The sequence below is a fragment of the Mytilus edulis genome, chromosome 2 (assembly GCF_963676685.1).
Source record: "Mytilus edulis chromosome 2, xbMytEdul2.2, whole genome shotgun sequence".
Taxonomy (NCBI): domain Eukaryota; kingdom Metazoa; phylum Mollusca; class Bivalvia; order Mytilida; family Mytilidae; genus Mytilus; species Mytilus edulis.
The window spans coordinates 8,028,040-8,149,935 of record NC_092345.1 but is presented as its reverse complement, the minus strand read 5'-3'; the positions used below and the strand labels follow the sequence as shown (position 1 = coordinate 8,149,935).

The window sequence follows — 121,896 nt, the reverse complement described above, 5'->3', positions numbered from 1 at the left end:
TTAAGATTTTTTATGCATACCACTTAGATAAAAAGGGCGGAGTTTCCTTAACTTAAGTGTTTACTAAGGAAAATCTTAACTTAAGTAGCTTTATGCATACGGGCCCTGATTTATAACATTTTTGTTTTACGAAAAAAAAAACAAATATGACAGACATGAGTCAATCATGACAACCACTAAAAATACAGACTCCTTCAGAGACAGGCCACATACATATTTAAGTGAGGCCATCCTTCCCCTAACCTCGGATCTGTATGTCCTATACAATAGATTGTTCAAACTGAACTTTTTTAGCAATTAATCAATAGCAAGTTATTATATGTTTGTAAGAGCGAACAATGTTACCTGGATCCCATGCATGGGTATAATCGAGCACACACAAGCAGTGACCTTGACACACGAAATTGTCATATTAGTTAGTATTCTAAGCGGACGGTTGTACACACGGGCATGGTATGTAGCCACGATGGATTCAGTCCTTACAATTGTCTTTTTGGTTGTGGTTGCTTCAGTTGTAGAACATTCACAAGGTTAGTTTAAATTATAGAACTTTTTGGAGTTAAGCCACAAATTATTATTTATTTATTTGCAGATTTAGTTAGTTTGCAATATTCCAACAATAAACATCTTTAAAAAGTTGTCATACCTTTGTTACTAGGAGTTAGCAAAATGAGGCAAACACGAAAGTTTAAACAGGTTAGCTATGTTGGTATTTATTTTATGAGTCGCCAAGATTGACTATATAGCTTTGCATTTCTTTCTCAAATAGTGGACGTTACCTCAATAAGTTGTCAAAAGTAAATTTACACAAATGTCTTAGATTATTTGCGTCCGCGGGCTGATATGCCATTAATGAATACCCACATTTCAAGCCGTCGGTTCATACAGCTGGCCCCTAAATAAATATATATACTAGTTCAGTGATAATGAACGCCATACTAAACTCCAAATTATACACAAGAAACTAAAGTTAAAAATAATACAAGACTAACAAAGGCCAGAGGCTCCTAACTTGGGATAGGCGCAACAAATTCGGCGGGGTTAAACATGTTTATGAGATCTCAACCTTCCCCCTATACCTCTAGCCAATGTAGAAAAGTAAACGCATATATATATATATATATATATATATATATATATATATATATAATACGCACAGTATAGTATATATATAATATATACTCTTTTTTTTTTTAAACAATATTTCTTTGTTTTTTAGCAATGTGCAGTTTACTATCCATATCCATGTACTGAAAAATCCTATTCAGTACTAGTATACGGATATGGATGTAACGGATAGTAAAAAAGGGGCGAAAGATACCAGATGAACAGTAAAACAATCATAGATCGAAATTAAACTGACAACGCCATGGCTGAAAAAAAAACAAAACAAAAAAACGACAAATAATAGTACACAAGACACAACAGAAAACTAAAAACTAAGCAACACGAACCCTACCAAAAACTGGGGTTATTTCAGGTGCTCCAGAAGGTTAAGCAGATCCTGCTCCACATGTGTCACTCATCGTGCATGTTTCTCAAGTTATTACAAACCCAGTAAATAGTCTAATTTGGTAGGTCACATTCGTGGTGAAAAAGGAAGTTGATTGTAGTTACACCATAAGGAACATAGTGAACTGCACATTGCTAGAAAACAAAGGAATATTGATGCCAACTTTAAATACGGAAATAATATTATACAAATAGACAAGAAATACGAAATTTTTAAAAAAAAACATTGATAAACACATTTTGGATGTGCTAATCGAGTCCCTGTGGTTTTTACCTGTTTAAGAATATTTTGTGTGTGTGCATTGAAACAGTGAATCTAATGCAAGTGAATAAGGGAGCTACCATTTGATTTTTATGGGGGGCTAGGATGAAATTTGAAGAAAAAAGACAGGACAGGAGTTTTGAGTAAAAAAAAGGCAGGATGAGCAACTTCGCAAAAAAAAAGGCAGGATAACAATTTATGTAAAAAAAAGTCAGAATAAACTAAGAAAAAAAAAATGCAGGACCAAATAGAGTGAAAAATAAAAAGGCAGGACAGAGATTACAACTAAAAAAATTGCAGAACAAAATTTTTATCCTGCCCCCCTAAAAATCAAATGGTAGCTCCCTTATTCATCAACGATGCGTTTTGAACAAAATTGAACCAAATTGGCTGTTCTTGTCCCAGTTAAACATGACTGAACACATATTTCAATAACCCTCCTGGTAGTGTCTGTATCGAATACGAGAATACGATGGGTCTGTATCGAATACCCAAATGTTTATATTGAATTTATATTGAATTTCTATGTAAATACTATTGATAAGATAATCCCTTTAATGTGACTATACATATCATTAATGAACATTTACCCATTTATGGGGTGCACCAATATAGTGGTGGATAATACATACCAAAGAAGAAGATGGTAAGTTGAAATTAAAGACCCCTGCTGTGTTCAATTATTGCTTCACCAATGCACTTCGGTGCGAAGATTTAGATGGAAGTATGGGATTACATCAAGCCGTTGTGAAATTTATTCCCTATTATTAATTAATATCCATTCCACAACGGCTTGCCATAGAGATTTCTATATATAGATCGGATGTAGTGAAGGATTCGTTACCCAACCTGACTTTGTTCAGGATTTTAAAAAATAGCCTTCCGGTTCTGTATTTCGCCATATCGTTTTACAGCGGGATTTACAGGTACGTTCTCCTATTCACATAAGCAGATCTAGTGGAGGGGTGGGGTCTGGCTGCTTTCGTTGTAAAAATTTTGTTGATTATATAGGGAACCACTGAAGCATGACTGAGGCGGCCCACGTCTTAGGTCAATCGGCGGGCACCCCCTTATGAAAAGTTCTGGATCCGCCACTGTATTAAATACAGGATTTACTAACTATCCCTTTATTTAACGAGATATTACGTAATATATTGGGATAGTAGAACTTGCAATATAGAGAAAACATGACCGTATTGTATTTGTAAACGAACTGCCCAAGAGGGCTCACACTCCAGTCTTGCTTAAGTGATTCCCTAAATCAACCAAATTTTTCTTACAAAATAGGGGGTGGGGTGGGCAGGTACCCTGGGCAACTCCTAAAACCTCCTCTCGAGTTTACACTTCATCATGGTCATAGATGCCCTACACGGACTAATACATGTAGATTCTATCACTGCATCCAGTGTGCTACAATATTTATTCACTCAATACAGTTAATTTTTCAAAATTTAAAACACAAGGCTTGGGGAGCGTTTTAAATATTTAAAAATTTAACTGCCAAGAGTGGATAAAAATTGCATTGCACGAGTTTTGGTGCAATCTGTTTCTCCGATGATTTTTAGACAATATGCAGACAAACCTAATTCATTTCATGAATGATCTAAAAAATGGTGTGTTCTTTCAATGTTGCATCGTCAGACATGGTCCCCTTTATTCATAACGTCACAATGAGAAATTCTGAGGAAAGTATAAAGAAAATGTGACGTCATAAACAAATTTTAACCAATGATGAAATGAGTTCAAACTAACCACTTGTTGAATATTTAAATGGAGATTCTACCACTGCATTGAGTGTGATATGATTTTTATCTATGGGAAACAGTTAAATCTTCATTTAAAACGTGAGGCTTGAATAGCGTCTTAAATATGTAAAATTTAACTGATGAGAGTAGAAAAATATCCTATTGGCATGCATGAAATTTTGTGGTGGAATCTTGTTTCTAATGATTTTTAGGCAAAATGAAGACAAATTCAATCCTTCCTTTTGAATGAACACCAAAAAGATGAGTTCTTTCTACATGTTCTATGTGACATCATCAGGTATACGTCACAATAGGAATTTAAGAAGAAAGCAACAAAAATTTGATGTCATATTCGAATTTTGATCAATGACAAGTCGAGATCAAACAAAACCAAATGTTTATTAAATAATAATAATCAGCAGGTCAGAAAAGGATAAATCGGGTAAGAATTAGAGAAATTGAATTATCTCAAGTCTGCCACCAATTTAACTCAATTTGGTCTACTGGTACCATTATTTGGTGAATAAAATATTCTTTGTCATAATATTACATGAAAACAGGAACATGCAAGGAATTTCTTTAGATATCGAGTTTTGGTGGTATATGTAAAATTTTTATTTTATGAAATGGATAGTAATCCTTGATTTGAATAAATTATATAACAGTGATATTAAAGATACTTAGGGGATGTCCATGTAATATTCTGAACATTAAGGAGGATTCAAGAATTTGTTGTTTTCCTGAACAAACTTTTTTAGCAAAAAACAAGAAATGAAAACAAAAATGTTAAATGCGATGTCTGACTTTACTAAATTATCAGGTCAAACACACATTAAGAAGAAAGTGTGCATTGATGAATCTGTCCTGTGTCATGATGGTTTACACTGTGTGGAGAAGGCCAAATTTTGTGATGGACAGATTGACTGTTCTGATTTCTCAGATGAATTATTTTGTGGTGAGTTATTTACATTATTATGATTGTTCATTTTAAAATGCTCAATGTAATTTTACAACATATGATATAATATATCTGAAAACAGTCATACTGTTTTCCGGTTTTATTCTGTATGACCTAGAATCTCAGCATATCTTATTAAGAAAAATCTTCCAGATCTTATTATGAATCATGAACAACTCCAAATTGTTTTTTTTTTATATTCTTGGCAGCTTTTATTATGAAACTGGATTTCATCAGTAGATATACTTTCTTAGTTGTGTATTTTATTATATAATTATATAAAAATTGTAAAATTTTCCTTTATACAATTTTTAAATAAGTTTTAAATTTAGGGAAACAGAACTGTACTCCAGTGGAGTTCCCATGTCTAGATGGAGATCAGTGTGTACCCAGAGCCCATATTTGTGATTATTCCCATGATTGTCATGATGGCTCTGATGAAGATATATGTGGTAGGTATTATTGTATGACCATGACCTCTCCCATGATTGCCCTGACAGCTCTGATGAAGATATATGTGGTAGGTATTATTGTATGACCTTGACCTCTCCCATGATTGCCATGACAGCTCTGATGAAGATATATGTGGTAGGTATATAATATGACCTTGACCACTCCCATGATTGCCATGATAGCTCTGACGAAGATATATGTCATTTTATGTGGGTGGTATTATTGTATGACCTTGACCTCTTCCATGATTGCCATGACGGCTATGATGAAGATATATGTAGGTGGTATTATTTTATGACCATGACCACTCCCATGATTGTCATGATGGCTCTGATCAGGGGTCGAAATTAGCGCTAGTCCGGTAGTCCGGGACTAGTAAAATTTGCGTCGGACCAGTAGATTTTGTCAGTTGGTGGTCCGGCGGACCAGTAGAAATTTGTCGATAAAAATCACTGATTGCATCGCAATCTCCGTTTGTTTACAAAACAATTTACCTGTGAAATCAATTACACGGTACTGGGGGGTATTACAATTGATCAAGTTAATTAATATCTCGGGTGAGCGTCCTTCACAACAATACAAAATGTGGAAATTTTTGGAAGGAGTTAAACCGCCGGACAAAAAAATTAAGATAACTGACAATCAAAAGGAAGATCGAAATAAAGTATACGAAAGTGACAAAAGGAAACGCAAATACCAAAAATCATGGGAAAAAGATCGTGAATGGTTGCATTATATAGTAGATCGGAATTTAATGAACTGTACAATATGTGAAAAATTTGCAGTGACAGAGCTAGATAGGAAATGTATTTTCGTAACTGGAACGTCAAATTTCAGATTGGATTCTGTACTTGCTCATGAGCAATCAGAACAGCACAAAAAATCTACGGCAATAAAAGACAGGAAGGCACCCGAGGAATCCAAGGCAGGGAAAATTATTCAAACTTTAAATCAAAACGTTTTCAAAAGGTCAGGCACCCTATGGTCGTCGTGAGGATTGCGATGACGTGGAAGACAATGTGGATATTTTTTCTGTCCTTGATCCTGATTTTGATAAAGAAAATCATTGAGATTACCAAAGCCTTTATCAAAATCAGAATAAAGACTATTCCTTTGTTACTGTTTAACTTATGTAAACGAAAGCATCAAAATAAAATTAAACATCTGTCATTTATATTAGTGTTTGTCAAATTAATGTCATTTTTGCAGGACCAGTAGATTTGGAGCCGGACCAGTAGAGTTTTCAGTCCACTGGTCCGGCAGGCTAGTACACAAAAAAGCTTAAATTCACCCCTGGCTCTGATGAAGATATATGTGGTAGTTATTATTGTATGACCTTGACCTCTCTATATCTATTGACCTCTCCCAGGATTGCCATGATGGCTCTGATGAAGATATATGTGGGTGGTATTATTGTATGACCTTCACCTCCCCCATGATTGCCATGACAGCACTGATAAAGATATATGCAGTAGGTATTATCGTATGACCTTGACCTCTCCCATGATTGTCATGAAGGCTCTGATGAAGATATATGTAGTAAGTATTATTGTATGACCTTGATTCTTCCCATGATTGCCACATTTGCTCTGGTGCAGATATATGTGGTAGGTATTATTGTATGACCTTGAACTCTCCCATGATTGTCATGATGGCTCTAATGAAGATATATGTGGTAGGTATTATTGTATGACCTTGAATTCTCCCATGAGTGTCATGATGGCTCTGATGAAGATATATGTCATTTTATGGGGGTGGTATTATTGTATGACCTTGACCTCTCCCATGATTGCCATGACGGCTCTGATGAAGATATATGTGGGTGTTATTTTTGTATGACCTTGACCACTCCCATGACTGTCATGATGGCTCTGATGAAGATACATGTGGTAGTTATTATTGTATGACCTTGACCTCTTCCAGGATTGCCATAATGGCTCCAATGAAGATATATGTGGGTGGTATTATTGTGTGACCTTGACCACTCCCATGATTGCCATGATGGCTCTGATGAAGATAAATGTGGGTGGTATTATTGTATGACCTTGACCTCTCCCATGATTGCCATGATAGCACCGATAAAGATATATGCAGTAGGTATAATTGTATGACCTTGACCTCTCCCATGATTGTCATGAAGGCTCTGATCAAGATATATGTGGTAGGTTTTATTGTATGACCTTGAACTCTCCCATGATTGTCATTGTGGCTCTAATGAAGATATATGTGGTAGGTATTATTGTATGACCTTGAATTCTCTCATGATTGTCATGATGGCTCTGATGAAGATATATGTCATTTTATGGGGGTGGTATTATTGTATGACCTTGACCTCTCCCATGATTGCCATGACGGCTCTGATGAAGATATATGTGGGTGTTATTTTTGTATGACCTTGACCACTCCCATGACTGTCATGATGGCTCTGATGAAGATACATGTGGTAGTTATTATTGTATGACCTTGACCTCTTCCAGGATTGCCATAATGGCTCCAATGAAGATATATGTGGGTGGTATTATTGTGTGACCGTGACCACTCCCATGATTGCCATGATGGCTCTGATGAAGATAAATGTGGGTGGTATTATTGTATGACCTTGACCTCTCCCATGATTGCCATGATAGCACCGATAAAGATATATGCAGTAGGTATAATTGTATGACCTTGACCTCTCCCATGATTGTCATGAAGGCTCTGATCAAGATATATGTGGTAGGTTTTATTGTATGACCTTGAACTCTCCCATGATTGTCATTGTGGCTCTAATGAAGATATATGTGGTAGGTATTATTGTATGACCTTGAATTCTCTCATGATTGTCATGATGGCTCTGATGAAGATATATGTCTTAGGTATTATGGTATGACCATGGCAACTCCCACAATTGGTATGATGGCTCTAATGAAGATATATGTGGTAGGTATTGTATGACCTTGACCTGTCATGATGGTCATGATGACTCTGACAAAGATAAATGTGGAAGGTATTATTGTATGACCTTGACCATTCCCATGATTGCCTTGATAGTTCTGATGAAGATATTTATGGTAGGTATTATTGTATGACCCTAATCCTTAAAGAGTGTATACCAAAATATATTGCTCATTTGTTGAGAGGCATACAGTTATCTATAGTTGCTTACATTCACATTCCTATGCCTCTGGTCTATCTGGATGATCTTAATTGCCTCATTGGCAACCATACTAGATTTTTATACCTCTACTAACACCTTTATAATCATTATATATTAGTTTTTCTGTATATTGTAGAGGCCACAGAGAGATGTAATGAACAGCATGGGAGATATTTGTGTAAAAATGCACAACAGTGTATAAATATGAGTTTACTGTGTAATGGCAAACATAACTGTCAAGACCAATCTGACGAGGGAGGACAATGTGGTACGTATCATTTAAGAGGCTGATTCAGTCAAGATAAATGTTTAAGACCAAATGAATTCAATTGACTGTTGCATACATTTATTATTGCAATTGATGAAAAATGGACACAAATTCCATATTACTAGCTTTTGAGGAAATTCAAAATCAATCAAAATTTTAAATGCCAGTCTTGTGGGTAATGTCAACTTATGGATAATGAGGGGTTCAAAAATGTCAAGTGCTGGAATTTGAAATTTTTAAATAAATATCTGTTATAATTACTCTGTTTTTTAAGCCCCAGTTAAAAAAACTAGACAGATGCCTATGAAAAGTTCATGTGATACATGTACAACTTTTTCAGCTTCTACATGGCAATGTTTATCATCTTGGAAATGGCTATCTAAATTTAAACTAATTATGGCTTATGCAAGAGTTAATTTTAGACAATGTTTAAGATAATTGTGAATTAATTTATTTTTGTTGGTACCAATTTTCATGAATATTTTATTAAGTGGTTTTGCCAAAGTTTGCATACAAGCTTTAAGGAAATTTGCACTTCGCTTTCATTGAACACTTAAATTTGTGGTTCATCTAAATCCACAAAATCAATGGAAATTAATACCCAGTTCATGATATGAATCCACAATATTATACATTTATATGAAAAATCTTGTATTGTTATACATATGTAATATTATGGTGTATATGTCTTAATAGCTGCTGCATTGTCAAAAAGGTTTTACTGATTTTCCCATAGATGCATACATTATTTCAGAGGAGTCCAGGAAGAAATGTATATCTGAAGGCTATTGTGGACATTCCTGTCTACCTACTCCAACAGGTTCAGTGTGTCAGTGTAAGGAAGGCTTCTTGTTACAGGGAAACTCATGTCAAGGTATTTGGTAGATATTAATAATTTTTATTTCTTATGGATTATCCAAACAACAAAGAGAAATATATCTATGCACCTTCCTAATTGTATATGTTTCTAAATATTTATATCAAAAGTTAAACATGTACCTTTAATAATGAAAATGATAATTTATCTATTGTACACAACCTGAAATTTTCTTCTTCATCTAACCAGCTGAAATGATCTGTAAGGCGATGGCGTATTGTTACAAGGGTATTTTGTGTATTGTATTGTAGATGTCTTTGTTTAGAAAGACGCAAACCATGCTGGATTTCTGATACTTTAATCAAGGTAGATAACTGTGTTAAACATTGTACATAGTAACATACGGAATGAAATGATGGACATATATTCCGGATCAATATTAAAGTTAGGATATTACACCAGCTTAGTCAGTTATTAAAAGTGCAATGAAGATCAGCGATAAAAGCACTGTTCCTTTAATATATTGGATCCTTTCTTTATATTTCATACATCTTTTTTCTTTTTCAGATATAAATGAATGTCAAGACAAAGTCTGTAGTCAGCATTGTGGAAACATACCAGGATCATATAATTGTTCTTGTGATGAAGGGTACAACTTGGAAAACAGCAGGCTGTGTATAGCTAATGGTTAGTATTGTGTAGAAGTATTACATATCTTATAGAATTCAGTCATACATTATATGTCATTCATGATGAAGGATTTTGTAAAATAATGATACAGCTTAATGGAATATACATAAAATAATTTGAATATTTTTTAAACAAAGTTTGAAAAATAAACAACAATAATTTAAATTAAATGAATTTTCATGGAATTTGTACTTGTCATTAGCAGCAAGACATGTGGAGTAGGATCTGCATAACTCTTTAACTACAGAACACCTGTGATCACACCCAATTTTTTGATGGGGTCCATGTTGTCTTTAATTTTCTATGCAGGGTTTTGTTGACTGGTGTTTTGTCTTTCGTCATTTGTTTGGGCAATTGTAATGTTTTTGTTTTTTTTATAATATTTCATTGTCCCTTTGAGGCACTATTTTCTCTGTAACTGTGAGTAACAGTTTTTCTTTTAATTTCAGGTTCTGATCCAGTGTTATATATAGCGGCATACAACAGAATTGTATCGTACAACATCAGGTCTTCAAACAAAGAGTTGGTCACTGTTGTAGATAACCTCAGTCATGTTCAGTATATAGGTTAAAATAAAATATTTAAAAAAATAAGAGAACAAAAAGAACAAAAAAAAAGAATATAGATAAAATTTTCACCACTATGATTCCTCAAAGTGTACTATAATTTTTTTATTTTTAATTAAAGCTGGTATGCATCTATTGTTCTTATATTAGTACCAGATGATATAAGAAATTCAGTTTTTGGAATAATTTAAGATTGCACTAAAGGCAATAAAAACTGTATTGTCACAGTGGTTTGACAGGTGTATTTAGCTATCTTATAGGCCTCATTTCTACATTTACTTTGTGCAGTGATGTTAACATTCTTAAGGTCCTATCCATCACCATGTCTTGCAGATTGTTAATGATATATTCTCATTAAGGGAGATAACTCTAGTTCAAAATATTGCCAAAATTTGTTCTATTGCTTATTACTTTATTAAATAGATCATAGACTTTGACTTTGAATCCTTTTGTTAGGAATAGAAAGATTTGGTGTTGCGATTTTTTTAGGGATATTTATGGGTAAGAGGACAAGTTACTGTCATTTATGATTGAAGATAATAAATGATAAATATTTTTACTGAACCCTTGCATTGGTCATATTTTGCTTTTGAGTATCAAAATATACTGTAAATTTAAAATTGTAAGAATGTTTCTGTGGATGGGAAAAATTTGGACAGTATCACAAGTTTCAGTAGTTATTTTTCTGTATTAAAACTTTTGCTATCGCCTTTATTAGATATTCACATTCAGCCAGGGGTCAAGGGTTTTCATCAATATATGGACTGCCCTGTATCAATGTTTGTGTTTCTTTACAGCTGCAGATGGAACACATTTATATTGGACAGACGAGACAGAAAAGGCAGTATACAAATATGACATTGATTATGGTCACATGTGGAAAGTGGTTGATACAGGTATACCTATATGACAAGTCTTAAATCAAAATTACAATTTCTTAATTATGAACAAGTAAAAGTTATTTTCAGATTCGATGAATGTGCCTATTATACAAATAGAATAAATGCAAAATTATATTTTGATCTGTTTAGAAACAATGTTTAGATAGTTTAGCTAATAGACTGCTTTCAAACTTGTGCACTTCTCCTGTAAACTTCCTTGTGACACAATGCTTATGTTTTTATGTCACAGTAAGAACTGATTGTTTAGTGAAGTTGTATACACTAATTGACCTCTGGTCAACCTGTAAAGCTCATTCATAAAGAACAACTAGAGATTGATGTATTGAGACATATCGTACCTAGAATAAAAGAGTTTTTTTCTACTTATTGATGGAGAAAAAACAAGGTCTCTACTTGACCTGTTTGAAAAATAGTTTTATTTGCTTATAGTTTGGCATCAAAATAAGTGTCGTACATTAACACATTTGTATTTAATAACTTTTTAATGTTTAAGGAATTGAATCTCCTAGAGGTATTACAGTAGATGCAGTTACACATCATCTGTATATTGTGGACAGTTCTAGAAATAAAATAATTGTGTGTGATGAATATGGTGAAGTATGTACAGTGATACAGGAAGATTTGCATACACCAGAGGACATACTCATTGTGTATAAACACAGGTTAATAAATTCCATAACTCCATTGTTGTCATCATGATTTGAAGCTCAAAATGTGGCGGTTCAAAATAAATCCTGAAACAAATATGCAAAAACAAAGGCTATCTTAACTGTCACTGAGTATATTCTCCTGGATGATAAGTATTCAGCAATGATTTGCTTTTGAATTTCATAATAGTCATTAAGGATTCAACAACCAATCAAATTCAAAGGAAATCAAAATAAACTTTATATTGGAATGTGCATATTGACTTTTGTAAAATTATTCCATATATAATAGCTTGTTTTATTTCTTTGAAATAGTTTCAAAGAAAGATTGTATATTGTATGTACTAAAATTTCATTTGTATCAAATCATACACATATATTTATTGATTTCAGAATTCTTATTTGGTCAGAGGTTGGTAAGAATCCTGCCATAATGAAATCCCAATTGGATGGCAAGGTGAAGAGCTTACTAATAAATAATGATATTCAGCACCCAAGCAGTATTGCCGTAGATGAACCTACAGATAGGTTGTATTGGTTAGACTCTGTATTAGATAGGATAGAAAGTATCCAACTGGATGGATCAGACAGACAGGTACTAGATTCTGTTTTATATACTAGATACTACTTTTGTTGTAAAGGTCTACATAAATTAAAGGTCAATTGCTACTGTATCATGAATAAACTTGAGAATATTGTTTAACCTTATAATTGATCCTCTTAACATTGGTGTGCACATTTGATTTGATAAATTTCACATATACCTTTGTAATCCACAAAAATGAGTACAGTTTATTCCACAAAAAATAATGTATCTACAGTTCTGTAAATTCAGAAATTTTGTAAAACTGCTAAGGGATAGGTTTAGCAAAATAAAATTTGAATTTAAGTTTGACAACATTATTTGTATTCTTGCTATCAAAATAATTAATCTCACATTTTTTAACCTTTATTTAAGAATAATAACTACAAAAACATTTTTTTTTTAAGATGACAGTATTTGAATGTTTTATTTGTAGATTGTACTCTCCAGGAAAGTTGTTAATCCTTTTGGACTGTTTGTTTTTGAGGATGCCATGTATTGGGCCGACCAAGACCATTCATCTGTGATGTCTGCTAATAAGTTCAGTGGCAGACAGTTGTTACCATTGGCAACAGGAATAAATCATGTGACTAGTCTTGTTATAGACCAACCTGTTTTGTATCCTTCAGGTCAAGGTTCATTGCACCAAGGTAAGTGCTGGTGTCTTTCTTTTAAAATTGATAATGCTGATTATACAGGTTCAACAAAGTTCTCTAAAATAGGGTTTAACCACTCTGCAAAGGACGGACACAATTTTGATATTTTGCAATAGAAATGATAATGAGTTCCAGCATATTTTCTGCACGGACCATCAGGGAAAAAAAGAGTACAGAACTCTGGCTAAAAAAAATTTTTTTAAAAAAAGGCAGAGTTTTATATCATTCATCTATTCATTTGTTGGTTCACTGCATGTAAAAAATATCAATATATTAAAAAGAATTTATCTAACTGATGAAAGAAAACTTATCCATTATGTCTTCTATATTCATTGATATTTTTCGAAAGTGCCAAACATTTGAAACCATAGTGCAGTTATTTGTGCAACCAAATTAAAACATATGGAACAAACAATATTTGATAAGAAATCCTTACAAGGTTGAAAAGGTGATTATATAAGACGTTAAACAAGATGAAATGGTTCAGAAAACAACATTTTGGTAAGTCTTGATATTAGGATAAATTTATGAAGAAATTCTTGCATGTTTACCACCAAGAAGACAGCAAGCAGAAAACTCAAATTCGTGTACTACCTATTGTGTCATTTCAGACAATTTCTTATTTTACCATGATATTGTTTATTTTCAGACAATGCATGTTTGCTGTCTCCATGTTCAGATATTTGTCTCCCCTCTCAGACAGGGCATACCTGTAGATGTTCAGTAAACAAGGTTTTAGATGTCAACAAAAGAACATGTACTGGTAAGATTTATATTGTAGAGTTAAGTGGGAAATATGTCTTTAAAGGAAAAGGCGTTATTGATTTTTCAGTTAAACTAGCAGACATTTTATAAGGGGGTGAAAAGCGAAACATGTACTTTGCTGCATAAACAAAAAAGGTGAGTCATCTATAAGGTTATGTTACTTATTTCTGTTTTTTTTTCCAGATTATATAGTTGATTACCTTATATGATACGCACAGATTTTTTAAACTATTTAAAAATTTGCATTTTATTTTTAAATTTTGATGAGTATGCATGTGGACAGATGAGGTCTTCTTGATCGTTTGAAAATACAGTAATGTATTGTTTCAATCCACTGACAAAATGGAAATCAAATTTGATTGAACAATTTTCACCTAATATTCAGCAGTTATGGGCCTTGATTGCTTTAACTTGGCACTAATAAATATAGGAATAAACTTTCTGCTGTCCTATTTGACCACCTCTTTGTATAACTATAGACACATTTGTATTTTAATTTATTTTCAGATAATGTAGAATGTCCTAGGATATTGATAGGAGAAAACAGAGCTATATTGATCTATCCACTGTGTGGGATAGGGAAACAGGACCATCTCACATTTCATATCATTACTGAGGAAATGCAAAAGGTTTCTGTCATAGCACAATCTGGATCAAAACTTCTGTATAGAGATGTTAGACGAGGGGTGATTGCATACATTAACTTAAACGAGTCAAAGCCAAGGTAAGCATGTGTTGTATACATCAACTTAAATGAGTCAAAGCCAAGGTAAGCATGTGTCATTTTATTTGTTCTGGGTCAGATATGTTTATTCCTTTGAAGATAAAATGACTTATTACTTTTTGGTTAATCTAGAGGAGGCTTATGTTGGAGATCACATTTATTATGAATAAGCCTAAAAAACAGAATTATGGTTAACAACAGAATAGTAGTTACTTTGAATACATTATGATCACGCTATATAATCATACTTTATTGATGTGCCCAAATAGATTTGACAACCAGTAACTGTCAACATATAGCAACATCCAAAATTAAGCATATATATGCATGACTGATAATGTAAAAAAATAAAGTTAATATAACTATTCCTTGTGTACTAATTGTTTTAAATTTAGCAGGTATAGGAGGCATTCAACTTAGTACAAATTTTCCTACGGTTCGAATAATGAAGTGCAGAATTTAAAAAAAAGTTAAAATCAAGACAACTTGACAATGATTTTTATCTCAATCTAAACAAATTTGTACTGGCAATAGAATAAAGGAATCTACAGTAACAAAGGGAGATAAGTTCCTTCTTATAATTTAACTAGATCAATGTTACATAGATATTATACAAACACTATACTATTTTAGAGAAGGGATATATATAATCAGTCAGTCAAAGTAAAATATGCACATCCATTCATTGTTGATTGTTAGTTTGAGAGTACATGTATTTTGCATTGTACAAAGATAATTTTTTTTTATAGGGAGATAATCCTATTCAAGAATTTGCATACTGTGTCTGATGTATGTGTTGACTGGAACAGCCGTATCCTGTATTGGACAGATCCTTTTCAGGTTAGATAATATGATTATTCCAGGTACCGCAAAGGTTTGTACATGTGTATTGTAGTGTTGTTCCGATGATCGGAATAAGTCGGAAATCAGTTGGTTGGGCCTGGCGATGTCGATAATCAATTGAGATTTTGTTTGATCAATTGTCGTTAAAGTTTTCCAGACTTTTAGCTTATCAACTTCCGGTCCGTTTCCGGTTTGCATTTTATATGCGCAGCAAACAAATAATAACAAAAAATAGCAGGATCGATGACAATAACAATGTCAAACATCCTATAATTAAAGACATAACCAATTTCCTTCTTTATAAACATGACAAATGCATTGACTATAAATATTTGCAGATTGATGGAATATTATTTAAAATTAATAACTTTGTATGAAATACTTTCTTTCAATTCCGGTACTTGCAACTTGTGAGCGTACATAAAATCATTCTGATTTTAGACAAAATAATTTCTTTGCTTCATTAGAAAGTGTTGCAAATTGCTTTTTATTAATGTTTTATCTATTTGTAGCATCAAAAACGTCATATTCCTTTCCAAATTGCTTGCCAAACATCGTTTATTTTTGTAAATTTTCCGAAATTTGTCAGCCATATTGAAATATATAAGAATCACGAATCGGATACGGTTCAACTATGTAATAATTCCGCATTTTTGAAATTATAAGTTCAGACGCACGAATGACACAATTGACAGAAAAAATAATGATCACAAAAGTGAAAAAAAAAGCATTACATGTATACACGAATTAACAGACTTTGGCTTAATCCCCTTTGTTTACTGTATATATTATAATGCAAATGAATTGTTTTATTTTTTCTGTTAATCTTAAATTTCTTAAAGTTAAAAACTTTATATATCTTTTCTTAATTAGAAGCATTCAAATGTTTATACAGCTATGTTATTGAAATTGTATTGTGAGTTACACAATTGAAATTTAGAAATGTTAGTGTCACTGTTGGTAATTAAAGTTGTAATTATGAGATCAATATGAATCTTGATTCTTATTAATTATTGTTTTAACTGCTAAATAAATAGTTATCAAAGGTACCAGGATTATAATTAAGTACGACAGAATATGAAAAGGAAACAAAAGATCAAATATGAACATATAAACTCTGCAATGATAAGGAATATACACATTAGACATGTACAATGAGACTAAATGCATGATTTCATTTGAAAAAAAGGGCAAGGTATTATGATGCGATTATAACCGATAGTCGGTTGGTTGCTGTCAACCGATTGTAATAGATAATCGGTTGGTAATTTCAACCGATTATCCAACACTAGTGTATTGCCCAATTTTGAACAGTAAATACTCGTATAGAACTTATGGAGGAATACTGTTATATATCAATCTAAATTGTTATACAGCAATTGAGTTCTTTAGCATTTAACATTAGAAGAAAAATAGTTGCATAATTCAAGATATATATTATATAAGTGGTAATAAATATATAGAGGATTGGAAATTTATTTAGAACTGTTGATATGTTATTCAGTATTGTATATTTCACATGTTTCTTTTCAGGGTGTGGTACAAGCTGGTAAATTCAATGAAGGATTAATCACTACTATTGTAAGAGCAGAGAAACAATATCCAAATTCTATTGCATTTGATCCTGTTGGAAGGTATGAATAAGTGGCAAATTTAATTTGTCCCCAATAGTTAGAGGATAGAACTTTTACTATGAATGGTCAGTTTCTTAAAATACCTCAGATATCTCCTGTTATAAAGTTATGTTCATCACCTTTTATGAAACAACAAATCATTTAAAAAAATCCAAACGATACTTAGAAGACAAAAGAATGTCTTCAACAGGACTTCATATGTCTCCTGTTTTACTCCAATCTACCTGTGTCTATAAAAACTGTGATTAAATCTGCCACCGACATCAGTTAAATTTGGCAAGACAAAAACATTGAAATACAACTTAACCCTTTCAATGCTATACATGGCATATGCTGTGATGACATTCGCTGTCAGCCACTGCTATTCGAGGCATAATCCGCGATGACAGCATTTTTTCATCAGGACTCTTAAACCATTCGGTTTTCATTTGGGTCCTCTCTAATTTTTCCTTGTTTGAATCGAGGATATACAAGGTCTCATTTGCACTTGAAATCCCGGCAATTTTTATTGTAAAATCATGCAGTAGAAGGAAAATTGAAGGAAAATAAAAACAAATATTTTGACAAATGCAAATGGCAGAAATCGAAAACGAAGCTGTAAGTATGGAAATATTTCAGCATTTCTATGGCAAAACTGACAAAGAGGATTAGTTAAAAGGTTTCTTGTTATCTCAATGTGTTTATTACATTTAATTCGTGTGGGAAATATGATTTGATGGATCATTACGAGACGTAGAAAAAGGGGGGAAAACGGAGGTTGACTGAAAATTTTGAGGACGGAGCCACTGATTTGTGCCACGATTACATAATACGTCGTGTATGGTGCGATACGCTATGAATCGAGCAATTGGTGTCTTCTTTATTATATGGCAGATAAAACAACAAAATAGATGAAGACTAAAAGTAGTTTTTATTCAAAATTCAACACAAATGTAATAAATTACACCTTTTACCTGTTAATTACCTGAAAATGCAGGTAACCTGATAAAAATTTTACTGAAATAAGTGCCTAACATTACAGTTCATACTCTCCTGAGCATTTTTCATGCAATAACTTTCTCTGTATCTCTTATAATAAAAAAGATGCAGCAGTCTGAAAAGGAATAACCCATTCTAATGAATGAACACAAAAAAAATGCAGCAGCAGCAGCCATTTTTCTATTTTTTTGTTTAGCGTTGAAAGGTTTAAGACATCCACTAACATGGTTCCTAGGACAGGTACATTAGATGCTTTATCACTTTGTAAGAGGTATAATTTGAAGTGCTATGTGATGTCACAAACTAAAAATAATAGACCATGACAAAAAGGATTTATTAATATCTTATAATTCAATAATTCTGGAGAATAATTTCTCCAGGATAAAAAAACACTTGAGAAATTCAATTTATATATATTATTTTATTGCAGGAAGATATATTATTCTACGTCTGGAAAACATCCACAAATTATCTCCTGTTATTCAGATGGGGACAATTGTTCTGTAATCAGTGTCAACGTATCTCTTGTCAGTGACATGGTAGTTGACCAAAACAGTAAACGTTTGTTCTACACAGAGACCGGAGATCACAGTATACATGCTATAAGTTTGGAAGGTGATGTCCCTGCAGTAACAATTCACAGGTACACCATGGATGTTGGTCAGATTTAGAAAAAAAATTTATACTGAAAATTGAAAATACAGTAAAACCTTTATAAACCGGTCAGCTAAGGGACTATGAAAAGGGCTGGTTTGAACAGTGACCCGGTTTATTCAGGTTTCCGTTTTGACCTGAAGTTAATAACTGGTGACGTCCGATATTTTGCATGTAAAAGTTCTCTCTGATTGTAAATTATATCTGATAAATTAAAATACTTTCACTTCGTTTTCCATTGTCTGCATTTGCATCCTAATGCTCACGTTATTTGGATAGTCAGACGAGAATTTCGATTTACCTTCATGATCATTAATTTAAAATGTTGGAATGGCCGATTTTAAAGCCATAATATTATCAAACATAATTTCATCACTATCGAAAAGTTGTTGTACAGTGTACAATACACATTGAATGTTGTCATCTGGGTGTTTTTCATTATCAAGGTCATTTGTTTAGGGGTTCACAACAGGGAACCCTGGATTTCACGATGTAAATTTCTTACTCCACGATTTAAATTTGTTTTATCAAGTTACAACGTAAGTTCAATCCGAGATATATTCCGTGTGTCTTTTTGTTTAATAAATTGACACGTTTATAATGTTTGAATAAATAATACAGCTCACTACTGTTGTAAGTTTACAGTTTAACACCTGGCTAATTGATTATCCTGAAAAGCCATATTGTATAAACAAATATGTTTTGATTGCATATCGATCAAACCGGTTTTGACAGGTAATAATTACTGTAATTAAGAGTATTGGGACTTCATAATTAGACCGGAATTCAGAATACGCAGAGCCGGTTTACAAAAGGTATTTCAACAAAGACTTTGAAGGGAAAAAACCGGGACTTTTATTTTCAGCCGGAATGGACAGGAAACCGGTTTATTCAGGGTCCGGTTTAATCAGGTTTGAATGTAGTAATATTTTAGAAAATTTTGAATTCTGACCATCAATATAACATGAGGAGAACCATATATGCCCTCATAGGAGATGGAGGGAAGGATAAGGCAGTGAAACAGCATTCTAAAAAAAAAACCCAAAAAAACCAGAACACATCTTGTGGGTATACATGCAGTCTATGGTGCATACATCAACAATATTCCTGTAATTCTTTACACTCTATCAATCTAAGACAATACACTTTTAGTGTTACAACTTTGCTGATAAATCCCCTCTTTTTAATTAGTTCTCAGAAATATCCAGATAACAATAACTGAATTAGGGTACACATGGGAACATTGGGTACAACCAGTTGATAACATATAGCATTTCTTCTGACAGAGGAACACCAGGAGAGAACCCAAAGTTTTTAGCAGTTTATATGGATACTGTGTATTGGATAGACTCTGATAAAAAGGTTGTTATGTCTGTACAAACTGATGGTAGAAACAGATTAGAAACACAAGTTCTGTCAAGGCTAGCTGTACCAAATGAAATAATAGTGGTTCCTTCATCAAGCAGTTTGACAAGTAAGATATAAAGTAAAAAATGAAGTTGAAAATGAAAATGAGATTCTTTAAGGTAGCTCACTAAATGTTCAACGATAGACTTTTCTTTTAACGTTTGTGAATTACTTCTGATTCAGGGTACTTTCAATTTCAATATACATTTTTTTTTTTTTCTAAGTACACTTTTAGTACAATGTTACTTGGTGAAATATTTAAAAAAAAATGTATTGATGCAACATGCCCAGAAGAGATACTGGGAAATTAGTTAATGTACTAAATCTGTCATTCTTCAGTCAGATCTTTTTTTATCAAAAAAAATACTGAAAAAATGTTACCAAACTGTATGAAAAATAATTTTAAAGGTTTGCTAACATGTCAAAAAAACTAAATAACATATTTATTTTTTCAGATTTCTGCAGTAAGGGAAATGGTGAGTGTATGCACTTCTGTTTTGCAACTCCTAATGGAAGGTCCTGTAAATGTAAAGACGGCTGGACTCTAGACAGTGACCAGAAATCATGTAATGGTATGATTATTGTCAAAATTAGCTCACCTGGCACAATATTTCACTCTAGATGGTGACAATATATCATGTAATGGTATGTTTCTTATCTGACAATATATCATGTAATGGTATGTTTCTTATCAAAATTAGCTCACCTGGCACAATATTTCACTCTAGACAGTGACAATATATCATGCAATGGTATGTTTCTTATCAAAATTAGCTCACCTGGCACAACATTTCACTCTAGACAGTGACAATATATCATGTAATGGTATGTTTCTTATCAAAATTAGCTCACCTGGCACAACATTTCACTCGACAGTGACAATATATCATGTAATGGTATGTTTCTTATCAAAATTAGCTCACCTGGCACTACATTTCACTCTAGACAGTGACAATATATCAGCAAACTTGAGGTCAATTACATTGGAATGTAATTAATTAAATTACACATTACATTGCAAAAATGGTCAATTACACTAATTACACATTACACAGTTTTTGAAATGTAATTAATTAAATTACAATTACTTTACTAAAGTAATTAATTAAATTACACATTACATTTCATCATGATATTTTTTAACAATAATTTACATGTTTATATAATGCATGTGTAAAATTTTCATGTAAGCAGAGTTTAAGCGTTGCATGATAATAATTTAATATAGTTATTTTAATGTTTTGTCAATTAGTCTGAATCTCTCTAGTCTGAAAACAGCAATTGTACATAGTCTTTCGACAGAGCTAATGTTGTACAAGATATTGTTTGATCAGGACATGGAAGTTTTTTGATTAGAAGATCATTATATTGATAGGAGAGGGAATTTGTTCCTATTAACTTCATCAAGGGGTATTTTGACATCTCAGGAATAAACTCATTTGAATTAAACATAATATAAATAAGGAAATTATAAATGAATTTAAAATATTTTTTTATTTTACTTTAAAAATATAAAAAAGTGCTTGTCACAATATTGAAAATAATTTTTAGTACAAACAATGTACATAAAAATGATGTATATAATGTCTCAATATTAGCAATATTTTGCTAATTAGATAAAATATCTGTAATAGTGGCATTGTCCCTGGACATTTTAATCTGATTAATTGCTGTTTGTTATTATAGCTGTTAATTTTTAATTCTATAATCCTTTTGTGTATACTAATTTGACAAAATGATTGTATGAAGTGATTTTAAATTCTAAATGAACTGCCTCAGAAAGATGTTTTACAGTGACACATTTCATTGTTTGTGTTTTAACAAGGTGTTTATTACTTATCAATCTATTTAGTTAAAGATCTTTCTTAAAAACTGAACAACCCTAATATATATGATTATCACATTTTTAAATTATAAGACTATTAAAAAAAAATCTGTAGGTCAAATAAAATATATAAAAACTTCAGAAAAAATTACAGACTTCATATATTAAAAAAGCATTGATATTAATATTTGAAAAAATATATATAATTTTACAATTTATATTATAAACCACAAATCCTTAACTGTAACACCATAAAAGTACATGTAATTGAAATGTAATTCAAAAGTAATTGAGCATTACATGCTTTTTTCAATGTAATTAATTAAATTACCATTGCATGTAATTAAAAAAATGTTCAATTACACATTACATTCAATTACATGGAAAATTGTAATGCATTACACTTAATTACCATTACAAATTTAATTACCCCATCTCTGGTAATAAGTTTTGAAGTGGTAGCATCTCAGATCTGTCGAATACATAATTCCTGCCTGCTGAAATTTGAATTTTTAATATGTTGAATGAACTTGGAATGTTTTCACACTTTTCTCGATCAGAAACTACTCAAACATAATAGATTATATTTGGTCAGTTGCTCAACAGGATTTATTGTAATATTTATTTGTAGGCACCTCTGATATCTGTTGGATAGTTCTTCCTGAATTTAAAGCATGGGTATGATGATAAGCACAACAACTAGTGCTTTAAAAAAAAATTAAAAAATCTAATCAAATAAATGAACTGTCAGATGCATTACCCACTTTTTATTTATCTATTTTATCTTATGTTTAGTTTCTTCAGATGCTAATGCTCATGAGCAACCAATGAAATTGTTTTCATACTGAATACTCTAATTGTGAAACATTATTTTGTAGAAATCAAATGTAACCAAGATACATGTGACAGGATTGTTACCATGACGACTGTGAAAGTGCCTACTGAAGGTGTGTATTGCAATATCAATTATAATCATTAATTTATTTGTTTTTCAAGTGCTTGTACATCTATATACAAACTTAAAAATGAATGTAGGCATGTCTCATGAAAAAGGACAACTTTCTCTTCACACTAACAAAAACCTTGCACTGAATCATTGAGGTATAATGCTTTACCAGTTTATCAGTGTGTAGATGAACTTCAAACTTAGCTATTGGATAATCTTTTTAATGCCCCACCTACGATAGTAGAGGGGCATTATGTTTTTTGGTCTGTGCGTCAGTTCGTTCGTCCGTCTGTTCATCCCGCTTCAGGTTAAAGTTTTTGGTCAAGGTAGTTTTTGATGAAGTTGAAGTGCAATCAACTTGAAAATCAGTAAACATGTGCCCTATAATATGATATTTCTAATTTTAAGACCAAATAAGAGTTTTGACCCCAGTTTCATGGTTCACTAAACATAGAACATGATAGTGGAAATTTCAGGTTAAAGTTTTTGGTCTAGGTAGTTTTTGATGAAGATGAAGTCCAATTAACTTGAAACTTAGTATACATTTTCCCTATGATATGATCTTTCTAATTTAAATGCCAAATTTGAGTTTTTATCCCAATTTCACGGTCCACTAAGCTTAGAAAATGATAGTGCGAGTGGGGCATCCATGTACTACGGACACATTCTTGTTTGAACTTGTGATTGTGAAAGTACAAAGCCTTTTGATTAAAATGTTCTTATTTATTTAGCTGCCAAGATCTGTGGAGGTTTTGTTTGTATTGATGGAAATTGTATTGGGAAGGAGTTTGTGTGTGATGGTAATCCTGATTGTTATGACAAGTCCGATGAATTAGAATGTAACCATGAAAACATAGGTCAAGGGTCACCTGAAGGTCAGTATAATGTCACATATATATTTTTCAGTTGTCATAATCTGTGCTGTATGTGTATGTGCTTGTGTTTTATACATATTGTAATTCATTTCTTACCTTGCATTTGATATGAAAAAGAGTTATTCATGTATGGACAAAACTTTAAACTTTTCAAATATTTGTATTTAAAATTAAGAATTGCACAGACCCTATCTTTATTGTTTCTGTAATTTTGATGTATAACAGATTCTCTTTAAAAAAGAATTTTATGAAAATGTTAAAATTACCACAGAAGCAAATGCCAGCCTTCCTACTTCACTGTAATTTTCATATTTATATGTCAAACTTGATTACCAACAACAATTTTTAATTGATAATTTGATTCTTCAGAAAGTTGTGATGCAGATTACAGATGTAGTTCAGGAGAGTGTATACCATTACACAGTGTATGTGATGGGATATTGTTATGTACTGATGGGTCAGATGAAGGGAAGTTGTGTGGTAAGTATGTTTGGCCTCTGAATGAGTAGCTCTACCCAGGGGTGCAGAAATTGGGAAGTGCTCATTGTGATTCAGGGGCGTGTATACCAGTACATTATTGAAAAACATCTGGTTATTATTTGAAGAAGGAATATGAGGTAGTTGGTAAGACATCAAGGGAGAGGATAATGAAAATTGTAATGATCTGTAATGGTACATTATGATGGCAGACGGTCTGAATCTGATAGATATAATAACTAGTATTGTACATTGAGTTAAGTCAGCTACATATTGCAATGTAATTTATACATCTAACTGATAATTAATACAATATCCATGAGTCAATGATTGCTCAAGACCTTAACCCAAGGTCAAATTTGGTAGTTATGACCTTGGTGAAGCATATCTGGTTGGTCAAGGTTAAAAGCAATATTTTGCTGAAATAATTTTTGAGCCACAATAGATGTGATAGGTTTGGCTTGTTTAATTGCTGAACTTTATGCATTATCTGTACGTAGTTTAAATTGCTGCTTTGAAGATTGACACCGTTAAATTGTTTTCTTAGTTTTATAGAAATGTTACACAATTGATTTGTGTCTGAAAATGTTCTCATTGTTAACTGTTTTTGCCTTTAAAGCATCTTACTAATATACAAGATCTACCTTCATATTGCTTAGCAAGAGCATTTTAAGGATGAAATCTTGTGTCCATACCTGTTGCTTCATTATCGTTTTGAATGATATTATGTGACTTAAATATGAAGAAATTTTTAAATATTTATATTAATTTTATCCAGTCTGTACAAGTAAATACAAATTTCCATTTTTAGCCAGTGCATGTAAAGATTCTGTCTGTAGGCAAGGTTGCTATGCTACCCCTACTGGTCCCGTTTGTTACTGTGATTCTGGGTACCAGTTGACAAACAACAATGTCACTTGCGTAGGTATGCATCATCAATCAATTATAGATATATTCAATAAAAGTTAGATTTAATCATACATGACTGTGTCTCTTTACTAATTTCTTCAATAGTGTATGAATTATTTGTCTTTACATTCTATGTTAAATTTGTCTCAACTACACTGAGAGACAGGTATGTTAGATTTAAAACAAATCATGTGAGAATATTTTATGTCAATAGAACCAAGCAACAAAATGGCACAAATAATGACAAATAATGAACATAGATTAGCAGATAAAAAAATCTTTTTATATAGAACTTTGAATAAGTTGACACTTGACAATAAAAGTGAGCACTTTTCACTTTATCTTGAGTTTATTTTATACATCTTTGTTTTCAGTTTAGAATCAAGAAGCTCAATAGATAGCACTTACTTAATAGCATGCTATGTTATTTGTTTTTTTCTGTCACTTGAAACATAGGAAATTTGTTATCAGTTTTGAAAGTTAAACACAACTAAATAGAAAAGTTATAATAGATAATCAGTATATGATGATAATGTTAATTTCCTATGGAATAGAAAGAAGTCGTCTAAGCTTTTTTTTTAAATATTACAAAAACAGATGTGAACGAGTGTGATGTACATAATGGCGGCTGTAGCCAGTTCTGCTTCAATAAAAATGGCAGCCATGTTTGTTCCTGTGTGAATGGTTACAGATCAAGTGACAATGGAAGACTCTGTACTGCAAATAGTATGTTCATTTATATTGAAGTGATCTGTGGTACAGTACTATTCTAACATACATTCAGAGAAGAAAATACAGATAACATTTTTCTACACATAAACAATTTTACCTCAACCTCTGCTCAGGTCTGAACTATGCTGTTTCCTGTTTTCCCCCTTTTTTGTACTATAAATTTCACTTTTAAGTAACTAAAAAGTCATAGTACACCAATGGTACTGTTGATTATTATCAGTGTTCTCCCCAGGCCGTTTTAGCGTCGCGGTACAGCGACACTATATTTTTTCACCGTAATGCTATAATAATTCCCGCTACGCTATAATTTTTTTGAAGATGCTATTTTACTTGTCCTCAATTTTGAACTTTCATCTATTATCTATTATGATCATAAAAATTATATCACCTTTAATTGTAATCCCTTTAAGTCGGACACTTAAGGCAGTTAATAGATTAAATAGCCAGGTTTTAATTGTCCTCAGGGTGATAACTGTTTGGATGCGAATATCCCAAGCTGACACTTGTGACATGACTAATACCACGTGTCTGCAATCACCAATTTCAACATGGAAAAATGCAATCACAAAAACAATTCGAAATCTATGTTTTGTATTACGAAATTTCAAAGATTAAAACGATTTTTTTTTAAAAGGTCGTTTATTTGTACAAATCTCCAAAAAATACTTTCTTTCTCTTCCGGTAATACGAGAGCGAGAATTTTGATTTTGAGCTAAAATAAATTTTATACTTCTTTAAAAAGTGATCATAATTGGCTCAAGTTTATGTTTTATTAATTTAATGCATTAAAAGCGTCTTATTCATTCACAATCTCTTGTCAAACAATGTTTATTCTCGGACTCATTTTCGTAAATTTTCTACGGCCGCCATTGCACATTTTTGTGTAAACTACGGATCGGAACCGGACCAGATATGACAAAAATCTGCATTTTCACGATATTGACAACAGACGGACGGTAGACAGAAAAAATATACCAATAGAGAAAACTACGCATTAATAGACTATTTGTTAGATAACTTTGTTGAAAATACGTATCATTTTGATGTAAAGATAAGAAACAACAGGGACTAATTCATTCAATGCCATGAAACAATGAATTTCATAAACATGATAAAAAGTTTTTAAATTGATATTTTTTTTTGCTACTTTTGCTACTTTATCTTTACTTAATATAATATAAAAAAATAGATAATTTTGTGTACTAGATATTTAGTTTTGTATATATACAGGTTGCACTATAATGAACCATTCATTCATTTGACTTATTGTTGTTTAACTGAAAGCACATATTTATTTTTATTTGGCACAAGAAGAAAAAAATAATTCTGTAACTATAAATGAATAAAGAAAACATAAACTGAAACAACTGTTTTTGTTGTTATAGTTTAATTGTATTCTCAGTTATGAATTGAACAATATAAACTAAAACATATAAAGGAAATAGAGCATCAACGCGACGTGACATTAAAAAAAAATAGTTATTTTTTTTTCTCCGCAAAATGTGATGCTATCCAAAATTTCTGGGGAGAACACTGTTATTATAATTGTAAATTTAAGTTGAAAATATCAACTTGTAGGGGTAAAAAACTTTGTTGATCTGATGACTATGAAACATAAATACTTTATAATATTTAGTTATCACATATTTACTAAGAAATCAGGTGTTATTAGAAGAGAAAATTTCCTTTATTCCATAAATCTTCTATATGCAAAACCATTTGACATTTAAGATCTATAAACTTACTGCTTGTAGATTTACAGCCCAGTTTTATGATTGGGACATTGAGAGATGGAGTGATTGTATTAGACGATCATCAGCAGAAGATAGACACTGACCGTACTAAAAACTATGACAAGATTACTACATTGGATGTAAACATGCATACAGGAGATAGATATTTCTATTCCAGCAAGGTATATCACTAAGATAGTAGATAGATATATTTTAGTTAAATTAGGATGTAACTTATAGAAGACGGCTAGGGTTTCCTATCGAAGGTCAGTGGTTTTCTCTGGGCTTCCTCCACCAATAAAAACTGGCCGCCACAAAACAGCCTAAATTTGGTGCTTAAAAGTGGCATTAAAACACCAAAAATCAATCAATCATAGAAGACGGAATTTTTTTTGCTTTTAGCAAGATATGGTACATAGACTGTGCAATATTATCAATGGAAAAATTTTCCGTGGTGACTAATGTGATTAAGATTGGCTCTGACAATTTTTTCCTATTCCATTTAGGAGTAATAGCTCTTGTTTGCCTTAACAAGGACACTTATAAAATAGAGTCTCTTAGCAATAGTATGTCATGCTTATATGTGTTGAGTATTTGTATTTAATTCAGATTTATACTCAACCAAGAATACAAACATGTTATTATGTAATTTCAGTGTATGGTTATATATGGTCCATGTCTTTTTTTTCTTTGTACTGTATTTTGGCATTATTGAGTCTTTTGTAGACGAAAGATGGATCTGCCATACCAAATTATAATCTTGGGGCCCTTTAATAAGTTTTATTTATTGTGCTATAAATGACTGGTTTTCATGGGAGATAACTCTATCTAAATCAATGGAAACATTAGGCTTTAAAATCAATAATTTGCAATCTGAAAATCTGGTTTTGATACATGATAGAATAAAACGAGCCTAACAATCTTTCAAATTTAGGAAAAAAGGACAATGAGTCAAACAATTTTTATATTGTTTTGCAGGGAATACATCTGCCAGTGGCGGATCCAGACCTTTTCATAAGGGGGGGCCCCGCTAACTGACCTAAGGGGGCCCACTCCAGTCATGCTTCAGTGATTCCCTATATAATGAACCAAATCCCCCCCCCCCCCTGGATCTGCATATGTCTTCTTTATTTTTATATTGTTTTGCAGGGAATACATCTGTATTCTTTGAAGAAAAGGATACTAAAAACTATAAGTAAAAGACTGGAGTATGTCAGTAGTATAGCTTTTGATTGGATAGGAGAAAATCTGTATGTCTCTGATGAAACAAAAAAGCACTTACTGGTGTGTAGTGTAAATTCTGAGCCACTGCAGTGTAGAACAGTACTGTATGAGGAAGTGGATAGTGTGGCTTTGTATCCAGATAAAGGGTTAGTTATAATCAAGGGATATCTCCAGTGTGGCTTTGTATCCAGATAAAGGGTTAGTTAAAATCAAGGGATATCTCCAGTGTGGCTTTGTATCCAGATAAAGGGTTAGTTTTAATCAAGGGATATCTCCAGTGTGGCTTTGTATCCAGATAAAGGGTTAGTTATAGTCAAGGGATATCTCCAGTGTGGCTTTGTATCCAGATAAAGGTTAGTAATAGTCGAGGGATATCTCCAGTGTGGCTTTGTATCCAGATAAAGGGTTAGTTATAGTCAAGGGATATCTCCAGTGTGGCTTTGTATCCAGATAAAGGTTAGTTATAGTCGAGGGATATCTCCAGTGTGGCTTTGTATCCAGATAAAGGGTTAGTTATAATCAAGGGATATCTCCAGTGTGGCTTTGTATCCAGATAAAGGGTTAGTTATAGTCAAGGGATATCTCCAGTGTGGCTTTGTATCCAGATAAAGGGTTAGTTATAATCAAGGGATATCTCCAGTGTGGCTTTGTATCCAGATAAAGGGTTAGTTTTAATCAAGGGATATCTCCAGTGTGGCTTTGTATCCAGATAAAGGGTTAGTTATAGTCAAGGGATATCTCCAGTGTGGCTTTGTATCCAGATAAAGGTTAGTTATAGTCGAGGGATATCTCCAGTGTGGCTTTGTATCCAGATAAAGGGTTAGTTATAGTCAAGGGATATCTCCAGTGTGGATTTGTATCCAGATAAAGGGTTAGTTATAGTCGAGGGATATCTCCAGTGTGGCTTTGTATCCAGATAAAGGGTTAGTTATAATCAAGGGATATCTCCAGTGTGGCTTTGTATCCAGATAAAGGGTTAGTTATAGTCAAGGGATATCTCCAGTGTGGCTTTGTATCCAGATAAAGGGTTAGTTATAATCAAGGGATATCTCCAGTGTGGCTTTGTATCCAGATAAAGGGTTAGTTATAGTCAAGGGATATCTCCAGTGTGGATTTGTATCCAGATAAAGGGTTAGTTATAGTCGAGGGATATCTCCAGTGTGGCTTTGTATCCAGATAAAGGGTTAGTTATAATCAAGAGATATCTCCAGTTAAGGGGTTGGAACCTACCTTTTTTTGTCAATTAATGCTTTTGAATTGGAACATAAGGTTGGATCTCCTTTTTAAAAATAGATTGAATCGCTGATAAATAGTATGACTTTGTATCTAGGATATAAAAGAAAAAATAAGAGAAATCTTCCTGCAAAACTAGATACTGACCTTATATTGACAAAAGCTGAAAGGGAAACAGTCTATCTTACACTAAAGAACTATATGTGCAGTTTTATGGTAAACTCATGGATCTGGCATAGGTTTCACTCTTTGATTATAAGTAAATTACAATATGCAAAGATAGGTTGTCTGTAAGAAGGAAACAAACAGTATTGTTGACATTTAATTTTGAACCAGCTAGACATCAGCAGTATTAACTAATCAGGCAAATGTTTGAATCACATATATTTACTCACACTGTGTAACACATTTTTGTTCAAAAACACACTATCCCTCTTTTATAATTTTTCATGAAGTGGTTAAGCAGATTCAACTGTTTTTGTCGAGCCTTCGACTTTAGTCGAAAAAGCGAGACTAAGCGATCCTACATTCTGTCTGCGGCGGTGGCGTCCACAAATATTCACTCTGTGGTTAAAGTTTTTGAAATTTTTATAACTTTCTTAAACTATCCTTGATTTGTACCAAACTTGGACAGAAGCTTGTTTATGATCATAAGATAGTATCAAGAAGAAAATTTTGTAAAAATAAATTTCCACTTTTCCGTATTTTACTTATAAATGGACTTAGTTTTTTTGCCAGAAACAAAACATTCACTCTGTGGTTTAAGCTTTTAAAATTTTTATAATGTTCTTAAACTATCCTGGATTTCTACCAAACTTAGACAAAAGCTTGTTTCTGGTCATAAGATATTATTCAGAAGTAAATTTTGTAAAAAAAAAAATCACTTTTTCCGTATTTTACTTATAAATGGACTTAGTTTTCTTCCAGTTAACATTACATACAGTCTGCAGTTAAAGTTTATAAAACATTTATTAGATTCATAAACTGTCCTGGATTTTTTAGCAAACTTGGAAGCTTCTTTCAATCAAAAGACAGTATCGAGAGGGAAATTTTTATTGATGTTTTTCCTCATTTTTGTTGAGTCTGCGATTAACAGCAAAAGTAGGCGAGACACTGGGTTCTGTGGAACCCTTACGAAATTTTTTTCTTCCAGACTAATGTTCATAGCTAGCATTAAAAAGAAGCAGATTTTGAAGCTATGTATGAGTGGTACACATCATCATGTGATCATAGACAGAGATCTGAGCATGCCCACTGACATTGTGGTAGATATGCCAGCCAATCGTATCTACTGGATAGATAAAATTCTTGGTAGAGTGGAATCAGCAAATCTGAATGGAGAAGATCGGTGAGTTCTCATGTTACCAACTGACCTTATAAATAAATAATATAGCAAGCTTTTCTTGACACTATAAATAAAAGTAAAAAGAAAATGTAAAGTGAATTTGCACAAGAATGATATTTATAAATAGATTTGGAATTATTAAGTAATTTAAAAGGAGATGTGTTTTTTATGTCAATGAGACAGCAACCAAAAGACACTGAATATGCAATACAATATAATTGTTATGTTTTGTTTGAATTAGTAAACTAAACGGAGATTTGGTACAGTCATCAATAACTCATTAATATCATGAAACCATCATACCTTTTCAGTGAAAACAGTGTTTCTTATTTTATTTTGTAGGTATATTGTAATAGAAGAACTATCCAAATATCATTTTACTGCATTGGATGTGTTTGAGAATGATATTTATGTAACAGATCAGAAATCAGGTTCATTATTCAAGATGATCAAATTTGGAGGAAACAAACCAGAAGTTGTATTGAATGGAATTAATATGCCATCTTGTATCAGAGTTATCCACCCTTTGTTACAGAAGTATGGTAAATTGATTTCTTCTGAAACACTGACATAATTATAATGGCAGCAATAAATCAATAGGCCCAAGCTTCATTATCAGTTGATCAAAGTTGCAAAGGGAAGAGGATTCCAAGGGTTTCAATCGAAAAATTATAAGTTGAAGGATAGACAATATCATGGCCAAAAGAAAACAACATTTCAGAAAACACTATTTGTTTTACCAATTTGAGCAAAAGTTATTTCACTTTTAAGTACCATGATGGAGGTCTACTTGCACAAATTTCTTCATCAATCATTAAATTTCTATTTGGTATACTGATTGACAGAATTAAAAAAAAAAGTTGTCTGAACAATCTTAATTCCTTAAAACCTTGCTTAACTCATCACTAGGTTGCAGTCTTGTAATTGACTGCTCCATAGGCTTACATGCAAAATAGCTTATCTTTGAAAATAAAAAAATAAAAATTGCTACATAGAAAAAAAAAATCATGTTCATATCATGTATGTTCTTATATGAAATTGTGATTTAATTGAAAAAAAAAGTGGGATAGCCACGAAGAATAAAAAGTTACTTAACCCTGAGTCAAAACATTTTTTATCTACTTTCTGTTTGCTGTTTTTACTAGGCCTCACCACTTCCAGTAAACATGATATCCTTCCACTTTCCTGGATCGATATCCCCAAAAAGATGCAAGATTTTTTATGGCCCTGCAACGAAGTTGTCGGTGCCATATAGTTTTACCCTTGTCCGTCTTTCCGTAATTCTGTCATTCCGTCACAAACCATTATACAGATTTTTTTTATAAAGGCCTTCAGATATTGGGCTGATTTTTGGTATGTGAGTTAACTATGATGAGTTACAGATCAAGTTTAAGTTTCGTTCCGCTCCACTAATTTTTTGTTAAAATTACGGGCTTTGGACTTTAAGAAATTGTTGAAAATCTACAATCATGACAATATAGACAGGCTTATTATATTAACTCAATAGTATGTCAGACCCTCTTTTAATGTGTCATAGGCTTATTATATTAACTCAATAGTATGTCAGACCCTCTTTTAATGTGTCATAGGCTTATTATATTAACTCAATTGTATTTCAGTTTCTCTTTTAATGTGTCATAGAGTAACACAAAGAATTGTGTACATTTGTTTCAGGTTGCATTACTATATTCCATGTATATTTCTTTCCAGATAAGAATGTTTGTCAGCCTTTGCATTGTTCACAGCTATGTTTGTTGACGGTGGATGGAGCAGAATGCTCATGTTTTGATGGTTATCTGTTACATAACAAGACACAATGTATAGGTATTTATTGGAGAAAAAATGTTCATTAATGTATGACTCAAATATTTTCTAAACATGGTTAAAACACAGAATGTAGCATGATAAGTATACCATGTTTTGTTTTAGGTAAGAAATGATGGTATTTGATATCTATATAAAGATAATAGTATAATATCATTTCTTTAAAGCTTGTGATTATTGTATCTAAGGAAGTGACACAAATGTAACTTTACAGCAGACGATAACATAAACACATGATCTTAGTCTTATCATTAGTTTCATTATTATACATATCAGGCTGGCGAATATATAATTGAGAGTTAAATCAGCATGCAAATATCTATTAATATAGTGCTATAAATATAGTGCATTCTATAAGGCCACATACTCAGTCTTCCTCTAACAGCTTTAAGATTGAAATGTCAATTTTGAAGTTTTCTATAAGTTATAAGTTAATTTATGTGATAAATACATAATTTGTATCTTTTTTATTGAGTTATCTCCCCTTGTCAACAATTACATTAATATCTCAATATACCAAATAAAGCAATGAAAATGAATGGGTTTTTTGCACAATAATACAGTTTAACTAATCTTATTAAGACATCTTTAAAAGGACTAGGTTCGGTAAGGTCTAAGGGCCAAACACCCCGTTCTAAAGTTCAATGTTACAAGATAAAAAATGTTATAAGTTGACCTAAAGACATGTGAGAACTATTTCTGTCATTATTTTATTCTACAGCGTTGATTTTTACATCCCAATTAGACCAAAATAAGCAGTTTTGGCGAAATTTGACAAAATTGGCAGGATTTCAGCCAAATTTAAGACCAGGTAACATAGAGCAACGTGGTTGACTACCTAAATATTTAAGTTAGACATGTAAAATGTCATTACAAACGTTATTGTCACAGATTTTTTTTGTCGATGTATGTGCTCTAGGTTTCCTGTCCAAATATTCAATGGAAATTTACCCATTTTCATTCTATTTTCGTAGAAAATCACAAAACTATTTGTGACATCATGAATAAAATGCAGGAACGTAAATTTTCAACAAAAAGACTTATTTCCAATCTAGTCATTGTATTAGCTACGATTTATTGTGATATTGGTCAATAAATCCCAATTTGAAAATTAGGCTAAAAAAGGGGGCTATTTCAGGGCCTTATTGAACCTACTCCTTTGTTGAAAATTCAAACTTTAAAAGTTATACATGTATATTGAAATGATCTTGTGTACATTAAATTATGTCAGTATTTGGTTTATCACTTTTTAAACATTTGATATTTTAAAATATACTGTGGATTCTCTATTATTGTTGGGGAACCAATTTTGTTTGATAACATAGTTATAGGTTAACATGGAATTTAAATGTTTAATGAAGCCTTATTTTATATAGGCTTGTATAAAGACTTTGTCAAAACCACAAAATCAAATGTCCATGAAAATTTAATTTTTCCTCAATCTATGAATAAAAATTCATCTACAGTGCATGTTGAAGTCTTGTCATTGTCCTTTGTTAACATATAATTTATTTCTCAACTACTTGTTTTTGTTTCCATAGATATAAGAGAGAAATCTGTTCAAAACTTGACTCCTCAAGGGGAGATAATTAAGCTTGTCAGATCATCAACAAAGCAACCAACAACACATTCAGTCTTAGTGTCAACTGTTAGGGGAGATAACCCAACCAAAATACCTGGAGATGATTCTTCAGATGTGAATAAGATCGTTCCAACAGAAATTATTAATCATAATGGCACAGAAGGTCAGCAATGCTATTTACCATGTCATAATGATGGTCATTGCTTCTACAATAAACTTGAACCCAAATGTATGTAAGTATATCACATAGATGTTTATAGGCAATAAATATAGATTCCACCACTGATAAGTGTGTTACAATATTTCTCCACTCGAGACAGTTTTTAATATTTAAAGCATTAGGCTTGAATATTAGGAAAAAAATATAAAATTGAACTTTTTTTATCACCTGAAAAAAAAAGCAATTAAATGTATTGTCTAATTAATTGGTGTCAGATCCATTATTTCATGCCTTGCAGGTTAACAAGATATCTAGTTAGACTTAAGGATTCTAGTCTTAAAAATGAAAAACTTTTAAAACATTAAAGTTCTTCAAAGCCATAATTTTTGAAGCGATAAAACCAACCACCATTACTGATTTCAAATTTCTGTACCTGTTTAATACTTTGAAACATCTGAATATACTTTTGTCATTGCAATATGTTTTTTCTTAAACTTAAGATTTTTTGCCATTTTTCAGTTGTGAGAATGGCTACAATGGCAAACTATGTGAGATAGAAGTCAACAGTAATCACCAGTCTTATACCTGGGTTCTAGGAGTAGTAATTGTTGTACTGTCACTAGTGATGGCTGCTCTTTATATTTATTTCATCAAATATAAAAGGTAAATTCCCATTTATCTTAGACTTATTCTTTTATTTTCAAATAGAATTAAAATGAATATTAACATAAGGTTTCATATGCCTTACTTATCTTCAAAAAATAATAATCAATGTTGTCTAAGATGAGCTTGGTAGTGCTTATACTGAACAATGATAATTAAATATATATTTTCATTTTAACAGTATTGGTGATATATGTATTTATTTTGGTCCAACATTTGTTGATAAAAAGATTTGGTCTCTATTTTGATATGACATTGAGGATTTATGGAACTTCATTATTTGAAAAAGCGAAGGGCTTATCACACGCTCATGGCGCAGCTCTTTATTTACAATAAAAATTCTTCACAAATTTTTGAATGTACAATACAATGTTATAATTCTGACATGTTCCACCACTGTATTGTTTGTAGAGATGGTTATCATTACATTCCATGTAGAAAGAAGCCAGACGACAGTGAGGAGGGTTTAGTTACAGAGATGACGTACCATCCGACCATATTTGGTAATGGGGTCTTCCAAGATATGGATGATGTAAGTTAACATTAGGTATGATAGAAAAATGTATATTTACCTATATCTCTCTGACACATAAGTCAAATAAAATTTCTCTTGTTTGATATCACTCTATGCAGGCAATAAGAAAATTAAGTAACCATCTATAGTAGCAGTTATTGAATTTCTCTTGCATTTTATTACTGTACAAAATTTTTGGCACCCGCACATAGACGAGTTTCTAAAGTTCTTCCATGGATACCATGTATGTTTTTTTTAAGGAACGGCCCTTACAACAGGTTTCAGTTCTAGTGTCCTTTTTGGGATACGATTGCTGTCAAGCAATCTGTAGACTTTTACCATTGACTCATGCTACATTCCCTCACGTCATTCGTTTTATTCTAAACATTCAGCAACATCTCAGATTCTCATGATTGTCTTGCTTTAAAAGGTAAAAACAAGCAAAAGGATTGAACATAAACAACTTTCCTGTAATGTTCTTCTCAAAATCTTCATGTGTGATATTTTCCTTGACTTATATGCGTGTTTTTAACAACACGGAAAATCAGAATTAAACAGTATTTATATTTAGTGTTTTTATAAATTTAGAAACACGTCAGAGGGAATACCCCAGTTTTGATAACTTGCGAGAGTTCTCTGAATTCCGATCGGTAATTCTATTTCTGTCATAGGAACTGAAGTGGAGTATTTCTATATTTTACCATTATGAAACTGATATTTGATACTGTACTCTCATGAAGAAATGGAGAACCATTCATCATATCATTTAATAAACGTTCTTGTTCCAAATCGCAAGTCGCGGTTTGTTTATGTTTTAATGCGCATGCGTATAGTTATCCTGATTTCAAGGGGTATCAGATTGAGTGATTCCCCACTTCATTGATTAATTTGAAACTCATGGGATTCTTTCTATGTCTGTCTGCTATTGAGGGTTATTGTTGTTGCATAATTTTAAATCATATGCATAATTTAAATTAAAATACATGCTTCATCGGAAAAATTACCTATAACACCCCTTCAGCCGAAATGGAGTCTTCCATATTATCGTTTCGAGTTGTCTCCCTTCCTCCGGAAGTATTTGTCAAGAAAAATTAATGCCGATAAACGTCGTATTATATTAAGAACGATGTCAATTTAAACAGAGGAGTGTGTACGGAAAGGAGTCATGCCCTCTGATCCAAAGGAACTTCAATATTTAAAGAGTAAGAAATAGGGTTCCTCCTAAACTGGTCCGCTGTTCTATATATAGCTTCGCACTGAAGGTCAGTGTAGCGATAAGTGAACACAACAGGGGTCCAGTTTAGGGTTCCTCCTAGAATTACGGTGATAAGATACGGAAGCAAGTTAACTCGTACCACGCCATTCGTACCAAAAAAGTTAACTTGTACCACTGGGAAGTCGTACCATTCAGAAAAATATATATAAAAATATGATGTTTTATGGGTTTTTGTTTGTAAACTTTATAAAAATAAAGTTGAATTACTTGAATTTTATACAGGATTTTAATGAAAATTTAGACAAAAATAAAGAAAGTTTTTAAGCATTATTGTTTAAACTGATTTTTCAAACTAGAGCATAGGCGGAAAAATTTGGTTGATTAAAAAGGGAATCATTGAAGCATGACTGGAGCGGCCTCCTCTTAGGTCAGTCAGCGCCCCCCCCCCCCCCCTTAGGAAAAGTTCTAGATCCGCCACTGTAGAACATAATCCAGAAGAAAGTTAAAACATTGCTTTAACTGTACCTTAAATTGAATATATATTTAAGTTAATTAAAAGTTAATTAAAAATATTGTCTATTGTCTATTGTCTATTAAAGCTGTAATCCATGATCGCAAATTGTATGCCATGTTTACAATTGTTGAAAGCCATGTGCTTTTTTGGCGGGAAAATTCCGGACCCCTTAACAGGAATCAGTTACATTTCATTGTTATTTATAGACAGTAAAAATAATTTTGGCAATCATTTTGTCTAACTGCTAAGATTTAATTATTCATGAAAAATTAATATTTTCTTCGGGTGAAACTGTTAATACTTTAATTATCTACATCTGCCACAGTATTTTCTATCCTATAGACAAGGAACATTAGCTACAAATTGGTCATTGTACTTTCAAATTATATACATTTTACAGACTTAAGAGGTATTGAGTGAAAGTAACGTATATCATGTATATTCATCATTTAACACCATTTAAATAAGTTGGTAAGTGATAGCAGTGGTACAAGTTTGCATTGGTACAAGCTTTTTTTAGTAGTACGAGTTTACAATGGTACGGGATAACTATAATTCGATAAAACACAATAAGTACATGGCTCATACACTTGTAACCGGGATTGGCTATTTTTAAAGTTGAGTGACTATTCAGATTATTACATTTTGCATGTGCAGTTGAATTAGTTTTGAAAATAATACTATCCAGCTGTACCAGGGTTGCCGGCCAAAAATGCTTGACAATCACGCATGTTCATGCTTTTTTACGGCAGTATCCTTGGATCTATTTTTTTCCTCTTTGATCTTTTCAATTTTGACCAAATCTGACGCATTCGCTTAATGAAAATTTGGCAGAACTGCTATACATGTGTCAATGAAAACTGTGGCAATCGTATCCCTCAGAGCATTCTGCTCTTTGATTTGTTATGTTACAGTATGTGATACACCATTTTGCTGTTTTTAAAAATGTATGACAATGGTAGATATGAATATGAACAACAATCAGATCTGAATTCAGAGAAATTTTGCTGTGGGTTCAATTTGTATTGATGAAGTTGTCTCCCTTACTTTATTGTGTAACAAATGCATCCTTGGCTATTGTAGAATATTTGCTACTCTTTTAGTATTGTTTTGTAAGAAAATGTTAAAATGATAATTTTTATGTCATGTATGACCTGCATCATGATTCTGAAGTTATATACCACTACTTATTTTCCAGATAAATTATCCTCCAGATTTTACTGATTCTGTCCTCAACTTATCCTGTCAGTCAGTCGACTCAGCTTTTGTCAGTAAACATGAGGAAACAGACAGTGAAGCATCACAGAGTCCAGACAGTACGGGTCGCTACAGTTACGTACAGATATAAAATGGATTATTGAAAATCAATGTTTTATTGGTGTATGCCCATTAATGGAAATTGTTTAACCCTTGTCAGATTGACCGTCCAGTTTTAACTAAAACTATTTTGTGTGAAGGGACTTGTATATACAACAAAATTTTAAAACATTCATTCTTGATTCATTGATTGACAAATAGTGATGCACCTTTATCCCTCCTTTATAAGTGTAATTGGAGAGTATGTATTGTCTAAATTACTTGATCAATACCAGATACTCGTTGAGGAACCCTTGTGATATTGACTATCAAATAGATTTATAAGCTAAAAGTTATATATTTTGAATATTTTTTCAGTAGTTATTTTGCTTGCTCTCATTTTCCAAAAACACAATCCAGTGACACTCAGGTGCAGATTCTATTATTTATTGTAAAGTTCTTTGAAGATATTTATATTTTTTATGAAATTATTTAGGTATATTTATTGTTACAATATTAAATCTGCTCACTATAGAATTAAGTTTTGATACAAGATTTGTTATAATTTTTTTTACAGTTGTTTGTACTTGTTTATATGCTGTTGTCCATTTTTGCACAATAAAACTGAAAACAAATATGGTGTTAAAGTGATAATTCTCTTTGTTGGTATCTAGTCCCATAATTATATCTCGTCACATATTTCATGGTCACTTGACTTGGTTTACCTTGTTACGTGATTGTGATTAAGTTCATTCTAAATAGTTAATGTGAATTCCTTAACACAGATAATATTTATGTGGCCTACACGTTACAGGAATATTTCACCAAAAAAGTCCTCTCACAAAATAAAAGACAAGTGACAAACAGGAAATAAGAATGTCATTGAGACATCAACCCATTCAGAACAAAAGTTTACACAACTAGGAAACTAGGGTGTTGGATTTTCTCTCTATGTTGAAGACCTATTGTGGCCTTGGGCTGTGTTCTGCTCTTTGATCAGATTGTTGTCTCTTTGACACATTCCCCGTTTCCATTCTCAATTTCATTGACTAACAAGCAACAATTGATTGACAAAAATTCAAACAATCCATGGATGTCGGAAGTCTAAACAAGTTATCAATGAATTTTGTGAAGAAGATAAACCTGACAACAACACATAAACCAAAGGCAAAATTCATTACTTTGCAAAATTTAAATACCAGTAGACAAAAATATAATAAAATTTTAATTTATTACTAGAAAATATTTTGTGTCAAGACCATGTTTCCGCCTGGTATCTACGACATTGTTCTAGTTTATGGATATACTGTTCAGCTTTGTCTTCTGATTTACTTCCACAATCCATTATCACTTGTTTAACTGCATCCTTTACATCATCAGGCATTCGTTTAGCATTTCTGAGAATGAAAGAATTTATAAGTGTAACAGATTGTTTTCAGATTATCTGGGCGTTTTAAATATTTTATTACAGATAGAGTTCAGAGAAAATAGTTATTTTTTTTGGATTGTATAATGGTATGATGTCGTCTGCGGTGTCGTCCAAACACACATTTGGTTTCCGGACAATAATCTTAGTTTACGTGAATGGATCTCTTTGAAATTTATTAAGAAGGTTCAATACCACAAAAGGAAGGTTGGGATTGATGAAATTTTACTACAAGGTTCTATACTACAAAGGAAAGGCTGGGAATGAGTGGGGGGGGGGGGTAATTTCCCCAAGGGGGGATTTTAAAAAATTGGGGTGTTCCAATTTTATTAAGGGGTTCAATTTATTTTTTTTTGAAAATTGCACAGTATTGCGCAATAAATATTTGTAAGATCTTGACATTTGTTTTGTGTTGGAAATCTATAATATGTCAAAAATTTGATCACAAACCAAATTCAGACAGTTTCAAGCTTAAATATTGTGTCCAAAATTGCCCCAACTGTTCAGGGTTTAACCTCTGCAGTTGTATCAGGCTGTGTTCAGCGAAGCATTTTATTTTTTACTGTTAGTGATTTAAGAAAGAATTCAACAATATTATAAATTAAATTCACCCTTCACTGTCTTTTGTAAACTTTCAATGTTTGATCTGCGTCTTCAGGAATACATAATAAATATTAAATATTTAAAAGAAATTGTGAATTTTTAACTTTCCAAATGAATACAATCGTGGCTATAATATTGCTCTGATAAATAAGGCCACACAAAAAATGGCCATCCTGCAACTAAAAATTAAATTATAACTTACCCTGCCACATAAAACCAGCCACCATTCTCCAGTATATTCCACAGCATTAATTTACTCTCCAATATTTTGTGTTGAACATATATTTTGTCATCCTGAATAGAACAAGAAACACTTTGTTTTAATCATCAGAGTGTATTTGTATTCTCTTGATTTGTAAAATTGAATGGCAGTTTGTTAAGTAATTTTTCAAGTTTTGAAATCTGACAAGACTGTACCTATACCTGTACTGTAGCTAGTGATTACTGTAGAGAATCTCTTTGACAGATATGCTCCCCAAAAACTGCATTTGTAAAGTACAGAAAATTGAGAAAAATGGAAAAATATCTTAATTTCACTCTAGATTTTATTTCCAGATTATAAAGAAGCTTCATGGTGTTCATTATCACTGAACCAGTATATATTTGTTTAGGGGCCAGCTGAAGGACGCCTCCGGGTGCGAGAATTTCTCGTTGCATTGAAGACCTGTTGGTGACCTTCTGCTGTTGTCTGCTCTATGGTCGGGTTGTTGTCTCTTTGGCACATTCCCCATTTCCATTCTCAATTTTATCATTATAAATTTCCTGAAATTCCATGATGATTTGACAAAGTTGTTGATGTTACCAAAAAAGCTTTAACAGACTTAACCTTTGTTTGGCACAACACTGACTAAGCCAGAAATATAGAATTGCTGTGTCCCACCTTCATGATCGCAGAAATTACAAAAATGAAGAAAAAAATTATAAAATTATTTTTTTTCAATTTTTTTTGTTACTGAGCGTAAATCTGATTTTGTGATTACAAATATGCATACCTGATCTCTAGAAAACGCAGTTATTAAGTTAAGAAGCCCCTTGTCCACCAGAGCTGTCCATTCATCCTGGCAATAGTAATCATTGTCTTTGTTTCTACAGCCAAAGTATAATGTATTACCTTAAAATAAACAAGAGTGCACACGCTGAAATGTCTTGCCTTCTTTGATCATTAATATTATGTTAATAGTCCTAAATATAAAGCTTTATTACAACTGTCACATAAACTCAACATTAACCAAGAAAACTAAACATTGATCAACGAACCATGAAAATGAGGTCAAGGTCAGATGAGCCATGCCTGGCAGACATGAACAGCTAACAATTCTTCAATAAAACAAATATAGTTGACCTATTGCTTATAAATTAAGAAAAACAGACCAAAACACAAATACTTAACACTTAGCAATAAACCATGAAAATAAGGTCAAGGTCAAATAAAACCTGTGCGACTGACATATAGATCATAAAATATCTCCATATACCAAATATAGTTGACCTATTGCATATAGTATTAGAAAAAAGACCAAAAACTCAAAAACTTAACTTTGACCACTGAACCATGAAAATGAGGTCAAGGTCAGATGACACCTGTCAGCTAGACATGTACACCTTACAATCATTCTATACACCAAATATAGTAGACCTATTGCATATAGTATAAGAAAAACAGACCAAAACACTAAAACTTAACTATAACCACTGAACCATGAAAATGAGGTCAAGATCAGATGACACCTGCTAGTTTGACATGTACATCTTACAGTCCTTCCATACACTGAATATATACTAGAACTTCTGCTTATAGTATCTGAGATATGGACTTGACCACCATAACTTAACCTTGTTCACTGATCCAGGAAATGAGGTCAAGGTCAAGTGAAAACTGTCTGACGGGCATGAGGACCTTCCAAGGTATGCACATACCAAATATAGTTATCCTATTACTTATAATAATAGAATTTAACATTACAAAAAATCTTAACTTTTTTTTTAAGTAGTCACTGAACCATGAAAATGAGGTCAAGGACATTGGACATGTGACTGACAGAAAGTTCGTAACATGAGGCATCTATATGCAAAGTATGAAGCATCCAGGTCTTCCAACTTCTAAAATATAAAGCTTTTAAAAAGTTAGCTAACACCGCCGCCACCCGATCACTATACCTATGTATAGCTTTCTGCAACAAAAGTTGCAGGCTCGATAAAAATTAGAATTGCATTTATGGTATTTGACTCAAAATTGTATGTCTCATCGCTTTCCTCCTGTTTCAGTTGGGTTTTTTTTAAACTTTGTAAGCATAATGGCATTGAGACACCAGCAACCCAATATTAACCTTGATCTCAATAATCAGTTATCAGTAACAGCATATCAAAATTTAAAATTCATTGGTTGAACAGTTCCTGAGTTATAACACAGAAACTGTCTGCAGTGGCCAGCCAGCCCTACGTACAGGGGATAAGTAAACATTGTAATAGATAATTTAGTCATTTATCATTCCAAGAGTATGTTTTGACATGTGAATTCCATATACTGTATTACTATGTATAAGAGGAAAAAGGATGCACAACTGTACATGGTACATGATAAACTGTCAAAAGCTATAAAGTTTGGTAAATATCTTGCTGTTCTCACCTCCTGTTCCAGCGACTGTTCTTTCTTGTATAAAACTTCTGAATGGAGCACATCCTGTACCTAAAAGTATTTAGAATAGGAGAAACAAAGTTCTCTAGCAGACAGCATGAATTTTGTAAAATGAATGAGTAGCATGATGTTGAGCTGATATTACCAATAGATGTACTATTTGTTAAATATTTATCAATCCATTTTTGTGGAATTATTGATTAAAATTTTTTTACACACTTGGCCAATCCTTTTTTTTTTGTCTCTTTTCATGTTTTCTTGCAAGACCCTGTAAACAGTGTTTGGCCAAAATAAAGCCAAAATAATATATATACCCTATTTCTGTTCTTCATAGGTAGTTTCATGCAACAGTTTTTTGGCATAAATTTGTAAAAAGACTGCTCCAGTTATATAATCAAGCTATACAATTACTGCCATATATAGAATCACAATCACGTTTAACAACTAGACACTGAAAGGTTAAAATATTCAACTCTTGGTTGAAGGTCTTTACAAACATACCTGGACCCACCATAACAACAGGACAAGCTGGATCAGACGGGAAGGCTATCGTCCCCTTCTTTACCCACAGAGGCACTATTGTTCCTGGTGACATGCCAGCTAACCATGTAGAACAAACTCCAAGTCTAGGTTTAAACATCTTTGTCTTATATGTAACAACTGCCATTAAAACATGTATTTCATCTGAATACATCTGTGAAACCAAAATAAACATTATTGTAAAGCAGAAACAAATATTATGTTTTTATAAGACTTTTTAAAAAATGCATTAAATATATATTATAAAAAATGTATTTCTTTATTTTACATTTGAATAACATATTAAAACACTTCATGTTTACTTCTACATAGCTAGATATCTTCATTTGAATAAATCAGTCATACTGGCATAATCTGTTTGTGACTCTGTATTAGTTAAGGATGCCATTGCTGGGGGATAAAATATAAAAAGCTTACCTTCTGTGAAGAAGCTATGGAGAAAGACCTTGGTTGAAGTACAGGTATTAAATCAAATAGGTACTCAAATGGAATATTGGCACTAGTGTGGGGGAAATCTTGTAGAACCTGTCAATTAGAGAGCAAACATTAACATGTTGATAAATATTTTTGAAGTATGCATGACTGAAAGTATTATTTGTAGAGTCAAATAGCAGATGTTGTTGTCAGGAAAATATTTTACACTGAGCTAACTGCCAATTTTCATACCATACTTGAAATTCTCTGTCCAGACTTATTTTTTGGGAAAAGATTACATGAAATGCAATCAAAACCCTATGTTATTGACATGATATCTAAATCTTCCAAGGCTTATCACTACCTTTTTAATACACAAAATATAGTGCATTGATCATAACATTCTATCCATGAACATTTCCAGAAATTTATCAATGTAATATATGCTCAGATATTCAAGTCACAAAATGATGCTACATCTGTTAAGAAAATTACATAACATTTGCAAGGTGCAGGAATCTAATATCTGTTCTAAAAATATAAATGATATCATTGTTAAAGTCGTCTTTAAAATTTGAAGTTATCTCCCATTGTTCGGAATTGTAGATGAATCAACTACAACCAATGCTTTATATACAATGCAATATTTAATTTTACTTCCCACTGATAAATTTAGACAATCCTTACCCTTCTGTGCTAACAAGAACTTTGATTCTATTCTTTCACACATTTATTTAACAACACAGTTCAATCATGCAAAATGTAGACTTTTTGTAAAAAAAATTCATGGTAACTCCTCTAGAAACATCCCTGACATGGGATTTACATATTTCAGAAATTTCCAATAATTACCTCTAAAATAGATCTTCTAACTCTGTTACAATAGGTATACAGCTCTTCCTATAAAACAGATAAAAGAGATAATAGTATATTCAGATGGTATTCATACACATGTATATTTGCTAGATTTCAATGGCAAATTTGTACTTGATCTGTGTTTTGAGGTAATAAGCATTGTGTACAATTTTCTAAACATTTGTTTGAGGCAAACTTAAGTTCAAGAACAGTAACCAAATATTTTAGCAATTTTTCCATTTGTAAAGGAGCATAACTTTAGAAAGGTAAAATTGATGCCACAAAAATTCATACATTATCTGTGTTTAGTGGTAATTAGCATTGCATATAAGTTTCATAAAATTTGGTTGAGGCAAAATAAAGTTAGAGAATGGAATCCAATTTTGGAACAAACATACATCATCTCTACATCAGCTAGTATTTCTACTTGATATTTTAATGATGAAATGAAAAATATATCCATTAAATATTGTAGCAACTGTATCAATAACATCAATGGTACACATTTTACTGCATCAGATGCACATTTTGACAATATAAAATGGAATTTCTATGATGCTTGAGGCCAAAATATCTTATATAACCTTATAAACCCAAGTCAGGAGCCTGAAATCAGTGATTGTCGTTTTTTTGCAGTGTTACATATTTGTTATACATTCATCATTTTGTACATAAATAAGAAAGTTAGCTTTCTCCTTTGACTTGTTTAACATTTGTCTTTTCAGGGCCTTTTATAGCTGACTATGTGGTATGGACTATGGGGTTTGCCCATTGTTGAAGGCCGTATTGTGACCTATAGTTGTTAAATTCTATCATCTTGGTCTCTTGTTAAGAGAAGTCTCATTGGCAATCAAACCCATCTATTTTTTACAAAAAGCATACCCAAAGCCAAGTAAGGAATCAGAGCTTTGCATGAGGGAAGTTTATCAATTGATTTCACCTGTCCTTCTGCTGTGCAGAATTCTTCTAGTTTTTCTTTTTCCAATTCATTGTCAGCAAAGTAAGATAACAGTTCAAAGAAGGATCTTCTGGGTACACTGTTGATGTCTAAATAATGTTGTACTAAATACTGTACTGAACAGGGCTGTGGTAACGTGTCAGGTAATCCTATATCTATAAATAGAACAAATATGTCATGAGAAAAGTATTGTATGAGACATGTAATCCTATATCTATAAATAGAACAAATATTTCATGAGAAAAGTATTGTATGAGACAGGTAATCCTATATCTATAAATAGAACAAATATGTCATGAAAAAAGTATTGTATGAGACAGGTAATCCTATATCTATAAATAGAACAAATATGTCATGAAAAAAGTATTGTATGAGACAGGTAATCCTATATCTATAAATAGAACAATAATGTCATGAGAAAGTATTGTATGAGACAGGTAATCCTATATATATAAATAGAACCAATTTTGTCATGAGAAAAGTAGTGTATAAAACAGGTAATCCTATATCTATAACCAGATGCTCTGCAGGGCACAGCTTTATACGACCGCAGTGGTCAAACCCTGAACAGTTGGGGCAAGTATGGACACAACATTCAAGCTTGATACAGCTCTGAATTGTGATTAAGTAGTTCACACATCATAGGTTTCTGACACAGAATGAATGTGGTCTAATGAAATTTTACACCCCCCCCCCCCCCACATCACATAATTTTCAAGCAGTGTAAGGGAGGTAATCAAGTAATCAAACATATATATATGGCCACAGACCACAATTAATTCCTCTATCAGTTCTTTATAACCTTTTGCATCATTAAAAAAATTGCACCATGCACTTTTGTCAAATTTTTTGTGTGTGTAATGTATAGTCCTAGTCCAAATATATATCCAAAATTCAGAAAGATTGACGCAATCACTTTTACAAATTTAGCCAATACACATCCCTACCCCTATTGACAAGTCAAGAGATGTTCTGAAAACTGTAAATATTACCTTTTTGCACTTGGCCTAATCACTCATTCCATATCAAAATCAGTTAAAATACAACATCCAAAAATTTCTTTCACCTCTCTTCTTTCATTTCCACCAAAAAAAATCTAAGAAATGAGTGAGGAAGGGAAAGAAAAAAAAATAAGGAAAAATACACTCTAATTAAAAGGAACTATATTCGTGGACAACGAAAAGCGGGGTCATTAATTGTGGTCTTGGGCCTATTAGGGGCCTAAAACTTGACCAATTCTAATAAAACTTGGCATGATTCAAGCTTAGTATATTATAAAACAGTTTACAAAGTTTCAAAGCCATATGATACCAAATAAAAAAAATGTGGCATTTTTTATATCTGAACTTTGGGTGCTGAATTGTGGCGTTGAATTAGAACAATTTCAACTATCAAATTGGAGCTTCTAAAAACCAAAAGATACCAAAACTAACACTTTTTAATGTCTCTATGTATAAGTTAACATCTATGTAAAGCAACAGAAAGCATACTTCATGTATCAGACTTATGAAAAATGGCCAGAAGTTAATTTTATATGAGCCTGTGCCAAAAAATAGAGGTTTTCAAGTAAAGTGAGGCCTTATATAAAATGTAATATTTTTCACTTACCACAATTTTCTGAAGTTGTTAAGGTATCAAAAAAACTTTAACATGTTATAAATGTACTTTTAATGGAAATATAAGTTTCAAATAGCATAACACATGTGGATAAAATGGTCTTTAGCAATGTCATGCTTAAAAAAACAGGTTGTCAATTTAGGCCGTTCCCCACATTTGCATATTAAAAAGCATATAAATGATATGGGAGATGGAGATATGCTTCTTTTTGCTTAAATCTGTGCTTAGATATGATAAAACATGGAGCCTGGATGTAACAAGACTGTCACTTTCAACTATATATGTAGACAGTATGGTCTTATGCAAAGTTTATTAACTTTACTGTTTAAAACCTGAATGAAATTTCAGCCTCAAAAGGCCAATATTTTAACCACTAGCTATCCAAAAGAAGAAAGTAAAGGTAATCTGTGAAACAGAAATGGTTAAGCAACCAGTAATAAGTGTTTTTATATAGATTCAGTGCAATCTTTTTAGGAATACAACTTTTAAGTGCATAGAACTTCACATTTCACCTGCTGCCTATACTGACCGTTAGACTTAGACTATTAAAACAGCCCATTTTGCACTCTTTTTATGGTTTTATCTACTTTTTATTTAGTTCAGAGTTCACAAATAAGTTAAACAACTGAAATAAATACCACAAACACAAATAGATATCAGGAAAAACCTGTCAGAGAGAAATTAAGCATGCTGTTTTTGAAAAAATATTGAAAAAAGTGAAAAAGCTACATTTTGGGCATTTAACCTGAAAAGTGACTTTTTCACAAAATTTCTATCAAATGAAAGTGAAAATCATTTCTTCTCATGTAGTTTGACAAATTAATACCAATAGATCATTCAGAGAAGATGCCAAAGTAAAAATTCAAAATTTGCTGAAATGCACCTCTTAGGCCACAGACCACAATTAATTCCTCTATCAGTTCTTTATAACCTTTTGCATCATTAAAAAAATTGCACCATGCACTTTTGTCAAATTTTTTGTGTGTGTAATGTATAGTCCTAGTCCAAATATATATCCAAAATTCAGAAAGATTGACGCAATCACTTTTACAAATTTAGCCAATACACATCCCTACCCCTATTGACAAGTCAAGAGATGTTCCGAAAACTGTAAATATTACCTTTTTGCACTTGGCCTAATCACTCATTCCATATCAAAATCAGTTAAAATACAACATCCAAAAATTTATTTCACCTCTCTTCTTTCATTTCCACCAAAAAAAATCTAAGAAATGAGTGAGGAAGGGAAAGAAAAAAAAATAAGGAAAAATACACTCTAATTAAAAGGAACTATATTCGTGGACAACGAAAAGCGGGGTCATTAATTGTGGTCTTGGGCCATATATAACAGTGTTCTTTAAATTTTAATTGGATTACCTCCCATTCGCTGCTTTTAAATTTTCTTAATTGTCCTTTAACCAGAAAAACCCTTGTTTTCACCCTTTTTTGTCCCTAAATGGTTGATGATTTGAACCATAACCCCCCCCCCCCCCCCCCCCCCATAACCATCCCTTTGTAGTATGGAACTTGTGGTATAATTTCCGAGAGATTTATACACTTAAACACAAGTTATCGACTGAAAACTAAACAAAATGCTTATATTGGCCCCTTTTTTGGCCCCAAATTCCTACACATTTTGGGATCATAACCCCCAAAATCAATCCAAGCCTTCTACCTGTGGTATTAAACATTGATGGTACAATTTCAGAGCAATTGAAATGCTTATACACAAGTTGATATCCTGAAAGTAGAAAAATGCTTGTTTTGGGCCCCAAAATCCAAAACGGTAGGGACCATCATCCCCAAAATCAATCCCAACCTTCCTTTTGAGGTATTGAACCTTTTTATAAAATTTCATAGAGATCCATCCACTTAAACTAAAGTTATTGTCCGGACACCATATGTGTCTTCGGATGATGACGCAGACGATGACGCAGACGACACCATACCATTATAAAAAGATTAAATGTCATGAGAAAAGTAGTGTATGAGACATGTAATCCTATATCTATAAATAGAACAAATGTCATGAGAAAAGTAGTGAATAAGACAGGTAATCATATATCTATAAATAGAACAAATGTCATGAGAAAAGTAGTGTATGAGACAGGTAATCATATATCTGTAAATAAAGCAAATATGCCAAGAAAAAAGTATTGTATGTGCCAAATAATTCCATATCTATAAATACAAGATTACCAAACCGTACCAAAAAGTCAAAATATGGTAAAAGTCCTAGAACTCTACAACAAAGAATGTAAAGGAATTGTCTAATTAAGGAAAATGTAAAAAAAAATAGGCTATAGAATTAGTACAGATATATTTCTTAGGGAAGCATCATCTTATTGTAAAGTTTTGTATGTATAAAAATGTATCTGAAAATATGTTTGAGTTGACTCTCTTATAGTCAGTGATTGATCCAGAATTTTCATAAGGGGAAGCCCACTGACTGCCTGAGAGGGGGCCAACTCCAGTCATGTTTCAGTGATTCCTTTAATAATCAACCTAATTTTCCCAAAAATGAACGGGGCCTAGGCCCCTTGTGCCCCTCCATAAATATGCCTCTGATAGTGTACTGACATAAACAATTAAGAATGACCAAGTTGTCAATTTCAATCACTTGTGCAATATTGATTTAAAAACAAAAAGTACTTGAGACATAAATTGCTTCAAACTTAACATAGGAAAGTATGTACAAAACTTAATTATAAACTTCCTTTACAGAAGTATGTCTGGGCAAAGATCACAACAATTTAAGAATAATTATATAAACTACCAGGCTATATCTGAGCCAGCAGACAAGCCTACAGATCGCTTGTGTCAAAATGTTGAAGTTTTGGGTAATTCCTTAGTTTTATTTGACCAACTTCTGCATTGCAGATCAGATATTTAACTTTGGCTGTGATTCTAACAGTAAGTTAATATTTTATCATTTTTTATAACCTTATAACTAAAATTATTCATACTTTACAACACAAATGCTTTGATCTTTTTTTATATTTTCAAACTGAAATACTTCTTTTGATCACTTCCATTTTGCAGCAAATATATTTAAGTAAATTTTCTACAACTAAAATCTTACCAACCAACTTTTTAAACATTTTGTTTCTTCACAATACTCAAAATTTGCAGGGCTATTTAATAAAAAAAATAATTGGAAAAAAGCTGGTGAGCAAGCTTAAACTACCCCAGGCCCATCCAAAATAAAGCTTATAATTGACATGTTTGCATATTTTTACTTTTCTCTTTTAGATATGGGTCTTATCTGGTCCGATTTAAAAAAAAAATTGTCATATAAAAATGCTATTTGCTTGATTTTCAAACACTTGCCCCTGAACAAAACTATTTTGAACAAGGTTTCTAATGACATGATGACCTGGCAAACAATTCTCATGACGAAAACCTTTCATCTGTAATATAAAAAAAATGTCTTTGACCAGTGACTTTTGTTATGTTGCAGGTTACAACGGGAAGCCAGCTTTTCTTGTATTTGTAAAGCAGCATTTATCCATCCCTGATGGGCAAACCATTAAATTTGATGATGTTGATACAAACATAGGAAACCATTACAATCCCTTGTCAGGAGTGTTCACTACACCTAAAGATGGGCTCTATGTGATGGGCTGCTTGATAATGGCACAAGCATCTAATGATGTTCATTATAAATGGATGAAAAATGACGCTGTAATCTCAAATGGATATGTTGGCAAAACAGAACATGCTAATTCACAAACACAGAGTTTTGTTATATCATTAAAAAGAGGAGATCTTATTTCTATTACAAAAACTGGAGGTGGCAATATTCATGGTGACCGCTATTCCTATATGTCTGGTTATCTGTTAAACTGATGTTTTTGTCACAATAATTGCAGACTTTTTACAGGGGTCTAAGACAGTTAAATATAAATATAAGTATGTTAGAATGCACTTATTTTGTATGAATATTACTTATTTTATAACAAATAAAATAATTTTTGTCTGTATTAATCTTAGATATTTAACATTTAAAGGCCATTCAAAATAAAAATTGAGTTTCACAAGCCATTTTGCTTTTTTTTCTGCTAACTTTTTTGAAGGGGTGAGGAGCAGAAAATGTAAAAGGTGTTTCATGTAAATATTCATTATACTTAATGTTAAATATCCAGTATTCTATTGGTAAATACAACGATAAAATTAGGTAAATCAATTCACCTTGGTAAAATTTCAAAGTTCTACAGCTTTAGTTTAAAAGTCAAAACAGTGTTGTACTCCTCAAGATTACATCATAGATTACCAAACATAATAAGAAGTCATGGATATATATATATGTGTCAATATCTTAATGCTATGTGTTGTATTCTGCTCATTATATTTTATTAACCAATTATTGTGTGATTGGGAGTCTAAAATTTGAGCAATAAAATCAAACAAGTTATTACACAATAAAGCACAGATAATGATCAGAATAATGAGGTGATTAAAGTACATGGAAAAAACCCATGTACACACATTTTTTGAACAAAATAACATATAAACAAGACATTGACAACCATTAAGTCTTTTGGAAGCCACTATAACCTGGAGAAATTATGCTTCTTAATAAATTTAAAAACCATGGGGAGACAACTCTTGATCAATTTAATTTTTCAAACTACATTGATATTTTCTAGATAGTTCTGTTCTTCAAAAAGGGAGTGCAATAATTCAGATAAGCTTACGGTAACAAACAAATCTTCAAATGAAAAAAATTCCCCCCCCCCCCCCCCCCACAAAATATATATATTACAGTTTACCTAGATCTTGCTGCTGTATATGGAAAAAGTTGTCATCTTTCAACTTCATATGATTTATAAATTCTGTAACAGTTTCTAGGGAATTCTGTGGCATAATCACAACTACATCTCCTGGCGAATAACTAAGAAAAACATTGACAAATATTTAAGATACATTGCTTTATTTCTTAGTTAATAAATATGATTGTAAAAGTTGTTTAATCAAAAGTAATCACTTTCTGATGTTAAGTTTTTGATTCTGAACCAAAAAAGTTAATTTTTTGAAATTATTGAATTTCTTGACCTGCAAAACCCATCAATCAATTGATTGGTTTGTGGTGTTTTACACCACTATCGGCACTCTAGGTAGTATCATTGTGGCCAGTATTAATTGATGGAGGAAGCTTAAGTGCCCAGACAACCACCAACATTCAGCAAGAAAACTGGCAATGATGGTCAACTAAGATCAGAGATTCACCTGCCACATACAGATATTACTGTATAGTTGTGTGAATTTCAGTTGCTCTAAAGCATAGTTTTCTATGAAGAAGGCTCATACTGAATAAACATTTAAAAGTACAGAGAAATAAATCAGTTTCACTCTCAAATCACATACTATGTTCCACAAATTACCTCATATTTGAATTACTGATGTCAAATCTTATTAATCTAACATCTTGAAAGTGATCATGTGATGTAACTCTTTCATTTGATGTCATCTTAGCATAGAAAGGATTTGATTGGCCAGGAGTTGTGTTATTGTGGTTACCGATTCTGTAATTATCTAAATCTGGAAGTGGTGATGTATTATCTAGAAAAGTTGCTGTATACCTTGAAGGAGGTCTACAAAATAATATTTATAAATAATATATTAAAATGTGTTAATTTTTCACTCCCCTTTACTTTATGAATGGTGACTTTTCACACCTAATGGATAATGCATATTTAGAAAATGTGAAAAAGTAATTTGACACAGAAAGTCTCTGTAGCTTAGTTGTTTATTATCAACTACTACAGATCAGTTCAATACATTTTATTTAGACATTTTAAACTGGTCAATTATTTAGCAAAATTGGTTCCATTTACTGATGGATAGTTTCTATAACAAATAAGCATGTTTAATTAGAAATGTCTTTCTTGTCGTCATAATCTATACTTTAATATTTATCAATTATGGACTTTTGACGAGGTCAATACGTTATATATGGACCTGTTCAGATTATATTGACCGAAGACAAAGTTCGAGTGTCAATATAATCTAACAGGTCCATATATAACGTATTGATTGAGTGAAAGTCCTTAATTTATATACTACATATGTAAATAATATATTAGGAAAATGGCTTTCAATGTTCTTTCTGTGTATTTTTAAATTGTGTTTTGCAAGAGTTTTAACATGTTATTGAAAGTATCAATATTTTTTTTAACAACTTCATAGCTTGTTGCAATGGCTTTCTTGTATTCCTAGCGTCTGCATTTAACATCAAATTATTCCGGAAATATCCTCATAAACTGGCAAATTTTCTTTTTGGTGGCTGCAGTGCTTCCTCTATGGATGTTATGTGTGACGTCATGACGTCATAAATCTAAATTTAGCAAGATTTTTTGTATATTGACCACCAATATACATATAAATAGAAAACATACCGTCAATATACTTAAAAATAGAAACAAGGCTCTGGATACATAAAATAACCTTTGAAACACATGATCATAATATCCAATGAAAGCAGAAGAATGCTACACCATATGTTATATTACAGGATATCTTGGTAGCTTGCCCAGCAGGTATGTGTACAAATACAGATACATGTACCAGTAATTCATCAAAACAGATAAAAAATTTACTTAAGTATAAATATTTTCTTCACAGGAGTTCTCACCAGATTTGCCCTGAAACTTTAAAATAAAGAAATGGTATTGGAAGTACATATGATGCAAGTATTAATTGCTTACCTGATACTACTACTAATAATCTCTCTTCCTGGAGGCAGTGGATAGATATTCAGAACCTTCTTCCACAAAGAGTCTAACCAAGGGTAAATAACTGCATCAGGTCTGAAATTTTTAAGCAGGAATTTTGTTTTGAGTATAAAAATATGCATACCCAGTATTTCCAAAATTAATATAAACAGGTATTACATTATAATAGACAATTACACAGTATTAAAATAATCTCCAATCATTTACATAAATTGATTATTCTATTTGCATATTTAGTATTAAATGATTGATTGATTGGTGAAACATAATTGGCTATTTCATGGCAGTCAGTTTTTAAAAATGGAGGAAGTCCAAAGGGCCTGAGATGACCACTGACCTTGGACAGGAAAACGTAAACTGACAATCCTAGTCAATTAAGTTTGAAGAGGAATGCACCCCAAATGCTGGTTTCTAACAACAGTTAAACTACTTACGCCACTTGACCACTGAGGCCTCATGTTGGTTTTGTTTAAAATTCTAACCAAGTAACCTTGCCAAAATGATGTTTTACATACCCTAAATCATGTTGATCATCTGCTAAAGCCACTGGTAACAAACTACCAGCCCCTAACTGTTGTAATCTTTTATATAACTTCTTAGCTACAAAGTTAAACCTGAAATATAAAGCTTACAATTAAACAGTAGAATAACTACTAGAAATTACTAATTAATAATTATCAATGATAATTTTTGGGTTTAAATCAGCGGAACATGTGAAAGTTAAATGACCAATTGTAAAAATCAGTAAATAGTCAATTATATTTGAACAATAAAAAATGTTTTTTTACTGTACTTTTTAGTTATATAATTTTGATTCTAAGAACCCGATGATCATGCACCTACAAAAAATGTATACTCTTTGCGGATTTTTTTTTTTTTTTTTTTATTTCTACCAAAGTGCTTGTCTGCAAGACAAAAGAATTACTAAATTAGATAGAAAAGTTCATGTAAATTTAAAAGGTAACAAAATTAGGCTAGGCATAACTGCTGTATCATTTGGATTTCTTTGAGAAGAGCCCTATCCCAAACAATTTTCTCAGTCTTTTGATCATATTTTTTAGGTAATTGTGACACAACTATTGCCTAATCACATGGAAAGGGATTGCAGTGGTAAAATAACCATTATCTATCTTCATATATCTATCAAAAATCTTGATAAATTTTATAAAACAGTACAGTTTTACATTTAATTTGTACAGATAAATAGATAAGCGCTAATATAAATGTGTTCACTATAACTTTCACAGTTTACATAATTTAAACATATTTTATTGTTCAAAATTAAATGACAAATGGATCAGACACAAGTTTTACAACTTAGTAACGTCTTCTCCACAGTTTACATGAACAGTGAGTACAGGAAATTTCTTTATTAAAAGAAAAAAATCCAGAACAATTGTTTTATTGATACTAGACAGTAGATACATGTATACTACTTACTTTTGATAAGCAGAATCACCAAGTCCTAACATAGCATATGACATCTGACTCAGTGAGTTGACTGGTAAATTCTTCCTCAATATAAATCTCCAAAACATCTACAGAGAAAATAACAGATCAATTAAAATCTATTTATAGCTGATAACATTAAACTTGTTATCAATAAATGTCTATTTCCAGTTCAAAACACATATACTATTGTTTCAGCAATACATCACACATTTAAATTGTGTCTTTTGAATAGCCTTGTGAAAGGAATTACCTCAGAAAATAATAGTAGTTTAGAAAAAAAATTGAAAAACAGAGTTCCAATCTACCTTGCTTTGCACATATTTCATCTATCCAAGATACTGTTTTGGACGTGTCGATAATAAAGGCAAGTAATGGCTATAAACTCAAAGAAGTTTTCAATGTTTCATATGCTTTACTTGGAGTCAATGATATACATAGAGACGTCGGCAAGTGCAACTTTGCTGGCCTAATGTTACCTAAAATGGTGGTAAAACGTTAACCAAATAAAAGAGTATAAAATAGACTGAACTGATACTATAACTAATTCACAACAGATACCAAGGTCATAACTAAATAAAACATTTGTTTTTGTTCTTTAAAACAATTTATAAATATCTTAGAGAAATGAGAGTTTCGGAGCAAATGGAATGGGATTTCTGTTTTAACTAATTTTTCCAAAGGAACATAACTTGTTGAAAATATTTTATCAGCACTGATTTTTGAAAGTGTCAAAGACATTGGGGATATAAACCTATGATATAAGTTTGATAAAAATCTGGCAAGAACTGTATACATGAGAGTGCTAACAATGCAATTTTCCATATGATTAATAATTCCAAGGGCATAACTCTTTTTTAAATAATTGACCACCACTGAATTTCAAACTCGTCAAAAACATAGATGATATAAATCTATACCAGTAATATAAATTTCATTAAATACTGGCAAGAATTGTGCACAATGGAGTGCTCATCAGGCAGTTTTCAATATAAGTAATATTTCCAGGGGGCAAAACTTTAGATCAGCACTGATTTTTAGAAAGTTTCAAAGACATTGTTGATATAAACCTATGATATAAGTTTGATAAAATTCTGGCTAGAATTGTACCTATGAGAGTGCTAATGATCCAATCGTCTATATAATTAATGTTTCCAAGGGTCATGACTCTTTTAAAAATAATTGATAGTCACTGATTTTAGAACTTGTCCAAGACATTGCTAAATAAGGTTTATGGTATAAGTTCATAAAAAAAAAATGCAACACTTTCAAAGGGAAGAATAATATTTCTAGAGTTATATGGTCATTGCTAAGGAGATGCTATGTACATGGCATGAACTAAGGATAAAAAGTTAAACACTGACAACATTATATTGGTTCATGTATTGAAATTCATTCTGCATGTATGGGTAATGGAAATTAATCAATCATGAAATCATAAAATATGACAACCAATTCTTTTATTCTATTTTGAATATGAAATTATTCTTTTTTCAGTATAGCTGCATACATATTATATTCATTAATCTTACTTTTAGTCTTATGATATAAATCTGACTTAGATTGTAATTACCTTCATATTGTCTGGTGGGTCACCTTGACCACTTGTAGAACATACAAATATTACTAACTTCTCCTGGATTAGATTAGACTAAAAAGGAAAACTTATTGAAATGGCTAAAACATACAGTATACATGTATAGGTTTAAAGTTCAATTAATTAAGAATGACTATAGATTACAAAAAACATTTAACTAGATCATTTCAACATGTGAATCTACTCTTAAGCTTTCAAACAAAAGTACTAGCATGAAAATCTGTACTGCAGTGAAATACACACCAAATGTTATTCTAAATTGCATGTTTGTTTGTTTGTGTATGAAGCCACTTCCAGAAATTACCAAAACTGAACCACTGACCTTGGGCAGGAAAACTGGTATTACTAATCAATTTAGACCAGAGTCAATTGTGTCTTGCCACAATTCAAAGGTTATACATCTATAAGTGAGTGTTTTTATTTAATTCAAATTTTGCATGCACATGTAAGAAGGTGAACCCCTACATAAATTTGTATATTAAAATTGTCAGTATAAAAAGCATAAGTTAAGTGACTTTGTTTGTTTTACCAGATGATGATGATGATGATTGGAGTTTTCATCTACCTTGACTGGCTATACAGCCCTCACCCATTATATACATATAAGAATCAAAACAGTCTTTATTTGTAAATAAGCAATGCATTTCAACATTAAGATAGTTACTTCATGTTTTGGAAATATGCTTCTATTCTCTTATCATGTAAATATTATATAAATACTTGATACATGTAATTAATCCTAAAAACAGTTTCTTACAATATCATAACTGTCAAGGGCAGTAACTCTTGCTGAAAAATGTCTTCTTTTAGCCTCTCTGTAAACTTTATCAGCAACATCTTGAGCTGTTCCTGTTTGACTTCCATACAAAATCAATAATTTTCTGTCAATCTCCATTTCTTTTTACTAAAAAAAAGAGAAGAATAGAGTCACAATAATCACTACCTCATCTTATTTTTTTTGAATTGTAGTACAAGCATCAATTACATAATTAACATAGCATCATATCAGTTTGTTCAAATAACATGCAAGGCCATTTATCAGTAAATTACAGAATTTTTTTTAACAAACATTTTTCATCAGATGATATTTCTTGCAGTGGAAGATTAGTTTGTCCAAGTTTCTTAACAATCTATGAAGGAAGTTACAGTATGATCAGTACATGCACATCAGACTTCAAACTGTCATTTTAGAAGGTCTCAAATAATTATTGTAAGTATTATTTTTTGTAAGAGAATTAACGTGATTCGTCAAAATCAGTCCTTCTCCCATTTTGCTGCTGATGTGAGGTCTTCTTGCAGTTTTTGTGTGTCTTCTTTATTTCCAATTGTTTTATAAATTATACTATCATCTGCAAATAGTCTGAGGGTACTGTGTTTCATGTATTCATTAAAGTCATTAATATATACAAGGAACAGGATCGGACCCAAGACTGTACCTTGGGGAACACCAGATGTTACGTTAATTTTGTCCGACTGAACACCATCAATAATGACCGTTTGTGTACGGGATGTGAGAAAATCTTCTATCCATTTTAGAGTGTTGTGATCAATGCCATAGTGTTTCTGTTTGTAGAGAAGTCTTTTGTGAGGAACTTTGTCAAAGGCTTTGGCAAAGTCCATCACAACTATGTCAGTTTGGATGTTACTGTTGTTATTTTTTGCTAGTTCTTGGATGAATGATACTAGTTGGGTTTCACATGATCTAGATGCTCGAAATCCGTGTTGAAGGTCGTACAAGATTTTGTTATTTTCTAAGTGGTCCATCATACTACTGGCTATGATGTGTTCCATGATCTTACAAAGTATGCATGTGAGAGATATGGGTCTATAGTTTATTGCGTTGTGTTTATCACCTTTTTTAAAAACAGGACAGACGTTTGCATGTTTCCAATCTTTTGGGATTTTTCCTGTGTCGAGTGATTTTTGGAAGATGTAGGTGATTGCAGTTGAAATGTCACTACTAAGTTCTTTGAGTACTGTTCCGCAAATTTGATCTTGACCAGTTGCTTTATTAGGATTTATCTTGTCCAGTAATTTTATTACACCCTTCTTGGAGATGGTAATCTTATTCATTTTTGGATAGTTTGATTTCCCTTTATCCGGAATAGGTTCACTTGTTGTTTCTTCGGAAAATGCTTTTTGAAACTGACTATTTAGGATGTTAGTTTTGTCAGATGTATTGTCAGTAAGTTTACCATCTTTTCTAAGAGCAGCAATGCCTGTATTGTCATTTTTCATACTTTTTATGTATGTAAACAAGTTCTTTGGTTGTTTTTTTCTGATGTTGTCATCTGGTTCATCTACTAGTAGGTCAAAAATAATTTTTTCGATGTAATTCCAGTAGGCATTACGCATTTCTTTTTGTAATGTTCTTTTCAAGTATTTGTATTTTTTCATTTGATCTGGACTGTTTTTGCTCTTTTTATGTAGTCTTTTAACTTTGTTTATCATGATTTTTAATGTTTTATTAACCCAGGGTAGTTTTTTCTTGTTTGTGATTGTCTTCTGGGGGATGTTTTTCTTGACTGATTGAAGTAGCCTTTCTGTAACTGTATTCCATAGATCATCAGTAGATGAACTATGATAATGACCTTTGATTTCTTGTGGGAGTTTGTTCACATCTTGTTTGATGTTTTCCCAGTTAGCTTTTCTGTACTGGTAGGTTTTTCTTGGCATTTTCTTGTTGCGTTTTAGAGATAGTGCACATTCTGCATAGACGATATCATGGTCTGCATTTCCGATAGAAGGCATAGTCTCCACTTTGTTGACTATGCTTGGTATGTTGGTGAGAATGAGATCAAGTGTTCTGTCTCCCCATGTGGGCTTTTTTACAATCTGCTCAAGTGAATGTTCATTTATAATGTTTAGAAGTTGTTCATGTAGCTTGATGTCTGGTTTACTCGGGATGGTGCATGGAATATCCTAGTTTATGTGCCCAAGATTAAAGTCGCCACCAAGAATGATTGTAGATTTTGTATTTTGGTTTATGCGATCTAGTGAGATTTTAAGCTGTTCAATGGATGTGCCATTATCAGATGGAGGTCGATAATAACTTCCAACAATTAACTTTCTGGCATTTGTCATGTTTATTTGTACCCAAATAGATTCTGAGTCTGTTTGTAGATCTCTTATTTCTTAGGATAGTAAGTTTGTTGTTACTGCAATGAGTACACTTCCGTGGCTAAGATTTTTATCGCTTAGAAGTGGCGGCTCCAGGGGGGGTCCGGGGGTTGAAACCCCCCCTTTTTTTTTGCCGATCAATGCATTTGAATGGGAGCATATAGTTGGAACCCCCCCTTTACTCTGGGTTGGGAACCCACCCTTTTTTAAATGGCTGGATCCGCCACTGTTTAGAGGTCGGTCTTTCCTATATACAGTATACATGTAGTCTATCATTGGGAAAAATATAGATGATAATATGCCTTTTCTGCAAATCAAAAGAAAACAAACTCCATGTAAGAGGGAAGTTGCCAAGACCCGAGATAACAAATGGACTAACGGATTTAAAATCAACTATTGTCTATTCATTTCACATTTGCCTTAAATCTGAATCTTCATATTTTCCAAATTTTGACTTACTGGTTTATAATGTTTACGTTTCACTACATACTGATGTCGTTTACTCATTGACAGCTGGGAACCAGAACAAAATTCGCTCTCGGCAGAGCGTTTGAAGAAACGACATTTTTCTTTGTACAGTTTGTTACTTTCGTACGACGATCAGGAAATGTCGAGATAGTTTATAAAATTTTAGATTGAAATTTTAGAGCAAAACCAGAACATTTCGAGGAGATCAAATTTAAATATTAACATAACATTTGATGATACAGGTACAGTTATTCAGGAATGCTACAAATCCTTGGCTACATGGAGACCTCAAAGATAAAAATATGGTTTATATTTTCAAAAACTAAGCTTTCGGGTCGATCCGGCCCCATGTCGATCCGGCCCCAATAAAAAATATATTTACAACTGAGGAATAAAAATAAAGACATATATTAATTGTTATTCATAAATGTTTATGATTTTAATTATAATGTAAAAGATTAACTTTTTTTTATAATGTCTAATGTCTACACACAACGTGCACAACTTTTCAAAGTATTGTCAATTTTAACATTCTAAGAAAAATATATTGACTATTTTTCGATATAACAAAAAATAAACAGGTGTTATAGAAGCCTCTGAAGTTACAATAAAAAGTAAAAACAGTAAAAATACAATTAATTATTAATATACATCAAACAAAAGATCAAACTATAAAGACCTTGTTGATTACGTAACTTTTATAAATCAGAATTTGATTGAATTATGTGATTATGAGTGGCATTACCTTAGTTCACAATCATCAGACAATTGTTGAATAAACAAACCAATTATAGACTTAATGATTTGGTTAAACAAGACATTATGATGAGTTAAATTTTAACGGTTCCATTGGACTGTAAATATTTATTTAGCTACTCTGTGTGAGAAGTAAATAAAATAAAAATCGCCATGACTTTCAAAGTTTTTACTGTTAAAATTTGTCACAAATTCCTCCATATAGTAAATATAATTTATTCATATTTTATTAAGGGGCCGGATCGACTTGGGGCCGGATCGACGTGGGCCGGATCGACTTGGGCCGGATCGATATGGGCCGGATCGACTTTTGGCCAGATTGACTTGGGGCCGGATCGGTTTGGGGCCGGACCAGATACCAAAAACTAAAATTATCATCAATACATTATTCAACTTTGTCAGCCATAATTTGAAGTAAAACAAATTCTCTTAAAAAATAATGCGCCACATTTGTCTTATGTCATAACTAAATTTTTTTTTCTTCTATTCTATTCTACCATATAGTGACCGCCTTCAATAAATTGAAGATTATGTCACCGGAGGAAACTTACAACAAGACATAGATTACAAAATGTACAATTTTTAAAAAATACAAAGAATTAAAAAAAATTAAATGTTTTTTATAATAAAGTAAGATGTTGTAATTGAGTTACATGTAATATTGATGCTTTGAAATTGAAGATTTAAAAGAGTCTACTGAAGTGCAATTTACAATGTTATCCGGTAGTTTGTTCCAGTCGGTAATAGTTCTTGGAAAATAGGATTCTTTTCTGTACTGTGTTTTGCAGAATGGAATTTGGAAGCTGTTCGAATTAGAATTTCTTTTTTGTCTTTTTTGTAGAATTAATTTATTATTTTTAGGAATTGCAACCTTTTCATGTTCAATTTTGTAAAGCATTACCAATCTGGAGTCTTTTCTCCTGTCAGAGAGACTGCGCCATTCAAGATGTTGTAACAGGTTACCAACGCTTGAAGTGTTTCTGTATTTGTTGGTAACAAAACACACAGCCCTCCTTTGAACTTTTTCAATGCTATCTATGTCTTGTTGTAAGTATGGATCCCAAACAGAGCAAGCATACTCTAGTGATGGTCTTACTAGGGACTTACATGTATATGCTTGCTCTTTAATGGATGTTGAACTTATGTTCAGGTTCCTCCTAAGAAAGCCTAGTGTGCTATTAGCTTTCTTGCATATGTTGTTAATATGCACATCCCATTTAAGGTTGGAACTGATGGTGACCCCCAGATATTTTGCTGTTGTTACATGTTCTATAGAATGATTGTGTAATGTGTAGTTAAATGGGATTGTTTTTTATTTCTGGTGACTGAAATTACATTACACTTATCTGGGTGGAATGCCATTTTCCAGGTAGTTTCCCATGATGCCAGTTTGTCGAGATCTTTTTGTAGTGTTAATGCATCGGAGTTTGATTTTATTGCCAAATAAACTATTGTGTCGACTGCAAATAAACGTACTGTAGATGTTAGACCAGTTGGAATGTCATTAATATAGTACAAGAAGAGACTTGGTCCAAGAACTGACCCCTGTGGAACCCCTGACTCAACTGCAACATACACGATGCCAGAACATGCCCAACAGAATTATGGGGGTCAGTTCACCCAAAATTATGTTGCTCCCAACTTTTTCACCCCTTTTCCTTCACATTAGTTTATAAAGGGTTTATGTTGAATAAGTTTTTAATCCTGCTTTAGTTAGTTTATTTCTCACAGGCACTTGTTTCTATCCATGGGAAGACCCACAGTCACCCACTATCAATGTATATTTACGAGAAGGTACTCAACTACTTTTTTCATTGCTCCGCTTCAAACACAGGCACTTGTTTCTATCCATTGGAAGACCCACTATCAATGTTTATTTACGAGAAGGTACCCAACAATTTATAACTCCTCTCTGCTTCAAACACAGGCACTTGTTTCAATCCATGGGAAGACCCACACTATCAACATATATTTTATGAGTATTTATAAAAGGGTTAAAATTGTTGAAATTTGTATATGAAAGTAGTATGTAAGTGCTCTATCTTTACTGGATTTAATGTCCTGTAAAAGACAGAATCACTCCCATTTCCTAATAATATCCTTGTTACAATGTATGTAGCCTGTTGTTTTCTTTTGGCCTTGTCTGTTTTATTCAAGTACATTTTTGATTGTCCTTTGCTATTTCCTCCCATCTTTTCCTCCAGATAATTTGACTGGGTCTACTGATAATCCTATCTTGTTTATATATAACTAATAATTTCTATACATTGTTTTGTTGTTTAACTATACTTTTACTGATGAATTACTATCAATATTATAAATATAAAACATGTAAAATATAATTTCGAACTTTTACTTCATTTGGCAAAAGTGTTTGGTGTCTTGTTGAAAGTTGTTTTATTGGCAATCATACCACTTTTTTTTTAATACTAATATGAGGAATGTACATGTACAATGTATGTAATACATGTAAATGAAAATAAAACTTTTGTCTCTTTTACAGGAAAGTGGTGATATATAATAGACTTTTACAGAGAAAGTTAAGAAACATGAAAAGGTAAATGCCACAGTGTGTTCCATGAGGAGAAGATAATTGTATATGATTAAAATATTATGATCACTTTACCATAAAAGAGCGTGGAAATTTAAATCAGCACACCATGCTGTTTACATTGAATGAGATTGTTCAGTGGCTTGGAATGACCGCGTTTGAAATCTGGACACATCTTGTGACCTTGCTTGTGTTTTCTGTGATGGCCGTGTTGAAGTACGAGAGTGTGATAAATTTATCCTGGTGGTCAGTGTTCACACCACTATACATAGCAGATGGACTAAACTGCTATTTCTGTATCATAGTGTTTATACGAATGGTTAAAGAAACAGAACTGCGTGCGGCAGTTATAAGATTTTTGTCTTCTATGTTGTACTTGACATTATTGTTCGTATTTAAAATCTTATTGTGTCAGAAACTTAGTCGGACAAGGATAATATCCACTTCAGAATCAATGGCACCAGTCTTTATTTTGCTTCAGCTTGTGATGATCAGAGCCTGTCAGACATCTAACTAAAGTATACAACTATTTATAGATATTTTGATGTTTAAGCCATATACATTTGTACATGTATTGGCTCTTCTTATCAAATTTTGAAAAAGTTATTTAACTTTATAAAATTTCAAATATAAAAAAGATGTGGTATGATTGCCAATGAGACCACTCTTTACAAGAGACCAAATGACACATAAATTAACAACTATAAGTCTCCGTGCAGCCTTCAACAATGAGCAAAACCCATACTGCATAGTCAGCTATAAAATCCCTGAAAAAGTGTTCTTCTCTTAATACAGGTATATATCAGCACTTACCAATTTTGACCAAATTTGTTAAGAAATATTCTTACAATGTTAAATATATCAAAATCTTATCCAATTGATATACATGTATCAGCTCACCTGTTATATAATTAATATTTTGGCCTCCATGAATGAGAATAATTTTTTTTTCTGAAATTGCAAAGACAACCACAACTAAATTAATGCAAGTTTTCCATGGACATTGTGCAGATTTTTTCTCTCTCAAAAAGGACCAACCACAATATGGATATAAAGAATTTGATTTTTCTAGTAAAATATTCAATAGCTTGTTAGTGTGCTGATATACATAACAACATAAAGTTTAAAGTGAAGCTGATGTTTATATATTTATTTTATTATTTTGGCGTTTTAACGCCACTATTAAGCACCACAAATATATATATGTATGATACAGGTATATCATAATAATTCTTATTTTATATGACAGTGATAGTCCAAAGATATGCAGATTTGGATTAGGATTTTAGTGATTAACATTTGTTATTTTTATAAATTAAGAAGATGTGGTATGATTGCCAATGTGACACTGTATGGCCTTCAACCATGAGCAAAACCCATTTCCATATTTTTATCTATAAAACGCATCAAAATGACAAATTTAAAATAATTCAAAATAAAACCAACATGACTTACAACCGGATTTTAGAACAAAACCTGCCTCTGGGTGCGGGATTTTCTTGCTATATTGAAGACCCATTGGTGGTCTTCGGCTGTTGTCTGCTCTATGGTCGGGTTGTTGTTGCTTTGACACATTCCCCATTTCCTATCTCAATTTTAATGATTACCAGCAACAAACAACATCCACTGAATTACAGGATCCTGACCTGGGACATGCTCCCATGAAAAATGTGTCTGTGTTATACATGTTTGCTGGCGCCATACCTCCTTAACCTGGGACAGTAGTGTAACAGACTAACAGTACAACATATGCACAAGCTATACAAATAAGTTGAAAGGACTTAACTCATGAAATCGATACAAGGCACTTAAAAACCATAACAAAAACTCAAAAGACACAAAGTACAGATCCAAGAGTACTCACACTCACAGTTACTGAAAACTAGTTTAAAGCCATTAAAAAATAATAAACTAGGCAGTCCTATAACATATGACTTCGCATCCTTATTCAATTTTTAACGTTTTTATTCTGATATTTTCATTTTTTATTTTTTCTGAATGTGGGTGGCACATTGATAGTAAAAAAAAATACCAGAACAGTAAATATGTTATAGGACTAATAAACAAGGGTGCACACACTAATATGTCTAGCCTTCTTTTCTAATGTGTTGATTTTATGATGAAAGCCCTAAATAAAAGTTTAACCTCAAGCATCAGGGGCGGATGCAGGAATTTTCGAAAGGGGGGGTGCTAACCCAGGGCAAAGGGGGGGTGCAAAACATATGTCCCGATACAAATGCATTGATCGGCAAAAATAAAGGGGGGGTGCGCACCCCCGGAACCCCCCCCCCCCCCCTGGATCCGCCACTGAGCATCGCATTTTAAAACTTATCATGATCCAAGGATATGAAGCCAAGGTCAGATAAACCAAGCAAGAAATACATGTTCATCTTAAAATCATTCCATAAATTGAATGTAATCAACTTATTGCTTATAGTATACCAGAAACAGACCAAGCTATGAAAACTTAATAATGACCAACAAACTATGAATAATTTGATATGAGATCAAGGGCAGATAAACTCTGCCAGACAGACATGTACACTAAACAATTACCCCATAGATCAAATATAGTTGACAAATCAAATGAAGTATTGAAGAAAAAAACTTAATCATGAAGACTTTTCATTGACCAATGCACAATGAAAAAGAGGTCAAGGTCAGATGATACCTACAAGACAGACATATAAACATTACTATCATTCCATAAACCATACACAATGGTTAAGTTAGAGTTGCTTATACTAGTTTAAGAAAGACGATTCAAAAGACAAAATCTTATCATTGAGCAAGGAACATTGCAAATGAGCTCAAAGTCAGAACAAATTTTAATATACCAAATATAACTAACCAGTCACCTACAATGTATTGCATACAGTATAAGAAAAATGGACCATAACACAAAAACTAACTTTAACCACTAAACCGTGATGAGGCCAAAGGTGAGATGACACCTGCATCTTGGACATGTTAACCTTACAATGTCATTCCACCCACCAAATATGGAAGATCTATTGCTTATAGTATCTGAGAAATTGACTTGACGACGAAAACTTCACATTGTTCACTGATCCACGAAAAAAGGTCGAGGTCAAGTAAGATGCATTAGGATTTTGCAACGTATGCACATACCAAATTATTATATTTAATATAGTTATCCTATTACTCATAATACGAGAGAAATAAACATTACAAAAAATACTAACGGTTTTCCAAGTAGTCGCTGAACCATACTGCAATTTGGATGCATCGCGAATAATGACACATCTAGTTTCCTCATTTGGTGAAACATTGCGGCACTAAATCTTTGTACAAAGGTTGATATTAATACGAATGTATAAAATCTGGAAGCTTCGTACCTTTTATGCAGATATCTTATGTTACGAAGTTTCCGTCTGTATATGTCCATTGTCCTTGACCACATGAAAAGGGTTCAGGAACTGTTTAAATAAAGTATAATAGTTTTTCTGTCATGTGAAATTTTCACTTTCTATAAGTAAGAGGAGAACTATATTTGCTATATTTTTCCTTACATTTTCTACAAGTCTGTCATGCAGGATTCACCTGACCTCTAACCCATTTCATGAATCAATGATCAAGGTTAAAGTTATGTTATTAGGTCAATCTCTCAGATGCTATAAGCTATTGGTAAACTTTATGTGTTGTATAGATACATGACGTCTTTTTGGCTTGTATCATTTGTCCTTGACCTCATTTTCATGGCTCATTAATCAATGTAAAGTTTCTCTTGTTAAGTCTGTTTATAAGATACTTAAAGCAAGAGTATTTGGTGCAATGCATACAAATCCGATATAACGGTAGAAGCTTCAGTTGGAAAATGTTTTTATACCCAATTATAAATACACTAGCCATCAAACCTGGTTCATTCCACCTTTTTTATAATTAAAATATCCGGTTCCAAGTAAGAGGATAATGCAGTTAATATCAAATATTATAGTTCGTTTCTATGTATGTTGGTGTTTGTCTTGTTGCAGTTCAGTGTTTCTGAAGGTCTGTTAATTACCTATTATAGTTGATGTGTTTCCCGCAGTTTTTTTTTTATTTTTTTTATTCGCTTAATCGATTTAAAAGCGGTATACTACTGCTGCCTTTATTTATAATACATTTTGGTTTTAACTCCAATAACATAGTTCATTGGAAATAGTGAATAAACTTATTATAGACAACAGGCTCAAAAACTGTGTTCACTTTTCGGGCGTTTCGTCTACAAAAGACTCATTATTCTTTAGTAACGATCGAATAAAAAAAGTAAAAAGTACAAAGTTGAAGACCATTTAGGAGCCGGATTTTGAAAGGTTTTTCCAAATATGGCTAAGCTTTTGAAAGGTTTCAGGTTGCACCTACTATTTATGTATGATAGTGTCTGTAACCAATTTTGCCATGACTAGGATTTTCACGTTTGACGAATTTCCCCAGATAAATCGGTGTCGATATGGTGTTGTTTATCCAACATTGTCAGTCCATTACTTGTATATAAAATATTTGACCAGTACTGGTCTAGATGATATACTGTCATTGACCAGTTAATTACCTTCATCCTGTACAATACTGGTCAAAGCTGTACAGGACCTGTATAGCTTTGACCAGTATTGTACAGGATGATATACTTTTATTGGCCAGTTTATTACCTGTATACTTTGACCAGTTTTGTTCAGGATGGTATACTATCATTGGCCAGTTTATTACCTGTATACTTTGACCAGTTTTGTTCAGACTGGTATACTATCATTGGCCAGTTTATTACCTGTATACTTTGACCAGTTTTGTTCAGGATGGTATACTATCATTGGCCAGTTTATTACCTGTATACTTTGACCAGTTTTGGTCAGGATGGTATACTTTCATTGACCAGTTTATTACCTGTATAGCTTTGGTCGGTATTGTTCATGATGATATACTATCATTGGCCAGTTCATTACCGGTAAAGCTTTGACCAGATATAATATCATTGGCTAGTTCGTTGCCGGTATAGTTTTGACATGTATGGTTCAGAATGTCATGCTATCATTTGGCTAGTTCGTTGCCGTATAGTTTTAACATGTATGGTTCAGAATGTTATGCTATCATTGGCTAGTTCTTTACCTGTATAGTTTTGACTGTAGTGTTCAGAATGTCATGCTATCATTGGCTAGTTCGTTACCTGTATAGTTTTGACATGTATGGTTCAGAATGTCATGCTATCATTGGCTAGTTCTTTACCTGTATAGTTTTGACATGTATTGTTCAGAATGTCATGCTATCATTGGCTAGTTCTTTACCTGTATAGTTTGACATGTATTGTTCAGAATGTTATGCGATATATGCGATCAGCATATCAAAGTTATTTCACGATTTCCAGTGTAACTCTGCTAGATCGTACATTTCAAGATAAGTGACTTATTTTAGTCACACGACGTCTGCACATATTGGCTGTATATTTTAGACCACCAATCATGGAATGGAAATTAAAAAAAAAGTTACAAACAATTAAAACATAATGTTGCAGTTTAATGGATAATGAATGAGATTTACACAAGAGTATAGTATATAATATGTATTTATTGTATTGGACTTTACAAAAAATAAAACTTGATGAAAAGATTGATGGACTGAAGTAAAGCTGAAAAAATACATATTATGATTATGTGTTTATACGTCAACTTCAACATCCGAGTCTTCATCTATTTCATTTGTCACACTGTCTATGTCATCATTATCTTGGTTATCACGTATTTCTCTTTCATTATTTTCTGCAGTATCTTTCAAATCATCTTTTATTGTTTTATCATTAATCGTTGGCGATAATGATACTTCATCAATAGCATGATTCATTTTACATGCCGTATTTGAACAGTAGCGGTTTATTAGTGCTAAAGACGAAGTCTGCAAAAATCCAAGTCTTTGAGTTCTTCTTTGTTTTGCTCTCCTGTTTGAAAACCATACCTGAAAAGCGATGAAAATGTATACATATAGGCTTCTTATCGGCAAAATACATCAAATATGTCTAAATGCGAACGTTATATTATTCGCATAACCAACTAAATAATATTTTGAGTTAAAGCTAAGAAGCCACATATATATATATAAAAAAAATCAGATCAGGTATTATTTTCAATGTTATAGTGGAATGTTTACCAAGGCCGAAATAGGCCGAAATATTTTCTTGTCCTTGTACTTATCAATTCACAAAACAACCGTAGACATTGAAAAAGACCGGAAAGTAAGCTACCAATGATCTGGGATAAACCAAACATAAGAAAATGAGCATAACAATACATCTATAAAAGCTACTTTACCCAAGTAAAATTTGTTTGCCTCGGTTGGTATTGGGTAAGAGAATAAAGGTGATGATTTCAAATTTTAATATCAATACGTACTTGTACCCTTGCCTCAGAGAGCCCAGTATTAGTGGCGAGCTCTTCTCTTGTATTAACTCCAGGGTATTGGGTTTGTACGAATGCTTTCTCCAGCGCTTCAAGTTGTAGAGCAGTAAATGTTGTACGGTTTCTCCTCATTCTTGTGTTACAAACAGGCACACTAAGTTTCTCTGTATTGTCTGTTGTATCTACCAGGGTACAATGATTGTAAATATTAGATATATGGAGTGGGATTATTGGTAAACCGACAACGACATATATGCTTTTCTTTTAAATTCATACTAAAATAAACTCATCATAGATACCAGGACTAAAATTTGTATATACGCAAGACGCGCGTTTCGTCTACAAAAAGATTGTTAATGTTGAAAACTCCGAGTATATGCTATTTTGTAACAAGAAAAACATCATATGCCTCGATGTTATTGGAAGATGCAGATGCATATTGGTGAACTTTCCCTATTTATCAGGAAAAAAAACCACATTAAAAGCATTAGTGCGTATTGGTAAATATACTCTGGAGAAACATGCATCAATTTTCAGAATGTTCCTTAAAGTCGATTGTTGCAAACGAATCTGTACGATCGTCTATATTTTTTGTATTATTTGATAAACTGGATATTCCCTTTGGAATACTTCCATAGGTATGTATATTTGATGTTATTGTTCACTTTTGTTTGGTGTATCTTATTTTGAGTTCCTCTGGTCTAGCTTTGTACATATAAGAAAAATAGATGTGTTACAGTGACACATGCAGTCAGTAGAACAAATAATTGAGTTTGGTAATGATTTTACCAAAAACTCATATTATTGCAAACTCAATATCAGCAGCATGAGTTTACCGAGGTTAAAAAATCAGGGACACAAACACAGAATCGCAGGACTATACAAGGAGGGAGTCCGTAAGGGAAAGGCAGTCAAAGGGCTGTTATTACTTCAGGGGGATAATTTATTTTAATTCATATTTTTGTTGAACAGTGTTCTTTTCGAATTTGAATGTCCCTTTGTAACTTTCGCCTCCCTTTTGTACTCTCTTTTTGTATCTGGCGTTAATTGGTTGGATCATTCATTTTCCCTTGTGTATCATTTATTCCCTTTACATAATTATACAAAACACATTCTTTTTTTATTTGATAACTTTTTTGTATTCTTTTGTCTTGAAATATAGCAATCACCCTTTATGAATTCATCATGTATAAAAATAAATATAAACAAATACGGTGACCTATAGTTGTTAATGTATGTGTCATTTTGGTCTTTTGTGGGTAGTTGTCTCATTGGCAATCATACCACATCTTCTTTTTTATACGATAATACAAGTAATTCAAAAATGGTACTAGTATAAGGAAAAAAGTTGTGCTCTTCTATTGAGTCATTTGTCATGCACTTGCATGTGCGTTAACTTTTAAGTTGTGAACGAGCAGGAAAAGCAAAGCGAGGGATACAAAGGAAGCACTAAACATAGTTTGAAGAAAGACGTCCAACACTCGGAAGAAAAAACATTACCAGACTAACAACAATCCTACAAACACTACACGGAGAACTTGAAGTTTTATAAACTTCTTTTTTTATCGAACCGCAGTAAATGTTTTAAATGGATGACATTGGTTAATGTCTTGGTGAGGCTGATCCGCAGTAAATGTTTTAAATGGATGGCATTGGTTAATGTCTTGGTGAGGCTGAACCGCAGTAAATGTTTTAAATGGATGGCATTGGTTAATGTCTTGGTGAGGCTCGCTTCACTGCTAGAAGACATATTGTAAAATACATGTATAACTTGAGTGAAATATATTTGTATAACACGATCTTACCCTCTTTTGGCGCTAAACGTGGAAGTGTAGCTGTAGGCTTTAGCACAACAGGCCTTGGAATGATTGAAGAATTCCACAGATGTTGAAAGGGTATTTGATAGCTAGGAAAAGTTAGGAATCTGTAATCAAAAGCTGCCTTCTCCGCTGCACGGTTTCGTAGTATTCTGTTGATTGAGCTAACACTGGGAACGTTATGTGGAGAACAAAATCCTGTAAATCAAAATACTAAGTTTTATCTTGTATGGAAGGAATAGTTGAAATATTGACTTTACATATTGCATCCTATCTTTAAAATATCGATATTATAGTACTCTTCCTCAGCTGAGATTAATTTATCATTACGACAACCTACCATTTATTTCAAATATGTAATACATGATTCTTAATGTTTAGGTTTGACCTTTCTTTAACCTTGATGAAACCAAATTCAGAAAAAGCGCTTCGGACACACGATATTAAATAGAGTGTAATTTCGTTTACTAGATTAAATCTTAATGAATTTCTTTGTGCACTGGTTTACCTTCTGTTAATAGTTTTTCCTTTATTTCCCATGCAAACATTGTTGGGTGTTCCATTTTGTACCTTTCAATCCTGGCTATAACCATTGGTGTTGCCACTTTTGGTTTGCTTCCACCTATGACATTTTTCTTCAGCTGTCCAAGTGGGTCGAAAAAGTTATCTAGATGTGTAAAATAAAGATATACACAATGTATATATGGTATACATACTAAACAATGTGTAAGGGTTAATTTCATATTGAGAACCTTATTTTGATTTTAAAAAATGATGTTCAATTTCTTTTTCAGTTATAACACCATTGTTTGTAATCTGGACCAAATGTATAGAAAACTAGTATCTCAATTGTTTGTAAAACAATTGAAAGGTCTTTCCTGTAAAAGTGATGTTATCGTAATGTACTTTGTACGACCTTTCGTTTGATATACGACAAGCATACCTTCTGAAACTTTTCGCTTTTAACACTTAATGACCTCATCCTCCTACATTTTTAAGATCCGAAGTATGATATGTAACACAGGGTAGATGAGCTTTCATTTGATATGCGACAACGCCATGTTCTAGAAAGTTTGCTTTTTGCACTTAATAACCCTATCCAACCAATTTTTGGAGGTCGGGAATTTGATATTTCAAATGTACACATCATGACCTTTCATTTGATATACAACAACCCTATCTTAAAAGAAAATTTATTTTTTGCACTCAATAACCCCATCCAACCCATTTTTGGGAGACGTCAATTTGAAATTTGAAATGTACGCGTTATGTTCTTTCATTTGTTATGCGACAACCTTACCATCTGAGAAATTTGAATTTTTGCACTAAATGACCCCACCCTTCCACTTGGGATGAAAAAGAGGTTTACATTTTTCATTTTTAAGTAGAGTTTATTGAGACCTTCAATTTGATATATCAGATGACCCCATTTGACAAAGTGCCAAAAATGATGCAATATCAAAGATATAAATAGAAGTTATGAAACTTACAAAGTCAACGCAAAACATGAAAATTTCAAAATGATTTTTTGGTGTTTTTTTCAATGGAATGTTTTTGTTATTTGGTCAAACATATAACTATGTTAACCTTTTCAATTTCTTAAACATTTTAAGTGGTAAGCTGTTGTTGATTCAGAAATACATGCCGCTGCTCGCAAAATTTCAAACTGCATTATCTCTTAAACGACAATTAATATCTCAAATCTGTTAAATGGTAAATGATCTACAGTTAAAGGAAAACATTATAGAAAAAGAATTGGGACAATTTCAAAGTTCACCAAGGTCACAATTAATCATCAAATATATGATGCAATACCAAACTTGAGACCCGGAAGTCGTAGAGACATGGGACTATCACCATTCAACACAAGACCACTTGACCTTTCAAATATCACAATGTCAAGGTCATAGTATTATGTGAAGGTCAAGGTGAAATTTCATCATGACCTGACATTGACCTCAAATTGAAGGTCTTGACTTACTGATCATCTTTGCAGTTTATAGTAGGTTGATATCTGTTACCTTTAAAAAGATATACGCAAAATACTATACTTTTAAGAATCATCCCGTAGTAACTTTTGAACAGACGGTCGGACATTTTTGGGCTTATTATATAAAATGTAGAGCTCGTCGATAGGAACATTTTATACGCTGTATGTATGCAGCAAAGTCTTATCGTTTTCCTAATATGTAAGCTTGAAATTGCAGCGTAAATTTTTTTTTGCACTCGGTGACCTTTGACCTTGGTGCAAATTGAAGGTCACATAAACTTAAGACTATAAGAGTAGGTCCCAAGTCTTTACGACTTCCGGTTCTCGAATTGTGTATATTTTTTCAAGGGAAATAACTCATTATTAGGGTTAACAACAAAATGATTGTATATGTTTATGAGCAATGCCATCTCGTCTTGTACATGCTGCCGTTTTCAAATCGATTCTATCTTTAATACTTTTTGAGAAAAATGCAAAAGAAAAAAAATTGCTCCAAGGGGACATAACTCTCAGATTGGATGATGAAATCCTTAGCAGCCTCATATGGTAACACATCATGATGAGATCTACCTATTGTCAAAATAAAGTCATGATATCTTTTAAAATATTTATGGGGGGCAATGTTGAACAAAATCAATATAAGGGAGATAACTTCTAAAGGGGATGATGAAATCCTACAAAAGTTCATCTGGTATAAGTTCATGATGAGGTCTATCGATGGTTTAAATTTGGTATTGATAACTCTTATAGACGCGGTAGGAGGGTGTGCCAAAACAATGCTGGAAGAAAAAAAAAGAAAAAAAAACATTAGAAAAACAATGAGGTCTATCCTCGCGGAGAGGAAAGACCTTAATTAAGATCAACAGACACTTAATAACTTTTTTTCAAAGCGTTCTTGTGTATTTTTGTTAACTAGAGAAGGTATATTGACACAGATAGACGACTTCAAACAAGGATCTATGATTTAAACTTTCCAGTTGTTAAATAGGAGATGTATTGTCGAAATATGCATCACTAGTCGAATAGCCACTACACATAATAAAACATATAGGTTTTTGAAATTTGCTATTATGCAATTTGTGAAACCATTATAATATCTATTTCTCTCATGATAAGCTCTGATTCTTTGTCTTGGTTTGACTTTATTTTTGTTTCATTTTGGTGTTAACAGATAATGAACGTTTGTTTTATATTTTGGATGATGACATATTTTGGCCTCGTACATCACTGAAGAGACAGTAATTGTCGAAATGGGAATATGGAGGATTGCATCTGTACCGTAAATTTTATTATTCCAATTTCTCAGCAGTAACATACACTTTATTCCCCTTATGGCGTTTATATATCTCAATGTATATGTCACGGTCGTGAATGTTCACAATAGTCGTACCTCACGAGGGATATACTACTTACACTATATTCAATTTCATTGTATACATACGTATATGTCGTAACTACAATGCCCTTCCCTTTTCACGAATGTGACCTATCGAATTAGAATATTTACCGGATTTGTTATAACATAAGCAACACGACGGATGCCACATGTGGAGCAGGATCTGCTTACCCACCTGAGATCACCCCAAGTTTTTGGTGGGGTTCGTGTTGCATAGTCTTTAGTTTCTATGTTGTGTCTTCTTTACTATTATTTGTTTGTTTGTCTTTTATTTTTAGCCATGGTGTTGTCAGTTTATTTTCGAATTATGAGTTTGACTGTCCCTCTGGGATCTTTCGTCCCTCTTTTACACAATTACTGCTCAATATATTTATACTGAAATCTACTTAATTATTGTTAAGGTCACCATAACGAATTGGTGGGCCAATATCATATGTCTGTGTCTCAAAAGTCTTCAGAAATGCTGTGAAACTGTTTTCTCGCGTAGTAATATTAACTTTATGTGGATTCTTAAAAACTCTACAAAACTTCTGGAGAATTTGAAATCTCGGTCTTTTTTTGAAATTATTTCTATCACAACTTTTGATGTTTCAACCCTGTATACCACCATACCATGTGAAATTGAAAAATCGTCTAACAGAGATAAACCACAATACTTTTCAACATAACAATGGAAGAAAAACGCTATACATTTATTACTTTGGGATACCTTGAGGCATATATTGTTAATAGTGAACAAAAGGGTAAAACATGCTACACAAAGGAACAAATGATCAGTATGCTTGATTGTCTTATTGACAACATATTTTTTGAATTTGGATGTAGACTTTTTTCAACAAATTGTCGGCATTTCTATGGGATTTCTGTAATTTAGTTCTTTTTTTATTTCGATATATCCTCTATTTCTCCTATTAGTTCAACAACAAAAAAAGAACCTTTACAACAATGTATGCTTCTTTCGAAGGCAGATATTGAGAGCGTAAATGATCGGTGATCCCATGTTTTATTTGATTTTTCTATTTAGTATAAGATAAAGTTCATTTAAAAAAAATCATAGCGAGCCTCCTGAAATGGCCAATAAAAGAATGAAGTTGAAGAGTGTTGAGAATAAAAAATCCGAACAGGTTGTCATTTATATCTAATGTAATTTTCTTGTGGTAGATAGTTATCAAAGCTTATAATTTTATACTCCAGACGCGCGTTTCGTCTTCATAAGAGTCTTCAGTGACGTAAAAATAAATAGTAAGAAAGCCAAACAAGTATAAAGTTGAGGAGCAGATGTTTTGATGTGTGAGCTTTTGATTTTGCCATTTGATTACGGACTTTCGTCGCAGTTTTGTGATTTAACTTTACTCGTAGACCCTTAAATATTAGAAATTCGTCAGATATTTACTGAATGATCCGATTTATAAAGTGTAATTTCTTTTTTCAATGTATTGGAAACATGATTATGATAAAACAAAAACGGTTAAAAAAGTAGATTTCTTTATTTAAAATCTTTATTAAACTTTTAATTAATTTCAATAATGTCATTTATAATTTTTATCCAAAAAGTAGCAATCCTTGTTTTATTATATTGTAAAGTTGAATTAGCATGTTCACGTAATATTGAAATATACACAAAATCAATGAACAAATCAACTAGATATATAATCCGCTAATATAATACATTTCACGTACTCAATTCTCGATGTACTATCACGCAAATGAACAATTAGAACATTTATGATTAAACAATCACAGATCAGTTACACAGTGAAATTTGCGACAAAAAGTATCTACTCTTTATTTCATTTACTCTTAGTCATCCATATGTGTGTTTCTTTTATGATTATTTTTTAAGAGTCTGAAAATCAGATTGTATAATATAGAATATAATCCTATTGCAATATGTTCACGTTTTTTTTATGAATTTCTTTTCTTAAAGTCTGACAATGATTGTATCTCCACTTTAGCACATATCTGAAATACACCGTGTACCTTACAAACTACTTCACCTGGTGTAAAACGTTTGTTCTATATGTAGCTACTGGCTACGGAAGCCGATACATTCGAACAAAATAATTTATGTCTTAATTACGACATAGCATGTCGTAATAACGACATAACTATGTCGTAATTTCGACATAGTTTGTCGTAATAACGACATCTCTATGTCGTAATAACGACATCCTTATGTCGTTATAACGACATCGCTATATATAAAAAAGAGTATGTATTAGGATTGTCAAGAGACTAAATGACACAGAAATTAACAACTATAGGTCATTATAATGCCTTGACTAACGAGCAAAGCCCCTCGCATACGTATAGTCAGCCATAAAAGGCCCCGAAATGACAAATGTTAAACAATTTAATTCAAACGAGAAAACTAACGGCTTTATTAATGTACAAAAAATGAAGAAAAAAAAACAAATATGTAACACGACAACCACTGAATTACAGGCTCCTGATCGGTCTGTCATAATCCAACAACCTTAGCGTTGTCACTTTTTGAGGCGATAGAAAATTCAAAATGGTCGTCAGTGAGGGCAAAGTTTGTAGCGTAAACAAATTCATCTCTTTTTGTAGAAAAATGAACACTAAATGCAATCAAGCTGAGTTAAAGTTATTTTTTGCACATACTCGAACTTTATTTTATAATCAAGTCAAATGAGACCTAATTGAACAGGGGAGCGATTAAGGCTCCTTGGAGCCTCTAGTTATGTTTGGCATGTACAGAATCGTGTACCACATGACTGCATTTCCATTGCAGATTCTGAAGAAGATGAATTTTAAGCTTTTCCAAATAAAGACTATGTTAAACTTTGGACTCCTAGTGCTTATACCCATGGACCTCTGTACCTCCATTTGTATACACAATTACATCTTAATGGCCTACTGATGTTTGATGCAAGTTATAACTGAATTGCTATTGTTGGTACTTAATGAGATTATTACAGCGTCCTCCCCATTGAAGCCTTATTAAACTTTGGGCCTCAAGTTCTTTAAACCAATTTTCCCCAAGACAACTATTCCTACAAACTTATGGGAAGGGTTAGGATCCCGCTAACATGTTTAAACCCGCCACAATCTGTATAAATGTGCCTGTCCCAAGTCAGGAGCCTGTAATTCAGTGGTTGTTGCTTGTTGATGTGTTACATATATTTGTTTTTCGTTTATTTTTTGTACATAATTTATGCCGTTAGTTTTCTCGTTTAAACTGTTTTACATTTGTTATTTCGGAGCCTTTTAAAGCTGACAATGTGGTATATGCTTTGCTCATTGTTGAAGGCTGCACGGTGACCTATAGTTGTTAATTCCTGTGTCATTTGGTTTCTTGTGGCAATCATACCACATCTTCTTATTTATATTTAATCCTCAACATATAAGGATCATCCATTCTCTAAGATTGATCCAATATGGCCTGGTAGTTCTTAAGGAGAAAATTTTCAAAGCTTTTTCCGTTGGAGTATATGTTAAACTTTTGACCCCTAATAATCGAGCCTAATGGATCCCCTGACCTTCACCTTTCACATTAATATTAATTAAGCTTGATTAAATTCAGTGTTTATCATTCTCAAAAATTAATATGTTTACGATAGGGTTTTGATACAAGCTTTGCCCTCACTGGCGGCCATTTTTAACTTCGGATCAGCTCAAAACGTAATAACTCTTTTTAAGGACCTGGATACTATTTACACATTGCATATTTATACTAATTTTTAGCTCATTCATTTCAGCAATCAAACCATTAGCTTGAATTCTTACTCTGCCATGAATTGTTTGTTTCCCCTTTTAACCCCTTATTCCATTCCGAGTTTCGTCATAATCTTAGCTTTTACCCTTGATACTTGAATTATTAGAGTTATATGTTTTACATTGGATGCTTACACTGTTGATGCACATCACAGTTTCATTTGGAAAATAAAGAAATCTCAGGAAGCTCTTTTGAAACTTCTTAAAACTAACTTTACTTTAAAAAAAAATGAAAAAAGTAAATTCACATAAATACTGAACTCCGAAGAAAAATCAAAAATGAAAGTCCATAATCAAATGGCAAAATCAAAAGCTTAAACACGTCAAACTAATGAATAACAACAGTCATATTCCTGACTTTGTACATGCATTTTCCTATGTAGAAAATAGTGAATTAAACCGTTTTTATAGCTAGCCAAACCTCTCACTTGTATGACAGTCGCATCAAATTCCATAATATTGACAACAATGCGTGAACAAAACAAACAGACACAATAGGTAAAAATGTCAAAAATAGGAGTACAGCAGTCAACATTGTGTTATTATCTAAATAACTATTAAAACAAACAAATGTAAAAAGAAGCACAAAATGGCATACTTCAAATTAAACATTCTCATTTTGCTTTTTAATTATACGATTTTATTTATCTATGTAAAATCCACCCATAAAAGTCTAGATTTGGCACAAGTTTTTGGAATTTTGGTCCTCAACTGTATGCTTGTTTGGCTTATTTACCATTTTTATTTTAGCGTCACGTCACTGAAGACTCTTATGAAGACGAACGCGCGTCTGGCGTATCAAATTATAAGCCTTGATCTCTATCTACCACAAGAAAAGATTACATTAGCTATAAATGGCAACCTGTTCGGATTTTTTTATCCTCAACACACTTCAACTTTTTTCTTTAATTGACCGTTCATCTGTTTTCTATTCGATCGTCTTTTGTAGACGAAACATGCGCATTGTGTACAAAATAATAAAGACTCGTATCTTTGATGAAGGTTTATTACCACTTGGCAAATGCCACTGCTGGTGCAGGGGGTATTCCCAGTCCAGTAGTCAGAAATTATTTATCCTTGACATAATATATTCATAAATTAGCTGTTTACAAAACTTTAAATTGTTAAAACCAAAACTAAGGATTTTCTACCTAAGGATTACAGTATTTAAGCTGTATTACCAAAACCTTTCAGAAACATAATTTGTTCGACTACCCTTCAAGTTTTTTATACCCTTATTGTATTCACCTTAAAGCTTGGCATTTTTGTTAGTACATTTTGTTTGTATACTTGTGTAACAATATTCTTGTGTATCAGTTTTATACATTCTGGTACTAATGTTGCACATTTACGCGACATCAAATTTTTAAATTAAGGAATTATTACCGTAAGCTGTGTTGAATTTCATTCCTGTCGTATTTATCCCATTCAAAGTTTGATTTCTGCTTGACAAATGCTGAAGCGACATGTTTGCCATCCTTTAATCTAAAAGTTTCAAATATATCTTTTCATTATTTTTTTTATTCGAGAAATTAAAGCAATGTCGGAGTAATTTGGTAAATTAATTCAAGTAAAACAAAATCAAGCAATAATAAAAAGTCCAACTGCTTAATTTGAAAAAAAAACTAAATAAAAGATAATCAGGAATTAGAATACTTGCTGAAACTTTTTTCTTATTTCTTTTATATTATGTTAATAACATTACGACTACCGTTTTGAATTTTCCTCGGAGTTCGGTATTTTTGTTATTTTACTTTTTAAATAGAAAACATAAAAAAAATTTTAAAAAAATTAAAAATCGTTTTACTTACCAACACTTCTACTGACTTAATTATAAGTGAATTTTTGATAACATTGTTTTTCATTTTAATCAATGGCAGACGACACCTGTTGTTCTATGAGCACGCGAATTGATTTTATCTCCAAATAACGGTAAATTTTTAGTTGTCTCTCCTATTTTCGATGCTCTCTTGATTTGCTTGAAGCAAATCGTTTAAATTGGATATATGTAAGCAATAGTTTATGCAGATTATTTGTGTTTATATCACTTTCATCTGATTGTAACATATTGAAAATGTAATTATATTTGAATAACAATGTTATCATCATATCAAATTATGGAAATATTGTTTTATTACCCTAACTTGGAAATAGAAATGTTTATGATATGTTTTAATATCTTCTTTTTGAAGGAAGATGATTCAAATACGAGCAGGTTTTTTTTCCTGTTTTATGTTATAAAGTTCATCTGTAAGGCTTCTCAACCTCAACGAGCATGGTGCAATACTGAATTTGACAATTGTATTCTGTTTAATATAACCGAATCAAAGTTTCTCACAGACCTTTTTTTAAACTAATTAAGTACTTGGTTGGTGGTATCGCAACATGTCTAAAGAAATATTGGGGGTCTTACTGAATCCGATCTCTGCAACGGAAACTTTTAAATGCATGCTTTATGTTTTATCATTATTCAATATTAACCAAAAAATGAAGTGATTGCATCTTTAATTTATCTTTGTTGTATACTCATTAACTAAAATCTGGAAACATCATAAACAAAGTAAATAAAAGTATATTTATTTATTAAATTTCATAAATTCCTGATAATCATATATGTAAAAGATATATTATCCCGAAACCTACTAACTTTCCATCAACAACGTGTTAGGCCATATTAATAATTTCTATAAAAATATATGCTGTAAAAAGTATTAATATTTAAAAAATGTCTTTCAGATGAAAAGTTAAACGTAACGCATTTTCATCAACATAAATATCAAAATAAAAATATATCTTTGTAAATGTCGTAAATCACTGAATCATTGCTGTATTTATCGTTACACGGGAAAAATCAAAGATACCAGTGTTTTATACTGGTTAGCAAAAAATTAAATCACAAAAGTACCAAACTCAGAGGAAATTACAAATAGAAAGTCCCTAATCAAATGGAAAAATCAAAAGCTCAAACACATTTCATTCCTGACTTGTACATGAATTTCCTTATGTAGACGCTTCTTCGATTGGGCTCAAATTAAACGTGTGGGAGAAAAAATGTATTACGTAGTTCAGGAGAATTGAATACCAAAATAAAAACAGCCATCTATGCCGTATGCAAAAAACTTTGTATTTTGAATAAATCAAAATAGTTTATCTTTCAAAATGTCCTGTACCAAGTCAGGAAAATGACCATTGTTATATTATAGTTCGTTTCTGTGTGTGTAACATTTTAACGTTGTGTTTCCGTTGTGTCGTTTGTTTTCTCTTATATTTGAGTGTGAATTCACATTACTTTAAGACGTGTCACGGTACTTTTCTATCCCAAATTCATGTATTTGGTTTTGGTGTTGTATTTGTTATTCTCGTCGGGTTATGTCTAATGCTTAGACCGTTTCTGTGTATGTTGCATTTCAAGTTGATGTTGTGTCGTTATTCTCCTCTTATATTTAATGCGTTTCCCTCAGTTTTAGTTTGTTACCCCAATTTTGTTTCACACTCAGCAAAACAGTCACAATCGGGAATAAGTCACGTTTGGTAATTAAAAGATTAGACGACATAATGACAAACAACAATCTACCATGTGGTAAAAATGTCCTTAGCTAGTTTGGTCAAAGATACATCGTATGGATCCACCAATTCGTGATGGTGTCCATAAAATTTACGGAGTGTCAATTTTAATCTGTCCTCCTCATAACTTTGTTAGAGCAGTTTCTGCGTAAGGAGCACACTCCTGTATATGAAGTCCGTATAGTGTGAACAAGCACGAGAATAACGTATCAATTGTGATATATAAACACCATACGAAACCTCTCACTTGTATGACAATCGCATCAAATTCCATTATATTTACAACGATACGTGAACAAAACAGACATAATAGGTAAAATAGTCAAACTATGGTACGGTATTCTTGTTTTTCCCATCAATTTTCCTAGTAACCGAATTGCAAGGTAAATAATAAAAAGGAATGCCCATAAAACCTGGAAAAAAACAAATGCTTTGCAATATAAACAAAAGAAACGAATGGAAAACCACTGTCATGTTTCAAACTTGAAATATAAACATAAAAAATGTTTATGCCCGAAAACAGTAAAATGACAAAAATACCGAACTCCAAGGAAAATTCAAATCAGAAAGACCCTTATCAGATGGCAAAATCAGTAGCTCAAACTCAACAAACAAATGGAAAACAACTGTCATATGTCTGACTTGGCACAGGCATAAGTACATTTGTTAAAATCTAAAGTCCATACGCATTTATAATTCTGTATATTTTAACTGATGGCGGTTTATAAAAAAATTAATAAACGAACGAACGAACAGACAGACAGACAGATAAATTTGCAAATGAAATGAAAGCTATTTTGATAAAATTTATTTTACATAAGAAACGTAACAATTGTATATATCTACAAATAATTTAACATTCATGTAAAAACTAACAAATTCAGTACATTAAACGAAAAAACACATACCAACGAAACATTTTTGTATCTACATTGAAGCAATTTCATACGAAGCACTTCAGATATATATATTGTCGAACACTCGATTTAATATTTATCGCCGAAATTAGTTTATGCCGACTTTTATAACATATAGTTAAAAGGCATATCAAAGTTATTTCTCGAGTGTTCGCTTGTCATACACATGTGAATAAGTTAAAAATTAGGAACATGTTCTATCTGAAGTAGTAGATGCAAACTTATCATACATGACATATTAAAGAGGAGCAACCTACGTTTGTTAATAAATATTAAACGGTTATATCATTGATATGGGGAAAAACTCTTTAAATCAGTCATTGTCAGTATATCGTTTGTTATCAAGTTATTAATGCATTGATAAATTGATAACAAACGCTATACTGATTGAGGAAGTTAATTAGAGGTTGCAACAAAATATTTAACCAAAGGTATGCAACGTCGATTGGAGAAAAAAAAAAGGTAATGAGACCTATCAACTAAAACAAAACAAAAACAAGGAAAAATCTTATACCAATATTAACCCAAAATTACGACAAAATGTTCAAAATTATTCACATAGTTAGTTCCATCTGTTTGATTTTCATTCAAATGACCGGTGTAACTGAATACAAACAGTTTGAATATAATACAATGAGAATAGTTTACACCAATGGTAGACTAGTGTTTCACAATAATACAACAAACACAAAAAGGATGTTTGGCAAGATGTACAGCATAGCTTTGTATAAAAACTATTCCACAACAATATATAAACATTTGGATATCACAAACATACAGTCACTAGATATTCACTGACTAGAATCCTTAATGAACAGGGATAAAGTATGCCACTTCTCAAGTTTGTACAAGCAACTGTTTGAAAGCTCCATTTGGTTTGGTTCTTTTATCACGTGGTACAGAAAGATGCTTTGTCATTTTCTAAATGGAAAAACACTTTCACTAATTCGATTGCGCCTGTGTGGTTTAGTTATTTCCTAAGTCACATGATCAAATATTGGGATGTGATACATGAGGGTGTATAGAATGAAGGCTTGAAAAGGCCATCATATATTATCTCTTACTCTGAATACGACATACTGTCACTATGTATGCTATCAGAACTGTTCATCCAATGCGACGGACCTGAAATTAAAAATTAAAATAGATTGTTAGTGGGTACTAGTATTAATCACGATAGTAGAGGCCGCTGGGTCATATAGAACGCTCCTTAGTTACACATATAACATGATTGAGCGATATGCTAGTATATTTTTTCTGCGATTTCGTTTACAAGAAATGTATTTCAATTTTACAACTAATATAAAATGGTGAATACTATGCAAGAGCTAAATTCAATTGCTGTTAACTATTAAAACCTTGACAGCAGACGAGAAAAGAGTTGCAACACACACAACCATGATATAAAGACTGCTTTTCACGATGCGTTTGTTTTAAAACAAAGAGATGTGGTGTGATAACCAATGGGACAATCGATCTTTTACGAGGATTTTAACATATATACGGTCTAAGAAAAATGAGCAAATCGCAAGTAATAAAGTTAAATATTGAATGTTCCTGCATGCCAAATATGACACACATCAAACAACGGAGAAAACTAATGGCTTGATGTATGCTAATAACAATCAAAAATAATAGAAGAAAGTTTTTAAAGCATGAAACAACAACCCACTCGATTACAGGCTCCTGGCTCTGAACTGGCGAATAAAGTATGCAGCGGCATAAAAACATGTTTGTGAGCGCTCTACTATACCACTAATATTTAGCATTGGTGTTAACTCGTGTATATGATCAATAAGTATAAAGACCATCTATAGTATCTTACTTGATATTTTTGATGGAGACGACGACGGTGAAGGACTTGAATTTCCACAGTCACTTCTTGACTGTTGTTGCTGTTTTTTCTGTCGTGCTCTTGAATTTTGGAACCACACTTGTGTTACGCGCTTGCTCAATCCAGTGATCTGCGCAATTCGTTCTAAATCTTGTCCATCCGGGTTACTATCTAGCTGAAAGTTCGCCTGCAGCACTTGCACTTGCTCCTCTGTAAAAGTTGTTCTCACTCGTTTTGTTTTTGACTTCATGTTGCCGTCTTCTGGAAATCAATAACAGTTATCGTGTAAAATTAACAAATTATAAGCAAAGTATTACGGAAAATAGAAGTTCTAAAATTAACTTTAAACATGTCATTTTGCGTTGTATTGCAAATGCGCTTTTTAAAAAGGTATACATTATGCAAATGTTTATGTAATGATATATGTTCTATATACATTATATCTAAAGGCATAAATCTTTTAACAACTTTGAAATTTTTTTTCCATTTAATGTTTTCTTCATTAAGCTCGAATAAACTAAAGTTTTACACATAAGTGTGTTTGTACCTTTACTTGGGCCTCCTTCTAAAGACTCCACATAATGTGTTTTACATAGAACTTGATCTTCTTGTAAAGCAAATTCTTCTCCGGTGGACAACTGTCGTTTACAGCTATCACATGCAAAACAGGCAAGATGATACACATTGTCACGTGCTTTTCTCACCCAATCGTTTGGTTGAATTGAACGCAAGCATTTTGAACACTTGGCACCAAATTCTCTGCAAAAGAAGGTGACATGAAGTAATAGTTGTATATATATATATGACTACATAAACAAGTCTAAATTGAAAACTACGTTTAAACCTATGATTGCGTTGGATAAAAACCGCAAATTTTTTACGCGTGCATGTAAAACAAATTTCGTTGTAGAAGGGTCTAAATACAGCACAAACAACATTTTCCAAAAGACCAAAAAAGTGAAAAAAATATATTTAAACAAAACGCATTTGACTAACAGGTCGAACAACTGATGTTCTTTAACCCTGCTGACTGCCATTGGCGATTGCCAAATAAAATTGATCACAAGATGTAACAAAATGGATCTTAATATAAATTTAACTATATATACATAAATGTGATATACAGTTATTATCCATGCATAGACTAAAAATTATGATAGCAAAGTCCATTGAAAAGGGACGCTATAAAACCAGGTTCAATCCACCATTTTCTACATTTGAAAATGCCTATATCAAGTCAGAAATATGACAGTTGTCCATTCGTTTAATGTGTTTTATCATTTGATTTTGACATTTGATTAGAGACTTTCCGTTTTGAATTGTCCTCGAAGTTCAGTATTTTTGTTATGACTGTAAAATATATATAAACACATCCTAACATTATAACCATTTTAGGACCATTACATGACATCTAAATTGTTGTCCTAAATATATGAAAGAGTAAGGGTCATATCAAAAATTGAGACATGGCCAGAACAAAGATGTGTCTATGGTTAGTTTTAAGTCTTATCGACATTGTGTTACCACAAACTTATTACTTTAATTTATTCGTGAATATTTGGTCTTCTGTGGGAAATGAATGTCAAGAAAAGCGAAAAGGCGGAGATATAAACTGACTTTACCGGACGTTTGTGAAGACTTTAACGTCTTGTTTGTCAATTGTCTGTATAAAAATGATTCTAGGAAATCAAATAAAAAACAGTCTATGGAAATTTCAATTGACATCTGTGATCGGAAATTACTCCCGTCCGGTAACACCCAGAAAGTTCTTTATTCATGCCGCCATTCTTTTCCCGCCTAATTAATTCTGATCGATCTTACAAAATTTGTATTCATCCTAATGATGCTGCAGTCAAAATTCCGTTAACCCGTTCAATTGAAGCTAATTTAGCAAATAATTGTAATCTTCACTGCAGAGATCTATGTTTATTGAATCTTCACTGCAGAGATCTATGTTTATTGAACATTTTCAATAGATTTTTGGGTAGTGATTTAAAGAAACTGACATGTTAAAAAGAAGAGGAAATAATCGAAAACTATACCTAAATGAGAGATACATTTAGTAAATGTTATTCATATCGAAAGTCTTCGACATATATTAATTTAATAATGTCAATTCAATCTCAAATAGAATTGGGTTTACTTCCTATATATCTCAAGAAAACTTTATAGAAAGAAAAATGTGCATTGCTTATTCAAATACAATTAAATATAGAAAATTTATGAATATGATAAAAAAAAATGAATCTTTCAATTTATATTTGTAATTAGTGCATTATACGTTCTCTTTTTATTCATGAGTGTTGTTTTTTTATTCCATGTTACTTTTATACCATTCTATTGTCAAAGTGTCATGGATTTGCGACGGAATATTTGGAAAAATGAACCAATGAATTCGGATGGTCAACGAATTCCTGTTTTCGTAGTTATAATTTGATTACTAGTTTGGTAGAAATATAACATAGATGATGAATATTCTACTTATCACACATTTCTAGTTTTCTCTCAAATCTCGATTTCAAATTGGGTATTTATCATCTAAATTTCAACCAAATATAATTCATGATATGTATAAAGGATGCATACATATTTTTATTTTCTATACTAAAATACAGTTCTATATTTGCTTTGGTCGCATGCAAAATTTCATTAAAATTGGACAGGTCATCTGTAGAGGTCCCCGAACCGTTATAAACAAAATAATTTTAATCAATTATATTTTCAACGTATTCAATGTTCATGTAAAGAAATTTGATGGACTAAAGACTCGCATCTGTAAAAGTTGAATTCTGAATGATACATATCAATGGGGTATCTTGGCTTTCCACTTTTATATTAAAGTTCCCACAAACGTAGAGTTCTACAGTTAGATTATTTCAAACTTTCGTGTCTATTTCAATTATTTCAATTGTTTAAAGTTCACATTAAGCTATCTTTTATTATCTTAAAACTTGAAAAACGGATTAGAAGATGGGTGTTCCTAACCCTATTACATTAATAGCTTTAGATTTACAGAAAATATCCATAACAGTTTTTACACATGCAGCCGTTTTGGAACAGATTATTGCGATATGCACAAGTTACTTTATCGTCAAAGACATTTTTTATTGTGCCATTATAACACTTCCATTATTACACTAATTGTTGAAAGAATTCAAGGCATACTTTTTTTTACAACTATCATAAGTATAAAAAAGACTATAATGAATATCCTACCTACTTTAGGTTGTATTTGAACAACATCAAATGTGCTTTAACACCCGTACAGTTACATTGACCCTGAGATTACTATATATAACACTGTGTTATATTAATCTCATATTAACATTAGAAAAAAAAATATTGGAGTTTCAGCTCGTTTAAAAAAAAACTTGCTACGAGCAGGTATAAATAAAAGACAATTTCATCGATATAAAAGGTGTGTATAAAAAAAAATCATATAAAAAAATCATTGAATCACCGGCATTTGTGATGGGCGCATTGCATTTTCGCCAATTTTTGAAAATTTCAATCTTTCATTTGCGCCACAAGGTTATATTTCATTTTCGCCAAAAAATAAAAACTTCATTTGCGCCATTTTACAGTTAATCAAGGTAAGATGTAACGGAAAAAATAAATATTTATTGCTCTAAAAGTTGTGTCTCTACAGTATTCCCCCTGGATAATGGAGTGAGTTCAATTCCAAACTCATTTCTGAAGCTAAGAGTCACTAAGGTTTATTATTATATATAGTGCTCATTCGAGGTGTCGAGATGGACATTTTCAATTTAGACATAAACAGAAGAATTAAGTCTGTAATTTTTAATGATCACACATTTAGGTTATCATCAAATCATGTGTTCTGAAAAATGGAGACAAGTCGTTCAGTGGTACCCCAAATAAATAAAACTTTGCAAAGCCAGTATAACAACTGACATGGACTGCAGTTCATGAAAAAAAAAACGGACTATGAATTTCATGTTATCTTTTGGATCAATATGGTATGCACATGAGAGGAGGAATTTTTCAGACATGAATACATCAGGACCGTCGCTCACAAGTTTTGTGCCAGGATAGACGTTTGAAAGATTGAAACTTTACTGGTGTATCGTTCTCAGAGTTACTCCAGTGTGAAGTGCTTTCTTTCATGTTTTATTTTAGGTGTTAATATGATCACGTTTATTTATAACAGAACTGTGTTTCACCATTGTCAGTGTTATTTTACTTGTGTGGTTTAATCTCGACTGATTGCTGAGGAATTTATTAAATTTTGCAAACAAAAACTGCTTTTATTATCTAAAGTCGTTTTTTATTAATATAATATTATGTTTTATACTATTTACCTGTATCTACCTGTAATATTGGCGCAATTGAAAGGTTTTATTTTGGCGCAAATGAAATATAGTTTGTGGCGCAAATGAAAGATTTTTTTTGGCGCAAATGAAATACCAATTGGCGCAAAAAGCTTTTTTTAGTGAACACCATTTTATACATAGAGAAGAATAGTTATATTTGTCTGAGTGGGAATTCAGTTTGAAAACTGTGATTTGGAAATATTCAGAGCTTTAATATCTTAATGAAATAAATTGATCATTATTACATTTGCGTAAACTCTTTATAATATTCGAATTGCTCAAAATACGATAATATAAAAACGCAAAAAAAATTCACAAAGTATTATCTCAACTTTAAATGTGCCATTTGCGAACACTATATAAGTGGGCTTATGCTAGTTTTGGCATGTGATAAATTTATTATTTGAAGACGATAAACTCAGTTTCTGTCAACGATTGTGCCTGCTGTAACATAAAAACGCGATCAATAAACGATAAATGAAATCAACATTTTATTTCGACCTTTCGAAGCACTGTTCTACTAGGTTTACCATCATAAGGAACGCCCAAACATTATTTGAAAGCCAGTTATCCTTGAAAACAGTGCAACCTAAGGAAATGTATATCTAATTTAAAGATTTATTTTCAACAATACAAAGCGACAAATACCTGGTATAGTCGAGTTTACAGTAGACGTTGTTTCCTTTGATGTAACACGATGACTGTCTCTCTAATCCTATCTGACATGTGCAACATCTCAGACAACTCACATGGTAAGACTGGTCATTTACACGGAGTAAGTATCGGTCCACGATCAGGTCACCACATCCAAAACATAGTTCACCGTCAGGCTGTAAAGTAAAATTACATGCAATTATTTGATTCCTGCTGATTTTTCTTGAATTTAATTCTATTGTCAGCGACCAATAATAACAGACTTGAAACCTGTTTGTACTTTTGTTGGGATTTACCGACTAATATAAATATGTTCCGGACCATATGAGTATTTGGACCATACGCGTATGATCATGATCATATGGGTATATACTCATATGGTCCGACCGTACGCGTATGGTCGGGGTTATTAACACTCTGTTACAGTTTACTTTTAATACTTTTAAACTCTTCACATGGTATGACCGTTCATTAAAAAGACGCTATCATATAGGTAATTTTATTATTATATTATAATCAAATTATAAGCTAGATAAAAATAAGAAGTTTCGCATAGTTAATTTTACTTAATTGTCAAATTTAAAATAAACACATTTACCGATTTGTTATTACGAGTGAATGGCAATATGTCGACCAAAAAAAAAATCAAAAAATTTCTTAATGAACTGTTACACAAGAAGTCAACGGAAAGTAACATAGTTTATTTAATTTGTCTTGTGAATATGGTGTATTGCAGTCATTTTACGATATTTGAGATCTAGAGCTTCTAAAAAACACCGTAGACATCAAAATGACCAAAGACCTCGGTATCACTGTACGCAGCTGCAAAAAAGGCTAGCTTTTAACTCTCAAACAAAAGGTGTAAATGAAAAGGATCGTGCACAAATTTCTTGCAAATGCAAAAAAAGCTTTGACACCCTATGGAAGTGAATGTCACCCCAAACCTACATGCAAGAATTTAACTAGCGATGAAAACTAACTATGGCATCAATATTTGATTTTTACGTAGTTTTTGGATTATAAAATTAACAAATTGTCATGTAACCATCACTGTTTTTTAGATAAAGTTTTTGTATTATTAAAACGTTTTTAATGTAATTTGAAAAAAAAAATACCTATATGGTCTGGCCCGTTAATAACCAAACGAGTATAATACACATATGGTCCGACCATGACCATGACCATACGCGTATGGTCCAGATACTCATGGTCCGGAACAAATATATACTAGTGCATGTGCTAGATTGTAAAAGTTCAAAACTATAAAGATACTTCAACATCTACACATCGTCATAAAACAATTAAATTGTCTATTTTATAATAAAAATTCACCATTTACAATTGATATTCATGTAAAAAAAATATATTTTGATGAAATTTCGCATGCGAGTCTCAGACTAAGGGGTAGAGTGTGATGCTTCCTTGCATATAGAATGCTCAAGTAAAACTTGTTTCTGTTTTGTCATTTTCTGAACAGTAAACGGGAAAAAAGGTGCCATCCTATTTTCGTTTGATTATTTTACTAATCATTAGAGTCACAATTTTAACTTATTCCGTTTTGTATTTATCACAACTTTAAGTGTTTTTAAATACCTCGATTCTGACAGGAAAACAAGACTATTTCCTGAAACGAAATTGTTTCAACGGCTAGACGAGGAGATTCACACCATTTTAAGTACCCCAATTTATAGCAAGTCGTTCTAATACCTTTTTCAGTTTTTAATTCAAAACAGAACTCAAAGTTCTGCTATGAAATCAGTTTCTAGTCGAAAGCAGAGAGTGGAAAGGATGAAAGCAATATATATATATATACTGATAAGAAACTGGACGATATACCAAAATACCACGAAATGAAAGAAAATGTAAAATGTGTAATATCTTAGACGATGAATTCCATTTTTTCTTTAACTGTAAAATAAATAAAAATAAAAGAGAAATCTTTCTAAAATACTATATACAAAAATATGTAAATTGTAATACACTTAATTTTACTGATAAACTCGTGATTATACTAAATCCATCAACACCAAATGATGTAAAAGCAGTTGTTTCTTTTATTAAAGAGTCATTAGAACTGAGGAAAGGAGAACAATAACTTTTTTTATCATATCTCTTATAATATTGTCGAGTTTTCATTATGTTTGATCATGTTTGTTTTGTCAATGTATTTGCCATAACCAAAATTGTTTTTTGTCTGTTTTTCAAATAAATTATTATTAAACCGTTGGTTTTTTTTTTGTGAATTTTTTTTTTAAATTCAACTGGGGCCATGTCAACGAAGCTGTTCTAGGACTAAGACATGTCTTAGGATGGTCTTAGGACACGTCTTAGTCCTAAGTCAGGTAAACGAAAGTCTCCTAAAATAAGATATGTCCTAACTTTGGTCCTAAAGTTAGGATATATACAAATAGGTGTCTTAGGATAGTCCTAAAGGTTACAATGTCATAAAACGTAATTAAAACAACAAATATAGCACAAACTCATTATTAAAAATACTAATACAATATTAAACTATTACACTGTTATTAGAATTAAATTAATAAATCCAATTGTATCACATTAAAGTATTCGTGCTGTTTATTTTGAAGCCTAAAAAATACTTTCATTATAAGCAACATCTTTTGCGACTAACCAAAACGGTACAATATTAATTTAAATATGGTAAAAAGTTTACTTCTTTTTTTTCTTAACTAATCCTGATTCGATACATGCAATGAAATCGAGTGGACCTAAGTACAAAGCTAGTTAATGTACTAAAATTGCAGCACGAATATCGCATTTAACAAAGTTTTGTGACTATTTACTTTTGTTTTCGTATTAAATTCATTTATTTCTTTTATCATATTTAATAACGTATTTATTAGTATTACATTAAAACTTTTATTTTGTGTCAATTGTTTCCATATAAGAGTAGATACTAAAATACCATTAAATCTATGACGTAGAAATCTCTACATATTTTTTCAATTAAATAAATGTGTAAGAATGGTCCTAGGACTGTCGTAGTTAGGACTGTCCTAAGACAGCTTTGTTTTACATCCTAAGACATGTCTCTGACACGTCATAAGACCATCCTAAATAATGTCCTAAGACATATCTTAGCTGTCTTAGGACAGTCCTAACTATGATGGTTAATTGAAAAAAATATACAGAGATTTCTATGACATAGATTTTATTGTATTTTAATATTTATATATGTAAAGAGAGGGAGGGTGACTTGTATACGGAAAACAATTAACGCAAAATAAAAGTTAAAGATTTAACGTAATACTAATAAATACGTTAATTAAAAATATGATGGAAGATATAAAAGATTTTAATACGAAAACAAAAGTAAATAGTCACAAAACTTTGTTAAATGCGATATTCGTGCTGCAATTTTAGAACCTAAACTAGTTTTGTCCTTAGGTCCACTTGATTTCATTACATGTATCGAATGAGGATTAGTTAAAAAAAGAAGTAATTTTTTTCCCATATCTAAATTTTTATTGCACCGTTTTGGTAAGTCGCAAAAATGTTGCTTTACTGATAGTATTTTTTAGGCTTCAAAAAAGGCAACACGAAATAATTTAATGTAATACAATTGAATCTTTAACAAAAATTGAAAAAAAAATTGTTTTATAAATTTAATTTTTATAATAGTTTGATAGTTTAATATTGTATTAGTATTTTTAGTATTGAGTTTATGCCATATTTGCTGTTTTTATTACGTTTTAGGACATTGTAACCTTTAGGACTATCCTAAGACACCTATTTGTATGTCCTAACTTTAGGACCAAATTTAGGACATATCTTATTTTAGGAGACTTTCGTTTACCTGACTTAGGACTAAGATGTGTCCTAAGACCATCCTAAGACATGTCCTAGTCCTAGGACAGCTTCGTTGACACGGCCCCAGGATTTTTAATCATTTATACATATATATATAGTTTCAACGAATAATTGCTTTTGTTGCAATACAAAATCATAATTCGAAACTTCATTTTACAAGAGTATTCGATTTTACTGACTGAAATTGCTCGTGTTTTTTCATTCTTTTAACGCAAGTTTGCCCTGACTGCTTATCTCCTGCATGCATCATATAAGTCAAAAGGTTTAAACAGTGTGTTAAGATGCAGTTACGAGTCTCTTGTTAAACATAACTTAAGAAATAAAGATGTTTATTTTATAATTTTCTACGTTTATTTCTCATAGTTGTAATTGACAACCTTTAAAATCAACATAAATATGTCCAACCTTAATTCGAAGCATAGCAAATATATCAACAAAACTGTCTGTGCGTTTCGGAACAAACGCGCACCCCAGCTTGCATCAAAGATGAAAATATTTGAGTGACACTTGTTTTCCGTTATCTTCTCATCTCTCGGTCGTTATAGAATCATCAATATAATAAAGTGTAGCTTTTCGCACTATTAACAGAAATCATGGACTGTGGTATTATGGACTGTCTTATATAATTTGAGCGTAGGGTCAGTCGTACAATTCGAGCCATTTTTAGAACGCTGTTTATTTTTCAATATAAGTTGAATAAATATTACGATTTTGAAAAAAAAAATGTATATGACTGAAATTATAAAATTTATTATATGAATTAATATTAAAAATTTGTGTTGCATTATCTTGTATCTAGTATTTATAGTATAAACTACAAGTTTTCCTATTTGCTTTTATTTGTACAGATTCCGTTTATATTTCATCAATTATTATCAAATCAATATTCCTGTATTATTTCTTTAATATCATTTAATAACACCTTACTACAATCAGATATGGTATTTGATCTTTTGTGAGAAAGTCACTTCTCAGTATAAAATTATTGTAACCTGTAATTTTAACAAAGACCTATTAAAATCACCTGTCATAACTTTCAATAACTGAACCACACAAGTGCGATCATGTATCAATACCCCCCGCTTAAAAGTTTGTCTCTGCTACCGACAGATTAAGGGGATAATCCCAATGTGTGGCAGATAGGTTTACAAAAAGGGCGACAATTTTGACTGAGTTTTACGTCTTTAATGTACCGGGTATCGATTAAACCCCCGTAGTGGCTGTCAAACCCTCTTGTTGTGTCAATGTCTTCAACGTGTTCTAACATATTCGGTTAGCCTTTAATTCAATTAACAGTTAACACATTTTTAGACGAGTTTGTGATTATTATTATTACCATATTTAATGGATTCCTTCGCAGTGTAATGTGTTTTGAAAGTGAATAAATAAATAAATAGAAAAATAATAATAATAAAAAAAATTATAAAAAATAAATAAAAAAATAAAAATAAATAAATAAATAAATAAATAGATCAATAAATAAAATTTTAAAATAAATAAATATATAAAATAAAAAATGACTTAACAAATAAATTGGTTCTATTGTTAAAGTGCATAAGTTTTACGATACTGAATCGAACAATGCATTGGATTGTTTAGTAATATGACTCTTGAAGAGAGTTAACTTAATGGAAATACCATAGAAATCGTCATTATTCGTCAAAATCGTTGAAACAGGAATTGTTTTATAAGTGTTTAAAAGCTAAATATTATTTAAAAGGTATCTAAATTAATAGACCATCTTCTTCTCGTGATGAAGTCATTGAAAATGGTTTTTATATATGCATTTAAATGGGCGGACATTGAAAAGAAAGAGTTAAGACGTTCGAAATGTTTCAAAATGGAAGGTTTAAGTGAAGTTAAGGGTGGATCAAAGCTTCCCGAGTAATGTATTTCCGGCTTGATACATTTTAAACGCATAGAAGATGTCGTTTTAATGGGTACCACAAAGATGCAGAAACAGTGATCCAGAAATGGAAAAAGGAAAACAAAACGGACATGCCTTATTGCGGAAATGGAGCTTCCTCGACCTTAGCGGCAAATATTTAACACGCACTGAAATACAATACCACTGAAAATATTTCGATGCGTAGATATTCTAGATGCATGTTAGGAAATTACTTTTTGCTCCTTGAAATGAGATTTTTAAAAAAATACCTGTAAATACATATTTTTAGAAAAGGAACAGGGAATGATAGAAAGATATTTAAAGCTCACACATATTCAAAATGGATCTTTTCCTTTTCTTCGCACTATTGTTGTCTACATTTTTGTGTCCCTTATTTGGATCAAACGCGTCTGATACACGTTGTAGATATATGTAAATATATATACAAATCCGTCCCTCCTAATATTGTATTATCAGGTTTAGAAAAGTAAATGATAATGATGATGGGGGTTGTTTAACGTCCAGTATACACGTCCAGTGGGAAATTAAATGCATTTTCGTGACGAGAACATACTATAAAAAAATAGGAATGGAGCGTGCTTCAATTGTTGGAAACGAACTATTTTTCAAAATAGTGGTGGCGGTTGTCGGATCGGGCGTTTCTTCCTTTGTACCATACAGCCCTCACTATTAAAAATGTAATGTTTCTCTTTGTACTTCGTTGAGTTTATCTACAAAAATGCGACTTTGTTTTATATGGAAACATCTTTTTAAATTTCTAGGACAAAAAAAAACAAAGAAAAAACGTCATGAACATCCAAAACTGCATCCACGCAAATATGACAGAAGCAATATATTGTACATAAAATTCGGATGCTTAATATTAAGATTTAAATGAAAAACAATTTTCTTATCGGTCACACGACATCAAATCTTATTTAAGTCCATCTTTCACAGCACTGAAAACATTGTGAAATGCATTCTTTTAGTGACAATCCAAAACATGACATGCTATATGCTGTAATCTGATTTTGATAATATTTTTCTTCTTGTCGAAACTTTTATTGTAATAATCCCATGCTTGCATGATTCTTTTATCATTTCCAAAAGAAATCGTAACTCATTTAGTCAAAATTTATTGATGGAATTATTGTCTCTTTTGTGGTCCTGAAACAAATAAAATTTCCTCTTTTCAGGAAACTGTGTGATGAAATTTTCTCTATAAAAGGGATGGACTTTCAGACTAAATAAAATCAGAATTATTTCGTTATGTTTTTAATCGTTGTCAAAACTTGATGTTTAGAAGAATTGTCAGACTGCACTTCGTGATTTATTTTCCGGTAAGATTTATATAAAACTTTGAAGACTTTATCAATGTCAACATATAAAAAATCAGAAAAGAAAATCATATTCTTAGTACTGGCAACATTGCAAAGAGATTAACGATATTTTTTGTTTATGTCCAATTTCTCAGTGATGAATAGATATTTCAATATCCATCTAAAAAAAGAGTTGAAACTACCAAAAATAGTTTCGGAAAGTGAGAATAAAGAAACTCATATTTTAATGAGAAAATGATTTAAATAAAAAGTAAAATCACAAAAATACTGAACTCCGAAAAATATTCAAAACACAAAGTCCCTAAATCAAATGGCAAAATCAAAAGCTCAAATTTTCAAACGAATGGAAAACAACTGTCATATTCCTGACTTCGAACATATTTGATATGGGTAGTTGTTCAAATATAAATTTAAAGACAAAAAATAAAATTAAACTGACCTTTAGCATGGTAAAACTGTATCTGTCGACAGCATCTTCTGCAGAGTCTGGTGAAGAAACATTCTCCTCATAACCTGATGGTAAAGAATCTGTAAACTCATAATTGTCCGTCATTCGCATCTTAATAACATCTACAGGTATCTGGTCTTCAAGTAATCTTCGGTGACTCTTTTCGAAAATTTTCTAAGAAATATTAAATGCACAAAAAAAAAATGGTACAATTCAGACCGTTTACTAGATTTGTTGTTAAAAATGTTCACGTGCTATCTTTCAAATACTGAAATAGTTCTATAATTTTTCGAATTACTCTCAGCCAATCAAATCAAAGTTTGGTCAGATCAACCTCCTGTCGTCTGTCATTCAAAAGGGATTAACAACGCACACGGAATTTGTTGCCATAACATTTATTGTGTCCATTGACCAGATAAATAAACATTTATAACACTTTACTGTAATGATTAAATAGATATTCGGGATTATTATAGACATTATCTAGTCGTTATTAAAATAAGTACAAATAAAGAATTATAAGTAAAAAAGAATAAGTAATATATTAAGAGGAGAAAGAATTTGACATTTAGAAAAACAAACATTTTGTTATTTTCTATTCTAAAATATAATCTGGAATTTTGGAGTTATTAAAAAAATTAAATGTGTTCTCTACATTGTTTTTATTGATTCAACACGAATCTGAATTCAAATATCACAATAGTTATTTCAAAGTTCATTTCAAAATGTTTTGAATTTTAATGCATGTTTAAACCTTCCCGTTCACGCTGGCACTATACAACTTTAGTTTTAGATATTTTTGCGATGTAAATTTACTACTAAGAAAACAAAATATTCCGCACATACTGAAATAAGCAAAAACATGTAATGCTTCTTCTAGCCTTAAACCGCATTTTCATGATTACGCGAACAAGTTGTGCTTCTTTGTGTTTATGCTACTTTATATATGAACCATAAGTTGTATCTTATGGCAAAGTTCACCGTTATAGAATCCACGCATCACAGTTTAATCAAGTTTTTTTTTCTCATATTTTATATATATTTTAAATCATGACCAGCAAATCTAACAACTTTACTGTTTTTTTAAAGTAATATATTCAAAGCTAAGAATCTTCAATTAAAGATTGTAATAAAGTCAATGAAAACAAAGAAACTGCAAACGTAGAGCCGGATGATAATCGTTCAATGAGTTAAACATATTTTTTTTTAATTATGACTCGCGTGGACTCTTAAGAAAACCTAACACGATAGCGCAAACGTTTATACTTCGTGATTAAACAATTTCGGAACAACCCATGTGATGGCAGTAATGTCTTAACCTGGTCCAAAGTTGGGAAACGGAGATTCAGATTCAATATTTTATTAAAGTCTCACCACTTGTATAACATTATACATTCCAATAAACATATAAAACATTGCGTATAACATGAAATATTGGATAACATTTATAAAACATATTGTATATTAAAACTAACAGTAAAATATCATTAGCTTAAATACTAAAACATATACAAGTGCCATTCTATTAAGAATTATGAGAGACTAATATTAAAGGATTAATTATATACAAAATTTATACAATTTTAAAACTACATATATCTAAGATTTAAAATATATCATCAGCTATATACAAATAAAAAATCTGTTCTTCTACATAAAATGTTATAGCAGGTTTTAGCAACTACCTGACATAGTTCTTCGTTTCTGAATAAAAATATAAACTTTTCGTCATTAGACAAGTTATAAAATTGATCGTTATGTTTTACAGCTTCACTATACAATATATTTCGAAGGTCTGCATATAAAGGACATAAAGTAAATACATGTTTTTCGTCTTCAATTTCATTTTTACACATAAAACAACATCTTTCATTTATTGGTTTGTTCTCATAACGTCCTGTTTCTATTTTAAGTGGCGCAACACCACATCTAAATTTTGCATAAGCACTTCTAAATTTAATAGACATATTTTGTTTTAAATATAACTCTGTACAATATTGAGATTTATATAGCTTATAAGTACGAAGCTTGTTACCATTACTCTGTGACAAAATTTTTGTTTGCCATTCTACAATATATTTATTAAATAAAACATTTTCAATTTCTCGAACAATATTCTTATGCAGCACACAATCAATACTAGTATACAAATCAAAATTACAATCTTTAAGTTTTTTCATGGCTCTATTACACCAGTTTTTCTTATTGTTTACAGCATTTTTATGTGACCATTTGAACACTTTATAATTTATTCTGTTATTGGTCATGACACTACATCTTGCCCAGTGCCTGAAGACACATGTCCATTGCTTTACACTAGGTGGTCTCCAGCCCATGTCCCCGTTAATTGCATCATTTGGCGTATACTTGCCAACACCCATAAAAAACCTGATAGCTCTGTTCTGGACAGCGTTGATACAAGAAAAAGAACGAGTACCCCAAATGGATGCACCGTAGCTTATGACTGACCAGACCAGAGTATCAAATAATGTTGTAAAGGTACTGTGCTGGAAACCACCATGTGCTTTACATTTTACAATTAATAAACTTAGAGCTCGACTTGCAGACCTTGCTACAGCTTTAGCCATTTCATTATAATCGAGATATTCTGTCAGCAATAGACCAAGATATTGGTAACAAGATACTATTTGTACTGTATTATTATTTAACAAAAAAGATTTAGATGTTTGTTGAACCGAAGGGTTCCTAAAATGGACAACTTTAGTTTTATCTAAGTTCACATTCATACAATTGGTAACACACCAATTACTTAATACATCTAATAGAGTTTGTAAATTATTTTCATTTTCAGCAATAAATACAATGTCATCAGCATATAATAGTATACCAATTTTTTCACCATCAATGTCTACACCAATGTCTAGTGCTTTTATTACATCAATTAAACTATTAATAAAAATATTGAACATAACAGGCGATAATACACATCCTTGTTTTAAACCTGAATTAACGCTAAACCAATCTGTCATATTGCCATTAAGTTTAATACAACATTCTACATGTGAATATATAGCTTTCAATGTACATAAAAAATGTGTACTAATTCCTAAATCATCCAATTTAGTAAATAATAATTTTCTACTAACAGTATCATACGCTTTTTTAAAATCTATGAAAGCGGAGATCATTAAACGACAACGGCCGGATACGAGATGCTTCGCTTTAAAGATAAAACGGAAGTTAAAAGTTCTATCTTATAAACATAAAAATAAAATTATATTGCGAAAGCACGCCATTACTTCAATTTTCTAACAGACTGTTAATATAGTGCTTACATACAATTTAATTAGTCAAAAGGAAACAATTTACTGTCGGGTTTATCGCTGAAACAATCAAACATTTTACAAAATATTCAACTGGAAGTATGCATGGATATTCATACGCATTTTTTAACTACACAAAGTTTAATTAAATTAAGAACGAGACATGATTTCATCATCTGTGACGTAATAGCCAATTAGTCAATGTGCAAGATCACACACTGATTAATTAGTTACCTGACATCAGTCAAATAAGTCCAAGCATGCACGATAACTTAAAAACGAAGTCCATCTATTAATTACTGGAATACTGCAGATATTTTATGAATACATATACGAGAAATATCGCAGACTTTCCACCCCTACGTCCACAAAACATCAAAATATACTACTTTACATTGACATGATTTATTAGTTTTAAAAAAAGTTATGTTAGAATACTATAAAATGAAAAACATACAGGCAACGGGCCTTTTAAAGGTGACTTTTCGGTATGGGCTTTGCTCATTGTTGAAGGCCGTAAAGTGACCTATAGTTGTTAACTACTGTGTCATTTGGTCACTTGTGGAGAGTTGTCTCATTGGCAATCATACCACATCTTCTTTTTTATAACACTTAACACATTACAGTTAAAAAAATACCTATTGATGATGATATTAACTTATAAATGATTAAATGTTGTTAAATTATCATCTTTTAGTATACTCCTTCAAACTTGATTCTATATGATCGTTAATTTTTTTTCATATTAAAGGGGGTGGGGATTTGGAAGATAACTGATCGTAATCGCACACCCTTTTCAAAAATTGTGTTTTTATTCTTTATAGGATTTATAAGAAAATCGTAGCAAACATCCTATTTGAAAGGTTTAAATTGATCTTCCTAAATCGCCAAGATAAAACCCCCGCGATTGTTGCATTCGCTATGTTTATACCCCTTCCGGAACATTGATATCAATTTTTCTATGTTCTATAAAATAAAACCACAACGTTGTCAAACTTGGCAAATTGTTTTTCAACGAATCTATATTCAATAGTTTTACTCCTAGTTTTTTTTTATAATAAAATCAAAGTGAAAATCGCTCTCTTTAATGTTATATTTTGTAATTGTCAGTGTTCTAGAAACTTAAGAAAACTATATACTTAAATTAACAACGCTTCGTAATAAAATCGAATAACGGGTCATTTGTTTTATTTCTCCACATTTTAAGAACAATTTGACAGTATTCCATGCTTATTTTGCATTTCTGATCAAATGAATCTCACATTTTTAGAACAATTTGAAAATAGTCCATGCTTATTTTGCATTTTTAAACGATATCTTTCCCACTCTGAATCTAGTCTGGATCAAGAGTTGTCTCCCATAGTTCTTGTTCTATTAATTGATTGGAAACATATTTTCTCCTGGTCACAGTGGCTTTCAAATGACCCGTATAAACAGTGTTTTGTCAATTACATTGTTTATATGTTACTTTGTTTAAAGGTGTTTAAAATTAAAATTGAGAATGGACATTGGGAGTGTGTCAAAGAGACAACAACCCGACCATAGAGCAGACAACAGCCGAAGGCTACCAATGGGTCTTCAATGTAGCGAGAATTCCCGCACCCGTAGGTGTCCTTCAGCTGGCCCCTAAAATATGCATAATAGTACAGTGATAATGGACGTCATACTAAACTCCGAATTATACACAAGAAACTAAAATTAAAAATCATACAAGACTAACAAAGGCCAGAGGTTCCTGACTTGGGACAGGCGCAAAATTGCGGCGGGGTTAAACATGTTTTTTGGGAACTCAACCCTCCTCCTATACCTCTTGCCAATGTAGAAAAAACAAACGCGCAACAATACGCACAGTAAAACTTAGTTTAAGAGAAGTCCGAGTCCGATGTCAGAATATGAAACAAAAGAAGATAAACTAAATGACAATAATACATAAATAACAACAGACTACTAGCAGTTACTGACATGCCAGGTCCAGACCTCAATTAAACTGATTGAAAGATTATGTCTTCATCATATGCATATCAGGCACAATCCCTCCTGTTAGGGGTTTAGTATCATACCATCATTATACATACATGTTTATGTTTAAATGTATATACTTAATTACTCTAATCATTTAAATGATTTGCTGTGCTTTTTTTGTAATTCGTTGGATTGTATAGCTAAACTGTTGAGCAACATGCTTGGTCAATAAAATATCGTGCATCTTGTCTAGTAGGTCTCGAGAACAGACGAAAACTGTCCACCTATATGTATACCTCACTGCGTGACTTCATCAGCTCTGGCAACTCGAATACAAAAAAATAACGGCTAATACAGATCTAGACGTGTAGTAATTCAATCAGTTAACGACCTTTGATGTCGCTGATATGTTTCAGTTTTAACTATAAACAGAACGGAATTAATTCAGAAAGGGAGTTTTCGGATTGTAACTCTAGAACTTTATTCAATCATCATAATTATTATGAGTCATATATGTCAAGAAATGTTTCTTAAAACAGCATATCAGAACTTGAAACCACTGTATGCTAATGATTGTACTTTACTTATCAATCTCTGTTTCTTATACATAATGTAACATCATATATATGTCAAGAAATGTTTCTTAAAACAGCATATCAGAACTTGAAACCACTGTATGCTGATGATTGTACTTTACTTATTAATCTCTGTTTCTTATACATAATGTAAAATTTTCATTCAATATCAATAATATATAAGATGTGGTATGAGTGCCTATGAGACAATTCTCCATTAGAGTCACGATTTATAAAAACTTATCAATTGTAGGTCTAAGTACGGTCTTTAACACGGATCCTTGATTCAGAAGTCCATTTACATATGCAGGGCTACACATGTTACCCTTTTTTAACAAATTACACTTTCAAATTTCAGTTTCTAGCAAATTCTCGGTTTTCAAACGCGTGAGTCATTATTTCCATAAGTAAAGTTACAGGGTTACATTCATGGTAAGACTATGGTTACACTGGGGTTTTCTTATAATTACACGAGTGTTGATACTTTGATGCCAATTCGTCAACAACATGGTCGCCGTGATCTTTTTTAATTTTTGTATAGCTGAACCTAAGAACTACTTAATTGTGCAATTCAGTGAAACCAAACTCAAAAAGACGTGTTCCAGCGTAAACTTGACTTTTAGTTACACATCATGTTTCTCAAAACTTGCATCGTTATATATATATTTCAAGTTGGACTGAATGAAAAAATATTCCGTTTTGTTTGCGTTTACTTCTTTGTTTGTAAAGAAGAAGTAACACGAACATTCATAAATTTTCAATATAAAAACACTTTTTATTCTTCAGCGTTTATGGTACAATTCCGATCGCGCCGTATTGAAAAATTATAACACAAATATCAAGCGTAAGATGACCTCTTATATTGATATTAATGAAATAATTCCTCAATATCGGAACACTAAACATTCGTTCATCATAAACTGAATAGGGCGGAAATGTCAGATAGGAAGAGTAATGCATGAAATTTTATATTTGTACAGGAATTCAAAAAACTCATTCGACTTGAATGCTAAAAGGCTGGCTACAAGAAATTACAACACGAATTCTTTTGTTATTTTCTTAATATCTTCCGCCATTTTAGCACCAACTGAATCTTCCGTCGTCTCCAATAAGAAACATCTATACTTAAAGACTCTATAGTCATTATATAATTATAACAATCATTCTAAGAATTTTTACAGAAATAATAACAGAGTGCTTAAGAATGAACTTATTCAATAGCGATTTCTACTGGAGACGAGCTGTTCATCTATCATCTTTTTCTTCGCGTGTCTATAATTAAAAAAATTAAAAGTAATTTTGGGATTAAAGAGTTTTACTTAGAGCTCTTAAGTATCAATTTGACTTACAATTGAATTTTTTTCTTCGTATCACGTAGTACTCTTATCATTTTTTATTCATTCTGCTCGATCGACAGGAAAGATTATCTTGAAAAACAATTGTACGCCTCAGTGGAAAGAGCGCTATAATTATCAATATAATAAAAAGATGCCATATTGAGTTTACCGTAAAATTTGGAGAATTGATCGATACCCCGAACAGACAATGTCAGGCTTGCAGAGGATATTTTCTTCACGTGAGCGCCTATAATGGAAGTGAAAAGCCAGCAATTGTCGTCTCGTCGCAGGATATGAAGAATTACAAAATCGCCGAACTGTTCATTTCACCTGAAATTGGCATATTATGAAATATAATAGAACATTTAAGACGAGTTTAATTTCATACCTGATGAGAAAGTTTTGTGATTATTGACAGAAGGAAACAAGTGAACATATTTCTCATAGCGGGGGTCATATATAAGGTGAATATTTGCGGTATTATTAAAAGAAAATATAAAATCAATAATTGATCTTAGGTGGATAATAGAATGACCGTTTAACATATGTTTTACTATTAAAATACCGTTCATTTGCTTTAGCAATATGTATACTTTATGAAGTTCCAAATAAGAAAAAGGTCATTCAATATTTCATCACCTTGCTCATTTGGGGTCGGAAAAATAGTACTGGTGTTTGTATCGATATGTACAAGATTAAAAAATTGCCGCGACTTTTGTATAATTCAAATTGTAATAAATAAAGTAAATCGAAAGATTATGAATTTTAAAATGCTCTTCGTACTGATAAGGAAAATTAATAGTAACTAATTATACAATTCCTTATGCTACTATCGGGTCTTGGAATACTTGTGTTACAACCGATGAATGATTTATTTTTTATATATCTATATCATCAATCATTTAGAGTTTAACAAAGAGATAACGGACATCCGACATTGTTAGATAGTTCAATCACAATAAATATTTTATCTTATTTTTCTCCTTATTTTATGCTTGATTTTTTGCTGGAACCAATATTTTTGTAAATCTTTCCAGCTACATGAGCAAACAGTCCAGAAAAATGTTATCTTTAATTATGCGATCCATGTTTTTTTTAAGGAAATATTAATTGAAAATATCTCGCCTGGATAATTTCTAATCACGACTAGAAAATTTTATTAAACAATAATATATCTATTTATTTAACATTTAGCTTTCACGAATTTTAGATAAACCGAAAATCGTGTTTTCCACTAAATTTGCCTCCTTCAAAAATCAAATCACGCCATCACTAGAGAGAGTACGGGACTGGTATTCTGTAAATGTCTTGACAATTAGCCTAATGAGACAAAAGTCAATAAAATATCCGATATCTTCATGAATAAAGATTAATACAAATAATTTAATTTGGTTTGTTAAGAAGACACGAAGGAATACCACAGTCAAAAGAAAAGAATGTCAATGAATATTATTTTTTTCTGTTTCAATTACTTATATTTAACTATTTAACAGTGTGCACCACATTTTTCTTATGTTATTTCGAATAGACAGAAAAAATATTACAGTTATTTCTTATAATTTAATTCTAAATTCCATTTTAAACCGGCGTAATTCATGAAAAAAACGCTGATGACGTCATGGTCACATGACAAAATTGTGTCTATAATATGATAAACAAAACGACGTCGGCCATCATAAGAAGCGTTACATCCAAAATTGAATTATTAATGTATACTGTAAAAAATTGGCGAAGTAATTGATCCCATTATCATTTTACATCATTAAAACGGAAAATAATATACCAACAACATAAGGAAACCAGATGCTCCGCAGGGCGTAGCTTTATACGACCGCAGAGGTTGAACCCTGAACGGTTAGGGCAAGTATGGACACAACATTCAAGCTGGATTCAGCTCTAAATTTGGATTGTGATTAAATAGTTGACACAGCATAGGTTTCTGACACAGAATGAATGTGTTCTAATGAACTTAAAATTTTTGTTTCTCTTAGAGCAATTCACTATGCTGTTGAATATTAATCCTCTCAAAAAAATGTTTGAAGAAATTTTCTTTTTTATTTATGAAATTTCAAATGAGAAAAATTGAACCCAATTTTTTTAATCACATCCCCCTTTCCCTTATTCCAAAACTAATCTCAATTAAAATTTCTAATGGAGTTTGCAACAATAACTACTCATTTAAATACATCATAAAATATTAAGATGTAAAAAAACTGCTTGTTATCACTGAATGGTAAAGATTATTTTAATTTATCAGTTGGTAGTAAAAAGTGAATATACATTGTATATTGTATATAACAAAGATTTAAGTTGATTCTGGACAAAGAAAGATAACTCCAATTAAAAAAAAATCTTGCTATTGCACAATATTTTGCAATTAGATATTTTTTGCTTACTATTCTGGACAAAGAAAGATAACTCTAATTAATTTTTTTTTTGATATTTCACAATATTGTGCAATTAGATATTTCTTGCCATTGCGCAATACTGTGCAATTGAAAAGACTTGCTATTGCACAATACTTAATATAATAATTTTAGATCCTGATTTGGACCAACTTGAAAACTGGGCCCATAATAAAAAATCTAAGTACATTTTTGAATTCAGCATATCAAAAAACTTCAAGATTTCAATTTTTTTTTAAATCAGACTAAGTTTAATTTTGGACCCTTTGGACTTTAGTGTAGACCAATTTGAAAACAGGACCAAAAATGAAGAATCTACATACACAGTTAGATTTGGTATATCAAAGAACCCCATTTATTCAATTTTTGATGAAATCAAACAAAGTTTAATTTTGGACCCCGATTTGGACCAACTTGAAAACTGGGCCAATAATCAAGAATCTAAGTACATTTTTAGATTCAGCATATCAAAGAACCTAACTGATTCATTTTTTGTCAAAATCAAACTAAGTTTAATTTTGGACCCTTTGGACCTTAATGTAGACCAATTTGAAAACGGGACCAAAAGTTAAGAATCTACATACACAGTCATGACAGTTAGATTCAGCATATCAAAGAACCCCAATTATTCAATTTTGATGAAATCAAACAAAAGTTTAATTTTGGACCCTTTGGGCCCCTTATTATGTTGGGACCAAAACTCCCAAAATCAAACCCAACCTTTCTTTTATGGTCATAAACCTTGTGTTTAAATTTCATAGATTTCTATTTACTTATACTAACGTTATGGTGCGAAAACCAAGAAAAATGCTTATTTGGGTCCCTTTTTGGCCCCTAATTCCTAAACTGTTGGGACCTAAACTCCCAAAATCAATACCAACCTTCCTTTTGTAGTCATTAACATTGTGTTTAAATTTCATAGATTTCCATTCACTTTTACTAAAGTTAGAGTGCGAAAACTAAAAGTATTCGGACGCCGGACGACGACGACGACGACGACGACGACGACGCCGACGCCAACGTGATAGCAATATACGACGAAAATTTTTTCAAAATTTGCGGTCGTATAAAAACTATGGACTTGAAATTAAAGATTTGAAGATTTTAATTTAAGCCAAATTTCAGAACGTTTTTCGCTTATTTTATGAGCTTTATATATACATATATGTTCACCTATTTTGAAATAATTCGATAAGTAATAAAAATAAGATAAATGCGTTTTTGTTTTTAATTCAGGTTATAGTTCAACGACCAAAAGCTGTCTGCAAAATTTAACCAAACTCTTTGACATAGACCATTAACTGTAACATGACTATAAGAATTTAAAAATACTATTCAGAAATCCACTATACAAAAAAAAAATGCATTATGATTGCCAATGAGACAATTCTCATAAGGAAGTAAATTAAGTTAGAAAATAAAGTCATCGAAACATAACATGTTGTCTTACGCATTAATCTTATAACAATAAGAATCTGCACGTGGAATATCTTCTTTTTTTTGGGGGGGGGGGGGGGGGGGGTATTTTACTTCCGCAATTTTGTGTAAATTCTTAATGATATCTAAATCATTGTTATCAAATAATTTGTGTGATACAAATACTACATCAGTGAAAACGGAGACGTCAGTAAAAATGAATGAATGAATATGAAAACAATGGGAAAATTTAAATAAGATTAAGCATACTAATACCATCAAAGATAAGAAAATTAGAAAATAGAAAGAAACTTCATTTGTATGTTAAGCAACCAACAATAAATCAATCATTTGTATGTCAACATATTTACGATGACGAATTTATAATAAAAAAAAAACAACGCCCCACAAAATAATCAAGATTTGGTTCAAGATTTGGTTCAAGATTATTTAATGTTTTCAATAGTAGGCAAAAGTTAGAATGAATTACTTTCATATTATCCAAAAGACATCGGGGAATATAGAGAACATCTCGTCTTGAAACTTTTTTTATTTCTCAAAGACCCCATCAGGGGTATGTGAATATAAACAGTAATAACAAACAATAACATATATACAAAATATAGTCCAAATATATAAAAAAAAAACTGTTGACTCTAGATTTCAAATGTTTGGCTTTGAGCGTTCCTGATGAAGGTAAATCCAGAAAAGCGATTCGGACGCATGAAATTGTTAAACGTGAACTGTTTTCAATTTTTAACGTATCTGTATGCTATTTTGTTTTCTAGACCATCATCAAGTTATCAATAAACGAACTGGAATTCATTGCAGCAAACGAAATTTTGGTTAAGAGGAGCACAGGTAGTTTACATCGAAATGCAAATCCTTGGTATTTTTTTCCTAAAATGAATAGATGTATCATCAACAAATATTGCGACTTCATTAAGCTATATGTCCTATTAATAACTTGTATATGATTTATTGCCGAAACAATACTGTAAACACCACATCAGATATCACAACTAGTCTATTACTGAAATTACATTTGAGTAAACAAAACAAAAAGGAAAATAACAAAATAATCCGAGTTGCGAGGAAAGTTCAAAACGCAAAGTCCCTCATCAAATAGCAAAATCAAAAGCTCAAAATTCACACCAAACGGATGGATAACAACTGCTATATTCTTGGTACAGACATTTTCTTATGTAGTAAATAGTGGATTAAAGCTGGTTTTATAGCTATCTAAACCTCTCACTTGTATGATAGTAGCATACAATTCCTTGATATTGACAACAATACGTGAACAAACCAAACAGACATGATAGATAAAAATGTTAAAAATTAGGATACACCTATAATGTCCGTTCAATTATGTATTGTGACATTGTCAATCAGGGTATTATTATAATATCATGATGTCTTCTTAATGTTTATGTAGTTAAAAAAGTGTTGGCGAGTTGCAAATAGCACAAACTAAACATGTCCCCTGTATCATTCAATGACTATAATAACTATTTCAAAACACTTTAAGCTTGAAACTTTTTTTTACGATAAAAGAGAGACGAAAGACTTGCACCAAAGGGACATTCGAACTCATTAGTTGAATAAACAACAGTTCACAAAAACAAGATAGAAATAAGAAAATGGGCATCAAATAAAAAATACTCGTTTAACATTTGATGAGCTATACAATGTTTATATTAGGTTTAACTAGTTAATTTATTTGAGTCTAAAGCGGTCAGTTTGATTTAAATACCCGGCATTGAAAAATTCTGAAACTAAAGGCGTAAAATCTTGTCAAGAGTTTAATTTCTAAACTTTTCTTGTTGTATATTCAGTATTCTAATGGAACATTGTTTGAAACGTCGATTTTGATTTGTTAACGTCACCAATTTTCATGGCATCAATTCGAAATTCATGCTATGAAACGTACGCGCAGGCTCATACGACACATGACAGATTTTTAATGTATGAATTGACGTCGTTTTCTGTCAGTTTCATAAGAATGGAGACAACAATAATGTATTTTAAACTCCTACGGCATCAGTTGGTGATTTCATGGTCGCAAATACCCGTTTACTTGCTTCGCTAACGCGTGGCCAGTAAACTTAATTTGCGACCATCAAATTACCAATTGATGCCGTCGGAGCTTAAAATACAATACAGTGATATCCTAACTCTAATGGAACATTGTTTGTAACGTTCATTTTGATTGGACAAAGTCACCAATTCCAAGGCATTAATTCGTAATTGATGCTATGAAAACACACGCACAGGCACAAACGACATATGACAGATTTTAAATGTATGATTTGACGTTGTTTTCTGTCAGTTTCATAAGAATGGAGATAACAATAATGTATTTTAAGCTCCGACGGCATCACTTGGTGATTTCATGGTAGCAAATACCCGTTTACTTGCTCTGTAAACCTAACTTGCGACCATCAAATCACCAATTGATGACGTCGGAGCTTAAAATATAATAGAGTAGAGTAGATTTTCACACCATTCGGTATATTGTACAGGTAAAAAACTTTTTAGTTGACTGCAAGAATATAGGCGGAGCTGTACTGACCTAACCGGAGAGAATAAGTATGAAAATTTGCTGAAAGATGCGACATGCCTTAATATAATGTATTGTTCAGTCTTATAATTGTGAAACTAACTACTCTTGGGTTGACGTGAATCAGGTGTGAATACTTTAAAATTCGAAAGATCTGTTAGATATAAAAATAACAAGATGTCAGTGGTACAATTTCCAATGCGACAACTCTCCACCAGAAACCACAATGGCCTATACGTTATTAACTATAAGCTACCATACGGCCTTCAACAATTAGCAAAAATTATACCACATAGTCAGCTATAGAAGGTCCCGAAATGGCAAAAGAGTACTCCTAATGTAAATCTCTTTCCTCTTGCAATGAAATAAAAACATTTGATTATTCTATACTTTACACAAGTATTCCCCTTTCTAAACAATAAAACAAATTGAAAGATTGGTCGTGTGTTGCTTCATACAAATGACCAACGTAGAAACAAGAATCTTGTCTTTGGGAGGGATAAATCATACTTTGTAAAAGATCAATCTGATTCCAAGAAAAAAGTACTCTGAAACTGGTATTAATAAGATTCTTGATTGACAAAATTTTTGTAACGTTTGGAGGACGTGTTTTTTTTTAACAAACAATGCGGAAACCCATGGAAACCAACTGTGCTAATCTTCTTACCGACATGTTCCTATATTTACACGAGAATAACTTTATTAGAAAATAGAATTATCCTTTAACTTCACGTTCCACTATATAGCTAAATAATTTGAAGTGTGGTGACTATATTGAACGTCGAAATGTTGAACTCATCTATCCCATCGAACTTGACTATGTCGAACGCATTTATCCCATCGAACTTAAAATAAAGGACACACCATATACAGTTTTATTTGACTCACATTCTGACTATCATCCAGACATTTGAAATGAGGATAAACTTAACGACCAAAAAATATAATTTCAGATTTCCAATTGTGAATTTTCAACGTCGATGTAGCAAAATTCAAGTAGCAACTGTAAATGGAGTATACATCTTTAAGCTGACACAATATACAAGAGCTTGCAATTCCTACCATGATTTGATACAATTAAAGAAGCTATCAAACCAAGAGTTCCAAATCGGTGAACTTTAAATAGACTCTTCTAAAAAATTTACGGACGCCATCATGAGTTAGTTTGCTCATTGTGGATTATTCGTATCGCAGATGACGACGGAAATGTTCCACTTCTTGTGACCAAAATCCTGTTCCCTTTTCCTCCATTGTGACTGCTTATACGTTCGAAGCACCTGAGATCACTCCTGGTTTTGGTAGGGTTCGGGCTACTCAAGTCTTCAGTTTTCTATGTTCTGTTTTTTGTGTATTTGCAATGGAATTGTCAGTTTGTTTTCATCTTATGAGTGTGAATATCCTTTTGGTATCTTTCGCCTCTCATTATAGTATTTGTAACTACAATAATAATAATAATAATAATAATAATAATAATAATAATAATAATAATAATAATAATAATAATAATAATAATAATAATAATAATAATAATAATAATAATAATAATAATAATAATAATAATAATAATAATGATTTATTTTATTATAGTGTCACATATTTGATCAGACATATATATATACACAATTTCATAAACAACACAAAATAAAAAGATCAAATATCCAGCCTTATGTAGACTTACGAGACACTTATGTACAAACATTTCTAAAATCAAAAAGTTAAAAGGTTTCATTAAACAAGTCATTGTAGTCTAAATGTTCAAAAATTCAAATTCTAAAAATTTTAAAAAGATTTAAAAAGATAAACTTATACAATATCTTTCAATCATATTTTTAACAAAACTTTCCATTTGGTATACGAAATACAATATAATATTGCTTAATAAAAAAAACTGGGATAGTTTCATCGACTTTTTGTTGCCAATTACACTTTTTTCAAAGTAAATCTAATTAGCTTTGTACATGGATTCTCATTTTTTAAATTAATTTAAAGGTATTGCTATATTATGCAATATTATCAAAGATGTAATATTTCAGGATTGTTTTGACAAGAACCAAAGTACTTAGAATCATTTCAGTAAAACGACCACTGCTTGCACTTTCAAAAAAATATTAAACGAAGATTTTAAATCACGATTTGTCTCAATTCCTCTTTTTTCTTAGGCCCACATGCAGCAATCTTAACAGTTTAATGTAGTTTGGGTATTTCCGCCATCATGAATTGTAAATAACAGATCACCTAAGGTCCAGATTTTAATCAAATTGGCAAAATTTGACGAGGAATGCAGATAACTAATGTGAATTTTAATTTAAAGGAACATATTTATATTCAAAATATTAATACTTTTTCAAGCTTAGATTTCTTTTTGCTTGATTTTCATTATTTTTAAATTGACATTTTAAAGTGAGGTAACTCTAAAACAGTGCATTTTCTAAAGGAATCTACATGAAAATTTCCTATTTTGTATTTTAGACGAAAAAAAAAAACCGTACGCGACCCTATATTTTCTTTTAATATTCTCAAAGCATATTCTAACAGCTCTCTTCTCTTAATTTATTTTACAGTTCTATCACTTGGTTTAGCTTTTAATCACATAATGATGGTTTTTACTTGCATAATCCATACAAATATGTCATTTTATCACAACCTGTAGCTTGAGAAAATGCTCGATGATCTCTGATTTTTGTTATATTTTTGAACATATCTCAATATATACTACGATTTGGCAAAGTATGAACATAGTCTATCATTTTTGATTGATACTCCTTAATTAACAGCGTTGTTTTCAGTTTGTTTACTACAGTATCTATATTTTCATACTTAACTTAATATATGTACTTCATCAATAAAGTGTATAAACGGTATGTACTATCAACTGGAATAATTTTTTTTATGGTCTTTTTCAATTGCTATCAACAACAATATCTGTTCTGTGAGTGTCTTAGTCAAATTCACTATGAACTACAACAGCCTTTTCTGTGGCCTCTTTGTTACATTTATTTGTATGTTTGTTTGTATTTATTGGTCATTTGTGTTGTTTATGTGTGATATACAAATGATATATGTCTACGCAGTTTTGTCTCCGTGATCCCAATCATAAACAACTGACATACAATGGAGTTAGCTTTCTATTAAAATAGAGTTTAGACACACTATTTTCTTCTAAGAACTAAGTCAGGAATATGAGTGTTATTTATTATTTTTCATTCGTTCCGTTAGTTCATCATGTTTTAATTTTTTCAGTTCTATGGAGTCCTTTTTCGTAATATTTAAAAGTTGTAGTATTTTTGTATACTTTAACTTTTTATGCACAATACATGCACACTCGAATCACCTTTAATTGAAGGGAAATCAAAACAATGTGTTTTACAATAAGGATGTTTACAAAATGTTTAGTACTTTTTGTTTGCGTATATCTAAAGTAACATAAATAAAGTATGTGCACCAAGGTCAAGAACGAGAACGATGTCAAGTAAGATATGGACCAAAAGGAAGAATATGGCAATGAAAGACACACTTTATGACTCTAAAGTTTTGAAAACCTCACGCACAACAATGTTTGTGTTTTTTACTTGTTGACAGAAATATTAGTGTAAACAATATTTTATTTAGGAACAGATAAATAAATGCGTACATCAATACAGAAATTTTAAACTGACCTTGTTGTAAACCATATGATCACAAGAATCTGCATGTTTGATCTTTTTCACGATTTTGAGAAAATTTTTAATGAATTATTGATATAAATATATATATAAATTCTTACATTGATACCAGTGGATTATCGGATTAATCCAATCAAGATATTTAGATTATCAATTTTAAAGTCCGATAATCCACAAGTAACTATGTAAGAATCTGTTTCTCTAATGATTATAAAAATAATTTTCTTTTTTTGTTAAACGAAAAGCCCCTTCGAGTGCCTTTCACATTCCACGAAGTTGTCAATTTCATTAGCACCTGTTAGCATGTTTTGATTCATCCAGTAAGGTTATGACCCTTAAAATTGTCCAATGATCTTTTGCGGTCATCGGCAACCACACGTTGATTAAATTTTTTTTATACAATTGGTTCAGAAAGGGATAAATTTCCATAGAATTAGAGAAATATATATATATATATATATGCCCAACGGTACTGATGTAAGAGGTTATTATACAAAAATGTTTTTAAATCTTGTTGACAAATATTTTGGCTTAACAAATAGCCTTCTTCAGTGTCAAAGGTTTGAACAATACTGATATTAGGTGTAAAATAGATCAGTAATACAGGTAAGTTTTGGTCTATTGATTTTAATCCAAAATCTTGAATCTCATAATATAAACAAAACAATATACTTCAATATACGTGACTGTGTATATAAACTCATCATAGATACCAGGACTAAATTTTATATATACGCCAGACGCACGTTTCGTCTACAGAAGACTCATCAGTGACGCTCGAATCCAAAAAAGTTTAAAAAAACCAAATAAAGTACAAAGTTATATTAACATTAAAAAGTGAGTGAAAAACTAAACTGTTAGTATTTCTTATTGATGCCGTTTGGAGGATGTACATTTAGTTCTATTATCCAAAGGCTTTCCCGAACCTGTCGCTCGGCATCACTCCAATGAATATTCTGTTCACAAACTATAATTTTCATGCGGATAAAGTCATTAAGTTTGTGACCCGACTGTCTGAGAAACTGGGAGAAGTGGCATCTTAGAGATATCACTCCTATGGCCATTGAGGCGTTTGTGGAAGGGCTGCTTTGACTCACCAACATATTGGAGGCCACAAACCGAACATTCTAGTATGTTAATAACATTCATACTTTTGCAGGTTACATTGATCGAGTCTGTGATAATTGTATGAATATTTTAGAAGATGAAGCTCATGTTATTTTAGCGTGTCCTTTATATGACGATTTTAGAAAAACAATATTTGATGAAGCAACACATTTTAATAGTGATTTTATGTCTTTTGATGATAAACAGAAATGAGTGTTTTTATTTACAGAAAATAATATGATTCGTAGCTGTGCCAAAGCCTGTAATCTTATTTTAAATAGACGTAGAAATGTTTTATACTGTAAATAATGTTATTGTCAATATGTTTTGTAATAGATGAATTCTTTATATAATTTTTAATGTTATAGTCTCTTGTAATTCTGTACAGAATGGCTCTCTTTTTATATTTATATATTTTTACATTTAATGTAATGTTGTATTATATATTATTGAGACATGAGTTATATTCTCTTGTAATTCTGTACAGAATAGCTCTCTTTTTATATTTATATATTTTTACATTTAATGTAATGTTGTATTATATATTATTGAGACATGAGACTAAAATATGGAATTGAATTGAATTGCAAATTTTTAGACTGATATAATTTTTTCCTTATCTGCAGAGTATCGTCTATTTTAGACAAGCCGGTACATAGTAAATTTGCTGGCTGGTCCTTTTTATAGATTTCTATATATGTATATGCACCATCGTTTTAAAATGAGTTTGTGTAATGATATTACTGCAGTGAAAATGGAGACATCAGTGTCAATAAGCACATTATGCAAACATTTTGAAAATATAAATAAGAAAACAAAATTGAAATGATTAGCAATTATAAAGTTTTCTTCATCTGTATGTCAACATATATTAATGTCCATCTTATGTCTTCAGTCCGTTTTATTACTGAAAAAATATTGTAAACACAACAGGGTCAGCAGATATCACAACCAGACTATTAAAGAAATGGCATTTGAGTAAATGGGAAGATTTCCGTTCAATTTTAATGTGGTACTGCCATAAAGAGAGAAAGAGTTATTATAATAAAGACTCCTGTTTAATTATATGATAGACTCGTGTATATAGAATGGTAACGACCCACTACCATCCTCTTCTTCGATATAAGATGACATCTCCAATTATGAGAGATTTATGGGATTTTATCAGACTTCAAATTTTTGTAGAAATTTACCTGTGAAGTCTCTCTAATCGGGTGATATACAATGCGTGGTTCGGCTGTGCAGTTTTTATTTGCTGACCTACACGGCCGACACTCGGCTAACCGAGAGATTGGTCGGTTAATCTATATTGAGTATGCGGCTATATGTATGGCACGCCTAAAGTAGGATTATCTGAAAATCGTTCAGATAAACCTAGATTTTCTTAATATTTTAAAATAAACCGGGATTTTCTCCAGATAATGAATTTTATGTATTTTCTGAGATAAACTAGGATTTTTTCAAATTTGAATTAAGCTGAGATAATCTTAGTTTATCTGAGATAAACTAGGATTATCTCAGATAAACCTAGTTTATCTGAGATAATCTAAGATTATTTAATAAAAGTGGTTCAGGCGTGCCATATATATATATGGGCGATCGGTCTGTTAATCGGGTTGGTTATACGTCTGTTAAGAGTAAAACGCTTAATTTAATGTTAAACTCTATTAAATATACAGATTTTTAGCATGTTATAAGAGCCAAATCAAAAAAAGAAAGGTGTCTGACAAAATGATATCTATCATAGAACATTTTGCACTTGTAAAAACATTTCTTAGTCTGCGCAGTTTTCAGTAAAACTAAAAGGCGTCACGCAGGTATGTAGTATTTATGATTATACGCATAGCAATTTTTTTTAATAAAAGGCGAAACAAACAAATTTAGATATCATTTAAAGGACAAAAAATAGTACTGTGGTTCTAAAAAATAAATTGACATTAGTAAATATTTCATAATTGTAAAATAATGTGAATAATACCACGTTTTAGTGAAAATTATGGGAATAAAGTCTGTTAATGGGTTGGACAATTGAAATTGTGTCAGTTAAGAGTTATTTAACCACGACAATAATTTTGCTACTTTTATACTTTCCCCTTGAAAAATTTAAGAATGAGATGTTCCTGAGTAAACAAAAATGACAATACGGTGCCACAGTATCCTAGAAAGAGCATTTTTATTTTGACTTTCTTTGCATTTTATTGAAGGATGTGTCACTTCAATATAGAGTCATATGGATTGGCCTCTGGAATATGCATGAATTTTTATTGACGTTTTCAATCAGCCTTAATTTTTGTGTCTGTTCGAAGTAGCACGTTCTCAATTCCGAAAGTGTCTTTCTAATACAACACAGGGTACATATAACGTGTTCTCGTTCACATATGAACATGATATTTGTCACTGGACGTTAAACCCTAATTCGTCAGCATCATCCAATTAGTTCTTTTCATCTATTACTTAATCATATGTTGTTTACAAATAACTCTAAAGAAGTAAACGGAAAGGAGCGAATGCAGCTATATTTGGTTATTTTAAGTTTCAATTCATTTTATTCCGTTTAGTTCCTTTCTATATACATGCAGAGCAGAACTACAGTTGTCTATGGTGGCCGGTGAAGTCCATTTCGCGTTTTCGCGATTTCGCCTTTCATATTCTATAGGGCGAAAACGCGAAATCGCGAAAAGGCGAAATCGCGAAGTCAAAAACGCGAAAACGCGAAGTCGAAAACGAGAAATCGGTTTCGCGTTTTCGACTTCGCAATTTCGCGTTTTCGCCCTATAGAACATGTAAGGCGAAAACGCTAAAGCGATTTTTAAAACGCAAAATGGCATTAATCTGCCACCATAGTTGTCCGCATGTAAACTTCTAGAATTTGTCACCAATATAAGTACATCGCAATCCGTTACTGTTTCAACAGCCACCGGTGTTTCATGTGTGTATTCTTAAACAAGTATTTTTTTCTCTCGTTTTTAGCAATGTATCACTCTCTACTGTCCTTATATATTATTCTATATTCTGCTTTTCCATCCAGATTCTCGTGTATACCATGAGGGTCCAAATTGTAGGTATTGTTTATTTCTGTATTCTGTAAATTGTTATGTTATTTTTTTCTACATTTTACTTATCTTACTCATTATTCTTTCTTTATTTTTCATATTTTGTCATCCCAATGTATTTTACTTACTGATGTTTAGTTACATTGCGACGTTTATCTCTGATTTATATACTGGTTCGTGTTACCAATGTAGATGACAAATTTGTGTCATTCATGACAATTTAACAGAATCAACATGATATATGCGATCATTCTTGGATGAAATTAATATTACTTTAATATTACACTTTTTGAAACAATTTTTATCAATTTTCAATGTCATGTGTTGTTTCCGTATATGTTATGTTTCATTGCTCATGTGTTGTTTTCGTATATTTAAGCCGCTCGTCTTAAGCCTACTCATTTGATCCGATAACACCCCATACAGCAATAAAATTATACTTGTATTGCCATTCATAACTCTTAACAGACCAATTAACAGACCGGGTTTTATACATCCGACCCATTAACACACCAGGTTTTAAATAAAGATTGATTTATGTCACCAAAATACAGATTTTCGTGTAGATTTTTCACACAATGATATCAATATGGTTAACAAACATAATGCCTTTCTTTTTTCGATGTTCAAAATATTGAATGCAAGTTAATTTAACCAATGTGTCATTTTGTGTACATTTTATGTGTGTAAAATGTGTATAAATTTATTGATGAGTAACCCGCCTTTTCATTTTATAGATCGTACATCGAAGCTAGAAAAATAATAATTTCACTACTGAATTCAGTACATTGAATTGTTTTGTTAGACATGAATACTTTTTATGATGAAAATATATTTAAAAAGTTATACAATGAAACATGCTGAACTTTCAATGATTTTCTCGATAACACCTGATTGACAGACTTCAGCCAACCCGATTAAGACCAACCGCCGATATAGCCGCATACTCAATATAGATTAACCGACCAATCTCTCGGTTAGCCGAGTGTCGGCCGTGACCTAGGTTGTTTGACGCGTTCATTTATATTCTTTAGTAAGTCACTACTTCGGTGTTGACATGTATATCAAGTATGTGGTCATTTTTATAAATTATGAATTATTCTAAAGACTAAGGATTTTATTATCACAGGCAGATAACCTAAGCCAACCTAAGCCGTACTTGGCACAATATTTTGGAATTTTTGGTCATCAATGCTCTTCATCTTTGTTTGGCTTTCTTTACTATTTTGACCTGAGCGTCACTGATGAGTCTAATGCAGATGAAACACGCGTCTGGCGTATATACTTATAAACCTGGTTCATTTAATAACTATTATCATGTCGTAATGTTTTATTGTATTGTTTATTTGTGTATTTCTCTGTCCTGCATGTTCTTCCATTTGTTTATATTGTAGTTCTGTCATGAAA

General features: G+C 31.8%; 4 protein-coding genes, 1 long non-coding RNA gene and 1 pseudogene across 10 annotated transcripts; 3 read left to right on the top strand and 3 right to left on the bottom strand.

Annotated features, from left to right (window-relative positions):
* Nucleotides 1–374: 374 nt before the first annotated feature.
* Nucleotides 375–39,903, top strand: LOC139511347 (vitellogenin receptor-like). Of its 3 annotated transcripts, none has more exons than XM_071297992.1 (32): nt 375–530; nt 4,340–4,474; nt 4,810–4,929; nt 8,203–8,334; nt 9,089–9,208; nt 9,719–9,838; nt 10,291–10,407; nt 11,205–11,303; nt 11,803–11,971; nt 12,350–12,551; nt 12,976–13,189; nt 13,845–13,958; nt 14,468–14,684; nt 15,434–15,524; nt 17,061–17,161; nt 18,570–18,782; nt 20,080–20,267; nt 20,656–20,772; nt 22,904–22,972; nt 23,703–23,846; nt 24,216–24,326; nt 25,135–25,248; nt 25,830–25,958; nt 27,719–27,879; nt 28,847–29,067; nt 31,308–31,502; nt 31,842–32,041; nt 33,210–33,323; nt 34,865–35,138; nt 35,585–35,728; nt 36,140–36,260; nt 39,171–39,903. In XM_071297992.1, exons 1-32 carry the CDS (start codon nt 467–469, stop codon nt 39,318–39,320), a joined length of 4,680 nt encoding a protein of 1,559 aa, XP_071154093.1. In that variant the 5' UTR covers nt 375–466; the 3' UTR covers nt 39,321–39,903. The 3 variants fall into 3 exon arrangements, with proteins under 3 accessions (XP_071154093.1, XP_071154092.1, XP_071154094.1); XM_071297991.1 differs by having other exon boundaries at nt 9,071–9,208; XM_071297993.1 differs by having other exon boundaries at nt 9,071–9,208; nt 36,140–36,275; nt 39,171–39,308.
* A 577-nt stretch (nt 39,904–40,480) lies between these two features.
* On the bottom strand, nt 40,481–61,760 carry LOC139511344 (NADPH-dependent diflavin oxidoreductase 1-like). Of its 3 annotated transcripts, none has more exons than XM_071297988.1 (16): nt 61,676–61,760; nt 58,854–59,000; nt 58,073–58,150; nt 56,491–56,588; nt 55,566–55,664; nt 55,024–55,125; nt 53,701–53,910; nt 53,089–53,210; nt 46,682–46,854; nt 45,739–45,786; nt 44,890–44,997; nt 44,434–44,626; nt 43,924–43,983; nt 42,290–42,408; nt 41,500–41,591; nt 40,481–40,665 (listed from the first exon to the last, which is right to left on the bottom strand). In XM_071297988.1, exons 2-16 carry the CDS (start codon nt 58,989–58,991, stop codon nt 40,521–40,523), a joined length of 1,785 nt encoding a protein of 594 aa, XP_071154089.1. In that variant the 5' UTR covers nt 58,992–59,000; nt 61,676–61,760; the 3' UTR covers nt 40,481–40,520. The 3 variants fall into 3 exon arrangements, with proteins under 3 accessions (XP_071154089.1, XP_071154088.1, XP_071154090.1); XM_071297987.1 differs by having other exon boundaries at nt 61,596–61,693; XM_071297989.1 differs by lacking the exon at nt 61,676–61,760 and adding an exon at nt 60,688–60,789.
* Nucleotides 51,075–52,299, top strand: LOC139511345 (complement C1q-like protein 3; annotated as a pseudogene).
* On the top strand, nt 61,722–66,124 carry LOC139511346 (uncharacterized). The gene is made up of 2 exons (XR_011662005.1): nt 61,722–61,926; nt 64,944–66,124. It is a non-coding gene; the product is annotated as an uncharacterized lncRNA (long non-coding RNA).
* Nucleotides 66,125–70,532: 4,408 nt separating this feature from the next.
* On the bottom strand, nt 70,533–82,352 carry LOC139511343 (paired box protein 6 homolog). Of its 2 annotated transcripts, XM_071297986.1 has the most exons (6): nt 82,127–82,352; nt 81,702–81,800; nt 73,700–73,858; nt 73,180–73,389; nt 71,369–71,556; nt 70,533–70,934 (listed from the first exon to the last, which is right to left on the bottom strand). In XM_071297986.1, exons 2-6 carry the CDS (start codon nt 81,790–81,792, stop codon nt 70,641–70,643), a joined length of 942 nt encoding a protein of 313 aa, XP_071154087.1. In that variant the 5' UTR covers nt 81,793–81,800; nt 82,127–82,352; the 3' UTR covers nt 70,533–70,640. The 2 variants fall into 2 exon arrangements, with proteins under 2 accessions (XP_071154087.1, XP_071154086.1); XM_071297985.1 differs by lacking the exon at nt 82,127–82,352 and having other exon boundaries at nt 81,702–81,813.
* A 2,857-nt stretch (nt 82,353–85,209) lies between these two features.
* Nucleotides 85,210–99,294, bottom strand: LOC139510468 (LIM/homeobox protein Awh-like). Its single transcript, XM_071297045.1, has 5 exons — nt 99,117–99,294; nt 91,613–91,794; nt 87,178–87,389; nt 86,622–86,891; nt 85,210–85,921 (listed from the first exon to the last, which is right to left on the bottom strand). The coding sequence occupies exons 1-5, from the start codon at nt 99,234–99,236 to the stop codon at nt 85,857–85,859; spliced, it is 849 nt and encodes a 282-aa protein (XP_071153146.1). The 5' UTR covers nt 99,237–99,294; the 3' UTR covers nt 85,210–85,856.
* Between the last annotated feature and the right edge of the window lie 22,602 nt (nt 99,295–121,896).

Excerpts from the sequence above, each read along its gene's own strand:
- LOC139511347 (XM_071297991.1), top strand. The coding sequence starts at position 467 with ATGGATTCAGTCCTTACAATTGTCTTTTTGGTTGTGGTTGCTTCAGTT. Across the intron at positions 4,930-8,202 it reads CTCTGATGAAGATATATGTG|AGGCCACAGAGAGATGTAAT; the intron begins GTAGGTATTATT and ends TGTATATTGTAG. Across the intron at positions 36,261-39,170 it reads TCTTCCAAGATATGGATGAT|ATAAATTATCCTCCAGATTT; the intron begins GTAAGTTAACAT and ends CTTATTTTCCAG.
- LOC139511344 (XM_071297988.1), bottom strand. The coding sequence starts at position 58,991 with ATGGAGATTGACAGAAAATTATTGATTTTGTATGGAAGTCAAACAGGA. Across the intron at positions 58,151-58,853 it reads CCCTTGACAGTTATGATATT|TCTAATCTAATCCAGGAGAA; the intron begins GTAAGAAACTGT and ends TTTCCTTTTTAG. Across the intron at positions 53,911-55,023 it reads ATTATTAGTAGTAGTATCAG|ACCTCCTTCAAGGTATACAG; the intron begins GTAAGCAATTAA and ends ATTATTTTGTAG.
- LOC139511343 (XM_071297986.1), bottom strand. The coding sequence starts at position 81,792 with ATGGCAAACATGTCGCTTCAGCATTTGTCAAGCAGAAATCAAACTTTG. Across the intron at positions 71,557-73,179 it reads ACGTTTAGCGCCAAAAGAGG|ATACAACAGACAATACAGAG; the intron begins GTAAGATCGTGT and ends GTACCCTGGTAG. Across the intron at positions 70,935-71,368 it reads TCTCTGAGGCAAGGGTACAA|GTATGGTTTTCAAACAGGAG; the intron begins GTACGTATTGAT and ends ATCGCTTTTCAG.
- LOC139510468 (XM_071297045.1), bottom strand. The coding sequence starts at position 99,236 with ATGCGAATGACGGACAATTATGAGTTTACAGATTCTTTACCATCAGGT. Across the intron at positions 91,795-99,116 it reads ACAGTTTTACCATGCTAAAG|CCTGACGGTGAACTATGTTT; the intron begins GTCAGTTTAATT and ends TTTACTTTACAG. Across the intron at positions 87,390-91,612 it reads TGTAAACTCGACTATACCAG|AGAATTTGGTGCCAAGTGTT; the intron begins GTATTTGTCGCT and ends CTTCTTTTGCAG.